Source organism: Elgaria multicarinata, chromosome 4 (assembly GCF_023053635.1).
Source record: "Elgaria multicarinata webbii isolate HBS135686 ecotype San Diego chromosome 4, rElgMul1.1.pri, whole genome shotgun sequence".
Taxonomy (NCBI): Eukaryota; Metazoa; Chordata; class Lepidosauria; order Squamata; family Anguidae; genus Elgaria; species Elgaria multicarinata.
In genome coordinates, this window is record NC_086174.1 from 18864339 (window position 1) to 19008517 (window position 144179).

A 144179-nucleotide genomic window follows, 5' to 3' on the forward strand; every position below is an offset into this window, starting at 1 on the left:
TGCCTTATTACCAGCTTTGGCTGGTTTGCCAACTAGGGCCTCTCCTGGACAGGGATAGCTTGGCCATAGTGGTACAGGCATTGGTAACCTCAAGATTGGATTACTGCAATGTGCTCTATGTGGAGCTGCCCTTAAAGCTGCTCTGGAAGGTTGAGCTAGTGCATAATGCTGCAGCTTGGCTGTTGTCCAGAGCTGCCCCTTTCCAGCATGTAACTCCCTTGATGAGGGAACTGCACTGGCTGCCTATTGGCTACCAGGCCAGGTTTAAGGTTCTTTTACTAGTATACGAAACCCTAAGCAACTTGGGACCAGGATACCTGAGAGAGCACCGTCTCCCCTATTAACCTGCCCTGTCACTGAGGTCATCCGAGGGCATGCTCCTGGTGGTTCTGCATAGACCCATCCTTTGGAGTCCACCGGGGAAGAGCCTTCAGTGTGATAAACCCCCTCCTATGGAATTCCCTGCCTCTGGACGTCAGGCAGGCACCAACTTTGTATTCCTTTCGGTGCCTCCTGAAAATGTCATTGTTCCAGGAAGACTTCCCCTAATGACCGGCCATGGTTCACTTTGCATTTTGCTTCTTTTAAAAACCTGTTTTAATGTGTTTTTATTTTGTTTTTATTTTATCTTGTACACAGCGGGATACAAATGGTTTAAATAAATAAATATTGTAAATAAATAAATAAATAAAATAGCCAAAGCTGTCTGGGTGGTTCACAACTCCCATGACACCTCAGCGTTGGCCAGGCTGATGGGAATTGGAGTCCAATAAAATCTGGAGGGCCACAGGATCCCCAACCATGACCTATGTAGTGCAGGAACTATCTCCGGAGGCATATATGGTACATCTTGTCAGAAGCTAGAGTATATTTCATTGGTATAACATTGTATGAAATTTAGTTAAAAGTGGAGGGACCTATCTTAAGCAGACCTTATTGGAACAGTCTTTGGAAAGGACAATGGTTTGCCTTTTGATGAAACCAAAGAGCAGAGATTGTCCAAGAGCAGAATTATTATTATTATTATTATTATTATTATTATTATTATTATATTATTTCTATTAAACAGACAAACTTTAAACAGTACTTTAGGATACAAGTGCTTATTACACTGTATGAACACCCACATTCAGTTTCGTAGTACCAAAGTTACACTAGATATAAAGAGCTGCACAAGGTATATATTCAAATTGTAAGATATTGCATCTCTCCAGAATGATCTCTGTATGACTAAAGGTCTGAAGTAATTTTCTAGTTCTACTCCACCTTTTCATTAAGACTTTCTCAAGGTGGCTAACATTGTTAAAATAAAATTAGCTCTTGGTCCTACTCTTGGCTAACTGCTGGAGCACTACACTGGTGTTACACTACACTAGCAACATTGGTGTTATCATGCTGGACTTCGGGTGTTCCTTTTTTTTCTTTTAATGTGTGTACACTGAATGCCTTATGAAAGCACAGCAGTGGCAGCATCACAGTTGACAGAGACCCTAGAGCAGGAGTGCAGAATCTCTTTCAGCCAAAGCAGAATTCCATTTTGGAGAAGCTCTTGGGAACTCCATTCTGGTGGTGGATGGGGAGCCAAAGGCAAAAGAGGAAGGGGCAAAAATACCAAAAGGAACAGCGTATTTTACCTTAAAGCTCTTACTGCTAATAACTAAGCCTTCGGAGAGTTGTTTCAACCTTTCAGAATGAGGAAAGAACTGCCCCAAAGCCAGGAATTATCAAACAATTGGTGATGGTGGTGGTGTGTGTGGGGGGGGGGGGGAAGGGACGTAGTTTCGAAATTGGGATCCTGGACCTGAGATTCTGCACCCCTGTGCTTGAGGAATGAAAGCAATATATGGTATGGGAGGAAGCTCACCATGCTGCAGGGTACCTGTGAGTTATGATAATGCTTTTGCTGCCCAACTTGACATGACCAAGGGCATTTACCCTGGCTTTGCTGTTGTGTAAGCCCAACAAGAATCTTTTCACTCCCACTTGCCCCAACATACCTGTCAAAGTGCCACACACTGACGAGTCATATTTGACCACTTTTCACTAACTTTAAAACTATACATTAAAATATAATATTTTCCAGAGCTCACAGCAGTTAGCAGAAGACTGTGGCCATAGCTAGACCTAAGGTTTATCCCTGGATCGTCCAGGGGTCAAACCTGTTCATCTAGGTGACACACAGGGGATCCAGTGTTCAGGCAGAGGCGAACGCTGGATGATCCCAGGATAAACCTTAGGTCTAGCTGTGGCCTGTATCTAAAGGGTCATAGGTTCATTATTATGCCTTATTCAGATTCCCTTTCCCATTTAGCAAAGACACTGCCATAACAAGAAAATTATCCCCTTTCACACGGTACTGATTTATTGACCAGTGTCTAGAATAATCTTTATAATTTATTAATTTTTAGAAAGGTAATAGGAAAAGTATTATTTCTGAAGTTAAAAAAAGTGAGCTTCCCATAGGAAAACAGAAAACAGGCAGGCAAAAATAAACAAACAAATAAATGGTTTTCCCCCTTTATTGAAAGCTGGTTTTCTGAGCCAGTTGTCTGTGGCTACACTAGATTATCACTGTATGGAAAATATACAAAACAACACACTAAATACATTTCTTCATGCAATTGAGATAAAACAGATTTCTAAATACATTTAGCTTTATTCCTAGATCAAAGTGAGCACATGGATAATTAGGTCCAAAGGATCCAAAGTCAAGTTGGGGAGTTGATGGAGCTCCTTGACACACATGCAGATTCTCAAGGAACAGGTGATTGGCTTTGCATTTCTGGATTTGGTAGAGGCAAGAAAACTCATAGCATTCTTATCTATCATCAGCATTGATTACAAGGGGGTGGGAAAAGGGATCCTACAATTTGATGCTTCTTCAGGGCTCAGACCCCTTATGAGTGGCAATGAGAGAAGTGATAATTTTCTGAGTTGTGTACGCTTGCAGCCTCATGCATACTTTATTGGCTATCAACCAGTGTATTTATTTATTCTATTTATACCCCATGTTTCCTCTCCAGAGCATAGAGCAGGTTATAGATGATTTCTAGTTTTTCCATCCAGGCATTGCTCAGGGCCACATTTCAATGGCTTTAGCCATTGTACTATATGGACCTGTTTCAGATTACATGCTAAGCCATGGTGATTAAACATTTTGAGCTAAACATTATGGCTTAGCTTCTTGTGGTAACCATGACTTAGCGTGTCGTGTGAACCATTCCTAAACATAGTGGCTGCATAACCGTGGTTTAAACCTGCTCACTAACCATTTGCTGCAAAGGGGTTAGCAGCCTAACCATGGTTTAGTGTGTCGTCTGAACAGGTCCATCATGTTGTGCCTTCTAGGTCAGGGATGGGCAATCTCGAGGGCTTTGGGGGCCAATTTCAACCTAGGCCATATAGTTTGGGGCAACCATCCTGATGGAGCAAAGTTCACAAGTGCTAAGTTTTCCTCGTTTTAAAACCTGGGAAATAGTACCAGCCAGAACATCCTCATATCTTAGGAAAATGATTACTTTATTTGTTCTGGTCCATAGCTACAGAAGCAATAATTTTCATCCAAAATTAATGTGCTTTTACCAAGGTTCAATGCACCAGGCAATCTTTTTCATCCATCCTCACACCAATCCAATTAGGCAAGTAATTTTTTATTACTCCTATTTTGGAGATTTTACTTTAGCCCAATATTGTTTTCAGTAGTGACTGGCAGATGCCTCAGGGAAGACAGCCATTCCCATTTCCCCCAGTATCCAGTACTCAAGCCTAATCTATACCAAGCATGATATAGCTCTGAAAGTGGTATATGGTATGTGTAAATGGGCCCTAACAGGTGTCAGTGCACTTCAATGCCGCTATAAAGCAGTAGTGTGGGTCGTGCCTTTTATATAGCGCTTTCATAGTGCAATATACTACTTGATGTAGATAAGGCCTCAGAGGCATACAGTCACTGATAGGGAAGATTCATTTAACAATCATGGGTAATAAATGTTGAGAGATGATGGTATGGGGACACCACTATGTTTTCCTGTCTAAGTATATCCAAATGATCAGGTTATATTATTTTTAAAAGCCAAATATGAGCTAGAGAGCCACTGTAGTGGTTAGAGTGTTAGACGTGGAAGATATGCATTCAAATCCCCACTCAGCCATGTAACTCACTGGGTGATCTTGAACTCTCACTATCTTTTAGCCTAACCTACCTGAGAGTTGCTGTGAAGTTAAAGGAATGTATGAGGAACCATGTACCGAGCCAAATGTCTGGATATTTTGGACTTCAGTTCCCAGCATTCCTGACCATTAGCCACGTTGGCAGCAACTTATGAGATTTGAAGTCCAAAACATCTGGAGATCTACCTTCTGCCTACCCCCATGTACATCTCACCACCTTGGAGGAAAGGTGGAATAAAAATGCAGGCAATCAAAATGATAATCCAATATTTTATTTATTTATATTTGTACCCCACCCTTCTACCAAAAAAGGCACTCAGGGTAGCTATCAGGTTGCAAGAGAATGCATATACTGAGGTGGGCCATGGGGTTTTCCAGACAATTTGACATCTTCCTTTGCTCAGTAAGTGCAGAGCTGTTGCTCATTTATGTGCTGCAAAACCAGATCTTGCCCTCAAGATAGATTATGTTGTAGGCATTGTCATATTGCCCCTCTCATCAAGCTATAGTACTTTAGCACTACTGGGAAAAAGCAAATTCCCTCCCCATGCTTCCAGGTGGCAGTCTCACTGCGCTTCTGACCTCAGTGTTGGCAACATACTTGCAATGAGCAATAAAATTACTCCAGCATGTACCATTTTTTGAATTTTTAAAAAGTTATTTTAAAATCATTTTAAATATTGTAAGTTGAGTACTTCTATACTGCACTACTTTCAATACAGCAGTGCTCAAGTAGCATTTACTTGAAACTGTTTACTTTAAACCATAAAGTTCAACTTAAAGTATAAAATATGGAAACTTAGGCCATAGCTAGACCTAAGGTTTATCCCTGGATCGTCCAGGGGTCAAACCTGTTCATCTAGGTGACACACAGGGGATCCAGTGCTCAGGCAGGGGCGAACCCTGGATGATCCCAGGATAAACCTTAGGTCTAGCTGTGGCCTAAGTGTTACAGTGGGGAAAGTGTTGGATTTGGACTAGAGAGCTCAACTCCCACTTCAGCCAGGAAATTCACTAAATGACCTTGGGCAAGACAATATCTCTCAACCTGACCCACCAGTCATTTTTTTGTAAGAATAAAGGTGTGTGCATGTGGTAAAATATACAAACCCTGAGATCTCTGGAGCAAAGTAGGATAGAAACATAGGGTGTCATTCCACAGACAGAACTGCTTCTATCAGTGGAACTGGCAAAACCCTCTGAAACAGATTTTTGGGTTGTATGGAGCACTGCAGCAGGGAGGAGAGGGAGAAAGTCCGGTTGTGCTAGCGGATGTCTGCTAGCATGATGTTAGATTTGAACCAGAAGAAATACACAAAATATTTTATTTATTTGATTTATATCCCACACTTCAACAGGTCCCAAGGATGGTTTACAATTATTATTATTATTATTATTATTATTATTATTATTATTATTATTTATATAGCACCATCAATGTACATGGTGCTCAGATACATTATAAGAAAATACACAAACATTTTACAGTACAAGAATAGTAGATGACGATATAGCAGAGCATTATAAAAACAATCAGCAGAATCAAAAACAAACACCAAACAGCGTAAGAGCAGAATATTAAGAAGCTTGGGAAAATAAAAAAGATTTTCATCTAGTCTAGTGCCAAAGTGACAATATGGGAGGCACCAGGTGAGCCTCTCTGGGGAGAGCATTCCAAAATCAAGACTGTCACCACAGAATAGGCCCTCTTTCCTGTAGCCATCCACCACACCTAAAATGGCAGGGTCCCTGATAAGTAAGATTTATTTGCTATTGACATTTATATACCAGTCTTGTTCTTAAGTAAATGTGGCTAGGTTTACAGTCTCAGAGGAAAGTGCATTTTGTTGTTGTTGATTCTACTAGTTTTTCTCACTGGGCAATATCAACTTCTGCTTTCTTTCTCTCTTCCTTTTTAAAGCAGGAGTTGAATCTTGGAACTTGTGCATGCAATGTATATTATGCTGGCACGCTCATGTATAAAAATGGATTGAAAAGGCAGTTTCCCAGATCCCCCCCCAAGAGCAAAATAAACACACACACACACACACACACACACACACTTCGAAACAGTACCACTAACAGCAGATGGGCAACAGAAAAGGGGAGAGAAGCCACATATAACAGCTAGAAAAACTGGGCATGACTTTATATCGAGCAATTCGCAGAATAGATGTACAATTCATTTACAAGGAATAAAATAAAAATGGCTTCACACCTACCCTTCTATTTCTACATTTGTTGGCGCGTGTTTCTTCAGCCTTTCCGTCAAAGGTTTCTACTCTAGCAGCTGTTTCCACAAGGCAGAGGCTTCAGCCCCCAAATGCCACAGGAGGGAGATGAAAGCGCTGGCCAAGCTGTCAACCCACACCTCTCTTCCAGAACTGGCTTGTGCCTGCGTGTCTGTCTGTATGTGTGTATAGCCTGCGTGCCTGTTTCTCTTCTCTCTCAAGCCAGGAACTGATTAATCGCTTCTCTCCATGAGATCATCAGTTATAACAACTTATGATAATAGTATTCCCCGCCCCATTTCCGGCTTCCCCTTCGTTTCCTACCACATTGGGGGGGGGATGATACCTTCTCAACATAACAAAAAACCCCAAATCTTCCTCTGCAAGGAGGACCTTTAGAACACCCCCCCTCCCAACCCAATACATAGGTAGGCACTGCCAACAAGAAGTCTATCACTTCTGTGGAGGGGAAAGAAAAGGGGGAGGGGGAGAAATCCCCTCCCACCCTCAGCTTCTGAACCCCAGATCCTCACCGTCCCCCATCTACTGAACCCCAAACCCTTAATCTCTGAGGTAGATTAAAGCCACTTCTCCCTTGAGCCGCCTTCTGAATCTATCCCTGTGCCTGAGCTCTCTAATACTTCTCCCTCACTAGCCTCGGCCCTTTATATCTCTCTCCCCCCACCCCTTATGCGGCCTCCTCCAGCCACCCCACCCCACCCCACTATCTCCCCTCCCACCAGTCTCTCTCTCTCTCTCTCTCCAAGCCTCCTGCCACCCTCTCTTCCTCCTCTTTCTCCACCTCCTCTGTACCAGCCGCCCCTTGGTTCGTGGATGCAAGCCTCGACGCCATTGGCCTAGCCGCGTGCGCCCTTCCGTGCGGGAGACGCGGATTGGGCGGCCCGCCTTGCCCGTTGTGAGTGTGTGAGGAGGGCGGAGAGAGCGAGAAAGGTGGAGGGGGTGTCGTTTCCCCCCCTCGTCTCTCTCTCTCTCTCTCTCTCTCTCTCCCTCTCGGTCTCCGGCAGTGTCAATGGCTCCTCCTGCCACGGAGCGGCGACGGGCTTAAGCCGAAGCCGGGCCGGGGGGTGGGCTGAGGGTGACTCCCTTGAGAAGAGACGCTATTGGGGGGGCTGGGGAGGGGGTGGGAGGGGAAAAGCGCGCGCTCGTGAGGAGGGAGGGGGAGAAAGGGGGGGTCACCCGCGGCACGAGCATCCCCCTCGTCAACCGCCGCCAGCGGAGGAGCGACCCGAGCGGCAATTGAGGCGGAGGAGGAGGAAGAGGAGAAGAAGAAGGAGGAGGAGGAGGCGCCTTCCCTTTCCCCTGAGCGAGCTCAGCCGGGCCGGTCCCCTCAGCCGGGGGCTCCCCTCCTCTCCTTCCTTCCCCCCCTCTCCTGCACCCCAACCTCCCTCCCCCCACAGTACTGGTGCCGGAGGAGCGGCCCCCTCTCCTCCCCCCGCCCGAACCGGCAAATGAACTCGGTCCGAGCCGCCAACAGGAGACCCAGGCGAGTGTCCAGGCCGCGCCCGGTGCAGCAGCCGCCTCCACCGCCGCCGCCGCCTCCTCCTGCTCAGCCGCCTCAGCAGCAGCAGCAGCAGCAGCAGCAACCACTGCAACTGCCGCCGCCACCACCGCCGCCGCCGCCGCCACCGGAGAGGAACAACAACAACGCCGCAGCTGCCGCCGCCGCCGCAGCTGCCGCCGTCGCCGCTGGGGAACGGGGTAAGCGAGAAAGGGGCAAGGACAGAGGAGTGGGGCGGGCCGGAGAGAGGGAGAGAACCGGGTGGGGTCCCCCCCACACGAACAAAATTGCGAGCCAAAGCTGCCCTCTCTCCTCCTCCTCCACCACCACCACCACCCCTTAGGTGCACAGGCCGCGCTTTGTTTGGTTCGGGCCCTACTGGGGGTTTGTGGGGGGGGGGCTCGATAAGCCCCTTGTGGGTTCCTCTCAGGTACTGGGGAGTGGGGGTGGGGAGAGGGAGTACAGCGTCCCCTCTGGGCTCCCCAGAGAGAGAGAGACACACAGAAAGAGCGAGAGGCACAGAGAGAGAGAGAGAGAGAGAGAAGAGGCCCAGGTCTCCCCCCCCCCTCCACCCACGGCCATGGCAGGGGAAAGCTGCCCCTTGTGTCCGGGACACGGTGTGTATCCCAGTAACTTGTGTTGACACCTTTCCTTTTATTCTCTCCTCCTTCTCCTCTTCCCTCCCTCCCCCTGCTTTCCTTTCTCTCTCCTTTTTGTAATGGTGTCTCATGGAGACAAGAACTGCTCTCTCTTCTCTCTCTCCCCCCTCCCCTTCCTCTTCCTCCCTCTTTCTCTCTCTCTCTCTCTCTCTCTCTCCTCCCTCGCCCTGCCTCAGTGTTTTTGCTGCGCAGTTTGCATTCAATGTGGCTTTGGTTACCCGGGCCCTGAAGGAAAGAGAGACCGAAAGAGAGATCGAGATCGGGAGGGGTTCTGTGGGTAGCTTGGAAGGGAGGAATTGCAGACCTACATACATAGAGGCGGCGTTTCTGTCGGGGTAGATCATCGGCCATTTATTTATCTGCTTCCTTCCTTCCCTCCCTCTCCCCCCGCCCCAGTCTCCCTTCAGTCTACCGCTCTCCACCCCCACCCCTTCACACACCGTCCTAAATAAAAAAAAAAACCCACAAATATTTGCTCCTGGTGTCAGGCTGCTTCGGCTGGGGACAGAGAAACCTTCGCCTTTTCTCACGCGTGCGAAGACGGTTTCGGTTCTCCGCCTGTGTCCGTCGGTCCGGGGCCTAGTGTAAAAATGTTGTTAGATTGGAGCTGGTGAGGGAAGCAACCTTTGTTTGAAAGAGCTGGAAATGTAATCGTGATAGGGGGTTTCTCTTTCCTTTCCTTCCCCGTAATGGAGGCTTTAAGCGATCAGTGTGAGAATAAATAAAATCAAGGTCGGGTTTTTTTCTTTTAACCGGGCGGCCCGGGGACTGGGAGGAAGGGAAGAAGGAGGGTGATCGTTCGCTCACTAAGCTGCATAACTGTTGCCATATTAATTGGCTGGGTTTCTCTCCCTGTGTTGGTGTGCTGTCGTCGCAGGGTTATTTTCTAAAGGAGAAGAACAGGGGTGGGATCGAAGGAGACATTTTGCATGTATTATCTGGTGGGTTGGATTTTAATTTTTTATGCACTGGGTGTCGCACCTATCGCATGATAAAAGGGAGAATGACCTGTGGTGCTGTGGTTTAAGACGTTTAACAAAAACACCCCTAGCCGTTGTCCTAGGAATGTCTTTTGTTTGAGAGTGTCGGGATAATACGTTAGAGGCAAGATGTTACAGCCTAAGAAGAACATTGTGATTCAGTAGAGGTTTTTTTTTTTTAAAGGGGTAACTGAAATATCGTTAAGTCATTAAACAAAGAAAATGTAACATGGCTTTTAATTCTCCCTTTCCTCCATGTCTCTCTCCCCCACCCCACACACACACAGTGGACAGAGCAAGAATGTTGCCCAAACCAGATAGCTATCTATTTCCAAAGGGTGTGATGTCTTGTGTCCAATTATGGCGTTTGTGTAAACCTGCAAATAAATAAATAAATAAATTCTCACATCACTTACATAATTACTGATCTACTAATGAGCCATTTAAAACAAAGCAAATCACTTCCTCCTTTTGTACGTCATGTATTGTAGGCTTTTGCCCTATGTGTTCCATGTGCATAGAGAAGGCTTTTAATGTTTCAGTTTATGTGTTGACAATTTTATGTGTTGAGCAAGGTTTTGTGAAAAGTGGGGAAAATGTGGTTAAGTCAACAATTGAATTACACTTGCTTATTACTAAACTCAGGATTGTAACATAATGCTCTGAATGTTAGACCTCAAAGGCTGGGTTACATTACTCAAATAGTACTGATCTGTTACCTCTGGAAATTGTTTTTCCTTTAATGGAAGACTTCAAAGTTTGGAAACAGCCAGGTGTTTGTGTATAATATAAATATTCATGCTGCAACTAACACAAGCATAATATACAATTAATCCCAGCAGGTCAATTGAAGGGGATATTCTGCAGCTAGGTAAACGATAAACTCTGTGTTGTTTACATATCAAATATAAGAATTATTATAAGGACTGGTCACAGATTTTTGGGCCTGAGAAATTCCTCTTAGGCTTTATTCATGAGAAATATTAAGGGCAGCATATTTATGATGGTGCACTTGAGGGGTTTTATTCATAATTTTAAAAGTCACTGGTCTCCTATCTATCGTTCCTCAATCTAATTTTAATCCGTTAGTCATTAAGATCTTTCTCTACTAACATATTTATCTGCTCTTCTTTAATTTCTGATCTTTCCTGGTGTTCTAAACTCTTATTCAAGTATCTTTCAGGCTGTGATCCTAAGCATGATTACTCAGGAAATAAACGGAGTGCAGAGGATTAATTCCAAATATTTAGGATTGGGTACCCAAGTCACTGGCCTGCCTTTTGTCAGTTTATGGGCACAGAATTGAGTAAAACTTTAGGTACTAAGAGTATAACAAATGCATTCTTTTCTCTGCAGTCTGTAACAATTTAGTCTTTAAAAACCATTCTAGTGCTGCCCATGTGTCAGCAGGACACACAATTTGAACAATACGGATGTAGTGCTTTAGATAGGACCCAGAAACAAATGGATCTGATTGTTTCCGGAATGGGTCAACTCAGTGGAGCTTGCATAACAGAGCTCCACTGACCTGTCCTGATCTGGAACAAGCATTTCTGCTTGTTTCGGGGCTTGCTTTATGAAGTGCTAAATCTCCATTGAGCAAGTGATGAGTCCCATTTGTGCAGTGGAATTGGTGGGAGCAGAGTAGCCCCATTGGATGCTACCTCTAATATATTGAGAAATGTCTTGTCATATATAACATGCTAGGAATTACTTTAGATTAGAAACACACTGATTTAAAGGCAATGGGATAGGGTAAAATGTGGATTCCAGAGCGAATCATGACTATACATTTGGACTTGGGGGGAGTTTTTCAATTTCTGTGGTTTTTTTCATCAGCTTGAATTGAATGTTCAAATTGTAATCTGCATTTTTTCATCAAGTCTACTGTTTGCTGGTATCTGTAATGAGGTATGTGTATACATGCACAATTCATCATAGAAATACTGGTGATTTGGGCTCATGGTGAACAGATTAATGTAAACATCTGGGCAGATGAAAAAAGTCTGCAAGTATTGGGAAGATCTACAGTTGTGTGAGTCCTCAGTACTGTACAGAACGGGGTGAATTATACAATACTGAAATCTGTATCTGTGGTTCTCACTAATTTATTTGTTTTAAAATGTTTGTAAGCCACTTCCTATTTAAAAATATCCTGAAGTGATTTACAAAAAAATTTAAAGCAAGACATCAATATAAAAGTACAACAAGTCAGTGGTTGGGAAAAGCGAGTATAAGCAAGTACGTTTTCTATAATCATTTAATGCACATGATTGTTGTTGGTGCCAAACAAATCGTAGAGGGGAGGACATTCCAGAGAGGTAGGCACCATGCCATCACAGAGAAGCCCATTGCTGTGTTGCTGACAGGTGGGGCTTTGCAGGATGTGGCATGAACAACAAGGTCTCACCTGAAGATTATACTTGTCTAATGGGTCTACATAGGGGAAGGCTGTCTTTCAGATAATCTGGCCCTAAGTTGTTTAAGGCTTTATATATCAATAATAATACCTTGAACTTGGTTTGGGAACAGATGCAGAATCTTGGACAGAGCTAGGCAACCTTCTTGAACTGTGGGCACATTTGGCAGTTTGAGAAACTGTCCTGGGCATCACCAAAGAATGGCTGCCATGGGAAGTGTGGCAAAGCACAAGTAACCTGTCCAAAAGTGATTACGAGGTGGGGCTGAGCCCCAACACACTAAGCAACTACTTTGAACCCACAGTTTTCAGCACCACCAGGAAACGATTCCACAGCAATTTCAGCTGCGGGTAAGAAAATGTGTTTATTAAAAAAAAAAAGTCAGAGGGATAGGACACTTTGGTGGGCACCAAGAAAGATGCCCGGTGGCACATTGGTGCTCAAGAGCACCATATTGTCTACCTCTAATCTAAGTACACCCCCAAACTGCATACCTGTTCTTTCAGGGGAGGTGCAACTCCGTCTAGAACAGGTGAACTTCCCAATTTTCTTCCCCCGGGAACCACTACCTGCAGTGCCTCCACCTTACCTGGATTCAACTTATTGGCCCTCATCCAGCCCACTACTACATCTAAGCACCTAGGTCATGCATGGCTTCTCCTGATTCCGATGTAATGGAGAAATTGAGCTGAGTGTCATCAGTGTACTGGTGACACCACCCCAAAACTCCGAACAACCGCACCCAACCACTTCATATATATGTTAAATAGCATTTGGTATAAAATTGTACCTTGCGGCATGCCATAGCTTAAGTGCCAGAGGGCTGAGGTACAGCTACCCAGTGCTGTTCTCTGGACCCTACCCTGCCTGTCTTTGCAGTTGCTGAAGCTCTTAAGATGGGAGGGCCCAGAGAGCAGCTGCTAGGTCAAAGATTATACTTCTACCTGGTTGTTCTGGAGCTAGCTTGCTAAAAAGGCTCTGAGAGCCTTCTCTGTTGTTGCACCCTGATTATGGAATGCTCTCCCCATGGATGTGCAACTGGTGCTGATGTTGCAATCTTTTCAGCATTTTAATTTGTTGGCAAGATCTCTTTGTTTAATGTATTTGCTGCCCTTTTTAAATTTTATTACGACACTTTATCAGTGCCTGGGTGTTTGCAAGGATGAAGGGTAGTTTAAAATTATTTAAAATAAAGAGTGCCATAATTTTGTAGGATTGCTTTTTTTTTTTTTTTTTTTGCTGATCATTTGAGCCAGGTAGAAGGATCTTGATCTCTGCAGCAATCCAGGGGCCAGTCATTGGGCCCAATTTCTTAAGCACCAGTAGTACATCTATATTCGTATCCTGGTCATGGTGCTTTCCAGTACTGTTGCAGAAATGTGGATCCTAAACTCAATGATAAATAAAGATTGCATCTCTTGGAAATAAAATCAAGTTGAATGTAAACAGTTTTGTATCCCATAGTAAGTTGAAGAATTCAATCCCGGGGAGGGACTGGGGCTCAGTGGTAGAGCACATGCTTTGCATGCAGAAGGTCCCAGCTTCAATCCCTGGCATCTGCAAGTAGGGCTGGAAAAATTCCTGACAGAAACTCTATAGAGAGCTGCTGCTAGTCAGTGTTGACAATACTGGGCTAGATGGACCAGTGGTCTGACTTGGTATAAGGGAGTTTCCTATGTTCCTACTTTAGACACTCAGAACACAACTATAGCCATGGCAATAGTGTGAATTAGCAAAAGAGTGTGTGCCCAACCCTATTTCTACATATTGTCCCTGATCCAGATTTATTTGTCCTTTAAACAGTACTATCTTTAAACTAGCCATCTAGTTGCATCCAATTTATTTATTATTTATGGGCAGTATCCAAGTCAACACTACTGCTAGCATAAATTATGTTGTATTAGCATGAGTGACCTCTGGCACAACACTAACAGTATGAGGTGGTGCCGTAGGTTTTCCAGAGAAACTCATTGGTGTTGTGCTAGGGGTTGCTTATGCTGGTGCAACATAATTTACGTTCGGTCATGTCTTAATGTAAATTATACACATCCCATTGAAAGCAATATGGTATGGATAGATGGCATTTGTGCCTGGATGCGTATTCCAACCTGCATTCCGATGTTCATCCAATTTACACCCATAATTCTTGGATCCATCAAGCATTGTACATGCTGAAGCCAATTTCCACATATGGATCTCTAGATGAATTGGAGAGACAGTAGGAATAAAATATGGATTGACTTCCAAATAGGTCCTTTTAACGTTGGTTTTAAAACAATTGTGTGATCTGACTTCTCCAGTTAATTTCTCAACATTGATTCTTATGTAATAATTATACCATTAAGCATGTTATTTGCAATGAATATAGACTTTAGGAATTGTCCTTGGCTGGCTAACCAAATGACCTAATCATAATAATTGTATACCTCAAAATAAATATGTAGTTTCCTGTTTGTTTTGTAATGGTATGTAGAAGGTATGCATTGGACTACAGTTTCCATCATCCCCAGTCAGCATGGTCAGCCATGCTGGCTGGGGATACTGGGATTTATAGGCCAACTCATCCAGAGGGCAACAAATTGGAAAATGCTCATATGAAGATACTCTGGCTTTGTGCACATTGTTTACTTTTGTTTGTACCATATAACCTGGTTCATGTGGGCTATTGTGTAGGGGACTATATGGAGATATATGGTGAGCCTTGCTGTAGGTCTGATATGTTCATTCTTATATTTCATACATGTCAAAGGCCAGGGCAAAATCCAGATTTAATTTATGAAAACATATTTCTATGCTCAGTACTAAGGCAAACTATTTACCCTTAAGTCTACGTAATGCATGCCGTGTGGTGGGGGACTCCAATCCTTTGGAAGCTGGCAAATATAGCTTCTGGATATCATTTGGGATAATGCTCAGTACTTGTTTGCAGGATTGGTAGATACAGGGAGCTCCTTCTCCACAATGTATACAATATGATATGAGTTTATGGATTTCACCATTTTTTAAAAATATAAAAAGCAATATAAAAATGATATGACACCATAATAAAACAAAGTCTATACAATTCAGAAATATTCAGTAGTATTTAGTAAACCAGCTAAAAATATTTTACTGGGTCCAATTCAGAGAAAAACACATGGCAGTGATCAGCTGTGTGTGCATATACTTTCTAATTGTGATTGGCGTTTCCTTTGATAGCAGCACTCACCCATTGGAGAAGAGGAATCTGTATGTGTGTACTTGATCCAGAGTTGGAACCATATTGGTCCTGAGCGGTGGTGATGTGATCCAGCTGCAGGTGGCCTCAACCACACAGCACTTATTTGTACACAGATGAGCCAATGGCACATAAAGCTTGCTGCCACCAGTTGCTGCAGAAGAGATCAGAAAGAATTCTTCTATCTGGCTCCCAAGTTCTACAAAAAATGGAACTTTGTACACATTTCCCATTATCTGCACATAGAAATCTGCATCTATCTGTGTATTACCTTTACTAGATTGGGTAATTGGCTTTATCCCAGCATGAAAAGCAGGCTTACTGAATACATGTTTCATCTTTTAAAAATTAGGTGAAAACTAAATGACCAGGTACTTTGAAAGAAGTGTTTATAGGCTTCATGTAGGACTGCTTAAGATATAATCATGTACTAAAACACAACAAAAGATGTGAATTAACTCTAGGTATAAGCCTTATTTAGTTGAAATACTCTTCTTAAATGATGCTTCTGTATGAATATAGTGGAAGAATGGACCTCTTCTACACAAAATTGGTTGGCAAACAGGCTACTAACATGTTACATGTTTTATGCCACTTTTGCACACGTGTATAAGCTCTTCTGCTTCTACATAGGAAAAAAAGATGTATGACTTATTCCTAAGGTAACAGTTTCTTAACTTGTGATAACAAGATGGAGAGTGTATTATTCTACCATTAATAATACAATACTGATTTTCCTGTCCCTTTGAAGCCCTTATGAAGTTTTTTTTTAACTTTCATGTAAGCTTGGTTTGAAAGAATTGTGAAAGTGTTGCACTTGTGAAATGGGGCATTCCTACTCATTACCTACTGCAGATCCTTGGCTTGCAGCCACCAAAAAGATGAGACTTGGACTTTCTGGAATTATGTGGGATATAGATTGGGGAGCTGCAATTTGGGGATAGTTGGGCAGTTACTGGGGTTACCCTTTGTGAAAGTCTGTGTGCCTTCCACTCACTCAAGAGGCTCCTTTGACCCAGCCCTAGTTCAAATATTGATTGGTTCCAGATCCTACATCTGATGATGTTATATATTAGATCTGGAGTGGGCACTATATCAAGTCACTAACTGTTCTTTATGCCTATGGTGAGTCTGTCATAAGCTGCTTTTCTTAGACTTTTCGCTCCCAGCACTGATGTGCTTTGTGACATCATGGTATCCCAGAAAGTGGGATGGCATCCATAAAACGTCTGTAGACAAATCTAATTAGCTTCAACTGCAGAAAAGAAGCTAATAAGTAGTGAAGTTCACCTATGTACTTGATGGTGAGAAATTATTTGCTGATATAATGACATTTTCTTGGGAAGTGTGTTTTTCATCTGTAGCCTGATTATATTGTTTGTTCTCACATTTTTTATTTTAAGCACTTTCTGGACTATATATGCTTTCATGTATTAAAACATGCCAACGTTCATTTATACTTAATTTTAAAAAATTGTTTATCTTTAGAAGAACTAACTTGCAATATGTCAGATTAAGAGTAAAGTAGTGGACAGATAGGATTTTTTTGTATCAGAACGGTTACAAGTCAAGGATAAATTCCTGTTTGTGCTGAAATGTTGCCATTAACTTCAGCAGAACCAGGATTACGTATATTCCTTTGAAAGTTAAAACCTTTTAAGATCATGGTGGCAGATGCTATTGGGTAGATATTTGTAATGTGACTATAACATTTTATATTCTTTCACTCTGATTCCAAGATTTGCTGAACCATCAAATAAATGTTTAATATTGTATAGGCACAATACTATCTATATTGTGCCTATACAATGTTAAAATCATAACAGTATGTTGGCACTGCAGAGAGATACAGTGGTGCCAGTTTTTAAGGTTTATTGATGTGGTGACCAGTTTTTCCAAGTACTTGATGAACACAAATGCAAAATGTCTTATAAAAGAGATGTTCTGATTTCTGTAGCTGGACAGTCTTGTTCCAAAGGACCTAGAATATCTACCGTTATTTTAAGTTTAGAAAAAACCTCTTTAGTTTGCTTAAGAGTTGAGGAGATAAATGCAGCAAGAACTCTCCCCTGTAACGAAATGGTATTGTCTTCATTTCATCTGTAGCCAGTTTAGGACTACAAAATCAGGGTGAGTCTGTCATGCGTTTTGAGTATTTTAAGACAGAAGAAGCATTGGAAAGATTCTTTACGACACATTTAGATAAAGGTATATGGGTAAGAAGATAGAAATACATGGAGAAAATGTTTCTGTAGGGGAATGTGCTAATAATTAAGGCCATGAAAGTTTAGTGTTAATGCAACTGTGTTTTGTCAGCCATGGGAATCTACTGGATTAGATTCACCTTAGATTTATGTGTAAGCAGTCTTATGAAAGGGAAGCTTTTGTATTTCAACATGTGGGTGCATTTTATCATAGGAAATGGCAATAAATTAGAACTTTTATTTAATATAACCTAAAGCAAAATTTTTTTAATGGTTATAAGTGTAAATTGTGGATACATTTTAGTACATTATTTGTTGTAACTTTTTAGACATTTTACACATTTTAGGCATGCTTTAAACCATTAGTAATGTTTTGCAATGATATTTCAATTACAGCCCCTGAGGAAAGAAAGTCCTTTCCAAAACATCTTGGGCATAAGACAATTTTTTTCCAGATACTTTAGAACATTTCCTCTTCTATTTTGGAGTACTTTTCAACCTAGTCCGTCTGGGTTGAAGGGAGTACTGATGAATGCCAGGTCAGTCGATGGGAAAACAACAGCCAACCAGGACTTCAACTCGGTTGACCATGCTAACCTGGCCTGTACCACAGAGGCTTGGTTGAATGAGACTGGGGGAGTAAATCTCTCCCAGTTTTGCCCACCTGGTTTCTCTGTGTTACAGCAGGCAAGATTTGGAGGGCAGGGAGATGGAGTATCAATGATCTATTGTGATTCTATCCCCCTGTCCAGGTGCCCTATCCCATAGTCTTACAGTTTTGAGTGTGTGTATCTGAAGGTGGGTGTTTGAGACAGAACATGGGTGGGAGGGTGCTGTTGCACTGTGCCCTGCTTGTGGGCTCCTGGTCGGTCACTGTGAACAGAGTGCTGGACTAGATGGACCCTTGGTCTGATCCAACATGGCTCTTCTTATGTTCTTATGCACTGGCTTCTGGTTTGTTTCCAGACAATAAAGCCCTATATAGCTTGAGACCAGGCTACCTAAAAGACCACTTTCTCTCGTATGAGCCTGCCCAGTTCCCAAGCTCTTCTGGAGAGGCCCTTCTATTATTATTATTATTATTATTATTATTATTATTATTATTATTTTGAAAGTTCAGAGCCATGTATGATAGTAGGGCCAGATATTAACTGGGACAGACCCATGCTTGCCATAGAGTCCATGAAGTCCTGAGCCATTCCCAACAAGGTGTATTCAGTATATATACTGAAGTCCCTTACCACAACAAGCCACAGAGACGCCAGCACCAAACCCAAGTCCACCTTGGCTAGCTCAGGAAGGAAGACTGTTGAGCATTGGGGTGGGCAGTACACTAACAGAATCCCTGTTGCCTGAGGCTGGTTACAGGGAGCGACCCGACAGATGGCCTTTTTGGTGGCCGTTCTCAAACTATGGCACTCCCTCTGATGGGAGCCTAGGTTTTCTTCCTCATTGATGTTCTTCTGCTAGCAGGGAAAGCCTGCTTTATTTAAGAAGGCCTTTAACTTGTAAATAGGTCTGGTGGGTTGGTTGCAGTTTTTAATAATTTTTCTGAAATGGTTTTTATTGCATTTAACATATTCTTTTATTCAATCTTAATTGGTTTTGTAAGCTACCTTGAATGCCATTTTTTTGAGGAAAGCCAAGATACATATAAATAATGGTGCCATTGTGTTAGCTGCTATTACTCTTGGGGTGTCTTCTGTTCCAGTGGTTTTCAAATGTTCTACCTTGGTGAAATGCTTTGCTTACCCTCTTGACAAGTCAAGGAATCCCTGTTTCTTGCAAACAATTTTGGGGCATATTCGAGGGCAGGACTCATCAGAAGGTAGATTTGTAGACCTTCTACTCTCAGAAGCCCCTGACAGCATGGCCAATTGTCAGGAATGCTGGAAGTTGAGGTCCAAAACACATGGTGACCTACTTTCTGCTCATGTCTGATATATATATATATATATATATATATATATATTTTCAGTTCACCCAGGATACTGACTAGGCCTCTGAACTTCATTGTTATCCCACCTGAACTGAGTGTGTATCTATAAAATATTCCCCAAGAGCAGAGGAAGATCTGTAGTAGGCAGGACAATTTTCTTTTAGGGAAACTCTTCTGGTGTCAGTTACCTTCTTTTCGTGGACCCCTCTGAAGGGTTTCTGAGTGCTTATCTGAAAACCAATATTCTGTTTAGTTGTCATTCTGAGCAAGTTTGTACTTTTTGTTAAAAATATATTGTTGATTAATCAGATTAAAATGTTTTAGGGCATGATTCTATGCATGTTAAGACAAAAGTCCTGCAACCGGCTGGCTGGGAAATGCTGAGAGTTTGTGGAATCATAGAATAGTAGAGTTGGAAGGGGCCTATAAGGCCATCGAGTCCAACCCGCTGATCAACATAGGAAGCCACCTTAAAGCATACATGACAGATGGCTGTCCAGCTGCCTCTTGAATGCCCCTAGTGTGGGAGAGCCCATGACCTCCCTAGATAATTGGTTCCATTGTTGTACTGCTCGAACAGTCAGGAAGCTTTTCCTGATGTCCAGCTAGAATCTGACTTCCTGTAACTTGAGCCCATTATTTCTTGTCGTGTACTCAGGGATGATTGAGAAGAGATCCTGGCCATCCTCTGTGTGACAACTTTTCAAGTATTTGAAGAGTGCTATCATGTCTCCCCTCAGTCTTTTCTTCTCCAGGCTAAACATGCCCAGTTCTTTCAGTCTTTCTTCATAGGGCTTTGTTTCTAGACCCCTGATCATCCTCATTGCCCTCCAGCGTTCCTGCATCCTTCTTGAAGTGTGGTACCCAGAACTGGACGCAATACTCAAGACGAATAGAGTGGGAACCAGTGCCGAATAGAGGGGAACCAATGCCTTCCACAATTTGGAAGCTATACTTCTATTAATGCATCCTAAAATAGCATTTGCTTTTTTTGCAGCCACATCACACTGTTGGCTCATATTCAGCTTGTGATCTACAACAATTCCAAGATCCTTCTCGTTTGTAGTATTGTTGAGCCAAGTATCCCCCATCTTGTAACTCTGCATTTGTTTTCTTTTTCCTAGGTGTAGAACTTGGGATTTATCCCTATTAAATTTCATTCTGTTGTTTTCAGCCCAGTGCTCCAGCCTATCAAAATCACTTTGAAGTTTGCTTCTGCCTTTCAGGGTATTAGCTATCCTATCCAATTCTGTGTCATCTGCAAATTTGAAAAGTTGTAGGACTTTTGTCTGCGTAAATATGCATAGGATTGTGCCCTTAATCAACTAAAAAGTTGCTGTAAATTTGGAAGTAGAACTTTCTGAAAAGCTTTTTAAAATGTGTTTTTGTCTGCTTACAGTTATTTACAGCTTTAGAGAATAAGAACTGTCTAATCTTTTAAAGAAAACAACTATTTTATGAATGAATTTCATACTTCATATTTGTGGCCCTCTTAAGCAATGCGTTTGACGTCATTACTCAGGCCTCCCACATGTAGTAGTTCTTTCTTTATTTTTACCAGTAACTTACAAGGTGCAATGAAAATTGAGTAATGTACACCAACTGACTAGGATTGGAGATTTCCATGTGGAAAGTGAGTACAGGCTTTATAGGAAAAGACTAGCTTAGGTAGTATGCCTGACATTTGACTGTTACAAACGTTTTACTAGTCCTAATATAATGGGTGGGCAGAAAGTAGATCTCCAGGTGCTGTAGTACTCTCAGTATTCCTGACCATTGGCAAGGATTTCTGGGAGCTGAAGTCCAAAACATCTGGAGACCAACCTTTTGCACACTCGAGTACTATACTATGCTAGACTGTGGCTACAATCCTAAACTCACTTTCAACACATTGGCATTTATTTCTGAGTAAACATGCATAGGGTTGCGCGGTAAGTGCAGGTAACTGGACCAGATTGAGGCTGAGCTTATTTTGAATGGAAGGTTACTTATGGATGGCAATGGCCTGTAACATTTGCCTTTTATCAGGAATGCCTCGGCACGGCTTATTTTAAAATGCTGTACAACTTTGTTTGGTTTGGTTAGGGTCCACCACATGTGCAAAGCCAAACAAAGATCCCTGGAAGGCTAAAATGAGGCATGGTATGGGAAGGGCAAGTTAGAACCGGTGTTTGTAGTTATGCCAGAATTCGGACCCTGTCTTGAAGCTGTATAAGGCTGCAGTTTCAATGACATGACTAAATGAGTCATAACTCAAAGTGTGTGTGTGTGTGTGTGAGAGAGAGAGAGAGAGTATACATACAGCAGGAATGAAAGATCTTGATGGAATACATCCACATAAGATGCCCGTTGGTATGTTCCTGGAGGTGATGCTCCCTCATATCCTGACACTGCTCCCTATCTCCAGCATGCATCCCATAAACTATGGCAAGATACCACAGCAATTCAGCAACAAACATCACTAGGTAAGCACAGAGGGCACATGTGGAAAAGCATTAGCCTAGCATCAGTGCAAAGGGACTACTCGGAAGGATAGGATGATAGACAGGTTGGAATTTTATTTATATAAAAATTGTATCATTTATTATTACATTTATATCCCAGTTTTTTCATCTTGCAAGGAATCCAAGGCAGCTTACATGGCCCTCCTTTTGATTTTATCCTCACAAAAACCTATGAGGGAGGTTAGATTGAGAGTCAGTGACTGGCCTAGTCACATCATTCAGGATGGCTAATATTGTTTAAAGCTAATAATAAAATATAATAACATTACAAAAAAGAAAAACAACAGCAACCTCACAATATAATAGAAATAGATGCATCAGATATGTTGGTGAATTGCCTCCCGTGTTAAAGAGCAGTATGAATTTTCATCTGAATTCTCTGCCTCAACACCAAAATGTCTTGGGCTAGCCTCAGACATAGTTTGTATAGAAAGAGATTATTTCCAGTCAGGTAGAATTATTCGATGGAATCTCTTGTGTTCGGAGAAAGATGGCAAAAATTAAATCTACTTTAAAGTCTTTCATTTTCTTTTTTTAATTTTTAATTTTCTTTTTTTTCTGTTTTTTTTAAAAAATCATTGAATTTTCAATAAATACAAAAAAGAAGGAACAGAAGACAAAGAGAAAATAAAACAGCAACACATTAGTATTAATTCACAGTCCTTCCCCTCCCCAAGCTGGTCAATTTCAATAAATAAATAAATGTTGTTCCGTCTTTTATTTTCTGATTCTATTCCATGGTGATATATTAATTTATCCTGTTCATTCATTCATATATGATCTTTTCTACTTTAAAGTCATTCATTTTCTTTGTTAAGGTTACAGTATGTTCTATCAAGGCTTTTGGAGTTTGCCTTGGAAGGATTGGTTCTTGCATCAACCTCAGGCTTATGTGTCTCCCACACCAGGCATGGAAACTTTAGTAATGAACTGGAAATTACATGCATAAATTACTACCTACCTAGGGCATTTGATAGAAGAATGAATCAGTCTGTTTCCAGTCCCATGTCACTTTTGCATACGTTCCCCTATAAGTTCATTCTGTCCCGTTTCCATGATCTGCAAATTAGTGTTTTTACAATCTGCAGGAAAATTCATATTTAAGAGCACATTTCTCACAAGTATTGATAACTTTTTTGAGCCAAGAACTGCATCAGAATATTGGGGAAGTGTGAAAGCCAGTTTAGAACTATGTTGTAACCTAAATATTAGTCTGGGAGGTGTGGATCAAATGCCTCAAGCATCCCTAGCCTACTTGCACTTTCTGGTCACTGGAAAAGGGGAGGAATCATGTAAATTTAATCTACTCACGCAGGGATATGTGTGCAAAGGTTATAGGTACAGTGAGGAAATGTGTTTGAGCCTGAGGTGATCTGTCACATGAGCAGACTTGCATGCTGGGACCATATTTTAGAAAGAAAGAAGTGATCTCAGAGTCTGGATGCTGTGCTAGGCCTGAAGTGTATGTTTCTTTGTTTAGACTGGGGGGGGGGGTCACTGTCTTTTAAAAGACAGTGACCACTGAACAATTAAATATATATGATGAAGCAGGCAAAAGGTATAGAACAGAAGGTACAGCCTCCATAGTAATATAGGCTCATAGCTACAAAAATATAATAATTTGATTGATGCATTTTAAAATAAATGAAATGCATGGTTTTGGTATTGAAAGTACTTATTCTACCACTCTCCATGATTATCAGTTTTACCTAATGATTAATATGAGTGGAGTCACAATTTAGTAGGTTTGTGCAAAGGAGCCAAACTGTACTTAACAAATCAATATTGGGTTTCAGGAATGTACACATGAAACTAGTGGCACTATGCCAAGAGAAGCTTCGGAGGAGTTAGTAAACGTATGGTTTGAGATTTCTTGCACTACTGTTAATTGTTCTTAGCTGTGTTGATTCAGTGTGCATTGCTTCCAAGGCAGCAATAACATGAGAAGCCATGAAAGCTCTGTTACCCAAGCCTAAATGTGGCCTTGGAAACTTCAGTTACTGTAACAGTGACAAGCAGTGTAATCTAATTCTTTACATTAATATTCCCTTCCCTTAGTTTTTTTCCCTGCAGTTAAAATATTGTAACCAACAGAATTGTAGCATACAGATAAATTTCGAAAGAAGGGTGGTGACTGGTTGAATTAATTCTGTCATAATAAGTAGCTCATTTGGGTCAAAACTGACTACAACCAATATAATCATAGCAATTAGATACAATAGTCATTAATAATCAGTTCAGTTACAACCTAATTCTTTTTTTTTTTTAATATAGATGTGTCCCTAATGTTTCAGCTAATTTGAATTGTTTGGAGGCATTTAAGTAATTTTATGAAGGCCACTTGATAAAGAATAGATTGATACAGAAACCTGCTTAAAGTACTTGGGTTTTAGCCAGACCTTTAAATTAGTTAACAAGCTCGTTTTAGCTGAACCAGTTTTTAAATAAGGTTGGCATACTACACTTTTTTTTTTTTTTTGCTGGAGTTGTGGGGTTAGTTGCTAGGTATCAGTGCTGTTTCTAGAGGGAGAAGTTGACTTTCAGGAAGAGCTTGCCAGGGAACATGGTTGGTTATAGTGTGAAAGGGGACTGGAAATCCTCCCCAAGTGCATACTTGGAGCATTCTGTGAAGTTTTCAGCACCCGGTCCTACTCTTACATTAATAATAAACTCAACTACAAATTCACAACCAGTTTGTTTTAACGGGCTTCAACCAGGGACAACCTAGCCACAGTAGTGCATGCGCTGGTAACTACATTGCTACTACAATGCACTCTGCGTGTGGCTGCCCTTGAAGACGACTCTGAAGTTGCAGCTAGTGCAAAATGCAGCAGCTAGACTGCTGACTGGAACATCATGTAAAGACCGTAAAACACGAGTCTTAAAGGAATTTCACTGGCTGCCTATCTGGTCGGCATTCAGTGTGTTGGTAAAGACATTTAAAGCCCTAAACGGCTTGGCACCTCAATATTTGAGGGAGTGCCTTTCCCTATATATGCCTGTCTGAGATTTGAGATCTGTTGGAGCAGCCCTCCTACTTGTACCGCTAACACAACACACACATTATGGTGGGACATGGGAGAGGGGTTTCTCTGTTGTGGCACCCTGGTTGTGGGATGCCCTCCCCTTGGAGGCCCAACTGCTGCCGACGTTGGTTTAGTTTCAGTGCCAAGTTAAAACGTGGCTTTTTATCAAAGCATTTGAGAGTTGAATTTGCTTAAGTTGCACATAGTTTCAATTGTTTTATTGCTTTTAAATTTTCTACTGGTTTTAGCTTGTAAATGATTTAATATGTTTTTAGTTGTGTACATTATTGTTTTATACTGTTTGAATTGATTTTATCAGTACGCTGCCCTGAGATGCCAGTGATATAGGGCAGAATACAAATGTTTTAATTAATAAATAAATGCTTCTCGTGGTAATGGTGGCACCACCCTCTTGGGAGCATGACAAACGGGCAGCTCTTCTTCCAACTCTGAACTTGCTGACGTTGGCAAGGTCATACATTTGAAAGGTTCATGTAAAGGAATTTTTGTTGTTGTTGGTAATGTGTCCATAATCCATTTTTGGTTTAGATTTGGGTGTGGGTGAGGTGGGGGATATTTTGACTAACTTATTTGTTAGTGGCTTGCATTATGAAACCAGAGATCTCTATACTTTATGTGCATTTTAGAAACTTTGATTTGTCCTGTCATGCAAAAATTGTCTGTTTAGCAGATGTCTTTAGTACTTCTACTGTGGTTATTGGACTCAGGATTGGTTGTGTGAAATGTTGATGTTGGGTTCTCATTCAGAACTCAAATGTCTTCGCAGCAAGTTCTAAGAGAGATGCATGTTTCTCTAAAGTGCATGTTTTAAAAGTAGCAATCATAGTGTCTTTCTCAGTGATCTGATTTGTGGAGCCTTCTAATATCAGGTATATGGTTCCATTACCTCTATGGAAATTTACTCACAGTTCATGGAAAAACCCAGACCTACCTATTTTCAGCATTTGCTTCTGTACATTGATAATAATTTAAGCAGATGTACCTTTTACCATTTGGGCTGTGTACTTGACAAAAATTGAAAAAGATACCAGTGTAATTCCTTAAGTAATGCAGTTCTCCTTAATAATGGAATAAGATGCCAGTTATGGGTAAGATTTTCTACTTAGTTAAAGTGTTTTACAGTACAATCCTAGGTATGTCTATTCAGCAGCAAGGCCCACTGTGTTTAGAATTGGAGCCTTAAAATATCAGCCAAAGAAAGAGATGCCTTTGCACTGCCTACTTTCTTGGCCTCAGATATTTATGCAGTTAGTATGTCTCCAGTATCATTCTCTGAACAGGCTGCTAGGATTGTGAGGGTGTCTGGATGCAGGGATAGATGTGTGTCTTTACAGGATTAACCAACTTATTGTGCAAAGCTACATAAGAGGTTGAAAATGACTGTTGTCTAAAATGTCTTTATTAAAATTAATGAACCTGTGAAATCAGTTATATTTTGAATAATGTGTTGTGGGGCCTGTAGCAGTTTCCTTGGCTGCCCTCAAATTAATCTATTTATTGGATTTTAAAAAGCAAATATGTAAACCAGGAGAATTAAGAAATCTCTTCTCCAAGGCTCTTGTAAGCCTTTCAGAACTGTATGTGCATCTATTATCCAGCAACTCTAGGAACAGACAATACTTGCAGAATGGTGTGTTGTGACCATGGATATTAGTTGTGGGACACAATACTTTAGAGACTTTTCTTTTGCAATCATGATCTTTAGAGCAGACAGATTGGCTAAAGTTATTGTAGGAAGGATCTGGTACAATACAAATTGGTGAAAATAGATTTATGATCCTCTTATGACTAGAGGGGAAGGTTACGGGCTTTGGGAAAAGATAATTTGGGAAGTGATTGATGCTTCTCTCTGGTGAGAGGCAGGGGAGTGGGAATAAAGTGTGTGGGTTTGCATTATAGTTTTCTTTGACTTGCTTGGGAAAGTGTTGATATTTTCGTAGTATTTAAAGTTTTAATTAATTAATCATTTGGGAGGCAGGGAGGTGTCTTATATTGTAACCCTCCTAAGCCTTTGGGCTTGAACGACAATGAGAAACAAAACTATACTTTTCATTTAGACAAAAAGCTGAGATATATAGAAACGTAACAAATACTTTGATCAGTTAATTGAATAGTTTTACTAGGAATATGTGTCTACCTTAGATGAGAGTGTCATGGTGACCTATGCATTTTACTTTCCCTGTTTCTTAATTGCTTTCCTTTAGCCTACAATAAATTCATGCTTCAGTTCATATGATAGCTCCAGCATTTTGAACTTATCTGCTTCTACTCTTTTGACATAATGGAACTCTGTCCAAGGCAGGAGTATGCAGTTTCTTAACAACTGTGGAATGCACATATCGTTAATTTGCAAAAACAAACTGGTGATATTATGGCCGATGGCACTAGTATATTCATTAACTTGATTGGTTTTTCACTACCAAAGTCACTAGTTCTTAGAATCTGCTATTTCTTGGGGTCCAGTTTTTTGTGTATTTTTCATTTTTTACTAATAGTGCTTTATTCTTTGCTAAAGAATGGGCACTTAAAGGCATGTTGCTTCAAGTCTGCATACTGCTCCGCTGAATGCTGAACGATTTCAGCAGTAGAAGCTCTACTTTTTTGATTAATGCAGTTAAGTTCACCTTTACAGTTACTATCCTATCCTGACAGCAAAAGTGTGAGCAATTAGCTGATGATGTTGCCAGTCTGTATTCAGTGTGAAGAATTTCATTTTGGTCTTCAGCTGCAATTTAGTATTTGCTTTATTTTTGTTCTGTTTTGGGTGGAATTTCATCTTCACAGCATAGTTTCAGGCACTTTAGGAATTGAGAAATTGTATATAATGTACTGAAAATTCCTGCCAGCAATACTGACCTTTTGACTCTAGAATCTGAAAATGATGGCCCCTTAAAACCATAGCATTGTTTCAGAAATCATGTGATTTATGAACATAATGTAGTGTTTATTTTTTTTACTTTTCTGAATAACGGGGAGTTTTACTTCTTAAAACATACATGAGCAAGGAATTATTAAGATAAAAATGGAGAAATTCTATTTGGTACCATTGGTAGTATTGGGGCAAGACTGTTGAAAGAGGTATATGTTCTCTGTCCAAACTAGACTCTCTAGATATTCAACACTTAATTTCTTAATCATGCAATGCATAAATGTATATGAAATTCCATGTTCTTCCTAGAGATGTAAAATTCCCAGAAATTTTGAAGCCTTGGGGGAAAAAAATGTTTTTTTTCCAGTTTTTTTGGGGGGGGGGAAATGAAAATTTGGGGGAAAATTGAAATAATGCAATATTAACACTTTTTGCAGATTGAAAGTCACTTTGTTACTTTAGGAACATAAAATGTAATTACGTCCAAGTTGCTTTGGCATAAAATTATTACATTTGGTATATTAAAAGTAGTGTATTCAAACAATTATTACAAATTTAATTTACTTTTTAAACTTTTTTTTTGGTAACAAATGGAGCTACAAGCTCCTGAACTGTTAGGAACACCTGAACTGTAAGGAACCTCTTTGGTTCTGCCAGTGTATGAGGAGAAGGCAAAAAACAATTTTAAAAAACAACTGAAGAAACCACCAACATTAGTAACAAAGAAAATTATTTATGTCTCTGCTAGTCCTTCATTGTCAAGACATAAAGCCCCCATTCCCATAAAAAGAACTGAGAAAAATGGGGGGGGGGGGGAGGGACCAAGATTTAGTGAATATGCATGAAATTTAATCAGACTCATTTTCTGACCTATAGCTATCAGTATTCGTTTCAGTCTCTGCTTCCATGGAAGTGCCCCCTAGAGGCAGAAATGCATCTTCCTCTTGCATTTGAGAGTTGTAGTCTCAGTTTGCAGCCTAGGACTTGCTTGTCCTTGGTGCCACAGACATTGTAATAATCTGATACTGTACAGTTTTTAGAAATCATTTGGAGAAGTAAATATCTGAACACCTTGTCTAAAATATTTTATTTTTTATTTATTTTATTTATTTAAGGATTTTTATGCCGCCATTCAGCCCAAAAAGGCTCTCACGGCGGCTTACAAAAGTATTTCTTGACAGTCCTTGCCCACAGGCTTACAATCTAAAAGACATGACACAAAAGGAAAGGGGATTGGGAGGGAGGAGGAGGAGGGAGAAAAGGAAAGCAAACTCAGGCACTACAATCTTAGTTGGAAAGTTCAGCAGTTGCAGTTGACAGCAGGAGGAATTTTATTTTTATTTTTATTTTTTAATTTTATTTTTAGCATGATTTTATTCATCATGCTAAAATAAAACATCCTGTAATCCATTTTTTCTTCATTTTTTTCAATTTTTCTAATTTTTCAGAAAAAAAACAAAAAAGGCTTTGGGGAAAAAAGGGGGGAATGGGTTTTTCCCCAATTTTTTCAGGTTTTTTTCCGGGCCTTCACATCTTTAGTTCTTCCCCAAATTTATTTAGAGTTTATTAGTATGGACTACAAAGAAATGGTAGGATTTCCCCCCTGCAGCATCACGCTGTATCATTGGCACTGCAGGAATTTTAATGGTGACATTAATGTACAACATTTGGAAGAACAGTTAAAAGTGGTACAGAGAGCACAATCCACTAATGCCACCTTTTGTGGAGAAGACCATATAAGATTGTGTTTTGTGGCTTTAAATTAAGACATTAGCAGAAAGGAGGAGTGGGAAGCTGGAGCATGCTGCTTCTCAGCTATTCCAGATGATTCCTGATTTTTATTAGCTAGAACAAGACTTGAAAAAGACATAAGTCATGTCTAAGATAATTTGGGATTTAGGAGAAGAGTCCTGTGTTGGTTAGCTATGTTAGGGAGTGCTAGGGGAGGTGGGCAGAAAGGCTACCTGCTTCAAGCAAAGTAATCCCATACAATTTTCTGTCATTTATATAAACTGACTACAAAGATAACTTGTCTATAAATCTGAAATTTACAGCCATGTGCAGATGCTTTCAGGAGTTCAAAATACAGGTCTTAACCTATTTAACACAGCAATTGCCACCTCTCTATGATCCATTGTGACCTCTTAGATTAAGAACATCCTGGTGACAATATCATATATGAGTTCATATGTAGAGAGGTGTCTTCTGTGACTGTTTTGCAGATATTGGAGTTTTCTGATAGTTGCTAAAGGCTGAATCTAAGCATTTTTCAGAACTGCTGTAAGAACTGCTTTATCTGAATTGCTTTCAGTAGATGGGCTTAAACCAATGGGGGAGGAATGGGTGTTGTCCCTTCCTCTTAATCAAAGAGAACAAGCAAACAATCTTTGAAGCTTGCAGCTCAAGCAAGTATTTATTCATAGTAGACAGCATACTTGTAACAGTACTACTTACTTTACTGGGCAGATGGCTTCACAAATGATTATTTGGAAATTTTTAAGTTATTTAATAGCTTAAAATGTTTGTCTGAATATTTTTACCCACTTCATGCCTCAGCACAGTTGCTGGCAACACTGCACAATGCAAAGCACACTGCTGTATCCTAATAAGGAGATATATAACATCACACATATGCACACACATCTTCAACAATTTCTTCCTCTCCTCCCGCTAGTGGTGCTACAGGAGGGTCTATCCAACTGGGAGAAGGATTCTGCCTCTTCTGGCTGAGCTGTTTCATTAGAAAAGTGAATCTATGTTAAGCTGGACTTAGTGACCTGGTTCACACACAACACTAACCTATAGTTGTTGAATTCTGGGTCATCATGAAATGCTACCCCAGCTGTGTTGACAAACTATGGTTTGTTAACCATGAACAACCCAGAAAGAGAACCCATGGTTTGTGTTGGGTTGTGAACTCTGGGTTGTTTAAACCATGGCTGGTTTACTAAGTGTGCATCCAGAACCATAGGTTGTTTATCAGCTGTTTCACCAGGCTACAGAGGAAGTGGACAAGAGTGGTTAAAAAAAAAGGCAGCTGTTCTACATGCAAGTACTACAGTGTCACAAAGGCATTTCGGATACAGGGATTGAGCAGGCAAAGGAGGAGGAAAACAAACAATCCAGAGGTTGAGAAGACAAGCCACAGTTTGTGAGATCGTCAGCTAAATAAATCTTTAGTTGGCCAACAAAGCATGGGTTAACCATGAGTTAAATTAACCATGGGGTGAGCAGTATATACAAACCAGGTGACCCAAATTGGTGAACCTACGAATTGGTGGGGCCACACCCAAGGGAGTAAGCATGCTGTCTCCCATCCGCTTGCCCCTTCCAATTTGCATCCACTTTCATAAACTATCTAGGAACATCCCAAACCCAGAACTCTGGATGTTGAGGGACAAGCAACCCAGAATTTTAATCCAACATCAAACAATCCAGGAACGAGACATTACTGGGTTGTTTATGAAAGCTGTTGCAAAGCGGAAGTGGCAGGCAGGTGAGAAGCAGGGCATTCACTTGTTGCTGGGAGACTCCAGCTAGCTATGGGTTACTTAACCAAAGTTAACCATTACATATGAACTGGGCCAGTATTTGTGATAGTGGAAATTGTAAATTCTTGTTGTTTCTAAACAACTCAATCGATTCTATTAAAATTAAAAACTGACATTTTAATTTTTGAAATCAGTGCAATTAGGAAGAGAACCTTTTGTGAGGAAGCATTATTATAACTGTTGCCTTTAAAGAGGATTTTTTTTTGTTAGAATGTATTGAAGAGTATATTTGGGCCAATCAACACTTCTTGGGGCATATGTTTGAGGTCTCATTCTCTAATTACTTTTTAATTTTTTTCGTAAAACCTTTGTTCTTCAGTGCAAAGATTGAACAGAGATGAAAACATAGTGAAGTTGGAACATATTCTCCAGTCAGGTATGATTAAAATAATCACTCTGCTCGATTGCAAAACCATCATTTGCAAGCAAACTTCAAATCATGGTTTCAAATCAAGGCTTTTTGACAACTCTGGTTAGTGCTAACTTGGGCCACAGCTAGACCTAAGGTTTATCCTGGGATCATCCAGGGTTCACCCCTGCCTGAGCACTGGATCCCCTGTGTGTCACCTAGATGAACAGGTTTGACCCCTGGACGATCCAGGGATAAACCTTAGGTCTAGCTATGGCCTTGGTTTGCCTGATTTGCACATAATCGCAAACTTTGGTTATAAAAAGCAAGGAAAGGGAGGATTGAATGAGCACATAAGAAGGAAGGAAGGGAACACACAAAGACAAACCATAATGTCACACATTATGACAAACCATGGTTTAAATAATTAACCATTAATTAACCATGCTTTCTTGAATCGTTGGTTGTCATGATGTGTGCACCCAGAACTATGGGTTAACTATGGGTTGTTAACTACAAACCATGAAGAGAATCCATGGTTTGTTGTTGAGTTGTGAACTGTGGGTTGTTCAAACCATGCATTATCATTAGTGTGCGAACCCAGAATCATGGATTTTTCTTGGATTGTTTTACCAGGATACTGAGGCAGTGAGCAAGAGCAGTCAAAAACCCCAGTCTCTTTATGTGCCAGTGCTGTATTGCTGCAAAGGCAGTTGTGATACAGAGAGGGACGGGGTGAAGGAGGAGGGAAACAAACAACCCAGGGACTGAGAAACCATACCCATGGTTTGTTCAGTCATTTGGCAGACAGATGTTGGATAGGGCAACAAGCTGTTGTTTAAATAAACCATAGCTTAGCATTTTGTGCGAACCAGGTCATGCTTGTGCAATGTTCATAATTGTTGGGTGATCAGTAGGATAACTGAGCTTGGCCTCTGTATGTCCATACATTAATTTGAATGAGATCTGAATCCTGGTTTCAAACACGTTTAGACTGGAAAGGCTTTTAAATTGGTCCGTGATAGTTTAAGCTTTCAGTTGTAAATTCCTGGTTTTATGTTTGTGTACACAATAAATGACATGGCTCTTCCAAAGTAAAAAAATAATTACCCTTGAATATAAAATTAATTAGTGTTTTTGTAATACTACCCCAAATTCTTTTCCCTTTAGAGTATAGATTTGGTTGCTGGTAACACCAAAACTTTCTAGGTATAATATTTTGCTAACAGTAATAATAGAAGGAGGTTCTTGCTGATATGCAGCCATAGTCTAATGCAGACGTGAGCAGACATCATCTTTGTGTGATCTGTTTTTTTTTTTTTTTACCAGAATCACAAAAGCCACTAACCGAAGCCAGGTATAAAAAACATACAACTAGAATCGAAGAATTCTGAGCCTAGGAATTTGAGTATCAGTATCTGAACTGAACTGCTCTCACAATTCTTCTATGCAGAAATCCACTCTTGGTCACCCTAAGCTAGCCTGCTGGTGTTCTCAGCATTCTTAACTTGGAAATAGTATGGAATGGAAACTGCCTTGGTGACTCTTTGGGATGATCTTTGCCAGGAGAGGGATAGGGGGAGTGTGATCCTGTTGATTCTTCTGGACCTTTCAATACCAGTGACCATGGTATCCTTCTGGATAGGTTGTCTGGGCTGGGAGTTGGAGGCACTGCGCTGCAGTGGTTCTACTTCTGCTTGGATGGCCAATTCCAGAAGGTGGTGCTGTGGATTATTACTCTGTGCCTTGGCAACTAGGCTATGGTATTCTACAAGGCTCTATTTTATCCCCATGTGCTGTTCAACATCTACATAAAACTACTGGGGGAGGTCATCTGGAGGTGTTGACTTTGAAGATAAAGTCGCTCAGATTCGTCTTGAGTTGGACACCACACTTAATGCAGTTCCACTAATAGAGGCATTCAGAGTGCCGTCTGGGCCAGTTTTATTGGATGAGTTTCAGTTATTGAGGCCTGAGGATGTGGACAAGGTGCTTGGCCAAGTCCGGTCGACCACATGTGTGCTTGACCCTTGCCCTTCATGGCTTATTACGTCAATTAAGGAGGTGATCGCTGGCTGGGTCCAGGAGTTTGTAAATGCCTCCTTGAGAGAGGGAGTGGTGCCAGCCTCTTTAAAAGAGGCGGTAATTAAACCACTCCTGAAAAAGCCAAACCTGGACCGGGAAGATGTTAAAAACTATAGGCCGGTGGCGAACATCCCCTTCCTGGGCAAGGTGCTTGAGCGGGTGGTTGCAGGACAACTCCAGGCACTCTTGAATGAAATGGATTATCTAGATCCATTTCAATCGGGTTTCAGGCCTGGTTTTGGAACGGAAACTGCCTTGGTCGCCATGTGGGATGAGCTTTGCTGGCAGAGAGACAGGGAGAGTGCGACCCGATTGGTTCTCCTCGACCTCTCAGCAGCTTTTGATACCATCGACCATGGTATCCTTCTGGATAGGTTGTCTGAGCTGGGAGTTGGAGGTACTGTGTTGCAGTGGTTCCGCTCCTACTTGGATGGCCGATTCCAGAAGGTGGTGCTGGGGGATTATTGCTCTGTGCCGTGGCTCCTAAGCCACGGGGTTCCACAGGTCTCTATCTTATCCCCTATGCTGTTTAACATATACATGAAGCCGCTGGGGGGGTGGTTATCTGGACATGTGGACTGAGGTGTCATCAATATGCGGATGATACCCAGCTCTACCTTTCCTTTTCATCAAACCCAGGTGAGGCAGTAGCTGTTCTGAACCAGTGCCTGGGCACAGTAATGGACTGGATGAGGGCTAATAAACTGAAACTCAATCCAGACAAGACGGAGGTACTGTTAGCAGGTGGTTCATCTGTCCAGCAAGGTGATGTTTGCCCTGTCCTGGACGGGGTTGCACTCTCCCTGAAGGATCGGGTCCGTAGTTTGGGGGTGCTCTTGGATCCAGAACTGTCACAGAATCTGGACAGAGATAGCCTAGCTACAGTTATCCATGCTCTGATAACCTCTCGTTTGGATTACTGCAATGCGTTATACGTAGGGCTGCCTTTGAAAACGGTCTGGAAACTTCAGCTGGTACAAAACAGGGCAGCCCGTTTATTAACAGTGACTGGCTGGCGAGATCACATTACGTCAGTCCTTTTACAACTTCATTGGCTGCCAGTCCAGGTCCAGGCCCGATTCAAAGTGCTGGTATTGTCATTCAAAGCCCTAAACGGTTTGGGGCCAGGTTATTTGAAGGAACACCTCCTCCCATATGTACCTGCCTGGACATTAAGATCATCTACAGGGGCCTTTCTCCGTGAGCCCCTGCCAAAGGAAGTGAGACAGGTGGCTACTAGGAGGAGGGCCTTCTCCACTGTGGCACCCCGGCTGTAGAATGAACTTCCCAGAGAAGTCCGCCTGGCGCCTACACTGTACTCTTTTCATCGCCAGCTGAAGACTTTTTTATTCTCACAGTATTTTAACACTTTATTTTAACTTAAATTTAAATTTTACTGTTCTAACTCTGTATTTTAATCTTATATCAATTTTGCTGCGTGGTTTTATCCTGGTTGTGCTTTTTATATTGTATTTTGTATTTGTGTTTTTAACTTGTTGGTTGTTTTATGATGGTTTTAATTTTTGTGAACCGCCCAGAGAGCTTCGGCTATTGGGCAGTATAAAAATGTAATAAATAAATAAATACATAAATAAATGGACTCATTGGCATGGATCACCTTTTATCAGCTAAGTCTGATAGGCCAACTACATCCTTATCTAGATAGAGATAGCCTAGCTACAGTTATCCATGCTATGATAATCTTTCATCTGGATTACTGCATTGCATTATACATGGAGCTGCCTTTGAAAATGGTCTGGAAACTTCAGCTGGCCCAGAACAGGGCAGCAAGATTGATAATTGGGACTGGCCAACAAGTCCACATTACGCCAGTACTCCTCCAGCTGTACTGGCTGCCAGTCCATGTCAGACCTGATTCAAAGTGCTGGTATTAACATTCAAAACCCTAAACAGCTTGGGGCCAGGTTATCTGAAGTATCATCACTTCCCATATGTACCTGCCTGGACCCTAAGATCATCTTCAGGGGTCCTTCTCTGTGAGCCCCTGCCAAAGGAAGTGAGGCGGGTAGCTGCCAAGTTGAGAGCCTTTTCTGCTGTGGCACCCCGGCTGTGGAATGAGCTCCTTAGAGAAGTTCGCCTGGCACTTATTATACTCCTTTCAGCGAGGTGAAGACCCTTTTATTTTCCCAGTATTTTTGCATCCTAGTCTTTTAGCTCTGCTGTTTTAAATCTGTATTTTAAATCCCTGCATTGCTGCTCATTTTTTATTCTGGTTGTACTTTTATATTGTGGTTTTACGCTTCCATATTTTATACTTTATGCTATACTTTGAGGCTATTGGGCGGAATAGAAATAAAATAAATAAATAAGTCATTTTGTTGCCCCTATCAAGAAGAAATCTTTGTCAACCTACTGTAAACCACCCAGAGTTCTATGAGTTGATCCCAATTTACCTTCTGATCGTCTTTGGTCTAGTGCACAATTATGTGCACTTCAGTCCTACTTCACTCCTACTCAGTGGAGTGAAGCATGCATGACTTGGGCCGGTATCCATTGAGAACGATGGTCATTAGCAGGATTTGATGGATGCTTCTTCAGACAAAGTCTGGAGTTCTCCTATTCTTCCTATTAAATCAACAGTATTATGATTGCAATTGATATTTTTTATAATAAAGGTAGGCAACATTGTATGGTACGTTGAGAATGGCTTGCAAAAATTGAGAAATGAATGGATGATGGACAAATATATTTAACTAGGGCTAGAGACTATGTGCTTAATTTCCTGAGCACCGAGAACTTAATTATTTTGGCTAAATTAGACACTTCAGATATCCCCGTATAGATTCAGGTCTTAAAAGCCAGACATTGTTTAACTAATAGATACCGCTGTGCTCTTTTTATTGAGTGTGTGTATGTGTATAATGCTACTTTTATGTCACTTGCTCTGTGTGTCTGTATATCAATATATATTTTTAAAACAAAAAAGCCACCTAGGAATATAATATATTTCCAATCTATGCTGAACAGCCATCCAGTATCCAATACAGACATACACTGGTGTTTGATTGTTTAAACAATTTCTATTTTGCCTTTGCACTTCCTAAATATAATTTATGTCCTGCTGTCTTCCTTTATGGAACTTGAGGCTGAATACATAAGGGTCACAGGTAGTCTTCCATTGAGACACCAACCAGACCTCAGTCTGCTTGGCAGTTATGCTCTGTTCTCCTGTTAACCTTTGGTCCTGCATGTAGAGAGGTAATGCTTATATGATGGTTGAGTGTAAGTATTGCTGTGCATAACGCACTGACTGGATCTTGCCACTTCTCTTTTGCAAAAAAGTTTGATCTAGTATTGAGAAACTCTGAGTAAGTGGGGTTCTAGCTTTCTACTGTCTATAGTGGTTATTGGAATGCAGCTTCATTTTAAAGCAATTACTTGTTCCTCCTCGTATTGCCTTTGAGCAGGTTCCTTCAGCCTCTCTTAGAATTGAAATTTAGGACCAAATCAGATGGACATGTGTGTATTAAGCATACATTTGCTGGTCTGACTATAAAGCAGAGGTAGAAGGATTAACTTTTACTATTAAGAGGAACACACAGGGAATAGGTGCAGACCACCACCACCCCTACTGTACCTCCCCATGCTCCACTGCTTTTTCGATACCAGTAATGAACAGGCTAGGAGGAAAAGTCATAAAAACAGTGGAGTGTGGGAGGTGAGGGATAGAGAGGCAAATTTAACTCCCATCCCCTGCACATTCCTTTTAGTACCAAGAGTTAACCCCTTCTCTGAAGTTTGTGCAATATGGCTTAGTTGCTGTTGTGCCATAAACCTCCAAATGTACAGACACACAGCCTGTGGACTTGCCAGTTTATAAGCACTAACATACAGGATTGTGATTGTGCCAAGACCTAACTAAATTAGGACTTGGCTTTCAGCTCTTTGGTTTTGAGGACTGTGGGAAGAAAGATTGTTGCTTGTTCAGAGGTAGTAATTTCCACTGGTGGACATCCAGTCTTGTGTGTTGAAGAGAGGAGTGTGGCATTCTACTTGGAATAATAAGCGCATGGGGTTAATGTGCTTCTATGTAAACATGCACTTTTGAATGATGAGCCTGGTGGTAGTGCCTTTCATTGGCATGGGTTGAAAATTTAATCAGATACTTGTCTTGATTAATAACTGAAACAAGAGAAGAGAACCTCTAAGGTATGCACTAAAATATAATTTATAAAGCCCAACCAGTGTGCTACAAAATAATCCTGAGGAATCACTTTGCAATAGAGCACATAAAAAGTACAGGGTGTTGTTTTGTTGTTTCAGTGCCCTTGATGTAGAGTATATTTGAAAAGTATTGGGCTGAATACATTATTTTAGTATATTTTAATGGTTTTCTCCTTTCGTTTCTGCATTGGTGCCTTCCCGCATTACCTTATTTGTTTGTTTTGCTACAATTTTGATATCAAACTTCCAAATGTACTATTCAAAAGTTAAAGCATAACTGTAAATTCTGAATGTTAAAACTCAATATTGGAATTCTTAATACTGCAGTTAAACTTTGTTCCTGGTTTATCTTACTTTCCCAACTAACTAAAATCTACCCACCATTTGCACAGGCCTGCTGGAATTGACAAAACACCTAAATGGCCCTCTTTAGTCCTTCCATTTTTATGTATATTGCCAGAAACCACTAGAAACATGCTTTGTTCCCTTGGTATTTCTTCTGAGAATGGTGCTGAGACCTTTGTGATGCCTAGTTACTAAGAATGACATATCTCTTCTATTTAATTACTATGCATTAAGCTGATAATCCCTTCTTAATATTTATCTGCTAGTTGGCTTTAATGAAACAGAGCTTGTTCCTACATTACTTCCTTAGAGTCTCTAAAGGTCCATTTGGCTGGCTGTTTTTTGTGCAGTAGTCTAGATCATATTCATTTCTTTTCATGGAAAAGCTTTCATTGTAAAAATATTCCCCCAACTGGTCTCAAAAGAAAATGATTTGAGGTCAGATGATAGTGTTACAATGGTAAAGCTAAGTAGGTTTTACCCTGATCAGTGCTCCAGGAGACTGCTGGGGAGCGCCATATAAATCATTCGGGATTTCCCAAAGCAACTGTTAACAAAAACTAACAGCACATAAAATAACCAATTAGGAAAAAAATGCAACAGCACTGTTTCTGAAATTGGGCACGAGTATCAAACGCCTGTTGAGCAAGCAGACTTTTATCAGCCTCCTGGATGTCACCCAAAAGTTAACTTGACTAATATTAATGTTGGTGCAGTCATAACTAGGGTTATCATGCTGGTTAATTGACTGGTCAAATCTTAAAAGGGTTGACATGAACCCCCCTCACACATTGATCTGGTTCACACGACATGACAACCCACGGTGGATTGTCAGCCCCATTTGTTTCAAGGTGGCTTGCCGTGACATCCGAATCTGCCATGGTTTCTTCTTTCCCTACTTCGACATTATGGATTACTTTGTGTAGGTCAGTGAGAAGAAATCTTAATTCCATTTTCATTCCAGCTTGTAATGCAACAAAATGTAGAACAGTCAAAGTGGGGGTGGTAAACACTTATGCAAGGCACTGTATGCTCTGATGTGGAGAACCCGTGAAATGGGTTAACATTCCTTGTTGCTGTTGCCATTTTCTCCTATGAGCCAGTTGCCATGGATTCCCATCTCCTGAAGGAAGTGTGTGTGCATGCATGCATATGAACAGAAGCTGGTAAAACTTAGTGATGAGCTGAATTCACTTGGCACATCCTTATTTAATTCTATGGCTGAATCCTCATAAGTAGGGATGTGATGGTTTCATAGCAGATATTTAGGAGGTTAAACATGGCCATTATATCGCGATGCCAGGAAAAGTTTCAGTGAATACATCTTTGTGACAGACTGCTTTGCATAGTGGTAGGGGCCAATAAAGCGACACCCATGGTATACATTGAAGCCTGGATAGAAAACCATATTCTCTCTGGTTTGGAATTATAAATACTATTGGATTTATCTTGTCTGTTTCATTTAAATATAGAATGTGACCTAGTACGGAACCAATTGGGAACAGTGACCACAGTTCTATCAGATTTAATTTATATTTAAGTGGAAAACTGCCAAGGAAGTCTAACACAGTCACATTTGACTTCAAAGGAGGAAACGTCTTTAAAATGAGAGAAAAGGAAGTTCAGAGGGGGAGTCAAGGAGGATAAATCTCATCAAAATGTTTGGATTTTACTCAAAACCACAATATCAGAAGCTCACTGGTTAGGAAAGGCAGCATCAAGTCCAAGAGGTCCCAAGCATAGTTAATGAGCAGTGTCAAGGAAGTTATTAGAGAAAAGAAGGCTTCTTTCAGAAAATGTAAGTCTTGCCCAAATGAGGAAACCAAAAGGGAATGCAAGCTTGCACAAAGGAGATGCAAGCAGACAATAAGCGATGTGAAAAGCATTTTGAGGAGATTATTGCTAACACCATCAAGGAAAAAAAATAGTGTTTCTTCATGGAACTCAAAAATTACTTGTAGAATTGTTTAAGCCATGATGGATTATTTAAATTATGGCACATGCCAGGCACGAGTTCCATAATCACTGCCCAGGCGCAGCTTATTGTGTCATCTGAATCTGGGTGGCATGGTTTGTTGGAGGGGGAAACTACCTTCCAGTAACCCATGAGTTATTGGAAGGTTGTTTCCCCCTCCAACAAACCATGCTGCCTGGTTCAGGCATCACAAAAAGTCGTGCCCAGACAGTGATTGTGGAAATTGCGCCCTGCACTCACAGCAATTTTAATATGTTTGTTTTCATTGTGTGAATTATCTTATTGTCTCTGTTGTATAGCATTGTGGGCTAGCAAGGGAGCCCTCTAAGGCCATGGGAATTACCCCATATATCTCAGTCAAACCTGAAGACTGAAAATGAAGGCCTTCTTTATTTAAATAATGCCAGAAATATAGCTGCATTATTGCAGTTACCTATTTATTTATTTATTTATTTATTTATTACATTTTTATACCGCCCAATAGCCGAAGCTCTCTGGGCGGTTCACAAAAATTAAAATCATCATAAAACAACCAACAAGTTAAAAATACAAATACAAAATACAATATAAAAAGCACAACCAGGATAAAACCACGCAGCAAAATTGATATAAGGTTAAAATACAGAGTTAAAACAGTATAATTTAAATTTAAGTTAAAATTAAGTGTTAAAATACTGAGTGAATAAAAAGGTCTTCAGCTGGCGACGAAAGGAGTACAGTGTAGGCGCCAGGCGGACCTCTCTGGGGAGCTCATTCCACAACCGGGGTGCCACAGCGGAGAAAGCCCTCCTCCTAGTAGCCACCTGCCTCACTTCCTTTGGCAGGGGCTCACGGAGAAGGGCCCCTGTAGATGATCTTAAGGTCCGGGTAGGTACATATGGGAGGAGGCGTTCCTTCAAATAACCTGGCCCCAAACCGTTTAGGGCTTTAAATGTCAATACCAGCACTTTGAATCGGGCCCGGACCTGGACTGGCAGCCAATGAAGTTGTAAAAGGACTGGCGTAATGTGATCTCGCCAGCCAGTCCCTGTTAGTAAACGGGCTGCCCTGTTTTGTACCAGCTGAAGCTTCCGGACCGTTTTCAAAGGCAGCCCCACGTATAACGCATTGCAGTAATCCAAACGATCCAAATACCTACTTGTGCACTTCCCAAGGTAGACTGTGTGGTGCTCTTTTCAGCCCAGGTGAAGAATGTGTGATGGCTAGGAAGAGCTGCTACCACTTCTTGACTCTTTAAAGAGATGGTAATTAGGCCACTTCTGTAGAAGCCTAATATGGACTTGGAAGATGTTAACAATTATAGGCTGGTTGCCAAATCCCCTTCTTGGTCAAGGTGCTTGAGTGGGTCGTTGTCAGTCAACTCCAGACTTTCTTCAATGAAACTAATTATCTGGATCCATTCCAATTGGGCTTCAAGCTTGGTTTTAGAATGAAAATTACCTTGGTCATCCTGTGGGACGACCTTTACCAATAGAGAGACGGGGAAGGTAATTCTCTTGGATCTCTTAGTGGCTTTTGAAATCATCAACCATGGTATCCTTCTGGAGAGGCTGTGAAAGCTGTCTGTTGGAGGTATTGCACTGCAGTGATTCCACTGCTACTGGCCAATTTCAGAAGGTGCTACTGGGGCATTACTGTTCTGTGCCTTGACAGTTATGCCATGGGATGCCACAGGTTCTATTTTATCCCCCATGCTATTCAGCATCTATATGAAACCGCTGGGGGAGGTGAAGGCTGAGGTGTCATCAATCTGTGGGTGACACCTAGCTCTATTTCTCCTTTTCATCAAATCCAAGTAAGACAGTGGATATTCTGAATCAGTGCCCTGGTACAGTAATGAACTGGATGAGGGCTAATGAACTGAATCTCATTCCAACAAGACAGAGATACTGTTAGTAGGTGGTTTGTCTGCCTAAGTGGTTCTGGAGGGGGTTGCATTCCCCTTAAAGGATCAGGTTTGTAGTTTGGGCATGCTCTTGGATCCAAAATTGTTGCTGGATGCACAAATGGCCTTGATGGCATATTTATTTATTTATTTATTTATTTATTTCATTACATTTCTATACCGCCCAATAGCCGAAGCACCTTTTCACTGCCATGTTCTTTTCTGGACAGAGATAGCCTGGCTACAGTTGTCCATGCTCTAGTAAACTCTCATCTGGATTACTGCAATGTGTTATACATGGGACTGCCTTTGAAAATAGCAGGAAACTTCATCTGATCCAAAATAGGACAACGAGCTTGTTTAAATGGGGACTTGTCAATGTGAACATATTAACGCGAGTGCGTTGCAATCTGCACTGGCTTCCAATCTGTTTCCAGGCCCAATTCAAGTGCTGGTGGTTAAGTTTCAAAGCTCTGCATGGCTCGAGGCCAGGTTACCTAAAGGATTGTGTCTTTCAATATAGGCCTGTTCAGAGCTTAAGATCGTCTTCAGAGGCCCTCCTTTGGGTATCCCCACCAAATGAATGGGGGTGGATGATTACTAAGCAGAGTACCTTTTCAGTAGTGTCACCTTGGTTGTGGAATACCCTGGAGCCTATGTTGTGGTCTTTCTGGTGCCAGGTGAAAACTTTGTTATTCCCCCAGGTGTTTTAGTCTTTCATTTTTTATTGTTTTAAATATGTTACTATATTTTTAGATGTTTACTTTGCTGCTGGTTTTTACTTTAGTTTTATAACGTAGTCTTAAACTTCTGAAAGTTTTATACTGTGTTTTGTCATGTTGTATTTTATGATTTGAGCTGTAGTGAACTGTCCAGAATTCTTCAACTGGGTAGTATAGAAATGCAATAAATAAATAAATAAATAAATAAGCGAGCAATCCCAGGGACAAAAGGATGGCTTGGAACACCCCGTACAATGCCAGAGACAGTGCCCTGGTCTTGGAAGGGTGAGTCAGAGATCTGACAGCACCCCCTCGTAGCTGGTACAGAGTGAACCGCTGGCTGCCCTCAGAGGTCGGAAAATTGACCTTGGAGAGGCAGGGAAAGGGGACATTCCAGTGGGAAGAGAAGAAATTGCGGTTAGTAACCAGGGTAAGTTCTACATACAGTGGACCGTTGAAATGAATGGAAGTTAAGTTAGTCACAACCAACTTAAACCCCATTCATTTAAGTGATTCTACTCTATGTAGGACTAACATTGGATACAATCCTGGCAAATCCAGAATACAATTTATGTTGATCCTCCTCCTGCCTGCTTTCCTCCACCTCCAAAGTGTCCTTGCTAGATGGGCTGAAAAGACCACCTAGCAAAAATAAATAAATAAATATCCAGAGGACGGGGAAGCAAAGATCGCTTCTGCTACTCCTCTTGCCTGCTACTGAAGCCTCCCAGTAGCGAAGAACCAGCAGGGGAGCAATTTCCCTTCCCTCCTGTGTACCCTCATAACTGTTCCAGAGGGCTGAGGGATCCTTTGGGAAAGAGTTTTGAGGGCTGCAGAGGGAAGGAGAGGGGGAGAAAGTCCTCTTGTGCAATGTCAATTCCTCCCTTTATTTTCCTTTGTATGATTTCTCTCTCTCTCTCTCTCTCTCTCTCTCTCTCTCTCTCTCTCTCTCTAATCGGCAGTAGAATTTTCATTTCTCCATTAAAATCTAATTGGCTCTTGGATGTTGCAGTATTAATGGAAGGAATAAAAACTTGAAACTTGGAGTTCAATTTTAGGTTTCTGCTTACTGAATTATTCCTTTAATGAGTGAAGTTATTTAGAAATCCTTGTTCTAAAACAGGGTTCAATGGAAAGAAAGCATATGCGCATTCCAAGATTTTTTTGTACTGGGATAATACATTGCTGAAATGACATCATGAAGTAGTCTTTGGAAATTTCCTTGTACTTCTTGTGAGTGGATCATAGTTAATGGTAAAACTCAGTGTAAGCATCCAGAAGATGTGCTCTAAAGATTGGGATCTGGCCCTTGATGTATCATTGTCATGTGGTTAGTAAACAGGCTATTTGAAAAATTAACAGCATGTTTTATTTATTATTCTATTTTAAAAATTTATAAACTGCACCTTCATGACAAAGAGGATTTTAAGGCAATGTACATAAAGGTTAATCATTCAGTACAGGAAAAGCAACTTTAAAACTAAACCTCGGTTTTATAAAATTGAGAGGCATAAAACTATTTCAACCAATTTAAAATTACAATTTTAAATTTTAAAATGCCTGGTCAAATAAAAACGTTTAAACCTGATGCTGAAAAAGAGTACAACATTGGGGCCACAGGAAAGCTTCTTGATGCCACCGCAGAGAAGGCTATCTTGTTTGTAGATGATAGATGTGCTTTTCTTTGAAGGGATACAGAGAAGGGCCTTCTCTGATCTTAATACATGGGAAAGTCGAAATGGAAGGAAGTGCTTCTACAGATATTTGGGTCCAAAGCTGTTTAAGGCTATAAAGGAAAATACCAACATTCTGAATTGGATTCAGCAGCAAATAGGCAAAAAAGATTAAGCCCTGCAAGACATGACAGCTAAAATGACATGAAGTCAAACAATAATCTTCCAATTATATTTTCTGACACCGACCCTGCAAGTATGAGTGGAAACACCATATCCCCCAACCCATAGAGACGGTCTAATAAAGTACTAGATTTGATGATATCAGAAGCTGCTGAGATATCAACAAAAATCAGCAGGGTTAAGAACATGAGCCATGCTGGATCAGACCAAAGGTCCGTCTAGTTCAGCATTGTGTTCACACAGTGGCCAATCAGCTGCCTGTGGGAAAACCACAAGACATGACTGTAATAGCACCCTCCTTCCCATGTTCCCCAGCAACTGGTGTATACAATTCTACAAAAAAACTCACCTCTACTCTGTTAACGAGCACAAATGAGATCATTTGTGGAGTAGGCTGCTGAGGTGCTGCAAAGGCCCATGGGATACGTGCCAGGAGCAGTCGGGAGGACTAAGCGGGAAACAGGCCATGGTAAGATGCAGAGTGCTTGATTGTTTGTCAGGATTGGAATAACATGGGTTAGCGAGTGAACAAACAACCCACCGTAGCTTATTTTCAGGGTGGCTTGTGAACTTACCCATTCTCTACCACAGGCTTACAGTTGTGTGTGTCTGCTGTAGCAAAGGGACCATTTTTTTTCCCAGTTCCCCACCCTCCTCAACTCAATGTATTTCTGTGCTTCTTCATATCATATTCATGCATCTTTCAAAGTACTTATGTCTACTGCAAGGCAAGAACCATAGTTCTTGTAATAGGCCTACTTTGAAGAATATATTAATGTTGTGTGTAAAGAGGAGGAGAGTTGAAATGTGTTTGTGAGTTCAGACGCTTACCTTGGGGCTGCTGCTAGTTGGAATAGGCAGTGGTGAGCTAAATAGACAAATGGTCTAAGTCAGAAGAATGAAACTTCATGTATATGATTTTAAGCAATACTTAGAAAATTTAATATGTAGTAACCATGTTTTCTCTTGGAAATTATGTTCATGAGCTTGCGATAACTTGAAAATATATCTGGGACTCAAACTGGAGCACAAAAACTGTAGGCGATTTTGATCCATTGATCCTGAGCTGATTTTAAAGCATTTTTGCATTCTACACTGAAATATACAGAATCAAAATAAACTTTGGTTCAGAGGCATTGTATGGCTTGCTCATAACAGCATTTAGTGAATAGTTTAGCACGCAGTAAAATTCAGCAAAGGTGTCCAACTATTTGTATTGATTGGCTAAACAAAGCAAGGACTTTAACTTGTACTGTACCTCCAGTGCACCTGATGATAAATTCCAAAAGTTTAGGGTGTGATCCTGGTGTCATTGGGAGGAGAAAAGTAGTTTGATGTAAGTCAGAAAAACCTGTAATAATTGTGTCAGTGATCTGTGTTCTCATAGGACTGACTCATTCATTACTCTATATTTTCTCATGCCAGCATTGACACATGTGATGGAGGCTTGCTTTGTCCTTTGCTGTCAGCCAAGAGTTGCTGATATCACCTGGAGTGTATAAGTTAGATTAACTGGGAACACACCATCATTACTGGGTTTTTTTAAAAAAAAGAAAATCTCTTGGGTACCCTAGTTTTTCTCCTACTATGAGAATTTCACTGATCTGAAAGACTGGCATTCAGACTTCATATGCCTTAGAAACTTTAGCTGGTCCAGAATGTTGTAGCCACCCTTTGGTTGAGGGTGCATGTGATTCTCTTGTTACAACAACTTCCCTGGCTATTGGTCTGTTTCCAGGCACAAGTAGTGGTTGTGACCTATCTACATGACTTGGGATCAGGCTATCTCAAAGACCACATTCTCCTATACAAGCTGCACACCAACCCATGATTTATGATCTTGAGGAGATGGGGAGGTCCTTCTCTCAGTCCCACCACCATTAGAGACACGTTTGGTGGGGATAAGAGAGAGGACCTTCTTGGTGACTGTTCCTGGGCTCTGGAACCAAGGGAGGCTAGTTTGGCTCCCTCTCTGTTGTCCTTCTGCCAAAAGGCAAAGGTGTTTTTATTCAGGCAGGCCTTTGGCATGGAAGCTGGTCTGCTGCTGAAGGGTTTTTAACTGGTTGGGTGCTGGCTGTGTCTTTTGTTGTTGTACTTTTATTGAACTTTTTAATTAATTAGTTTTTATGTTATGTTTTAACCAAGATTTTGTTTTCATCTGCATTTTTATTATCATTATAGCCTGTTTGCCATTTTTGGCAGAAAAGCAGATATAAGTTTAATAAATAAATAAATAAACCGTTCAGTGTGGATATTTACTTTTCATGTGAAGGGGAAAAAACAATGCTATTCTGTCCAGTAATTACCACCTCTTGCTTCTGAAAAAATTCTTAGCAAGAGTAGCTCAAGCTATTCATGTTACTTAGAAGTAAGACCTAGAATATACATTAGAGCTTACCTTCAGATAAGTATGCATAGGCTTACAGAGTTAGGCTTATAATAAGTGTTATTGCTTTGTTTTCTTGCATATGTTCAGAAAGTACAAAAGATAAATTTAATTTCTCTTTTGTTTCCTGCCCAATCATTAAGATATAATTTTGGATATATATATATCATATATGAAAGCTCTGTTGGTTGCAAACAAGTATGTTATAACAACCAGTTAGTATTCATACTTACTCTGGAGAAATATGAACTAGAAAATGGAGAACTTAAATCAGTAATCCGTTCTGATTCTGAATTATTTATTTTTAAACTTATCACCCTTTCAGATAAGTCCACAAGTTACTAGCCTGCCCTGCTGCCCACCCAGGCACATACATTAGTGTGGAAATGGGCAACCTTTTCACCCCTGAGGGCTGCATGTGGCAATAGACAATGGCAACTCATGGCCACGCCTGTGTGCACGCACTTCTTTCATGCATATGCATATAAACACACTTTCAGGCACACATATAAGAGATCAGACCAAGGGTCCATCTACTCCAGCATTGTGTTCACACACTGGCCAACCAGCTGCGCATGGGAGATGTTTGATGTTTCAAGCAGGACATGGGAGTAACAGCACCCTCCCACCCACATTCCCCAGCAACTGGTATAGAAAGGCATGCTGCTTCTGATACTGGAACATACTGCCCATGGTACACACACACTTCTATTCACATACTCAGAAATACCCACCCACCACCCAGCAGCCTTCATCCTCCTCCATGTGCCTCTTCTGATGGAGGTTTGGCGGATGGCAAACAAGAAAGAGGGCCTGCTAGGTGGTAGCCTCCTGAGGGCTACCTGGTACCAACATTATCCTTTTAGCGCCAGGGTAAGACTTTCCTCTACTCCCAGGTATTTGATTGCATATGTTGGGGCTTTTAATGTCAGTTGTTTTATCAGGTCCTGGCATTTTATTGTTAATTGTTTTAGCTGCTTTAATAGTTTAATTTTTTTTTGGTATGATAAAGATGTTATGTTTTATCATAAGAACATAGAACATAAGAAGAGCCAGGCTGGATCAGACCAAGGGTCCATCTAGTCCAGCATTCTGTTCACACAGTGGCCAACTAGTGAACAAGAGTGCTGGACTAGATGGACCCTTGGTCTGATCCAGCATGGCCCTTCTTATGTTCTTAACTAGCTGTTGATTAGGGACCCACAAGCATCACATGATGCAATAGCACCCTCCAATCCATGTTCTCAGCAACTGGTGTATATAGGCTTACTGTTTCTGATATTGGAGGTAGCACATACCCATTGATAGCTTTCTCCTCCAGGAATTTATCCAACCCCCTTTTAAAGCCATCCAAATTGGTGGCCATCACCACATCTTGTGGTAGTGAATTCCATAGTTCTATGGAATTGCACTGTGTGAAGAAGTATTTCCTTTTATCTGACCTAAATCTCCCACCAGTCAGCTTCATGGGATCATAGATAATTTTGGTTTTTAATTTTTGTGGCACATAGAAATGGTCTGTCTTCTCCTTCGCAGAGCTGTATTTGGTGCAACACCAAGTTGTTAGTAGAATAATTATGGTTTCAGAGGGAGGACCTTAAGCAAGACCCTCACAATGACATCGTGCCCTTTCAGTAAATAGCTAAATTACTGGCACAAGAGCTATACTTGATGTCTCTCATCCTAATTGGAGTGATTGTCTATCTTTGACTTGAATAATGCCTATGGGTTTGTGTCTTGAAGTCGTTGTTAGTTGCTGAGTTAGGAACAAGTAGCACATCAGATCTACTCCATTTTCTTGAGTATAAGCAATAATAAAGGATACAATAGTATGGATATACTGGGCCAGTTCGCATGTCCCGAAAAGTTATTGTGAGCTAATTTACCCCACGGGGCTCCGAGATGCATGCCAGCTGCCATTTTGAATATGCAAACTGCAGCAAAGTGCTGCTGCAGTCTGTCATGTTGTGCAAACCTGGGCGTTTTGTTTTATTTTTATTTTATTTATTTATTGCATTTTTATACTGCCCAACAGACTCTCTAGGTGGTTGGTAAAGTGATGGTTAAATAACCCTCATATGATCCGCCTCGACGTAACTTGCATATTTAAAATGGTGGCCAGGGCACATCTCAGAGTCCCATGGGTGAATTAACTGCTGGTGATTTACTGGAATGTACATACCAGGTCATTGGATACAATAGTGCTGATAAACACATTGCTAAAAACTAGAGTTTTGCGAAGCTAAACTACACAAGTGTTTGTGTAGTTTATTCTTCTACTTGTGGCGTCTTTTCTGGTTATTTTTAACCACTAAAATATGCATCATATCTGCCCCTGTGTGTCACAGTTTCATTCATCTTTCTTGCCATGTGATCTAGTGTAATGCAGACTAAATATGCTGGTTTGTGTCTTTCATGCTTTTTATCAACTACTATGAATTTCCTCTGACATTTCCTGAGTTGTCTAGTTGTGCTGGTGGAACGAGATGTTTGGCAGCAAATATGGGATCCCCAATCCTTTAGATGCCTCCTGTGTAGCAGGGCATTTGCAAATGAGAAGAGGTGTGTGTGTGTGTGTGTGTGTTGATCCCTTCTCCTGCTTACTGGTTTTCTTCCCCAGCTGCTTTCCTCCCAGCTTAGTTCTGAGTCAGGGTTCACTTATTTGTCTAGCTTACAGCAGATTTTTAATGCACATACTGGCTATCCTGTGTTTTATGTTATGCCTCTGGAAAAAGTTAACAGATATGTATCCTCTCTTGCTCCACCCTTCCCATTCCACCAAAGTATTTTCTGGCTTTATGCAATAGCCAGTTCTGGATGATGTAATGGAAGGTTATTATAGCATATGAAGAGATGTGAATTCCCTGTTTCTCCCCTAGGCCAACTTTGGAGATAAAACTTTACATCTACCCTAGCCCCAAACCCCAGATCTGTAGTGAGAAAATGGGAAATTCTGGGGAAAGGTGAAAAAACTATATCTTATGAAATACTCTGCTTCTTCTAGAACTTTGTGGAATTGTTACTTAAGCAGCATTAAAAAATAATATTGATACAGTCAATTCACATTGCAACTTGGATTAAAAGTTCAAAGGTAGTAATGTCAGTCACCGGCATCACATCAAATTTTTTTTTACAGAAAACCTTCAGAACCTGGGCCTACCAAGTATCCAGAAAACAGTCATACTTAAAACATGCTTAATCATCTGGAAATTCCTAAATCAGTAAAAGACAGCATGTCTTGGCAAAGCCCGTCATGTCCGTCCAGTACAGTGGTTCTCAACCTTTTTTGCTCCATTCCCCCTTTCACCATTGTCCAGAATATAATTCCCCCCTTCCCAAGATAGTCTAACTCAAAAGGTGCATTCCAAATAATATGCATATAATATTGAAAATCTTTTATTTTTTCTATATTAGTGCCATTTAAAGGGGCAACGCGAAGCACGACCCCTTTTACATTCTCAGCTGAGCTCACATGCTTTGCGTTGCCCCTTTAAATGGGAAGCTTGAAACTTCTAGGATTGCGAGGGAGGGAGGGAAAAGAGAGCAAAGGCCTGGTTTTGCAGACGACATGACACTTTTCTGGGATGTTTTTAATAACATGTGTAGGAAGACATAATCTACAGGACATCATACTTTGCTGAATAGTGATCCCAATTTCCCCCCTGGAACCCCCCTTGTTGAGAACTCATGGTCTAGAAAAACTGCCATGAGCGAGAAGAGAGAGAGGATGATGATGATGATGATGATGATGATAATAATAATAATAATAATAATGTGTAGATAGGAATAGAAGAAAAACCATGCTGGGTGAGACCAAAGGCCTATCTATCCAGCATTCTGTCCCCACAATGGCCAGCCAAATGCTTCTGGGAAGCCCTCAAGCAGGACACGAGCATGTTCTCCAGCAGCTACAATTAAGAGATATACTGCTTCTAATAATGGAAGCTATGGTTAGCATGTTTAGTAGCTTTTTTAGTAACCTTACCCTCTATGAGAACACCAACAATATTTTTTAAAAATGCAAGTGGCATAGGTGCCAGGGGTTTGTAGCAGACGTGAGTGGGGAGAGGGAAGGACTTGCCCTCCTGTTTGTATCTTCTGTGTTGTGTTCTTATAAACTCTCCAGCTCAGTAGGGTAGAGGCAAAATGCATCACTGCATGTATATTGCACTGTGAACTAGAGTAGCAGGGTGGTATCTCATGACTGGTGTTGACTTGTGCCATAGTTACTGACCGGTTTTGCCATTGGTGTTCTAAACAGATCTAGGGGACATTTTGTATTCCTATTAACATGTTTCACAATCACTTTTGAGCTTGAGGAAAAGAGCAGGTCCAGTATGTAGTATTTACTGTTAACTGTGGTTATAAATGCTAGATATTTTTTCTATTGTAAATGAACTTCACTGTACTTATGAGAAACGTTTTACAGTTGTATTGGTAAAGTGTACTTAACTGGTGCTTATATAAGAATTTGAAAAGTCTAGAATATATAAACATAGCAAATTAGATCAATATATAGAAAATACAAATACACAAAATATTTAAACAAGATGGATATCTTAACTGTAATGCTAAACTAACTTTCTGTCTTCATGTGACTTGATATAAAGCAGGGGAAGTTTTTTGCACTTAAAAAAATAGCTTAAATTGTTTAGATCTGGAAGTTGTAATCGTGTAACAATTTTTTTGTTTTGTTTTGTTCATTTGCAGATGATGATGTACCTGCAGATATGGTTGCAGAAGAATCAGGTCCTGGTGCACAAAATAGTCCATACCAACTTCGCAGAAAAACTCTTTTACCTAAAAGAACAGCTTGCCCTGCAAAGAGCAGTATGGAGGTATTTAAAAATAATCATCATATTATGCCTTGTAAAGTAGATGCATAATGCTGTGGGCATGATACAGTCCATAGGAAGAAGGCTGATGTGGGGGGGGGGACATATGAATGGGGGCGGGGAGGATTTTCGGAGCATTTGCACATGCTCAGTATGTGTTAGATTAACTGTGTCTTAACTTTTTTTTACTTTCCTAAAAACTTCCCAGGGTGCTTCTACTTCAGCTACAGAGAACTTTGGTCATCGAGCAAAACGTGCTAGAGTATCTGGGAAATCACAGGATTTATCAGGTAATTGACTTTTTTTAGCCTCCCTACTTCCGTTTTTAATAGTTTGAACAGGACTGGGATTTTTATTGGGAAGGTGCTGAGTTCATAATGATAATGGTAGTCATCTTTTATTTGTGGTCATCTGTCTTTGATAAGTGGGTTTTTCTGGTATCCAGTAAGATGGTTTCCTGAAGAACAAATGTTGTCATTGTGCTACTTGAGGAGACGATGTATGTATGGTGTGTGTGTGTGAGTGAATGGCAAGCTTGTTTCTGTGTGCAGAAGAGGAGAAAGGTGGAGTTTCATTGACAGATGGAGGACAACCATTAAACAGGAATTGGGGAGGGAGAGATTGGCTCTGGGGGCACCAGCTGTTGTGCTCTATATACCGAGTAGCCAAGAGAAACCAAAAATATCACTCTGAACGTGAAGGGAAATCGTAGACCCATCACTATGTAGCCTTAAAGGTGGTATCTTATAGTGGCTGCTTTGGCTACCTCTATATATCAGTTCAAGGTGCTGATTGTGACTTAAAAGTGTTCATTATCTGTTCCATGTGTCTTAAAACAGAGATGGGGAACATGTAGCCCTCCAGATGTTTTTGGACAGCAGCTCCAGTCATCCCTCACCTTTGGTTATGCTGCCTAGGGCTAATGGGAGTTGCATTCCAACAACATTTGGAGAGCCACATGTTCCCCATCCCTGTTTTAAAGGCTAGCCCCTCCTGATATGAACCTTGCTGAAGTCTTCTCAGGGAGCTGTGCTCAAGTGTCACACTGTGCCAGAAAGTAGAGCAATGAGGCCTTCTGCTGCTGTGGCCGCAAAGATTTAGAATGCACTTCCTACTGACATTTGTTAGTGCTCCTTGTGGTCTCCTTTAAAAACCTAAAAAAAACAAGGCCTGTCTTTGAGAGATCGTAACTAGTTACCTTGCATTTGTTTGTTTTTTGGCTGGCTTTGTGTATATGTATTATGAATGTTGTTGTGGTGTTAGCCACCTTGGATTGATACTAAGAAACGTGGGACACAAATCTTTTAATTGAATAAAGACTCTGTGTTTGGTAGTAGCATGGCAAAGCTTTGAAGGCGTTCAGCTGTGCCTATAGAGTCGTGTGCTTTACTTTCAGAATAGTTGCCATGTACCCTCAGCTACAGGAAATACATTCCCCTTGACTGTCGGTATTTTCTCTGAGTTGTCCACCTTATTAAAGAGATTGAGATATAGGTAAGAATTGTTAAGATATAAAGACATAGAGACATTCACCCATGCTCTTTATGAGGTTGTAGTTCCTGTAGCTAGTGATCCAAATTTTCCACCCCACATCATTGGCCACAGCAATTGAAAAGTTTAGAGGAATTTGACAGTGAATGTATATTCTGAAATATATAATTTAATTCAGATGATAATACTCTTACAATGAATGTTTCTATGCAGTCTTTAGTAGTACCTTAGGTCTTGCCTTATTTGTACTAAAAGTTATTAATATTGTTTCTTCCTGACAGTCATGCCAGATACTCCTTGAAAAAGTCTTGCTAACTAGGATGATGGTTAGAATTTGCAGTACTTCTGTGAAACATCTATTTTATTTTGTTAAATAATTTCATTAAGTATGAAAAAGAGGTCCTTGTGTGGGTAATTGTATTTCTTACAAAGTCACTTTTCTTGAGGTGACTTCTGGATAGTTATAAAAAGTGATCTCCCCCTCCCCCCAAAAAGGGTCAGTCCCTTAGCCTACTCTTTGAGCTATATATCTTGTCTGCCTTGGGTTGCTATGGAGACAGGAAACATACCACTGTGAAGGCTAACGTGGATTCAAAAAGAAAGAAAGAAAAAGATTGTAGCTGAGAGACTTCTTACCATAGGGAGTAAGAATAAGATCTAAACTATATAATACTGCTCTATCTCTTCCATTCTGTTTCTCAGTCGTTTCTTCTGAATCTTTTGCGCACACATAAAATTGAACATTCAAAATGGTCAGATTTGATCCATACTGAGATTTTGACATGCTTCTCAGCTCACCGAGAAGAAGCATAAACATGAAGAGATCTGGAAGAGACCATATTTTAGTTGCTTGTTAGCCAACTCTCATAGGCCTGTTTGCAGATATAAGAGATCTAAAACTTTACATTAAAAATATTACTCAGTGAACTGTGCCATATAAAAGCTAACATGGATTTTAATTCTACAGTGTCTTTTATATTTCTGAACGGTAACCAGAATGCTAGCAGGAAAAATTAAAACAAGCTTAGATGATTTTCACACACAGATTTTAAGGCCGCAGTCCTAAAAACATTTACCGGTAAGGAAGGCTGAACTCCTATACCAACTTACTTAAGTGTAAGCCTCATTGAGATCTATAGGGCTTACTTTTAAGTAGCCATGTATAGAATTGCACTATTTATTTATTATTTCATTTCTGTACCGCCCAGTAGCCGAAGCTCTCCGGGCGGTCCGGTTCACAGAAATTAAAACCATAAGTACAGCATAAAATATAGTATGCATGCTTAAAATATAAAACCACAATATAAAAGTACAACCAGAATAAAACTGAGCAGCAATGCAGAAATTTAAAATACAGATTTAAAATAGCAGAGTTAAAAGACTAGGATGGTAAATTGCTAAAATACTGGGAAAATAAAAAGGTCTTCACCTGGTGCCAGAAAACAGTACAATGTAGGTACCAGGTGAGCTTCTCTAGGCAGCTCACTCCACAGATAGGATGCCACAGCAGAAAAGGCCCTGCTCCTGGTAGCCACCCGCCTCACTTCCGTTAACATGGGTTCACAGAGAAGGATCCTGAGGATGATCTTAGGGGCTGGGCAGGTACATATGGGAGGAGGCAATCCATCAGATAACCTGGCCCCAAGTTGTTCAGGCCTTTGAATGTTAATACCAGCACTTTGAATTGGGCCCGGACTGGCAGCTGGAAAAGTGCTGACGTAATGTGGAGTCATTGGCCAGCCTCCGTTAACAATCTTGCTGCCTGATTTTGGACTAACCGAAGTTTCTGGACCATTTTCAAAGGAGCCCCATATATAACACAGACGAGAGGTTATCAGAGCATGGATAACTGTAGCTAGGCTATCATTGTCCAGATAACTCCCAACATGGAGGGACTTACTTCTGAATGAGGATGCTGAGGATTACACTGTAAGGAACTATTTAATTAAGTTAAAACTTACGTAACATGATTCTTTGCCCTTAAAGGGTATTCCAAATTTCTATAATTATGTTTTAACCAAAATCGCTTATTCTGCTGATTTTAGTTCAGCAGCACAGACTGAAATATAGTGGCTTGGATCCTGAGATTCCATGAGCAGAACTTTACTCATGGGACACTCCCAGTGATGAATGAGGAGGAGATGCTTTTCACCAATTTCTCCCATGTTCCTCTGAAATAATAATAATAATTGTTATTATTGTTGTTTTTGTTATTTTCGCTTCTATACCTCCCAATAGCCGAAGCTATTGAACACTGAACAGCATAAAAGGTGGCATGGGGGGAACTTCAGGGGGAACCCCCTTGCCCACCCCTTCAAAAAGCAAAAGGTTCTGCTGCATCAGAGACCCTTCCATGAACAAAAGGGCAACTGAGGATCCAAGCCCTCCAGATGTTTTGGACAATCATTAATCAGGGATGATGGTAGTCCAAAACCTCTGGAGGGCGTGAGGCTGGGGAAGGGTGGTTTACATAGTTGTAAGTTGACTTATTTATTTATTTATTTATTTTATTACATTTATATACCGCCCCACAGCCGAAGCTCTCTGGGCGGTTTACAACAATTAAAAATAGTAAACATTAAAAGTATACAAAAAATTAAAAAACATAAAAACAACAGTATTCATTTAAAAACAACAATTCTGGGGGTCCATTAAAAACAAACTTAACATTGTTAAATGCTGTTAAAATGCCTGGGAGAAGAGAAAAGTCTTGACCTGGCGCCGAAAAGAACAATGTTGTCTATCTTACACTGTCAGCAGCAGTGAAACAATTCTAAATCATGTTCCCCACTTTTTGTTTGGTGCTGTTTGTACACAAGCAAAGATACTAAGCAAATTGGGTAGTTTTAAAAAAATATCCCCCCCTCTTAGTTGCCTATTCCTAGGGAGCATATATATTCAAACACTTAGCATACTTGTGTGCACACAGACGGGTGAAGGTGAAGAGGCAAATTAAAACCAAAAGTGCATGTAATTCAAACATCCTAAATGAGATCCCAGTCAATTTTAGGGCATTAGAAAATTTTTCAGAAAATGGTAACCGTATTGGCTCTGTAAATGATTCTGATATGATACAAGATGGCATCTCCTTGGTTGTTGCTCCTCTGACATGCTAGTCTTTCAGTCCAGTACGAACATGGTACATGGCTTACGGTGCAATGTCTACTCAACAGTAAGTCCCAATTGAATTTGAGTAAGCCCTATTGAACTCTGTGGGACTTACTATTGAGTAAACATTAATAGGATTGCTCTGTAAATGTCATTTTCAGTGCATCACCCCTTTCTCTCTCACACATTAAAAAGTAGACTTTAACTGAATGTATTGATAAATCATGATTCAATTTTAAGAGATTATAAATGCTGGTTTCAACATGTCTGTATTAAATTCAGGCTGGCTTTTAAACCTGTTATTAGATAATTGATATTTTAAAAATTATATTTATCAATCTGTTAACTACCATGCAGATCCTATGTATCTCAACTGCAGCACTGGTTTTTTTGTTAGTGCTACAGCTGCATAGCATAGTTGCAAGCATGTGCAACCTTTGCAGGGAACACAGTTCCTTTTCCTATATACTAATAAAGTAGTGCTCTATTAAGTTGTAGCTAACTGTAGCCTGCCGTTGAAAAAAGTGCCATGTTCTGTCCCTCTCTTTTGTCTCCCAGTAGAAAAGGTTGGTAAGAGCCAAATGTTTATATCTCAGACAGGGCAGTGAATCAGCCAATCGGAGTTGTTCATTGTTGCTCAGATGCCTTTCGTTTTGCCTGGCCTGCAGCATCCCTTAAAACTATGTCTCTCGCATCTTTATTTGGTTTCTCGCATCTTTATTTGGTTTCTTGCAATTGTCTGCTGGCAACATTTCCCCAATAGACCGTTATCAAACTCTTCTCTCCACCCCATTGGAAAACACTTCGATCCCATCATGGCAACAACACTGCTTTATTTCACCAGCAATAACCAGAGGTGTGTGGTAGGGAGAGTTGGGAGGCAATTGATGGGTCTGGCCTTACCCTATCACCCTATTCCTATGGCAAAGCTATGGGCAAGATGCAGATTCTCAGCTCTGGAGGAGCATTGTGATGGAGAACTCTGCTCTTCCCTTCTTTTAAGTGCCCCTGTGATGAGGGCATTTATGGTAAGTAACGAGGAGAGGGAGATTCCTATATGCTAGCCATCATAAGAACAGAAACAGCTGTGATAGGCACAGCTGTTATTAGAACAGTGTTAGTTGTGGAGAGAATTCTAACAGCAACTTTAAGAAATGGGGCTGCCACCTTTTGCAGCTTAATGGAGCTCTTATACCTCTGAATGAGAGACTAACAAGTACAGCTTTCTCTGTCTTTCTACATTGATGCTGGATATAGCTGCATGTGTTATATTCCCATCTGTCAATTAGCTTCGAAAGGTGCGAGGAGGAAAATGACACCAACTACATATACAAACAGATGGTCTCTCATTGGTCTCCACTGCTGTAGGCTTTGCTTGCGATACACATACGTGTATGAAAGAGAGAGGGGGAGAGAAAGAAAGAGTAAAAGATGAATGGCTGCTTGGTTGTCTGCAGAGAGACATGAGCTTGGTGAAGCATGATACAACAGCCTGTAATAATTGCATCTGCAATAGAAATAACCTCTGACTGTGTTCTTACTGAAAATGAAGAAAGTGAGACAGGGTGTTTCTACAGACATGCTTCCGCATTCTACATGACCCTAAAGGACTTCCTATTCTTCTATTTGATATACACTAACCTAGTACCGCTGGTGTCTTCATTTGGGGATTTGCTGGTTGTGAGAAATGGTAGTGGGAGATAATGTTCCCCCTTCCAGTTCAGATGGGCATCTTGTAGCCCTCCAGATGTTTTGGCTTACAACTCCCATGAAACTCTCACCAGTGATTATGTTGGCTAGTGCTGATGGGAGTTGTAGGCCAAAACATCTGGCAGCTGCAAGTTGCCCACCCCTGAGCTACAGTATAATATGCTGCCACGTACCCTAGAATTGATCCTGCAAGCAAGTATTCTTTGAATGTTCAGTCAGCACTAGCAATGAGTGGATCTGAACACTTGATCTTCACCAGCACAGGTAGCTGTGTTTTCTATTGTGGCTTTGAGCATTAAATGGTTGAACCATGCCTACATTTTGCCCATTAGGGCTCCGCTTAATGCAGGCAACCATTGTTACAACCGGTTGAGTAAGTTTAATAAAGGAGCCAATACTTGCTTTCCCCCTATTGAAGAGAGAATAGAGGAGATACTCACAGGTCATGCACGTTTGAGTTCTCTGCTTATGTTGGGTTGCAGGGGGCAGAAGATATGGAGGCGTTTCATGAGTTGGGTTTTGGAATATGGGCTCCTCCTCCCTTGTGCCTCTCCTCTTGTTTGCCTATGTGGAATATATTTAAGCCAGCATTTTAGGAGTGGACTTGAGTTTCCTATTTAGTGTGTGTTTGTGTTGGGATGCTTGAAGAAAAGTCCATCAAAGAATCATAAGAACCCTAATGTTGTTCACTGCCCCCCTACCCCCATATTGCTTTCTATTCTTGGCTGTTTGCGGTTTACACAAAGTGTTCTTTGACTTGTCTGCACAGTTTTATAGCTGTGGGAGCCGCCCCATGATGTGTTGTGTGTCATGATATGTAAGCTGTGTTGCTGAGACTTACATACTATTGGTACTGTGTCATGATTGGCTGTGGAGTGCATCAGCATCCTATCCTCCAATGTTACTGCAGGTTGGGGAAGAGGGCAGTTGTCTGGGGCTCTCCATTGGACCCCAGTGGGGATATTTTTTTACTTGTACTATATCTTTTGTAGCTGTAGCCTTGTACGTAACAAGTGGAGCCAGCCATTGAGCATGGGATTCTGATTATGCTGTGCTGCTTCTAATTCAGCCTGTTTTTGCTCCTTGCACTAAAGGGGCCCACTAGCATAAGTGTACACTAATACAGTGTTTTGCTGGTGCAACAGTTTTGCTAAATCAGTATAAATATTTTACATCATAGAATCATGGAGTAGTAGAGTTGGAAGGGGCCTATAAGGCCATCGAGGCCAAATTCCAGCTTAATGTTTTTGTGGTGCATCCTTACCAGTTGCAATAACCAGGAAAGGAAAGGAACCTCTCGTGCAAAGCACTTGAGTCATTACTGACTCCTAGAGGGACGCCTGCTTTTGCTGATGTTTTCTTGACAGACTTTGTAGCGGGGTGGTTTGCCATTGCCTTCCCCAGTCGTTGACAATAACCAAAGGATAGAATAATTTTATTCAAAAAGTGAAAGGAAAAACATGAATACATAATTTCCCCCAAAAAAGCTTCCATTCAACTCTGTTTCAACCAGATTACTTGACCTACGGGAAAGGTACAGAAATTCTCCATTTTTAAAAGTGGAAATACTTCAAATAGGTTATGAATATCAATAATATTTATTCATATTTTACATTTTAATAGCAGCACCTGCAGAACAATATCTTCAAGAGAAGCTGCCTGATGAAGTGGTTCTGAAAATCTTCTCATACTTGCTGGAGCAAGATCTTTGTAGAGCAGCTTGTGTATGTAAACGCTTCAGTGAGCTGGCTAATGATCCAATTTTGTGGTAAGTGAAAAGGTATTCTTGATTATCGTTGAATATTACATATGCAAAGCACAATAGAAAAGAAAATCCTGGTCAAGTCTTCTAATTACCTTGAATGAAAATAGGTACTTTGGCTTATAAAATATTTTCTAGTACACAACTGAAAAGGTACAGCTGCTTTTTTTCTGTTAAATGCTGTCTGTCTGATTCTGGTGCATATGGTTTTTCATGGAGTCCACCATCTTTCATAGAAGCAAAAATATACTTGAAAATATACAGAAGCTAACTCCCAGATGTTTCCATTTTCACAAAGTAGAGTTTTCTGTGTTTTGCATGGCTAATGCTTTTCACTCTAGTAATGCTCTTGCAAACTGTACTATCAATATTTAATATATACACTTCCTCCTGCCACCGTGCTGCTTCTTGCCAACCTCTTTCCAACCTTTTACAGTTAAAACCTTAAATATTGAATCCCAAATGAAGTATGCAAATTAGTCAATTCAAAATACTTTGATTTTCTTTATTTGGATTTTGCAAGTGGAGCATATATCCATTTCTTGTTACCGTTGACTTCCCTATCTCTGTTGCTATCTTTGACTCCTGCCCCCCCCTTTTTTGTTTTGTCCCAAATGTAAAAACTTAGATTATAAGCTTACATTGATGGTGCTATATAAATAAATAATAATAATAATAAAGCTCATCAGGACAGGGACCTTTCATGTTACCCCATAAAGCACAATAAATATTGATAAAGACATGTAAATTATCACTTGGCTGACCCTTTTTCAGTTGCTACCAGTTTACTTCCACTTACTTTTGCTGGCTTTGGGTAAGCCGTCAGTGGCAGTGCTCATGCAAGCACACTCTCATTCTGAGCGGGGTTGGATGGACCTAAAATAAAGCCATGGCGGAGAGAGACTGTCTTCATTCTTCATAACAATATTTAATCAGTGCATATAAATGAAATAGGATTTTTCAGTCTGAAGTTCCTTCTTATACAATGAATGGAATCTTGCAAAGGGTCTGCAATGTAGTATCTACCATGTAATTAAGGTACTCCCAGGCTACCCAGAAGGCTGATGTTTGGCACATGAGTAGTCCAAGGCAGGTGAATATTAGAAAGTCTGAAAATAGGATATAATAGGGGTCATAATAGAGAAGTTGTATTATTTTAGGATTTATAATCCTGCCTTTTAACAAGTGTTTCAAGCTGTCTAGTGGAAGGAAAAGACAGCATAATAAAAACAGCAACAAGCAGGGCAAAAATAATAGCTTTAGCAGACCTGGAACCATTAAAACAACCCAAAACCAGGGAGCAGATACAATAAAAAGGCAGATCAGATGCCTGAGATAACAGGACAGACTTCACCTGGCACCTAAACATTACAAAGATGCCAGGCACACAGGCTTAAGAAATTCCTGCACAGAGTAAGTCAAGCCACACATAGGACAGAATGGTTAAGTGTGGGATTTCTTGAGACTTTGATTTGTTGGAGGCCCAACTTATGGCATCAGCCAAAAATATGCATCTCTGCTTGTAGAATCCATCTTTTCATAAACTATTCATGTATATGTTCAGTATATGGCTTGGTCAAGGGTCCATGGATATGATTAAGGATGTCACCTGGAACACATAGTTTGCTTTTCTGTGAGGAAAGGATGTAATTATTGTGAAGAAAAGCACAAAGAGAAGAGAGAGAAACAGTGGTGATAAGTTTAATCTTGTTCATTAAAATGCTTCTAGGACTATGCTTAATATTAAGCACATGCTTAACCCTTCATTCACATCTGGACCCTTTACCCAAATGAACATCTGGAAATGTTGTTAGTCTTAATGACTTTGGTTTAGCTTAAGTGATAATCCTCAGACCTTCTGTTTTAACTGTGCAGTTCTCTTTTCTAGTCACTGGAAATGGGTACGTGGAGACCTTTTGAGCATTTCTGAAAGCAATGCTTTTAAGCTCCCAAATTGTTTTCATGCCATTTTGATCCATCTGGTTTATACCTTTGTTCTATTAAAGCATGTTCACAGTTTCGTATTCTGGGTGTCTTTGTTCAGGAAACGACTCTATATGGAAGTATTTGAATACACACGTCCAATGATGCACCCTGAACCTGGTAAATTTTATCAGATCAATCCAGAAGAGTATGAACACCCAAACCCCTGGAAGGAAAGCTTTCAGCAACTGGTAAACATAACTTTTTAAAGTTTCTTCACTGTATTTCATATTAAAATGTTTCAAATGCAGAAGGTAGTTCGTGGGGAGATATTTTTCTTTCTTAGTCTGCTGAGTATTTGTGTCCCCTTCTGCCATCTTTTCGCACCTCCGTCAATTTGAATTTCTTCACTGTGAGATCCTGATTCTCTCCTTGTGGTATGATAGTTTCACCTCTCAAATCTCTGTTTCAGTATTAACATCCTAAGTTATAACATTAAAGGTTCCCCACCTCTCTCTGTGCAAATGACATCTTATTCTTGGGATGCTGAATGATGCAATACAATACACATTCTCTGCTTGGGCTAAACTGTGGTATACATGATGCCAGAGTCATGTGAAGGTGAGAGCTTGTTAAAAAGAATATCTAAGCATAAGGAGCCTAATGGTAGAAAATAAACAGACGGGAGTAGGTGGACTTGTATTGGGAAATAAGGAGAGATCAGCGGGGGGAAAGTATCATTTTTTGTTTAAAGGAAATTTCTAGTCCTTATGGCTGTAAAAAAGTTTGAAAGTGTAAGTAATGCCTGGTAAAAACTCAAGAGTGTGAGCCAAAGCTGATGCAGAATAAGATGCCTTAATGAATTGGGTTCAGGGGAGCAAGCTTCAGTACCCTACCTATCCACCTGTCTACCCAACCCAGGAAATGCCATCTTGACACAGAACCAGAAAAAATATGGAAGTTAAGCAAATAAATAGTAATGTGCATGCCTAACAGTTCGTGTGAGTTGTAGGATTCCGCTTTCCTTTGAATATCTTTTTAGCTCTGTTTATAGCCCTATCCAAAGCCATAGTTTTTGCTGGGCTTTCCTGATCTACACCTAACCTCCATTTTATTTATTTATTTGCCATTTTATGAATTGTCCTATAGCCAAAGCTCTCAGGGTAATATTCATACTAAAAGCAAAAACAATAAAATCAATAATAGAACACATTAAAAAGTATTTTTTCAAAGCAGCAACAAACATTTCGCATTTAGAAGAGATAAATAACCAAGCAGCTAAAACACACAGAGAAGATGATTTTAAAATGCTACATTAAACCTGTTAAAAATAAAGCAAGTGGCAGTTAAAAATATGTTTAAAAGCCTGAGAGAATAAAAAAGTATTTGCCTTGGGCCAAAAGGTCAACAAAGTAGGCATGTGGGAGACTTCTCTAAGGTGGCTATTCCACAATTTGGGACCACCACAGAAAAGGCTTGCTCATAGCTTTTATCATCAATCCATTATACCTTCCTCTGTACTTCTTTTATGTTCCCCTATCTCTTGCCTCTACGTCTGTCAGATCAGTGCAAATTATGACCTCTCTGGGACAGTAACACAATGTTTTAGCACCTAGATTGGTTGAGGCTCAGCACAGAAAACTGCCATCATTGTCAATATTCATTGTGGGGAAGTAGGACAAGAGTACAAAGTCAGTCTGTAATTAGGATCAAGAAAAAAGTATAAATTCTGGCATAGAAGTCACTCAGATCGCTGAGTGAGTAGATAAGTTGGACCAGGTGTTACAGAGGTTGAAAGAGGAGGGTGTGCTAAAATATGATGGATCTGCACTCATCACTCAGTGTTGGTCATGCTTCACACTGCCTCTTGGCAAATCCCGTGGGGATTCACTGCTTCCATGTGAATGTGGTTCGTTACATAGACCTCAAGGGAATAATCCCTGGCAGAATTCCATGCCCACTGTTGTAAAATAGAGTGGGAGGAAAAGATTTAAATAAGGGTTATCTATCTTCCTGCCTCAAAAAAGTGCAGCTTTTTCAGGTGTACTTGAACTAAGCAACAGAGCTTGGAATTCAGATCCACTTACTAAGCATGGTTAATATCAGAGTGCTATGAACTATTTTCATGAGCTTTGCAATGTTACACTTGCTTTTGTTTGTCGTCCCCCCCTTCTAATTTAACTCCGTAGGTCATGCTTCACAGTAGACTTACCTCAAAATGTTCTTTCTGCTTTTTTAGTATAAAGGAGCCCATGTAAAGCCAGGATTTGCTGAACATTTCTACAGTAATCCGGCAAGATATAAAGGAAGAGAAAATATGTTGGTATGTTTCTGAATCATGTTAATTGAATATTGGCAAGTCTTTCCCACTGGCCACCTTTCTTTAAACTCCTTTGTTTTCTTTTAGTATTATGACACCATTGAAGATGCGTTAGGAGGAGTTCAAGAAGCTCACTTTGATGGACTTATCTTTGTTCATTCTGGCATATACACGGATGAATGGATATACATTGAATCTCCAATTACCATGATTGGTGCAGGTATTTCATTTGAAGCATAGATTTTCTTGTCTTTTTAACATTTCTGGCTAGAGTATCATGCTGCTTTGCATTAACTATCAGAAAAAAGGGTATAGGGTGGAAGCCAACATCATGCAAGTCGAAGTCCACTCACAAAATAGGTCTTTCTCCTTTTTTCCTCCCTGCTGCAGCTCCCAGTGTCCCACAAAATCTGCTCTAGAGAGTCCTACAACCCTCTGGAATAGATTTTGAGGGTCTGGGGGGGGGGGGGTTTGCCCTCCTGCCTGTTTCATTGACAGAAGCTGTTCCATCATCGGAAAGTCCGAATTGGATTTCAATCATAGAACTGATGTGGTGCCATGTTCCACAGGGTACTCTTCATAAAACAAGGGTGGTGTTTTTTTTTTTTTGTTTTTTTTTTTTTTGTTTTTTGGTTAAACCTAAAAGCTTTGAACCCTATCTACACACTACCCATTGGACTTCACTACCCATTGAATTGCCTGCTTCAAGATTTGTTTTAAAATTATGATAGGTCTACTTAAAAGTACTAATTTCTTTCAGGAACTATTATGGAATGATTCTGTATTTCTCTTGGCTGGAAAGAAGGTCACTAATTCAGATCAAAAGCACATATCCATGTCCTTTATTCCTTTTGCTAGAGAAGAGCTAGCAGTCAGCATTGAGCAATTTTCATATGTAGCACTGCCCCATTAAAAGATACTTGCAAGAGATGAAGTAAACTGTCCATCTCTTTATATGTCATCTTGTGGAACTTCCTTAAATATCACACTCTAGGTCATTGGTGGACAACTTATTTAGCCCCGAGAACCATAGCAGAAACCTACTTTCAGCTTGAAGGCTGCAGCTGTTTTTACATATTTAAAGGTCACATAAAGTATACATTTGCCTAAACAGGATGAATGCCAGATTACAGCTAATGTATTGGCTCTTCTATGGTCATGATTAAGCTATGACAGCAAAGTATATAATTACTTGAGCAATATCTTGTAGATGAACAATTTTATTAAAATAAAAACATTTCTTCTGTTAGATTGACCAAGAACAGCAGGTATAGAGAAACCCCTCATTATTAGTTAGGCTAAGATTCATAAAAATGTAAGAGCCCTGCTGGATCAGACCAAAGGCCTATCAAGTCCAGCATTCTGTTCACACAGTGGGCAACCAGCTGCCATAGGAAGCCCACAAGTAGGACGTGGGTGCAATAGCACTCTCCTGCTTGTGTTTCCCAGCAACAATATAGCTAATAGCCGCTTTGAGACTGTGATTTTGGGTGGGAAAAATCTCCCCTCCCCCTCTCTCACACACATACCTGGTTTTGTCTTTAAAAAGAAAGGCAAGTTGTAATCAGAAATCTTATGCGTAACATGTAGTTTGGGTTGTATAGTCTTTGGGCAGGTAGATCTTCATTTTCCATAACTGGTGACACCATCCTCAGTTTCTTTCTCTTCTCTGATCTTGAGCATTTGCATGTATGTAGTGAAACCACTCTCAGTCCCTACTCTGCTCCCAGATCAGGCGAGGGCCATTTTCTCTTCAGTTAGATTTTTAATAGAAGGATTCCTGTACATCTCTTCGTTGCTCGTTCTCCAAGCATTTCAGAAGAAGCTACTATTCATGGCAGTTCTTTATGCCTACAGAAGGATTGCAATGAAGTCATTAGGCAGTGAATGGGTGGTTAGCAGCAAGCCATTCCTGTAAGACCCCATTGTGAAAGTCTCTCTTACCATTACCAGGAGAATTACCCTCTTTCTTTTGGAAGGATTTCATAACTGCATTTGTCTGTGGTGATTCGAAGGGAGTGTTATTTAAAGTATCGAGGAGGGAAAGACCGCCCAAAAGTATCTTATCTCTCAGGCCTGGCTGATACCGTCTTTAATCATTATGGGTCTAGTCAGAGTTTGAGACTTTGATATTGAGTTCTTTAGGAATTCATGCAGTGGCTCAGTTCAGACAACACATTTCTCTCAACAGTGTTTTTAGAACTCCTCAGTGGAGTTTTTACACCACCATTGAGAAATGTGTTGTTGGAGGGAAAACTCCATCCCACAGTGGCGTTTCTTTAGAAAACACTCCACACTAAATATCCACTCCATGCAGAGGAGAGTTCCTGCACAACCATTGTGTTGTGTGTAGCGCTCTGTGGAGCTTCCCATTTTGTTGAGTGGATTTTTCCCACTGACTACAAAGTTCTCTGGCAAAAGCAGTGAAAGAAGCGAGTGTTGCTCTAGGAGAGCCACTGGGATTGTTTTTTTTGCAGCAATGGCTGATGGGATACCATCAAGAGGACTGGGGGAGGAGAGAGGGTGGAGGAACTGTCAAACGTCACCTTAGCTTTTACTCAACTCCACAGTATCCCACAGTCCCAATAGTGGAGTTAGAACATGTTGTGTGGTGAGTAGCCCCTACTAAAGTCAACTATTGAGTGGAGTTTTCCCCACTGTGTAGAGAAATGTGTTGTCTGAACTGAGCCATTAGCTTCTCTTCCTCATTAAGCCTTCTCTTTCTTTTCATATGTGGAATATATATAATTACTTTAAAGTTTTTGTTATTCTGGATCAGGTAACCTACTAGAATAATTAACTTTTATATTTGGTTCTCAGTGTATCTTGAAATCTTCATTGTACAGTGTGGGTGTGGGTATGTGTTGGCACTTCATACACACAAAAGGAATGTCAGACAAGGAGTTTTCTTTCTAGAAATATCCTGATGGACTCTAGCACTCACCTCCTATCTTTGTTGCTTGGTAAGATTGCACATCTGTGTTGAAAGACCATAGACCCTTTGGATCTTTAAGAATTCCTGCTGAAATTACTGGCTTTGGGGTCAGTTACTGTAGTTTTTTGAACTTAGAAATGCAGAGTCTCTTTAATTGAGATTTTCCCTTGAAAACAAGATGAATGTGTTCCGAAATTGTGAACACATGTGGTTACCTTGATACATGGTATTTTAATAAATTTAAGACTGTTTCAGTGATAAACACAGCCAGGATACTTGACTTGGTGCACATTTTGCCTGTGATTTCTCTCTGAATCTTTCTGCTGCAATATGGTTCACATATCAAGTGTATTGTGAAGCTTGTCCTTAGAAGACCAACACTTGTTTCTTGGGTAGTCAAATTTAGTCTCGTGTTCCCGTTTCTGGTACTAGTTATTGGGAACACATTTCACTGGTGCTTAAAAAGCTGCACTGGTTCCTGATTCATTTCTGAGCACAATTTAAAGTGCTAGTGCTTACCGTTGAAGCCTGTCATGGCTTGAGACCTGGGTACCTGAAGGACTGTCTTCTCCCATGTCAACCTGCCTGTTCACTGAGATCAGCTTTGGAGGCCCTCCAGATGTCCCTGCCATTTGAGGTGGAGAGGGTGGCTACTGGGAAAAGGGGGCCTTCAAGTTGTGGCACCCTGCTTATGATGTCTTTTTCAGAAGCAGGCAAATCTTATTTTCCTGGCCCTTTTCACCTTAGTGATTTAATGTGCTGGGTTTTTTTAAATTCATTTGTATGTGTTGTGTATTTGTGAGTACTACTTATTGAGGGATAGTGCATAATTTAGTTAAATAAATATGAATTAGGTATCTTTAAATGCAACCCACCCACCCCAAATATGTCTTCAAAGGTAAACCAGTACTTCTTCCTTCCTGGAAGTTTAGAAGGATCATTATAATATGGAAGCTGTGCCCTCCATGGTCACTGCACAAACTGGACTTCTGTAAGAAAAATAGTTTATCAGAAACGAAATAATAGCGAAATTATAGTTTACCTGTTTCTTAATTATGGTGTATGGAGATTGAAATAGCACTTTTAAAGATGAAGTACTACTCCTATTGGTATTCTCTTTTGCTTCTTGCTCTGTAGATACTCATGACACTTTACTCAGGCATGGCTGCCTAAACTTGGTTTAAGGCAGTTAATAGCAAAGTGCTAGAACTTCTTTGCTTACAGAAGTCCAGTTTGTATAGAATCAAGAGAAGACACTGCTTCCATTTTGTAATGTTCCTTCTAAACCTGAACAAAGTATTTTCTCTACTGAAGCTGTCCGGTAGGCTTATTCTATTCCCGTTCATTCTAACAGCTACATAGCTGCAAATTTACGCTGCTGAGATCACAATGTGAATCTCTGATTGTGGCTTTGTGCTCCCCCTGCTGGTTTCTTGAAAATAGCACACAGAGATATTGGTGCTTGGTCAAAGCAGACTAAACGTAAACTAGATGTACCAGTACAATTGATTTGAATACTAGTAAACAACAACAACAGTTTTTTTAATTGCAGTCAATAGACCATTTCAGCAAACTAAAAGTTACGTACAAAAGGACTGAATGTACATTTAGCTATTAAAAAGACAAATAGTCATGGAGGATCTAAGAAATGGCCACTTGCTCGGCCACTTGCTCAGTGATTGACTTGTCTGAGTTCTGAAGTAATAAGGCCATTAGAAATTCAGTTGGGTGACCAGGAAAAGATGTAAAATGGGGTTCAGAAGATCATTCCTAGCCCTTTGATAAAATCTACAGAACAGTAACATCTACAGAACAGTGATACAGTTTCCACCTCGGTATTTTTACAGGGACAGCATCTGTTGAACAGTGGAATTTCATTGTATCTGCCATCTAAAAGTTTAAAGGGAAGAATGTTGAGTGTAGCTAGTGAGAATGCTCTCCTGTATTTGGGAATTGTTAACCAATGCAGGTAGGGCATCCCATCTTTGCAAAAGGAGACTGGTAAGCCTAAGGACTGAGGGGAGCATGGACCCTGAGCAGCACTCTGAAGGTCTTGCATATCTATGTCGAGCAGCCTCTGTTTCACAATTGATTTAGCACTTGCTAGATCCCTTGATAGTAACATAGGGGATGAGAGCCCTGCTGAGTTGATTTTGCTTGTCACAGCCTTTGACCAGGGAGATTCAAAATGGTTTGACAAGCCGACGGGCTGCAGGGCTGCCTCACCAGGGCCGTGAAGCAGTACAGTTAAAGATAAAGGGTAATAAAAAAACAACAACAATTGGAGCAAGGAGACAACCCCCCCTCTGTGACTGCTTTCTCCCCCCTCCATGACTGGGAGGAGCAGAAGGCGGGAAACACTGGAGGGGGGAGGAATGGGGTGCATGAGGCAGCTGCAGCCCATCCTCCTGAATGGTTTCGGGATTATTATTTTTTTAAATCCAAAAAATCAAGGGATGAAGAGATCTGTTTTAAGAGCTACCAGGGTGCCAAGTTTCATCTCTTTATCTTTAAAAATGACAGATGTATGCATTTTCGTTAATTACCATTGCTGATAATAGCATGGTTCTCTGAAAATGGAGCGGTTTTCTGACGAGTAATCCGGCGGTGCAGAGAGATGGGGGGCCCTCCAGAAATTGGAGTGGAGAATCTGCTCAGCAGAGCTCCACCCCGAATTTCAGGATGGAGAAGAAACACTCTGCACACCCCTAATGTCCAGGACTGTCATGGTGCCTGATTATTCTGGAGCACTGAAGAATCAGCATCTCCTACCTAAAGCATAAGAATATAGCAGAATTTTAGCAAATACATTAGAGGTTATGCTATGAATCACAAGTAATATGTTAAATCAGTTGGCTTTAACTGAATGAAGGAATATTTCTTTCTTCTAATACTTAGGAGCTAGAACTTGGAATCTATGGATGTTGGATTTGGGTAAAACTATCAGGGACAACTTCTAACTTCTAGTGAAGTGCAGTTATTGTGTATGAAACTGAATGTCTTAATAGATTTAAAGGGCCTGAGTTGCCCTCTTGAGTCACAATGGGAGTATAAGGCTTATTGTTGGAACAGCCTGACAATAGGCGCTGTATCGCTTAAAAAAAAGTATAGTGTTATTAGAAGTATAGTGTTATTTTCAGCTTAAAATAATTAACGTTTAAATTGAATACATTTTGTGTACAGCTCCTGGGAAAGTAGCAGATAAGGTCATTATAGAAAACACAAGAGATTCAACCTTCGTCTTCATGGAGGGATCTGAGGATGCTTATGTGGGTTACATGACAATCAGGGTAAGAAACATGGAGCCAAACACATACGTTGAAATTACTAAATTGAAAGAAATGAATGGCTTGTGAAGATCTTATTGTGTATCCTTTCAGTTTAACCCTGATGACAAATCTGCACAACATCACAATGCCCACCATTGCTTAGAGATTACAGTCAACTGCAGCCCGATAATAGACCATTGTATTATTCGAAGTACTTGTACAGGTTAGTAATTTCTCTGCTAAAACTGTCATCAAGTAGCAGATGCACAATAGGCTGTTACTTTGAAATGCATAGGTTGGCTGGGATTATTCTTAATATGTGGTCTGTTAGAAAATTGCCATATATAGGACTTCTCTCACCTTCTGCTCTAGTGATATCAAGGTGATGGAACTTTTGAAATCTTGATAGTGTGACAATTCCAGCTAATGAAAACCTTTGGCTTCCTTGAGCAGGACTTTGTGTCCCCTTCTCTTAGTCTATTCCTAGTAACTTAAAGTTAAAGACTGGTGCCCTGTACTTTGTCTTCCTGGCAGTCTTTCCTCAAGATGTTCTTCGGTAAAGTGCTTTCTTTTGGTACCATGCTTGCCTCAGTTTTCTACCAGGGCAAACTGAGAGCAACTGAGGTAATGAATCACCTGGCTTTCTAGCACATTTTGAAAGGCTCAGATTAGATAATTGACAAGAGCTACCCAAGCTACTTCAATTTTTTAAATTTTAGCTGGTGATGAAAAGCAGATCTACGTTCTGCTTATGAAAAGCAGATCTACATTCATTTCAATTTTTCATATGTAAACACTTCCTTTTCAGTTGGTTCTGCGGTCTGTGTTAGTGGCCAGGGAGCTTGTCCCACTATCAAGCATTGTAACATCAGTGATTGTGAAAATGTTGGACTCTACATTACAGATCATGCACAGGTAACATCTTTTTCCTCTTTCCTATCCCCTTTTTTAATTTTTTATTTCATTTTTTCCTTGCACAAGTAAAATTTTATCTTAAATTCACCATCTTTTCTGATCTTTTAGGGGATATATGAGGACAATGAGATCTCTAACAATGCATTAGCTGGGATATGGGTTAAAAACCACGGAAACCCTATTATCAGACGGAATCACATTCATCATGGGCGTGATGTTGGTGTTTTTACATTTGACCATGGCATGGTAATATATATTTCCTTTTGAGGAGAGATTAGTGTGTACATGTGCATGCGTGCACACGAGTTGCATGTGCCTGTGGGGAAAAGTGGGCTTTTGTGAATATTAAAGCTGCTTATGTTAAGTCTTCTGTCCCCAGCACCAGAATGATGGGTTCTCTTGTGTTTATAGAGTTCAGGTATACAGTGTGCATTGAGGACTATTGAGACCAAGACCAAATGCAGGTGTAACGGCAGTGATGTTGTAACAGCCATTAGGCGGTTGGGAATGTGCCGTGGGTTCTCTCACCCCTGTGAAATCCTTCCTCCCCTGCCTGGCTAGTGTTAACTGTGGTGCAGTGTTATGGCTTCAACTAGCATTAGCCATGCATAGCTTTTAAACCAGGGTCTAAAATTGGGTATTCAGCGGTCTTCTCTGTATTTGCTCTGTATTTAGGCACAATCGTTGCAGAAAAAGGGGACCTGGGTTCCTAAAGGCCATTAATATAATTGCTCCCGAGCGCCCACTCCGGTGCTGTGGAGCCCGTAATTCACCTTGGTTTACAGAAGATCTACGGGCAATGAAACAGGCTGGACGACAGCTAGAGTGCAGGTGGCGTAGGTCTCGGAGTGAGTAGATCGAAAATCAGCAAAGACTCTTCGTTGTGCCTATTGCGCGGCAGTGAGGATGGCAAAAAAATCTTACTATGCCTCCTCAATTTCATCCTCAAAATGCCGCCCAGCAGAATTATTCCGGGTGGTGAAGAGCCTGTTAGGAGGAGGCTCGGGCTCTGGGAAACCAGGATAGGAACCCTCGGCAACCTGCTGTGATAAATTTGCTAGGCACTTTGAGGAGAAAGTTGCTCATACTCGCTCGGAACTTGATGCCACAGTTATCGCAGAGTCTGGGGAGGTGTACAGTGCCCCATCTAATCATGTTTTTTGGGATCAGTTTCAGTTGCTGCAGCCTGATGATGTGGACAAGACACTTGAATCGGTCCGTCCCACTACATGTAAGCTTGACCCTTGCCCATCCTGGCTAATTTGATCTAGCAGAGGTGGATTGGCTGGGTGGGTCCAGGGAGTGGTAAATGCCTCCCTCTGTCAGGGAGTGGTGCCTGCTGCCTTGAAAGAGGCTGTAGTGCGCCCTCTTCCGAAGAGGCCCTCTCTGGACCCAGAGGTATGTGAGAACTACCGCCCCATCGCTAATATCCCCTTTTTGGGCAAGGTGCTTGAGCGTGTGGTGGCTGGGCAACTTCAGATGTTCTTGGAAGAAACGGATTATCTGGACCCATTTCAGTCTGGTTTCAGGCCAGGGCACGGCACTGAAACAACCTTAGTGGCTCTGATTGACGATCTACTCCAGGTGAAAGACAGGGGGAGTGCTACCCTGTTGATCTTCCTGGATCTCTCGGTGGCTTTTGATACCATTGATCATGGTATCTTACTGGGTTGGCTCTGTGAGATGGGAGTAGGAGGCACTGTGTTACAGTGGTTCCGCTCCTACTTGTGGGACCAATCCCAGAGAGTGGTATTGGGGGGATTCCTGTTCCACCTCATTGCAATTAAGCTGCGAGGTGCCACAGGGTTCTATTCTGTCCCCCATGCTGTTCAACATCAATATGAAGCCATTGGGTGAGGTCATTAAGGGTTTTGGGGTTGGGTGCCATCAGTATGCTGATGATATTCAGCTCTACTTCTCCTTGTCATCGGAGTCAGCTGGGGCTGTGAAGGTGTTGGACCAGTGCCTGGAGGCTGTAATGGGCTGGATGAGGGCCAATAAACTGAAGCTGAATCCTGATAAGATGGAAGCTCTGTGGATTGGTGGTTCCCAAGTCCAGGAAGTGGGTAAGCGGCCTGTTCTGGATGAGGTGGCGCTCCCTCTGAAGGAGCAGGTACGTAGCTTGGGAGTACTCCTAGACCCATCATTGTCACTGGAGGCCCAGGTGGACTCTGTGGCACGGAGTACTTGGGGTCACCTTCAGCTGATCCACCAGCTATGGCCTTTCCTGGACAGGGACAAGCTAGCCACAGTAGTGCATGCACTGGTAACTTCCCGATTAGACTACTGCAATGCACTCTACGTGGGGCTGCCCTTGAAGACGACGTGGAAGTTGCAGCTAGTACAAAATGCAGTAGCTTGACTGCTGGTGGGTACATCTTATAGAGCCCACATAACACTGGTCTTAAAGGAACTGCACTAGCTGCCTATATGCTTCCGGTCGGAATTCAAGGTGCTAGTAATGACGTTTAAAGCCCTAAACGGCTTGGGACCTCGGTACTTGAGAGAGCGCCTCTCCTTATATATGCCTGCCCGAGACCTTAGATCTGTTGGAGGAGCCCTTCTCCGCATCCCACCAATGCAACATATACATTATGATGGGACAAGGGAGAGGGCTTTCTCTGTGGTGGCACCCCGGCTGTGGAATGCCCTCCCCTTGGAGGCCCGATTGGCGCCAACATTGATTGCATTTCGGCGCCAAGTAAAAACATGGATTTTTAACAAAGCCTTTGATGGTTAAACTCACTGGCACATTGTTTTAACTGTATCTTTTGCTTTTAAATTATATATTGTTTTAACTTGGATCATGGTTTAATTTGTTTTTAACTGTGTATATTTATTGTTTTATACTGTATGTTTTTATCTGTACGCCGCCCTGAGATTTTAGTGATATAGAGCGGGATATAAATATTTTAAATAAATAAATAATAAAAGAGAAGGGACAAAAGCAGGGCAGGATCTCCCCCTTGGGGCTGGCTGGTGGAATAACTTGGAGCAGCTGCCTGCCCAGCATCAAAACAAGTCTCATGCTTTGGCCCAGGAGATGAAGCCTGAGGCTGAGAGCTTTGGTGCTGGGCGACGGAAGCGCATTTTGCAGCTGAGCCTCAAACAAGCACAAGCTCCCCCTATCCTCTCCGGAGAGCGCGCTGGCAAAGCCCCAGGCACAAGGGGAAGAGCTGGGTTTTGGCTTGGCCTAGTGAAAGTATATGGAATCCTAGTCTTAAATCAGGGATGGGGAATGTGTGACCCTCCAGGTGATTTGAGGGCTGCAGACCCCGTCACCATTGGCTATGCTTTTTAGGGCTGATGGGAGTTTCAGTCCGACATCTGGAGGGCCATATGTTCCCCACCACTGTCTTAAATGAATGCTGCATGGAATAACGGGCTTAAGTTAAAGGAAGCCAGGTTCCAGCTGGACATCAGGAAAAACTTCCTGACTGTTAGAGCAGTACGACAATGGAATCAGTTACCTAGGGAAGTCGTGGACTCTCCCACACTAGAGGCCTTCAAGAGGCAGCTGGACAGCCATCTGTCAGGGATGCTTTAGGGTGGATTCCTGCATTGAGCAGGGGGTTGGACTCAGTGGCCTTGTAGGCCCCTTCCAACTCTGCTATTCTATGATTCTGATTACTGGATGTGATTTCAGGATTTGCAATTCGCGGTCACTGCAACCCTATGGAAAAAACTAGTATCTTTCCTATATCCTAGCTGAATATCCAGTAGATGGCACAGGAGCTGTGGTCACAGCCTGACGTTCATATAGTGAGAGGAGATTGTGACGAATTCCTACTCCTAACCTAGAATGTCTGACCATAATGTATTAGTTGGCTTTGCATAGATGCCAGAGTACTCTTTGGAGTTTGGATAAATTATCGGAACCCTATGTATCCAATTGCCTTTGAATTAGCCTGGAAAAATTCTTTTATCACACTTCTAGCCATAACCAAAAATAGTGCTTTACGTCCTTTGGAAAAACACTTTCAGATGTTGCAGGTTCTGTACTGGTCAAAAAATGGGCCTTATAATGGAGATGGAAGCTGCTCATAATTTCAAAGCATAATGTTTTCTGCCCCACTTCCTGTCTTTATACATGATTCAGATTTTTTAAAAGCATTTTTGCAGACAGGAGAGATTCTAAGCTTGTGCTGCTTCCAAAAGGTTCAGTAGTTGCTATCTTGGAGATTGTAATCATGTGCTAAAAACAGTTGCATTTGCAAATGATTTTGAATCATGGCACCTTTCTAACATATATATTGCCATCACAAAAACATTGGCATCTGAAACAGCCCATCTTGGGAAATGCTGATGTCGTGGGAAATTTGGAATAGGGGTGGGGAGCCTAAATTTTGTGTATCCACATTTTTTCCTACTTTTAAGTGCTGTAATCTTTGCAGCACTTAAATAAGATTACAAGCGGGACACGATTGTCGCTTAGAAATACTCAAGCTATTTCAAAAATGTTTTTAAGTGTTAGTTTTTTTCATTCTTTTAAATATTACTTGGAGAGCTTGGTTGTTTTAAAACATACCATTTGCAACTGCTTTTCCTCTCTTTCATGTGCTACAAGTATTGCTGCAAGATTTCATAACTCCTTTTCCTTTTAAGTGTGCTTAAGGATGCACTGTTACTTAATATATAAGCAGAAGGACAGACAGTGGAGAGAACAGGTAGAGTAAAAACTTGGGATCCAGCGACATTAGCCTGGTGTTGATGTGGACTAAAGTTTTTCTCTGGCTTTTACTACTGGATTTGGAGTTGGATATAGGAAACTTTCCATTATAAATCCAATACCTATCACTGTCTCTTCATAAATCAATTATGAATGCATGGGCATTTTCATTGGATATTTCCTCTGCCATACTTTGGACTGTGAGTTACGTTCTGCCCTTTCTATAGCATGTAAAAACTGGGAACATCATGTCCCTCCCCTGCACATATTTTGTTCCTAAGGATTTGTTGTTGTTGTTCTTGTTGTTATTATTATTATTATCCTACTTCCCATGCAAGAAGATTCTTGAGCCTTTATTTTCAGATTGTTAATCTCCTGTTTCTTTGTACGGCAACAGTTATGGAACCGACTTGTTCCAGTCCCTGCATTCATTTATTTATTGCATTTATATACCACTCCATAGCCGAAGCTCTCTGGGTGGTTTACAAAAGTTTCTCCAGTGACTGAATTACTGCTTCTTGGGACTGTTCCATATTGGCCCTTTGATTTTAAGCACTGGGTAGTGAGGTCAGGTGCCTGATATGAGCTCCAACATGTCTGCTATACATCATATATATTACGCTCTGCGAATGCTACAGGAACCATTCATTTACTAAGCGAACATAATCGTAAAGCCTTGGCCAGTAGTGGATGTTGTTTCTTGCAGCATTGATCAGACATCGAAGTCCACATAAAACCCTTTTGTTCCAAATTGATAATCCAGGGGCTACACTAACCTCTAAAGAAAAATCTTTATAGTTCAAGAGTAGGAATCTCAAAGATTTCAATTCTGTTGAGTGTATTCCATTATCACACCAATACTCCTGGCAGAGCTGGGGGAAAATCCAGGTTCCTGGTAGTCTGGGTGTTGAACATTTCAGTTTGGAACTCAGTTTGTTCTGGTATACTTTTCTGTTGATTTGAACGCATTTTCTAAATTTAAAGCTCCATGGTTAATGGCACTGTTAGCCCAAAGAGGTCTCCTGAAACAAGATCTGACTGTCAAATTGAAGACTGAAAAAAGATTTCAAATTCATATCACGGGACAAACTATTTGTTATATGAGGCATTGATATGGTAAAATTATGTAGTAATTGAATTGTAATGTGAGAATACTACCTTAGCGAAGACTGTGTGCGAGATCTGTGTGCAAGGCTCTGTCTGCCACTGAAGAATTGGGCCTAACATACTCTGCATTTAAAGTGCTTGATAAATGCTAAGATAGAAAATGAAATCCTGAGACCTTTCTTCTTAAAATTACGGTACCCTATAAAGGGCCTTGTATACTGTTAGTGCTACATTAAAAATAACAATAGCAGTTTTTGCATGTTTTTGTATATTGACATCTTATGCTGTCAAGCAGGTGGGGGAAGAAAATAATTCAAAATTACTTCTTGCCATTGCATTCCTTAACAACCTCCACCCCTTTTCTTCCTTGTGTTTAGGGTTATTTTGAGAGCTGCAACATACATAGAAATAGAATAGCAGGGTTTGAAGTGAAAGCATACGCCAACCCTACCGTAGTTCGTTGTGAAATCCACCATGGTCAAACTGGAGGAATCTATGTTCACGAAAAAGGAAGAGGACAATTTATAGAAAATAAGATCTATGCAAACAATTTTGCAGGTGTATGGATTACTTCAAATAGTGACCCAACAATAAGGTACCTATCTTTTATTTTGGCTTAGAGGGAAGGTTCACAATCAATGATGGCATCATAATGTGTGTTGATGGTTGCAAAATATCAGTTGTAGTTTGATATTCCTGCCTTCTGTTCCTTCTCTTAGAAGGAAGCCTCTGCATATCCAGTGTCCTGCTGGGCATTTGTCTGCAGGGCAGGAGGAGCGATGGAGGCAATTTTCACCTCTCTGTAACCTTCTTAAAAGTTTTTCCTTTAAATGGTTAGGGGGATTGGAACTAGGTTAGGGGGATTGGTGTTGGCATGAGGGATTGGAACTCGCGGGGGACCTCCTGGGGTCATAGCAGTGTCAACAGCCTCTGCTTTCCCAGGGACCAGAGGATTGCTCTCTTCATCATTTGGGATTCATCTAGTTTCTAAATTAGCAAGTAAGTCTGGCCCCATAAGCTATCTGAATGAGGGACAAACTAGAAACTATATAAAAGCCATTCTAACCTCTTTGAAGGAAAAACAGGGTATGCGTGTAAAAACAAATGTTTTAGAGATTCTACATTCAATGTTGGATATGCTGTAAACATGAAATAATTCATATTTCCTGTTGGCTACTATATATGTGCTCAAGAATCCTCTTTTTAAAAACAAAAAACCCAGAATTTACTCTTGCATTCAGAAGCCACAGTTCTGTATACAACTACAGTCTTTGCATGATCATGTGATGCATGACAACTTTATTTACTCTGGCTTTTGTACCATAGGGGTAATGCAATTTTTAATGGGAATCAAGGTGGAGTCTACATCTTTGGTGATGGAAGAGGCCTTATTGAAGGAAATGACATCTATGGTAAACAATTGAATAATTGTTCTATTGCACTTGGTAATCCTTGTGTCTATGTGCTATGTGTTCTCATATGTTTCCTCTTTCAATAGGGAATGCATTAGCAGGGATACAAATTCGGACTAACAGCTGTCCCATCGTTCGGCACAATAAGATACATGATGGTCAACATGGTGGTATTTATGTGGTGAGCATTTCAGTGTAGTTTTGCTGTGAACTTTGGGGAGGGGGTGAAATTCTCTAGAACCCTTTTCAAATGTTCAGAATGTGGATTATGAACATTTGAAGTTGGGAAAAGCTCTGCTCTCCCATTCTCTGTCTGTCTGTCTCTCTCTCTGTGTGTGTGTATGAACATCGGCAGAAAGATTCTTGATGTGCATGAAAGTTGGGGGTGGATACCCATCCATCTTGTTTATCCTCATTTTGAACTAATAAAATGCTGTAGTTGGTTTTAGATATAGGTATGGGATATATGTTGAACAGTTTCTGTATCTCATATAATAGCCTTCAGTGCAATAGGTCAGCATTTTTTCATGCTCATTGAAGGGAAACCTTTGGTAAATGTAATGCTTTGCTTTATGGTGGAGGCAGTCTGAAGGGACAGAATAGTAAAATGGAGAAGGGTCGTAACTCAGTGGTAGAGCACATACACATTTATATTTATTTAAAATTAAATCATTTGGGAGACAGAACTGTAGTTTGTGGTTTTCAGATTGATCAATTAGCATAGAATTAATAAAAGAAATGCTTTTCAACATGTACTCGCCAGCACTATCCAATTGTGATTTGAATAAGTTAAATTAGATACTGAAGCAGAACCACTCCTTTTAATAACAAACTTAGATGGTGAATTCCTTCAAGACCAAAGCCAAAACAGGTCTCCTGGAAACAAGAGGAAAGCATCTGCAAACCTTGGGATTCTCTATAGCATGCTGAAGTACAAAAAAAATTTTTGTTAAGAAGCAACTCTAAGTGGGCAAAACCCTAAAAAAAAGAAGAAGAAGAAAAAGGGGGGTGGGAGGGAGAGAAAAATGCTTGCTTGGCCCTTTTTTTAGGATGGAGGATACATGGAAACTTACCTGTTTTTGTTTTGTTTTCAGCATGAAAAAGGCCAGGGTGTGATTGAAGAAAATGAAGTTTACAGTAATACCTTGGCTGGAGTCTGGGTAACAACAGGAAGCACTCCAGTGCTGAGAAGAAATAGAATACATAGTGGTAAACAGGTATGTTCGTATCCATTGTGTATGTCACAGTAACACTGATTTCAAGCGCTTTACTAAATTGTTTTTTTAATACTTCAGGTCGGTGTTTATTTCTATGACAATGGACATGGAGTGTTGGAGGACAATGATATCTATAACCACATGTACTCAGGAGTTCAAATCAGGTAAAATATATCTTCACTTGATATGCTTAAAGAGTTTCATATATATAAACCAATTGACCTAATCAATGAATGGTTACCTTTAACAATTGCTTTACATATATTGTTGATTAGGCTTCCTAGCTAATGGGAGGAATATTCATGATAGTGGCTTATATCCTGATAATGAAATTTGCTGGTGGGGAAATTTCATAACCAGAATGTGTCATTCATTGGATAATGTTGCACTTCTTGCCTGATAGATTGTAGTTTAACCTTGGGTCAAGACCTCTGTGGGTGGCCTTGGACTAATCACTGGGCCTGTTCAGACAACACACTAAGCTATGGTTAGGCTGCTAACCCTTTTGCAGAAAATGGTTAGTGAGTTTAAACCATGGTTATGTAGCCGCACTAGTTAGGAATGGTTCACATGACATGCTAAACCATAATGTTTAGCTAAAAATGCTTAACCACCGTGGTTTAGCATGTGGTCTGAACAGGGCCAGTGTCTTTGAGCCTCAGTTTTTCATCTATAAAATAGGAATAATCCATTTTGCAGACTACTTGTTTGTCATCCCAAAATTGTAAAGAACTTTGTGCTCTAAGGTTGCAATCCTCTGCAAGTTTAGACAGAAAATAGTTCTCCAGCTCTGAGCATGCCCCAGTCAGCCATGCATAGGATTGACACTTAACTGTGCTGTTTAACGGTACATCTTTTTGCATAGACAAGTTTCAATGCAGGTATGTAACTTCATTAAGATTGTGTGAGTCCAGCATAAAAATACTCCAAATCTGTGAATTATGTGATTTTGCAGCATATACTTTTTTAGTTAAAAATATTAATGACTGAGATCTAAAGTCACATGGCCTTCTGTTTGTGTGCTGGGACTCCCCAACACCAGTTCACACAGCAGCCCTTTCAGACAACACTGAGGGTCATGAGACCTTCCAGAATGGCATCCAGGGCTGTGGCAAGAAGGAAAAACTGGCAAAGTCCCTGTGCACCATAGCAGTTTCTTAACCATGTCATGGTGTGCCATAATCTGAGGATGGTGGGTGGGGAAGCTCTAACCAAAGGAGGGGGGAAGGGTACCAAAGAAGCATTAGAAAAGGAAAGCAAATGACATCAAACAGGATTAAATGAAACTAAACATTTTCTCACTTAAGAATGTCAGTGTGCGTTCACACACTGTGGCCCAATTCACATAACACACTAACCCAAATTCTGGGTTATTGGAAAGAAGGCATCATGCTAATACATGCTACCCAGTCACTTTTGCTGCTAGTGGAAGTGGCTAAACAAACCATGGACCTTCCAGCCATGGTTTGTTTAGTTTTATGTGTGAACCAGAAACTCTGGCTTGTTTTTCCCCTAACGGCCAGAGAAAGAAGGCATTTCTCTGGTTTGTTGGGTAAGAGGTAAACGAGAGTTCCTGGTTCGCACATCATGGTAAGCAAACCATGGATAGAAATTTCTTAGGTTGTTTTGCTGCTCCCACTTGGAACAGGAGCAATTGGGCAACGTGCACCAACTGCTGCATTCACAATAACCCAGAATTTTAAAAATGTCTGTGTTATTGTGATGTATGAACTGGGCCACAATATTTTTGACCTAAAAATTGAAAAAGGGAAAATTCAGTGTGTCTCTATGCTCGTTTGCCAGAGCCTTTCTCTGATCCTGGGCTTGTAGCATTATGGACATTCTGCATTTAAAGGCATGTGGGATACCACGGTTTCAAACATTTGATATACATAGCATGAGGGTGTGAGAAGAGGGGTATGAGTGTCAGATCTGCTCCAAGTTCAATCCGTGCGCCTAAATTTCTGTGGATTATACCCTGTGCTAGTAATGCATTTCCACCTTCAGGTGTTATTTCAATTCACTTGTATAAAATAGTAACTTTTGAGTAACGTCTTGGTATTTGCTTATACACAGAACTGGAAGCAACCCGAAAATTAGGCGCAACAAAATTTGGGGAGGCCAGAATGGTGGAATTCTTGTTTATAATTCTGGTAAGTTTTCCCTCTACTTCATTTTTAGAATTCAAAATATAAAGCAATTCCCTGCCTCTACAATATCTTGATTTCCCCCCCCCCCCTTTTACCGTTTTAAGGGCTTGGCTTTATAGAAGACAATGAAATTTTTGATAATGCAATGGCTGGAGTATGGATTAAGACAGACAGCAATCCCACATTAAGAAGAAACAAAATCCATGATGGAAGAGATGGGGGCATCTGTATATTTAATGGGGGCAGAGGTAATGTCCTTTCACTTTTATCATATTTACTAATAGCCAGGTGGAATGTCTTTTAAAAAATTTTTTAAAAATGTTTTTTCTCTCTCTCTTTGCACTTGGCCGGTTTCACCAACACCGCTCCCTAAAAATACACACAGGGCCCATCCCATAGCTTGAGCCTATGAGAAATTGCTCAGTCATATTTACTATAGAAGAGTTGCTGTAATTCTCTGCTTAGCCACCCAGGATAGGTCTGCATTGCAGTATCAGAATTCCACTGGCTCAACTGTTGCCGTTTCTGAGAGATTGCCAAATCGTGGTTGAAGATAGAGAACACAAACACTTGCTTGTTGAAGTACTTGATCCCAGCTTTTCTAATTAAATGGCGTCAAGAGTTCAGCTATACCAGCCTTCCATGGAAAAATGTTTATATTAATTCTTAGATTATACCTACATCTTAAGTGTTAAAAGGAAATATATCAACCATATTTATGGATGATTATAACATTCACTAAAAATAAATTCTGTGCTTGCTTGTAAACCAAGTTGAGACTTCAGACTCAAGCTTGTGCTCTCGGTTCTCTATTAGGCCTTCTTGAAGAGAATGATATCTTTAGGAATGCACAAGCTGGAGTCCTTATCAGCACAAACAGTCATCCTGTGTTACGGAAAAATCGAATATTTGATGGATTTGCTGCAGGTTTGTATTTGATTTATTATTTATTTATTTATTTATTTATTGCATTTTTATGCCGCCCAATAGCTGAAGCTCCCTGGGCTGTTCACAGAAATTGAAACCATTCAAAGTATAAAACAAACTGTATACAAACATGATATAAAATTCAATATAAAAGCACAACCAGGATAAAATCAGCAGCAGTGCAGAAATACAAATTTAAAACAGCAAAGTTAAAATTAAATTTATAGACTGTTAAAATGCTGAGAGAATAGAAAAGTCTTCACCTGGCATCTGAAAGAATATAGCATAGGTGCCAGGGGAACCTCCTTAGGGAGCTCATTCCACCGCCGGGGTGCCACAGCAGAGAAGGCCCTCCTTCTGGTAGCCACCTGCCTTACTTCCTTTGGTAGGGTCTCACGGAGAAGAACCCCTGAGGATAACCTTAGGGTCCGGCCAGGTACATATGGGAGGAGGCGATCCTTCAGACAGCCTGGCCCCAAGTCGTTTATACTGGCTTTAGCTCACCACCTCCCTAGGCAGTTGGTTCCACTGTCTGACTGCTGTGATTGTTAGGAATTTTTTTCCTAATGTCCAACCAAAGATGGCTTTCCTGTCGCACAATACTGGATGATAGAGAACAGGCTGCAGCCCTCTTCCATCTGACAGTAGGACGGAGTATCTGCTCAAGGTGTTGCTCTTAAAGGCTTTCTCAGGAATTTTGGTTGTCCAGTCTCCACTCACTAATTCAAACCAAACACTCCAAGTGCAAGGAACCAAACAATGCACTGGACCAGTAATTGGCTCATTATACAAAAAATATCATTTTAAATTATTATTATTATTATTATTATTATTATTATTATTAATTTATTTATATAGCACCATCAATGTACATGGTGCTGTACAGAGTAAAACAGTAAATAGCAAGGCCCTGCCGCATAGGCTTACAATCTAATAAAATCATAGTAAAACAATAAGGAGGGGAAGAGAATGCCAACAGGCACAGGGTAGGGTAAGCAGGCACAGGGTAGGGTACAATTAAATGGTACAATTAAACTCAGTAATTATTTGAAATAATCATATGAACAGTCAATAGGTTTTCAAAAACTACAGTATCATCGAAGGTCCTAACAATAATTAGTTTCACAAGAGTTACACCAGGCAATCTACAAGTTTTCAAACACATCAGTTGCATCTGGCAGTTTACTACTACAGACCCCTGGTGAACTTCCGTTTTGAACAGGAAGTCTTCCTCGGGTATTCAAATAGACATAACTCATAACAATTTAAAGTAATTTACAGAACTCATAACCATTTGTAAAGACTGATAATGTTGGAAAAACAGTTTAGCATTCCTAAACGACTAAACTGTCAACCGTCTGCTGCAGAAGAAGAAATAAATAAATGTATCAATGGCTGTTGGTCATTATATGCCTCCATGTACATATAATGTACATGATATACCTCTAAATATCTTGTGCACTGCCTGTGATCTCCCTGACCACTGTTTGAAAAAAGAATGCTGGACTAGATGGAGTCTTTGGTTTAATAAAGAAAGCCAATTATCTCTCCCTCCCTCTTATGTTTTTAATATTTAGATCTAGCCTCCCCTCCCTGGAAAACTCTTGTGTTCCAAAGCGCTGTCACATAATAACAATCTTTATGAAAATATTATTGTGTTCCTGAGCTAAATAACACTTTGATAACTGAATTTTGAAGAAAGCATTCTGCTTTTGTACGAGTGCAGTTTTTACGAATTTACTAGTTTGGCATTCTTTTTGTGTGGTTCTGTAGAAAATACAAAAAAAGACAAGTAGCTTTTGAAACAGATAAATATGTCATACCTGTTCATATTGCAAACGACCTTTTTTTCTTTCACATAAGGTATTGAAATAACAAATCATGCAACTGCAACTTTAGAAGGCAATCAGATTTTCAACAACCGGTTTGGGGGATTATTTCTAGCCTCTGGTGTCAATGTGACAATGAAAGGTATGTTGAATTATGCTTATTTGTAGCTTACAGAAGCTATTAGGATCTTTTACTTTTACACAGGTTCACACCTAAGACCCAGAAAACTAAGTAAGCCGTCTTTGGTGAGAATGAAACTTTGTTCATTAGAATTATTCTCTTCAGTTAAAAAACAGAACATCAGACTTAGAAACTGGTATTACCCTTTTGTGATCATTGTTTGGTATTTCAGTCTAAACCAAAATATTCCTTCTAAAACTAGTGTGCGTTGCTGCCAGAAAAAGTGTGCATGTATTTTATATGTGAAAATTTGCTTTGATCAAAGAGCAGAAGCAATATTGTTGCTTTTGAAGAAGTATTAGCAAGAACTGCTATTAAAAATGTATGTTAAACACTAATGCATTATATATTATCAAAGGGTTAATGAAATTATTTTTACCTTGATGAAGTTGGTTTTTATAGTAGTCTGAACATTTTTTTATATACTCATAAATTTAGCTTATTTATTTAGAATATTTATATATTTGTAAATGTTGGAGCGGTGTACAAGATAAAATGAAAATAAAAACAAAATAAGCTGGAATCCTTCTACTGCAGCGATGAAAGTACCTTGTTTGTGTATGTTGTATGTTTTTTTAGTGGGAGAAATCATTGCAGGCACTAGTCATTTCATTACAGAGCTCCTCAATCCTTATGTTAAAATAGGGATGGGGAGCCTTTGGCCCTCTAGATGTTCATGAATGGCTTCTGTCCATCTTCCTTACCATTGGCCAGGCAGGCTGATGGGAATTTGTCTAGCAACATCTGGCGAGCCACAGGTTTCCTAGTGCTGTCTAAAACTGTTCCCTTGAGTAGGACATTTGAGTTCTTCACAGAGGAAATAATGTGTGATAATAAGCCGTATGGAGCCAGAGAAGCAAGAGAGGGAGAAAGATCATGCATGCTAAGGAGGAATGGGAAATGCCTGTGTTGGCAGCTGGTGGCCTGAGAAACCAAATCCACCATTTTTACTGTCACTCACCCCATCTGTAGTGGCGGTCACCTTCCCCTTATCCACAGTATCACACCTTCCAGGGCAGAGTAAAATTGAGAACTGCGGGGGGTGGGTGGGGAGACATTGCTTCTGCATTCTTCAGAGGCAATTGGAAGGGTGGTATCTTCAAATTGTTCCAGTAAGGAAGGAGGCGTCATTTGAGAACAATTTGAGAAAGTGTTCTAGGTGAGTCTGGGAATGAAAGAGCAACCCCCCCCCCAAGGAATTGGCCTACTCCTCTATTGTTTGTTTGAGAAGGTAAATGGCCAACTTAGTTACTGCCCACTGCAGTACAGAGAGGGTGAGTCTGCATAGCTCTTCCTGTGCTGATTGGGAAAAAAACACTTGATAGCTGGTGCATGTGTGTGTTGGGTGTGCTCACACAAGGGAAACTTGCAGTGCAATCCTATGCATGCCTACTTGGATGTAAGCCACACTGACTTCAATGCGATTTACTATCAAGTAAATGAGAATAGGATTGCAGCCTCAGACATTATTTGATAACTACTGAAGGTATAGTTGCATTTCTAAAAGTAAGCTTCCTTGCCCATCTATCTATCTATAGATCAGTTTAACTACTTTTGCTGTTGAGAAAACTACTTGAAATGTAAGGTGTCTGAAAAAATAATTTTCAGATTCAAAATTTTTCAGAAAACCCATCATTTTACATCGCACCGTTCTGGCCAGGCCCAGACATGCTTAGTTTCAGCCAGTTTGCTGCATTTCTTGTCTTTTGTATAGAAATGATTTTGAGTTTGGTTGGCCTTGCTACATCTATAGACCAAAATCCTGGCAAGGTTTTATAACCTTAGTCAGATCATTAGGATAGTACAGTAAACTAATACTGTGAAATCTATCATTTTATTGCAGATAACAAAATAATGAACAATCAAGATGCCATAGAAAAAGCTGTTAGTAGAGGCCAGTGTCTATATAAAATATCAAGTTACACCAGTTACCCCATGCATGATTTCTATAGGTAAGGTGATTGAGCATTGTATATACTTTTTTTTGCAGTTTAACATTTCATATGTTGAGAAAACGGATGTCTTAACTTGTTTATTATTGTATTCCAGATGTCACACTTGTAACACCACAGACCGCAATGCTATATGCGTAAACTGTATTAAGAAGTGCCATCAAGGACACGACGTGGAATTTATTAGACATGATAGGTATGATGAACAACTTTGGGTTGAAAGCTTAAGTACAATATTTTCAGTAAATATTTCACAGATTTCTCTCTTCCAGGTTTTTCTGTGACTGTGGTGCTGGAACGCTGTCCAATCCCTGTACACTAGCTGGAGAACCGACACATGATACAGATACACTATATGACTCTGCTCCTCCTATAGAATCTAATACACTGCAGCACAACTGAATTACTTTGAGAAGCAGTCCTGCCATTCTATCGTAACTGTTAATTTTGTTTTTGAGGAAGTTATACTTGCCCATTTCTGCAGAGAGAGAGAGAGAGAGACTTTAAAATGGATGTGTAAAGTGGTGACACTATGGAGCTCAACCTACCAAAAAGAAAGTGGCAATATGTTGACTCAGGATAACAGAACTGGGCGTTTCAGCATTACTGTGTAAACAAAGACTAAGGGACAGATGTGAAGAAAATAAGCTGCATCTTTGTACAGATACCAACTTCCAAAAGGCTGGTGTTTCTACAAGTAGCATTGAAACGCAGTCCCATTTGCAGTAGTACTATTCTGTAGACGAGCAGCAGTCTTTGTTGCTGCCTTTATGGACATGGGTACCAATTGCTTTTTGTAATATGGTAAAAATGTGAGCTAGCACTTCTGCATTTATTTTGATTTTTTTTAAAACATTTATTCAGATTGAGATGATTTTAACGCTTTAATCTCATGTAGTTTTTAATTTCAAGCAAATCTTATTGTACTTGAATGTGTCCTGTTTTGTTAGCACACCTAGACTTGCTGTAACTGTACTCATGTCCCAGTATGTACGTTCTTTCTATGAAAGAGAACACTAATCTTAAATTATATCCAGCAATTTTTCTGGTATCCTTTGCAGTTAGAATCTCCCCCTTCCCCTCCCTGCCCTCATGATCTTTACATCACCTTAAGAAACAATGTTTTAATGAGACTTCTTGGGAGATAATGCACTATAAAACAAAGTACACAGGTGACAGTTTGGAAGTACTATGTTTTAAAGTACACTGTAGGAGTCTCCTCCAAACAATCCTGTATTTTACTCTGTTCACAGTTTTATTGAACAGTTTGGACATTACTCTTATGAACTGCTGAAAATTGCAAATTCCTGCTCTAATTAAGATGAGACAAAGTATATAGACAGCCCTATACAGTTTCATAGCTTTTTTCCATTTATGTGTATTGGTGACAGTGGGTAATCAACAGCCTGAAAGTGTATGCATGTACCATAACATCTAGACTTAATATATTGTGGAGTATTCAATAACCATTATGTAGAGGGTAGCTAAGAATTAAAAGGGTTTAATTTCCTAGGAAAGACAATGGAAAATGGTCATTTTTAAAAAATAAAGTTTATTAGATCATTGTGTTGTTTGCATACTGCCTTTGAAAACTGCTGTAAAAACTATACAGGGTCTCAACCAAGAAGCATAGTTAGTTTGTTGAGATCATCTCTGACTGCTGGTGCTCCTTCAGCTATCCGGCAAAGGTTCCTGGGAAAACAAACATGCATTTGTTCAAGTAACAAACATATTAAAAGCAAAGGGGAAGAAATGTCATTAACAATAGAACTATTTCTTACTGCCCTATCCTTACATCATTTAGCAATGGTAAAATACAACAGAAGCTTAATGTTTTTACCCAAACATTGTCCCCTGTTCCACCTATCTTACTAGTGCCAACTTAGCTGTGACACCACACTTCAGCTGCACAATAAACTGTTTTTTTTAAACCTACCTCCTGCGGGATGTAAGTGATTTGAGGAAGATCTAGCACCCTTCTCCAAGGAAAGCTACAGTAACTGAAAAGGCAAGCAACTTACCTAAACACTTTCAGTGAGAGAGTAGTTGTCTCAAACTCTCTTGCCTTTTTGTGACCTTTCTGAATAACTTCTTCTGGAATGTTAGCAAGCCTTGCGGCATTAAAGCCGTAGCTTTTAGGGCAAGCCCCTTGAATGAATTTGTAGAGGAACGTGATGGTTTCTTGGCTAGGATCCTCACTTTCATTTTCCACCATACAAGCCTGAAAAGAACAAGAAATCAAATACTTCACAGGACCCTACACCCCCTGGGTTCAGTTACTTTACCAGTCCATGCAGTCTTTCTCTTAAGTGTCTACATCAAAGTAAAGTGACTCACTTGTCAATTTGGCCTCTTAGCAACTACAACAAATCTTCACTGACCATCATCAAAGTAATAAAATAGAAGTGGTGAAGAAGGGTAGATTAAACCGTTTGTTTTAAACTCATTTTTAAAAGATTGTAAATAGTATTTCTCTTAATAGGTTTAATAAATAATCTGGATATAACCATGTTAGCTCTACAGTTAATCTTGAAAATGAATCGGTGCTAGACACATTGCAGTGAATTAGTTTTTGTTTTTTTAAAAATCAGCAATTTGATCATTTCTGAAATACAAATATGTATACTCTAATACAGGCATTTCTTTTTCACCTGAAGAAGCACATTACTCCAATCTGTCCAGTATCTATCAAATCACACTTCTACCTATAAATCATGGATGTTACATTTTTGTTTGCTACTTTGTTTTTGTGAGGGTGGGGCTGGGCCAATGCAGAACAGAAGATTCTTGTAAAATGCAAGTGTTGTGGTCTCTGGTCATACAAAATTCCATATGTGGGAATTAAAATATCTAGGTAAAGGAAAGCAGGCAAAATGTATAGTGTGACAGATTCAAGATTTGGTTGTAACAATGTAAATACTCTAGTTGTAAAGTTAATTTGCTTTAGTGCTCAGATATGCGCCATTGTTTAGGAAATAAAAAATAAAGGGGAAATTTGATTTAAATCATTCTTTTTTCTTGAATTAAGTCGCCTCGATTTAAATCAATTCACCCCGGGGAGAAGGGGTTCTTGTTTCATTTAACAGAACGGGCACTCCAGCATTTAAACTCTTTACAGGTCAGGCAAAACATTTGAAACTGTAAACATTGAGGAATACCACACTGAAGGACAAGAAAAAAGCATTACATACCATGTGCCCCAACTGCACAGAGGGGCTATGAGAAAAATCTTCTACCAAAGAATGGTAATGTGTTGAAAACATAGTGCGACATTTAATACTCTCTGAAAGTTCTTTGACAACTGCACTAGCAATAGCAGTTCCATCAAATGTAGCTGTGCCTCTACCTGAAAAATTGAGAGAGAATTGGGTAGATTATGCAAGGTCTTCAATTTTATAGGCATGAAAACAACTAACATGTTACACCTAAAAAGCAGTGTGACCAAAAAGCTCAGGAGAGACAATGGATTTCACACAAACATGCACCAAACCTTGGGACTCTACAGACTGGTCTCCGTTAATTAAACAGGGAAGGAAAATTGAAAGAACATACATCTTTCAACAATCCAGGGCCCCTGCCAGAACAAAGGGCCCCATGACTCCTGTTCCTTGATCTGTATGAACCGCAGCCTTAGTTCAGTCTTACTTCCATGTTAGAATTGAATTTGAGGGTGTGCATGTCTGAAGGCAGGACTTTCAAACTAATTCTAAATATATTGGTTTGGGTCTAGTCCCAGACATACTTAAAGCAGCCACACTGAAATCAATGGGAGCTAAGTTGGAAATGACTAATTTAACACTGAATTTAATGGGTCTATACGAAGTATGCCTAGGTCTGGATCCAACCCATCATGTTCCTATTATGCCTAATGTATTAACATTTTCCTTGTGGAGAAAGTAGGAAGTTATTAGTGTAGAACAATGGTAAATTTAAGTTCTAAAGTCTACAAGAAAGACTCTCCTTGCAGCTAGGAAAATCCTAATTGTAAAATAAATTTTAGTTGAAACCAAAAATGGGCAACTTATGAGAAAATTGCTTAGAAGCATGGGCTGGATGCAACAGCTGTGTGAGCTGATGTCCTGTGGCGCAACATGACTTTGCTGTTTTCTTCTCCCCCAAAATCTGCCCTCAAGCAGATCTGGGGTGTTGGGGAGGGGAAATCATTCTGCTAGCAGATGACCAGCATTTGATCCAATCCATTAAAGGCCTTTCAAGAGTGAAATTCAGGGTAGTCTACTTGGTTATCTGGAGTCTCAGTATTTAACCTTTTACTTAGTTTTTTTACTTAGAAAAAAATTCAAGAGTACTTTTTTTTAAAAAAATTACAGCCAGTTCTAGAGGTCTGAGAGTCTGGAATTCCATTTCCTGTCAGCCCGCTTTCCTTGAACTCTTCCCCTTTCCCAGAAGTCCTGTCTTTTGGGTAGAAGCAAATGCAGGTTCTAAGGGCTTGAACGGTGAAGGCTTTGCCACAGGGAAGTCAACTGCTCTAGTCTTCTAGATTCTCCACTTAGAGCTTTAAAACTCTGGACTAAAGTTTGAAACACTGATCCCAGGTAGGTTTGCTACTTGCTACTTTTTGTAAAGCCACGAGAGAAAGCGAGGAAACCAACACTAAGAATCAGTTTTACAAGCATTAACTTTCAGCTTTCTTCATTTGCATGGATCTTCCTACTTCAGTTAAAATGTCCATGCAATGCAATGTTTGAGAATTTACTAAGCCCTAACAATCGTCCCTCTGGAACTGCATGCTTAACTCCTTGATCAAGCGCATGTATATGGAGCTGATCTGCAGCTTGTGGCTCACTCTTTTTGACTGATCTGCTCTGTATACATTTTCACACAGTTCTCTATCAATGATTCATTCACTGTCCTTGCCAGTCATTTTAGCCTTGCCCCACAGGCTACAAAAGTTACCCATTTTACAGATACTTAATTCCTTGCTTAATATATGCAAGTTAAATGCTTTGTTAATTGACCTTTGGATGAGATGATGTTCTTGAGCTATTGTCTCTGCACAGAATTCTAATTCTTGATTAGTGCTTGTGGCAAAGTGTAGTAACCCAGATTATGGTAGATGGACTGCAGCCTAACTTCTTGAGTTAGAATTCTATTTCTGAGGCGGGGTGGAGGTTAACTATAGGAACTACAGCTTGGAGAGGGAAAGCTTCTCTACTTCCAACTTTTATTAGGTGACCCTGAATTCATCTGCAATAGACTCAAGGCAACTAAAAGGAAATACTTCATGCAACATAAGATTAATTTATGGAATTCACTTCCACATGGTTGACTGCACGAAGTTAGGTGACTTTATAAAAGGATTAAACATTTGTCTCCTGTATCTTCGGTATATTGTACATTGTACATTGATGGTGCTATATAAATAATAATAATAATAATATATCTTCAGCCATCCAAGGATGGCTAACAAACAAAACCATACAAATAATAATAATAATAATAATAATAATAATAATAATAATAATCTAGTTGCCAGTAACAGATAAACCAACTTTGTACATAAGTGAGAGCTAAAAATTCACAATGGCATAAATGAACTAAGAATCTCAACCAAACTTTTTTTTTAAAGAAACCACCATCTCAAAGTCTTGGCATAGTAAGAAGACAACGCCCAGCAATGCAAAGATAACATCAGACAAGCCTGTCTAAGCAGGGCATTTAAGGTGTGGGGGAACCACAATATATTCAGGGCGCAGCCTTCCACCTCTCAGAAGTTCAGGAACTCACAAAATATCAGATGATGCTTTGGTGAAGGCAGTCCATCTAAAGATGGATTGGTCTATCTCCTCTATGATAGTAAGTGGAACCTTTGCAAGCAGGAGTACCACTATATGTCAGATGCTGAGGGAAGAAAAGGGGATGGCCATCCCATTCATATACTTTGGTCTGCAAGACTTTTCTTATGATTAATTAAGGCACATCATTTGATGGTCTTGGAATAGCAGGACCAGATTTGGGGGTGGGGGGATCACACCTCCATATATTATTTCTTCATACCTGGAACATAGGAAGCTGCCTTATAGAGTCAAACCATTGGTTCTTCTAGCTCAGTATTGTCAACACTGACAGGCAGCAGTTCTCCAGAGCTTCAGGCACAATTCTTTCCTAACCCTACATGGAGTTGCCAAGGATCAAAGCCAGGGCCTTCTGCATACAAAGCATGTGTTCTGCCACCAAGCCACGACACCTCCCTTAGAAAACATAGGCCCATTTAAAAACATGTGGGCAGGAAGAACTTATTCATCCGGTGTTGCATGCATCCAGCATCTAATTTAAATTGGGCTCTCAGCTGTTTCATCTGCACTGCTAGTATGCCAGGGATCCATAAGTGAGGCAAGTGCTGTACTGGTGAGATCATTGCACACGCAGTGGTGGAGGGACCCCATTTTAAGTAAGGCACTAGTGCATATGCCACACCGTTGAGTTCTTGCCCACATCCCATTTCAGTCAGGAGTGAATGCCGGCAGCTGCAGCCTGCCAACCATCAACTGGCAACCAACATGGCCAGTTTATAATTTAAACAGTCGCTGGCAGTATCACAGCTTGATGTTTAAAATTCTTTCTACATGATCAGCGTACATACCTAGTTCATCCATAAGAACAAGGGAATACTCTGTCGCATGCTGTAATATACTTGAAGTCTCACTCAGCTCAACGAAGAATGTACTCTCCCCTAGTAGGGAAAACACATGTTGTCAACATTTGGGAATAAGAACAATCCTTCCAAAGACACTTAGGATTTTTGCAAAATCAGAAACGATAAACAGATAATGGTGATAACTGTTCATCCTCACAAACTTGCAACATACTAACATTTCTGGAGGCTGACTTGATGGTTTCTGATGGTGGGTTGAGGCCAAGTGCTGTACAGCAGGGAAACTATGTGCAGGTCTACAGCTCATTCATGATTCCCAAACTATGTGTAAATTGAGCTGTTACATTAAATGGAAATCTAACTCCAGGAAAGAAAATGTGCTATTTTCAAAACCTTTATTGGAATCAAGCATGTACACAAACATTTGTTTTGAAATGCTGACATTCTTAAGATCTTCCACTTTGTGGCAAAAGTGTCATATGCAGCAAGTCAAACAGGCCTAGAACCTCCCCATAAGTTCATTTTACTGAGCTCCAATGCTCAGTATAATTCAATGTTCATAATGTTTTTGGTTGCTATGTTTGCATCCCAACCTTCCTTCCGGGAGCACAGAACACCAATTAAGTTTCAGAGCTCAGTTGGACCTGTCACTATCACTGCAGCCACACTCATTATTCTAGCCACTGTATCACACGAACAGACATTTAGCCCAACACTGCCATTAAAATATGTAACTTATAGCACAATCCTATATATGTCTACTCAAAAACAAGCACCACTGAATTCAATTGGCCTTCGTCCTGGGTAACCATGCACAGGGTTGCAGTCTTCATAACCTAGAATGACTTTCTATTTTTCTAAAACAATTCCAAGTCTGTTTTTAGGCAGTGTTCAGCCATTTAAGTAGTTCTACTTCTTGCTTCTCTTGTTACTGTTATAAAGATGGTACTTCAACACCCCAAATGTCCAAACGGAAATTACCAGCACATTAAAACACTGGATTTTTCAAGTGTCCGAGAGGTGCTAAAACAGTGGTTCTCAACCTGGGGCGCTCCAGATGTGTTGGACTGCATCTCCCAGAATGCCCCAGCCAGCAGAGCTGGCTGGGGCATTCTGGGAGTTGTAGTCCAACACATCTGGAGCACCCCAGGTTGAGAAAGGCTGTGCTAAAAGGATGTGTATTTAAGCTTCACTACTCTCTAACAAACGAGGGGAGAACGGGAATTGATTAGCCCTTTCTAGGTTCAGGAATGAGAACATTTGAAGTTCATATTAAGTTTGGAGGCAAAAAAACAAAGCAGAATAAAATCCAAACATCAGACCATTATATGTTGGGTTGGTGAAGGCACTCTCACCACCTGCTCTGCTTATGAATTAATTTTTAAAAAAACAAAAAAACACAAAACTCACCTGACATAATTCTATCTGAAGCCCCTAGTCTGGTGAAGACCCGATCAGCAGGCGTAAGCCTGCAAGTTTCAGCAGGTACAAAGCATCCCAACTGGGCCATTATTACCAAGAGGCCAGCCTGCAAAGCAACAAAGCCACTAGCTATTAGAAAACTCTCTTTACTTGTTTGCTCCACAGCTCACTAATACAGGGAAGAAATACTTCTGTTCATCACTTCCTCCAATCAAGTTTTTTGTATTTAGATTAGCCGGTACACATGAATACCTTCACAGATAAAGACAGTCTTTGCTTTTGCTACTGCTGGGATTGAAAGCCCTCCCCCCTCCCAATAAAATCTCTAAAAAGATGTGTAGACAGTGGGGCGCTCCATCCTAACCTTTATCTCGAATACTGAATTATTCCATCTTACTTTAGTTGCATAGAAACTCTAGAGCAGCCTTTCTCAACCTGGGGCGCTCCAGATGTGTTGGACTACAACTCCCAGAATGCCCCAGCCAGCTCTGCTGGCTGGGGCATTCTGGGAGATGCAGTCCAACACATCTGGAGTGCCCCAGGTTGAGAACCACTGCTCTAGAGGGATTAGCTGAAGTTTAAAAATGCACAGGGCCACAAGCTTGTGCAAATCATAGAATAGCAGAGTTGGAAGGGGCCTACAAGGCCATCGAGTCCAACCCCCTGCTCAATGCAGGAATCCACCCTAAAGCATCCCTGACAGATGGTTGTTAATCAGTTAATAGCTATGAAATTCTGGAAGACTTAAGCTCCTTATTGAAAAAGGCACACAAAACTAGGTCACCTGGTCTTAAAAGCAGAAAGTCAATAAGCATTTGGGCTGTTCTGCTACTTCATTTAAATTTTCTTCTAACTATTATGCAGCACATTGGCTGCACTCACAGTGCTCTTATAATTTAATAATTCTCTACAAGAAGATGTTGAAAAAATCAGAGACGTAAAATTTCTGGAAATTTTGAAGCCATTGGGGGCGGGAATCCTGTTGTTTTCGGGGGGAAATTAAATTGTTTGGAAAAATTGACAAAAAATGCAATATTAGCACTTTTTACAGATTGAAAGTCACTTTGTTACTTTAAGAACATAAAATGTAATTATGTACAATTTGGTTTGGCATAAAATTATCACATTTGGTATATTAAAATTATATTTGTATTCAAGCAATTATTACAAACTGAATTTATTTTTTTAAATTTTTACTTTTGTGTGTGTGTAACAAATGGAGCTAGAAACTCCTAAACTGTAAGGAACACCTGAACTGTAAGAAATCTCTTTGGTTTTGCCAGTTTATGACGAGCAGGCAAAAAACAATTTTCAAAAAAACAGAGAAGAAAAAAAAATGTCTCCACTAGTCTTCCACAGTGTCAAGCAGACATAAAGCACCCATTCCCTTAAAAAGAACTGAGAAAAAGAGGGATCAAGATTCAATGAACACACATGAAATTTAATCAGACTCATTTTCTGAGCTATAGGTACTCACTGTCAGTTTCAGTCTCTGCTCCAATGTCAGTGCCCCCTAGAGGCAGAAATGTATCTTGCTCTTGCATTTGAGGGTTGTAGTCTCAGGGCTCGTCTACACCAAGCAGGCTATTCCACTATGAAAGCGATATATAAAAGGTGGGAGCAATATCCTGCTTGGTGTAGATGAGCCCTCAGTTTGCAACCTAGCTTGTCCTTGGTGCACAGAAATTGTAATAATCTGATACTGTACATAGTTTTTAGAAATCATTTGGAGAAGTAAATATATGAACACCTTGCCTTAAACATTTTATTCATCCTGCTAAAATAAATCACTGCATAATCCATTTTTTCTTTACTTTCCCCCAATCTTTCAGAAAACAAAATAGGCTTCAGAAAAAAATGGGGGACGGGGGGTGGGGGGGAAAGGACAGACGGATGTTTCCCCCCCCCCGAATTTTCCCAAAGACTTTACATCTCTAGAACAATACCGTATTTCTTCAATTGTAAGATGCCATGGATTGTAAGACACACATTAATTTCAGTACCACCAACAGAAAAAAAACCTCTAAGACACACCCGCGATTCTAAGACGCACCTCATTTTTAGAGATGTTTATATGGGGAAAAAAGTGTGTCTTAGAATCGAAGAAATAGGGTATATCAAAATTCTAGAAAAAGAATGCCCCTGTAGAAAACAACTTTACTCATTTGCTTGGGCAATCTGAGTTTTTGAAAGCAGAACTGTGTACAAGGCATCCTTGACATGGTGCACCTTGTCTTTGTCTGTGCCTGTTTTCAGTTTACAGCACAATACCCTCTGCATGATGATGTCTTATTATTAATCTTTGTAATCTGCTTTGGGGGGCTTTTTTGGCTGAGGAGTAAGTAAGTACATAAAAACACAGGGAAGTGGATTTTAAATGGATGTTTCTTTGTTAAAGCAATTTTCAATTGGACTATTAAAGATGTGCCTATATTTTTCTAGCAAAAAAGAAATACATGTGTATTTATATAGGGAGTTGAAGGGTCCAGAAGACCATCTAGCTCCCAACTTCCTGAAGCAGGACCACCCTGCTTTCACAATCCAAATCGTAATGACCAACTGTGGATTAATTAACCCATAGTTCGTCGGGGCCATGAGCATGTGCAGTGCCTCCCGACTGCTCACCCACTACCACTTTGCTAAACAACTCCAGAATACCCTGTTCCCAGGTTGTTCACTGTGAAGTCCTAACACTGTAGATTGTTGAGGGAGAAACAACCCAGTGTTTTAACCCTACAATAAACCCTGAGTTAAAACTCTGGGATGTTTCTTCCTCAACAATCCACAGTGCTGGTTTGGGATGTACCAGCCAGAAATCCAAGAATGAGGCATTCCTGGGTTGTTTGCTGAACTTGATGCAAAGCAGAAGCAGCAAGCAGGCGGGAGGCAACACACACAGGCGCCCCTAAAAACCCATTGATTATCATTGCGTGCAAACTGGGTAAGAATCCCCAGGTCATCACCCATTTGCACCAATCTGGGGTGGAAAGTCCTGACCAATCCCAAACACAGCAATCAATCTGTTGGGTTAAGAAATTAAATGGTTAAGAAATGAAAGTCTATTAAGCTTGTAAAACATGCGGCAAACTGCCTTGCTCTATATAATCACCTGTCTCATGAGCGTAGACTTGCCTCCCATGTTTGGGCCAGTCACTAGAACTAAGCAAGCTTTATTCTCAGAGTCTCCGTCTTCATCCTCTACACCTATAAGTATATCGTTAGGGATGAAGTCATCTCCGAAGAACGTTTTCGTAATGCATGGGTGGCGTGAACGTTTCAGCTCAAGAAAAGGTGCGGCGTTGTTCTCGGGCAGCAAGAGCACAGGTCGGCACAATGGACCATCGCATCCCTGACTATAATGTGCAAGGCAGAGTAGGACATCTATGAAATCAAAACGAAATCTCAGTTAGATTTCTTGCTTCCCATGTTTCTTCTTGTGAACACTAGCCTATGGCAGGTGACTAGACTACCAATTACTTCAAGCACTTACACTACAAGACTTTTACTGTTGTTCTACCCCCCAAGCAGGAAGAACAATTTGAAGATTTCACAGTACTGTATATAGCTGCTTCCAACTACAGTTACTCAATAATTGTACAAGCATTTAAAAATCATAGATGACATGGAAATCTGGAAATTGTTTAATTTCAAATAATTGTTTGCATGCCCATTACTCTGGTCAAATTAAGACCACACAAAGCGAGTAGAAATTCAAATTCACATTGGCCTCAAAAGGAAAATCATGTTGCACTTTTTCAGTTTTGAAGACAAGCAAAACATAGCTCAGCATACAGCTACCAGCATCTTTGGAAGACAGGTCAATGAAGTGTCTATATACAAATTTTGGTTGCACACTAGCACTTTTGCTTAAACAGGGCCCGTAATGACGACTGAATGTATCATGTTGTATATTTTGTGGAACAGAGCCCACCTTGAAAGATACATCAAGTGGTCTCTTAGCAGATGGGACGTCATTGTATGGATAAATTTTGTACTGCAATACTCCTTAATATTTATTGATGTACATGCTCATTTTTTTTACCTGTTTCCTGGAAGTTAACGCATGGTCGGCACAAATGGATTCGCTGCGCCCTACTGAAAGCTAAACCAGCGATATTACAATATTGGAAGGATAAACGCTCACCTCCTATAATGCAATGTACTGAAGACCTAACAATGCTTTCAACATTGTATATTTGATCTACTTTTGTTGACATTTATGTATAGTTCTTAGAAACCTGTATTTTCTCATACACACACACACACATACAGATGATAAGTATACATTGAAAATGCTACATTTAAATTTATGTAGCCATACTCTTCTTTGGCCTGGTTCAGACAACATGCTAAACCATGCTGCTTAACCACAAAATGGTTAATAGAATGCATGCATTCCCTTAACCATTTTGTGGTTAAGCAGCATGGTTTGGTGCTTCCTTCCTTTCTTTTCTTTTGTTGAAATTCTAGTACAAAAAGAAGGGGGGAAACCCTTTTGTTCTAAGTTCAGGCAGTGCAAGAGAGAGAAGTAGTGGGTAAGAAAATATAGACTTCCTTCTCTCTGACAGTGTGTGCTCTGCATCAGGATATGTATGACACAATACATGTGCTAGTCTTTCAAGTACCACAGGAACATGGGTCATTTTTGCTATGGCAGACTAGAATGGCTGCTTCGAGGCGGGGTGGTCTCCCCTTTTGAGAAAATCCAGCTTCCTAGATTGATCCGGGGGGAGGGGGGAATCTGGCTCCCAAACAAACAAACAAAATTCCCTGAACACATGAACACAATACACAATCACTACAGCCAATTGTGTGCTTGCTCGTATTTTAAAGAACAAGGATCTCTTTCCACTTCCAGATTCACCCACAGAGTTCAGGACCTTTCTTCACAGAAGTTTTTACATGACCACATGCCTGGAGCAATATTACATATCATCATGTTGATCACAGCTTAGACGATCAACTATCAATTCTGCCTTTGCAGTGAGAAACCCCTCTCTCTGCACCACATTCAGGCCTCTCTCTCTCTGCTTTCCACATTCTCAACATATGCATTGGCACTCTGTACGCAAGTCCTACCTCTAATCTCTTTATAACAATATACTATACTAGAGACTCTGTGCAACCACTCCATTTCTGAGGTACCAATCTTTTGAGGCAAGGGAGGGAAATATGTTCGAACAACCTAATGCTTTTGCAAGTGGACAAAATTCTATAAAAAAGAATTTTCAGTTACAGAGCACTGGAAGTTTAGAATTGATAGCTTGGGCATTACTTACAAAACCCAGAGACATGTAATACAGCTTTAGAAAACATATTTTCCCTAGTGTGATGGACAATTTTTAAAAATTGCATTTTAATTAAATTCTGGAAGGGTTGCCAGGCCAGATAAAATTAGTTTTGGAGCCACAACTGACCTCCCAGCCCTGACATAAACTATTTAAACATGTAAATGAGACACTATCATGAATTAACAGTGAAAACTGAGCATATGTGCTATGTCAGAAGGCTGCATACCTAGAACTGCAATGCATTCTACTGCCGTTTGCCAGTCTTTGCCGTTCTTATCGAAGTCGTAGAACAACCTTTTCATACAGCTTTTCTGTGCTGTATCCCTCCGCTCTTCAGCATTGACAATATCATTCAGCATCTTCTCTATATCTTTGGTCCAGTACCGCTTATAGCCCTTTCTACTGGATTTCAACACATATTCGTCAGGCAAGTCCCGAGGCACTGCAGTCTCTGAAATCTCCATTTGGTAACGGTTTTTGCCTGCTCCCCAATACATCATGGCTCTGACACCAAGCTGTTTGCGTTGTGTTTCCAAATACTGACGAAGTTGCTCCTCAACAACACTTATATCCTCTAGTGCTTTATCATAATCAGAGTCAAACCCAGTTTTGGGATTAACCACACCTGTCTTCCGCGCAATGCTATGATCAAAGGCCGCATCCCACCTTTCAAGTTCTGCTTTCAAGTCTGGGAAACAGCCTGCTGGATTTTTAGATTTGACTGTCACTATCTGTTTTAGTGTTTTGGATGTAAAATCATCAACAATATCTTCCAAAATTGAGATAACTTCAACTACAACTTTAAATCCTTCTAATGCAGACAAGAAGTCTATGATCTTCTTCTTGCTATATCTGGCCTCCTCATACAAAAAAGCTCTGTTGTCTGGGTGGTTCTTGTTCTTAAGTGAAGATCCAATACTGTGAATTTTACTCAAAAGTCTTTCAAGGTCTGGGAGTTTTCTAAGAAGGTCACGAATTTCAGACATTTTGGCAGCTTCAGCTAGGAGATCTTCTACTGCATCCAAGCGGTCATTGATACTGCAAGGATTACACAATGGTGCACAGAGCCATTGTTTCAGGAGTCTTCTTCCAAAGGCTGTACAACAAGTGTCAATTTGTTCTAGCAAAGTGCCTTCTACTGAGCCAGTAGTTCCATTCTGCAGTATTTCCAGGTTTGCCAGAGTCACCCCATCCAGCACCATCCTCTGGCTTGTTTTAGCAAAGATACTACTTGACTTCATTCCTTTTGCAATATCAACATCCACAGGAATGTATTCTTCAAATTTTGCCATTGAAAAAAGTTCCTGGTCAATAATACATTTCTTAAGATAGAAGACACAACTACCAAGAGCAGAGAGAGCAAGCTCACAATTTTCTCCAGGAGTAAGTCCCAATGAATCACTTTCTGCAGTCATGGATCTGATTACAGGAGGCAGAATAAGTCTATTACTTGCATTTTCCTGGCCCTGGAAGTAGCCTTCTTCAATGAGAGTTTTCAGTGTTTTAGTTGCATTCCAGAACTGAGAGCCAGCGGACAAACTTTCTTGCATGGTAGAGGACAGCAAGGCTTTGAGTATCTTTTGTGTTTCTGCAGAGGGGTTCCCTCGCTCAAAAAGGATCTGCACAGGAGTATAATGTGCCAAAAGTGTTCTAAACCTTGAACAATGACGGTCATCCAAGAATTGACCCAGATAGAACTTCCCCACTGTTGTATCAACAAAGCATACCCCATAGGTACGATGGAGGCCAGCAGAATCATCAACTTTCTCTTTCACACAAAGCAGGTATCTGTTATGGGTTTCCAAACAGTCACTATCCAGAATGCTATAGGTTTGTGTCCCTTTTGAAATTATCCTGCATACTTCTCGGCGCACGACTCTGTCAAATTTTGTTGGGTGAACCAAGGATTTACAGCGGGCTTCCATCATCTCTGGAGTCTCCATCTGCTCAACACGGACAACTTTATGACCTTTCTGGACTAGGACACTGGAGAATCTGTCAAAGGCTATTTCTGGGAAACCTGAGTGAGCCCAAGTGCCTTTCATGAATACCAATCCAAGCTTGTTAACCCCAACAACAGCATCCATGTGGTACAACTCATAGAACTTCCCAACCTTATAGAAAACCACGCAGTCAAAGTTCTGACTCTTCAGCTCCCACCACTTCCGCATTCCCGGGGAGCAGTTTTTAAGATAGTCCTCCGGTACAAAAAGAGTACCTGGGTCATAATCTGGATCATTTTGTCGTCTCCTACGACCATCTCTCCTTTTACCATCTTGGAGCCAATCAATTTTATCATGTTCCCACACAGTTGGGTTGGCATCTCCTCCTCCTCCATTAATGCTTGCCCGATAATCAAAATGTTCAGGAGCTGCAAAAGATGCTAACTTATACATGATCTCAGAAGAAAGATTCATTTCTCTGTTGGGAGTTTGAGGGAAATTGTTTTGAAGATTATCGTTCTGCAGAGGTTTATATACCTTTTCCGGCATTTCTTTAGGAGAGTGTTTAGGAAGAACTTTAATGGGATGTTTTGCTTTCTTTCCTGGGCCACCCTCAGATTCAGATGCCTCACTGTCACCTCCTCCAACACTATTTTCATCGCTGCTGACTTGGTCCGGCTTAAATTCCATGTCTGAACCCTCATTATCACTTTCTGAATCTATGACAACCTTCCGCCTTTTGGTTTTCCCATCACGTTTCTGTTGTCCAGCTGTCCTTTTATTTCTACTTTTCTTCACTTCCGCTGTCGTGTCAAAATCATCACCCTCATCACTCACCTGCTAAGAAAAAGAAGAGTGAAGAATTATATAAAGTGGATGTTTGAAAAACAGGCAGATAATTAAACAGGCTAACACAGCAACTTGCAAGATGATGGCAAAATTTGTCTTAGCTCCCACTCCAAATGTTACACTCTCCCACACTAGAGTCATTCAAGAGGCAGCTGGACAACCATCTGTCAGGGATGCTTTAGGGTGGGTTCCTGCACAGAGCAGGGGGGGTTGGACTCGATGGCCTTGTAGGCCCCTTCCAACTCTGCTATTCTATGATTTAATGAAAGACTCAAGGCCTGGGCTTGTTAACTGTGAACAGGCAGGCAGATTAGGGATATTATGGCACAGCAGCAGCTAGGTTCTACTGTGTCAACCACTGGAATAAGTGGACTTCAATATTCCATTTTATTCAAGAAAAGGTCATTTCTGTCAGGAAACAGGCTTAGATCATTCTCAAGATCTTAAAAAATTATATATATATATAAATTCAACATGCATATTATCAGCATTCACAAGCAGCCTGATCCTCTGAATAAATGCAGAAACACATGTGCAGCTAATGTAGCAGTCTCTCTAGGAAACAGTACCATCTATGTTTTGAGCAGCTTGACAGCCAATTGCCTTGCTACTAAGGCTGTAGCTAGACCTAAGGTTTATCCCTGGATCGTCCAGGGGTCAAACATGTTCATCTAGGTGACACACAGGGGATCCAGTGCTCAGGCAGGGATGAACCCGGGATGATCCCAGTATAAACCTTAGGTCTAGCTATGGCCTAAGTGCCACACAGGGCATCCAGCGCTCAGGCAGGGATGAACCCGTGATGATCCTGGGATAAACCTTAGGTCTAGCTACGGCCTAAAATGAGGTTTGCTCCTCCAAGATGACAGGCCACCTTAATCCATTCTAGCAAACCAAACATGCCCTTACAGCTGCTTGCTGCTGCCCAGCTTTGAGCTAAGTGACAAACATAAGCATAAAGGGCAAAATATGTGTAAGAATTTCTCTCCCAAGCTTTCCTCAACATGATCAGCATTCATCTGTAGGGAAGTTGGTTCGTAACTATGGTAATGATATTTACCACTTCTGAAGCACTTTCTTCCATACGAAAGGCAAGCATCCATTTATACAAAATTGTGTTCTAAAACGCATGAAAAGACCCTTTCCCTATTCTTTCATCGCTTTTAGAAGCAATCATTTAAAAAATCACCTCCATCTCTTCTTCATCCTCCTCCTCACTTTCTGAAGCTTTGTCGCACACTGCCAGATCAAGTCGCTCACTTTTCTCTTTTCTCAAAGCAGCATCTGCCAATTCCATTGCTCTTTTAATCTCAGGTTTTGAACTGTAAAACATACCTCCCCTCTGAGTATCTCTGCCAGTAGAACCTGTAAGAGAAAGAAAAAAATCCTTGTCCTCAGAAACAGGTAAATATACCCACTCTGACTCTACTTCTCCCCTCACCTCCTGCTATTGCTGTAAATCTGTATGTTGTACCCCCTGCATGACTACTGAAACAAGGTTTCCAAGTTCTGCCTTGCCATTTCCTTAGCACCCTCCCCAATCCTTATTTGCCAAACCAGAACGTCTTGTACTCATCTTCTCTTGCTCTATCATTGCTGTTAAGCATGGTCTGCTGGCCAGGGGCATTTGATATTAAAAAATGCACTTTAATCTGAACCTTTGTCTGTATTCTTGAGTCAATTTCCCCACTTGAATCTAACACAATGCGTAATCCACTGTATGCACACCAAATGGAAGTCCTCTTGCGAATCATTGGATTTAAACCACTGTAACATTTTGTCCACATCAGAGGAGGCCTTATTGGTTGTACTGCAACCTGAACATTGATATCTGGTGGCAACCTGGAAAAGGGCCTTCTCCATGGTGGCACGCGCTTTGTGGAATGCCCTTGGTATGTAGAAGGTGCCAACTATAGACATGTTTTAGACACCAGTTAAATGCCTTCCCCAACTGATTGTGCTACCCCGTTTGTTGATTGCTAGTTCTCCAATTTTATTTTTTTTAAATGAGGCATTTGGTATTTTCTGTTTTAAAATATTTTAACAATAGACATTTTGTATTTAAAACTTTTATGCTGTAAACTAATTTGAGATGTCTTTTTAGATACAGTCAAACAGTCTATAAATTGATTAAATAAATAATGGGTGACTCTGCACAACACAACACACTGTACACAAAGAAACAGAGCCGTTTTCTCCTATCACCTACTGAGCTGAAGTGGCAGCAGTAGCCTAAGGTACAAGAACACCTGCCTTCGATAGTCAGTTATTGCACCTCTTACCTGCATATGGTCGTATGTATCGAATGCTAACCCAGCCCCTTGATGGGTCATCATCGAAAAACTGCACATGGATGCGAGAGGCTCTTCCTCTCCCCCTGAAAAGTATCCCTTCTGTTGGGTGCTTGTACACGAGGCATGGCCACCAAGGATAGCCTTCAAGTTTGGCCCAAACCAGGTCACCAGGCGAATATTCACAGTCACTACAAGAAGAAAAAAACAAATCATCTCATGTAGCAATAAACCTTTATTTTATTTTATAAGAAGCAAGAAAGACAGCCAACATTGGTTATGGACATCATTCTCTGAGAACAATGGTTCTCACTTTCTAAAACAAAAACTAGGGACACCTGCTCCCTCCCCACAAATTTACTCTATTCCTCAGAACTCCCCTCCAACTGTGAAGTGTAAGGATACATTTTTCAAAAATAATTAACAATTTATACTTTTCCTTTTCATTAAAGGAAAGTGCCTCTGAGTATGTGCAGAGTTCCCCCATCACTAAATAACTGCAGCACATGCATTTCTGTTGTGATTGCTGAGGGGAGTTTTCTTGGGCAGATGACATGGCTCTCCAATGGGATGAAACTTCAGGACTGTGATAATAGTCAGTCTTGAATACTGAACTTACAGAGAGTTCCAAATAGAAATAGGTTTTGATTACCTGCTCTAAAATTTTTGGCTGTAATGGTTAATTTTATAAAAATATCATTAAGTTATATTTCCTGACACACAGAACTGTAGTTATCCCTCCATATATCCGGTTAGTAGGTAAGACCACACACTGATTTTGTTATTTATTTATTCAAAAGATTTATAAACTGCTGAATATTAACAATATCTCTAAGTGGTTACTTGTGCCAAGTTTTTATTTTCTTTTTTAAAGTTCTTTCTCATTTTACACTGAATTTATACTCTTTTTTAAGGTTCTTTCTCATTTTACACTGAATTTTAAGAGGCACAGAGTATCTGGAAAGGTGGGCATGTTTTGTTCTGCTTTGGAATAATAGATCTGAGAATCAGAGACTTGAAATGTTTTTGTTTCAATAATTATCTGTATCATAATTATTTGTATTACAATTATTATTCTTTTTTACTTTATTAAGAGTTGTAAAAATGTTTTTTTTTATGTATGGAAATGCTTTAAGGCATTTATGTTCCTACTCCCCCCTTTCTTTTTTACCTGCTTCTCTATTAGAAGCTTCCACTTTTGTCTTGTTTTCCTTATTGTCATATTTGCAAATTAAAAATAAATTTTATTTTTAAAAAAATACAATCAGTTTTGATTACATATTCTTGAGTGTTGGGTTCATAGAATGTGTGGCAAACCATGAACCAATATTTCCCTTGCTGGGCAAGGTTTGTAGTAATCTGTAGAAGGGCCTACACCTCTAGCCATAATATATTAATTTGGCAGTGATTTTATTTAAACAACCTTTTGTAGAATTTTGATTTTATTGGTATTCTGCTGTTTTAAACTCCTATGCAGTTTTTGCTATATAAATCACTGTGATTTAGGTAGCATTTTTTAATCTTGTTTTATATGGAATTAGAATTCACTGGCCTTGTCTCTTTTGACATGACTTTGTGAGTTGAAAAGAGTGTTGAGAGGATGTAAAAGCCTCAGTAGGCACCTTTAAGTGTAGCTAACCGGAAGCTGCTGATTACTGCAAGAAATATGGTTCCTGGCTCAGCCAGAAAACTAATTATCTTGTGCTCCTGCTTGATATGAAGAATGCTGTGCTGTGATGAATATGATTCCATTTTGTTCTAACTTCTATAAAACAAACTCCCTGTATTTTTTTGTGGGAGAATTCTGTACATATATAGGATCTCTTACAGCTGTACTACTTGCCAATAAAAGCTCTCAGAGTATGTTCTGAACCCAAAACTATAGAAGTAGACTGGATTAGCTTCCACAATACTTTTGTAATCTGCATCATGTACTTGAATAAAAAGGCAAGTATAAATCCAATAATAAAAATAACAATACAAGCAAGACTAGCCCTCACGGCTGAAATAGAAACAAAATGAACCCTTGACCAGGGTTTCTGTGAGCTAGATTCCAATCTCTCCACAAATACTCCATTAACGAGTACTATGGTACCCTTTTTTACATTTGTTTTCCCTCCTCATATACTGATTAATTAATTAATATTTCTTATATATTTATACTGCCCTCTTCCTGGCACCCTACTGAACTGGCCTTCTTAAAATATTCCAAGTTCTGGGGGAAGGGCGGAGACTTAAGAGCTATGCAATCAGAATGTATAAAACATGTAAAATGTGTTCCAAATTCTGTAATTGATTTTCCTTGAAGAAAAGTTCCCCAAGCCTTAACAAAGGCTAGAATATGGAACCAAGGTTATTCATCCCATAATATTTCCCCAACTTGGGCCTTAGCTAGACCTAAGGTTTATCCTGGGATCATCCTGGGGTCATGTAAACGACACACAGGGGATCCCTGGAGCAGGCAGGGACAACCCCGGGATGATTCCGGGATAAACCTTAGGTTTAGCTAAGGCCTTGGTCTCCTCCCACTCAGGCAAAAGCAGCATTTGGGAGAAAGAAAAATCTTGTTCTTGTTTCAACAGCTGTATTATTTTATCAGTACAAACAGGATGTAGCTTATCAGTCTTGCCTAAGATTCTGCCAATAGAAAGTAGAAATATACATATTTCCCAAACAAGGGAAAGTAGAAGGCTGTGATATATCTAGACAGAAAGTAAAGAAATGGGAGGACTCAGAGCAAGCCTTTCTTCCAAATGAAATAACCGCACTCATGACTGCCTCTTCTGCAGCAGCGTGGTGTGCTGCTCCTGGACCATGCCAGGCAAGAAAGAAGGCAAGTACTCCAAACCAAATAGCTCCTCTAGTTTACATTCTGAGTAAAGATGTACTACCATCACGTACTATATATATAGTACACATTGATGTAATGGAGCAGAGCTGTTTCTCTGAAGCCCTTTCATCTTTGTCAGATTTAATAGAGGACTATAATCAGCTAGATGCTGCTAACTGTGGACCTGCAGTAGATCCACCAAGACTGAAGATGGCAGCTTAATTTATTGATTGATTGATTGCATTTCTATACCTCCCAATAGCCAAAGCTCTCTGGGCGGTTTACAAAATTAAGACAATTCATGTATAAAACCATAATATAAAATACAATATAAAAGCTCAACCAGATAAAAACAGCAGCAATGCAAAAATACAAATTTAAAACAATTGAGGAGCTTGGTAAAAAGATATCAGCAAACTATACACATGCAATCCAGCCCATGTTGAGCCTCCTTAAGTATAATTGAAAAACAACAACAACCTAAGAGCACATCCCATTCTTAGAAGATTGTTCTTTGCAATGATTGGGATAAATGTCCTTCTCAAAGATGCTGTGTGGCAATTGGCTAACAGTTTCTCATATATCATATTGCACAGATGCTGGATTATATATGTCATGGAAATAGAAGGATATTACAGTACCCTTTTACAGTATACCACTCCTCATGTTTACTGTTGTTTTTAAATGGATACCGTTGCTTTTATACTGTTTTTGATGGTTTTAAATTTTGTATACTTTTTAATGTTCGCGGTTTGTAAACTGCCCAGAGAGCTTCGGCTATGGGATGGTATATAAATGTAATAAATAAAAAATATATAATATATATATATGAGTCTTGCAATTTATCACCGACTGTTGCTAATTATTCAAGTAGCCCCCACAAGCTGTGCAACAGGAATTTAGCTCTTCCAGGACAACCTGAAATGAGTGGAAACAATCATTTCTGGAAGGAGGCAGGTGGCAGAGTTCACTTAAGGAAGCTCTGCTGACCTGCGACCTTCCAGAATTGAGTGTCTTGTACTACATCTCGCTTGTATAAGCAGCAGGGCCCACTGCTAGTGGAAAGGAATAGGCAGAGGTGTAAGTGTTAACTTTCAGGACAGACCTGCCAGCCTGCCCTAACATGAGAAGCCTGATTTGTATTTTCTGTATTGCTTGCATGAGGCTAACCGAAATGCTTATGAAACTAGGCCAGAGGCATAAGAAATATGGTTTCCAGAATTGGGACAATGAGAGGGAAAAGTCCCTTAAAAGCCCTCGATTCAGCAAAATTCAGGTCAATCCAGGAGGACAAGGGCAAAATGACCTGGCTGCCAGATGTCTGACCATGACTGAGAAGACTGATAACCATTAGGAGAGATGGATAGAGCCAGGAGGAGGGCCAGAGCAAAGGTTGAAGAAGGGCTGAACTCTTGGACCAAAAGCCTCATAAAAGGCCAGTCACACCTGGGGGAAGCTGAAAAGACTGCATCAACATCAAAGAAGGGACTCCTTTGCAGGCCTGCAACTTCTACTTCATCCCAAACCATCGCCTACAGCTTGAACTTAACTCTGTGTAATTTCTTAAGTATGTATGCGCTTGATATGCAATAGGGATTAAATGCTTCTGGTTGCTTTGATTTGGAATTTATAACTGTGGGCTCATCTACACCAAGCAGGATATTCCACTATAAAAGTGGTATGAAAGTGGTATATAAAAGGCAGGAACTACACTACTGCTTTATAGCAGTACTGAAGTGCACTGACAACTGTTGGGGCCCATGGTACATCTACACGAAGCAGGATATAACACTATCAAAGTGGTATAAAAACGGTATATTGTATGTGTCAATCGGCCCCAACAGTTGTCAGTGCACTTCAATACCGCTACAAAGCAGTAGTATAGCTCCTACCTCTTATATACTGCTTCCATTGTGGAATATCCTGCTTGGTGTAGATGAGCCCTGTGTTTCCAATAATAAATGTTACATGAATATTGTGTAAAACCTAAACTCTTGTGTCAGCTCTCATTCTTATGCAAAAAGGGTTCTGAAAGTTAAAAGTGACTAAGGGTTCATCTACACCAAGCAGGATATTCCATTATGAAAGAGAGGTATAAAAATGGTTTATAAAAGGCAGGAGCCACACAATTGCTTTATAGCAGTATTGAAGAGCACTGCAGAATCTACACTACTGCTTTATAGTGGTACTTAAGTGCAATGACAACTATTGTGGTCCATGACACATCTACACGAAGCAGGCTATAGCACAATGAATGCTGTATGAAAGCGGTATATGGTATCTGTCAATGGGCCTCAGCAGTTGCCAGTGCACTTCAATACTGCTATAAAGCAGTATTATGGCTCTGACCTTTTATATACTACTTTCATAGTGGAATATCCTGCTTGGTGTAGATGAGCCCTAAGAGATTGAAGGGCTAGCCTGTTTTTTGTGTAGATTTCAGACTTCTTTTTGGATATAGAGCATAAACATACTAAACACTTTCATCCCAAATACTCAGAGCAGCGAACAGTTTCAAAACAGCTTTTGCCATATGGCAGTAATTGCTAGAACAGTTTGGAGTTATACATATTCGTGCTTAGATGTGACTCTCTGGTGATTGATCTAGATAAGTGACAAAAGATGGTGAACAAGATCACCTCACAAAAAACTGAAATTAACCTAACTGTCCAATCACCATCTTTGTCCTGTCCATACATACCATTAAGTCTCTATGCTTTTTCCATAGCATACAATTCTATCAGGACACATTTTCCTTATACACTATTTTTTATTCAATCAATCAATTTATTAGTGATTTTGATGAGGAGGTGCAGGGAATGCTTATCAAATTTGCAGATGACACAAAATTGGGTGGGATAGCTAATACCCAAAAGCAAACTTCAAAGTGATCTTGAAAGGCTGGAGCACTGGGCTGAAAACAACAGAATGAAATTTAATAGGGATAAATCCCAAGTTCTACACCTAGGAAAAAGAAACCAAATGCAGTTACAAGATGGGGGATACTTGGCTCAGCAATACTACAAACGAGAAGGGTCTTGGAATTGTTGTAGATCACAAGCTGAATATGAGCCAACAGTGTGATGTGGCTGCAAAAAAAAGCAAACACTATTTTGGGCTGCATTAGTAGAAGTATAGCTTCCAAATCACGTGTGATACTGGTTCCCCTCTATTTGGCCTCATCTTGAGTATTGCATCCAGTTCTGGCACCACACTTCAAGAAGGATGCAGACAAGCTGGAGCGTGTTCAGAGGAGAGCAATGAGGATGATCAGGGGTCTGGAAACAAAGCCCTATGAAGAGAGACTTAAAGAACTGGGCATGTTTAGCCATGATAAGACAAGACTGAGACATGAAAGCACCCTTCAAATACTTGAAAGGTTGTCATACAGAGGAGAACCAGGATCTATTCTCAATCATCCCAGAGTGCAAGACACAGAATAATGGGCTCAAGTTATAGGAAGCCAGATTTCAGCTGGACATCAGGAAAAACTTCCTGACTGTTAGAGCAGTACGACAATGGAACCAATGACCTAGGGAGGTTGTGGGCTCTCCCACACTAGAGGCATTCAAGAGGCAGCTGGACAACCATCTGTCAGGGATGCTTTAAGGTGGATTCCTGCATTGACCAGGGGCTTGGACTCGATGGTCTTATAGGCCCCTTCCTACTCTACTATTCTATGATATCTCAATTTATGCAAAGCAGCTTACAACAGCTGAACAAAATTGAACTACTGTAAACTGTACAGCTTATTTCAAAATCTACACTACCGGTATTGCTTCTTATGTTTGCACTATCAATGTTCATTCGGACTAGGTTTTAGTCAGTACACCTGCAGCCTGATCCTTTGCAAGTGTGTGCTTAGCAGCTTGTAATGTATTCAAAGAGAACTTCCTTTCTTCTTAGCCTTAGGGCTGAAATTCTATGCTCACTGACCAGGAAAACCCTCAATGGTATTTACCTTCAAGTAAACGTACAAAGATGGCAGCTATGCATTTATTGAAAGCGTTTTTATCCCGCTCTTAAGCAGAAAACGATCGCGGAGCGGTTTACATACCAGGAAGAAGAAGAATTATTAGGAGGAGGAGGATTACAATCTAGAAAGGCATAGCACAAAAGGAAAGAGGTGGGGAGGAAAAAGGAGGGATTCAACAGGGTTGGTAGGAAGATCACCAGCCGCATCCTATCTATGCAGCTGGGCTCAGAAACAAATCTCGCCCAATTCAACGGGGCTTACTCCCGAGTAAGCGTGCCTTAGGGCTGCGGCCCTGCAGCCCGGTCCTCTGTACGGTTACCAAGCAAGATGCACCATCTGACCTGGTAGGATTCTCATCCGTGCATGATACCCAGTGCCTGTTTGCATTCTCTTCCCCTCCTTATTGCTTTACTATGATTTTATTAGATTGCAAGCCTATGCGGCAGGGTCTTGCGATTTTCTGTTTTACTCTGTACAGCACCATGTACATTGATGGTGCTATATAAATAAATAATAATAATAATACAACCCGCCACCCCCTAACCGACTAAGGAGATCCCCACACGGAGGGAAAGCAGGTCACGTCTTCGAGCGGGGCCTCCTCCGAGAGTAGAGCGGCTGCACACACGAGGCCTCCTCGCACTAAATCTTCCTCTAGCCCCCTCCCCGCGGCACCCATTGTCTTCCTATGCCGCGCTAATCTCGCTCGCTTGCGCATTTCCTCCACCCCGCCGCACAAACACTTCGCCTCAGGGACCCGCCATCCGCCCGTCCGTCTTCGGTGTTTCTTGCCCTCCCCCTTCCGCCGTAAAAGCGCGCGGGGCGCTGGGACCCGGCCTCCGCTCCCCCGCGAAGCCGCTTACGGCCTACACAGAAAACCTGAAACCATCCAGCCCCCTCACAGAGCAGGCCCGACGCTGGCTGTCGGCTGCAAGGCCTCGCCTTCATCTTTTCTTTTTCCTCCTCCTCCTCCTCCTCCTGCCTCCCGGCGGTTTGGCCGTAAATGGCAGCTTACCAATCCGTCGGCGGCGCCCGCGTCCTGCCCCGGGTGCTGCCATGGCCTCTACTCGAGGCCCGCGGGGGTCCCTCGGCGTCGCTTGGGGGGCTTCTGCTGCCTCCGCTGCTGCCACCACCGTCCTTCCCTGCAGATTTGGGGAAAAAGTTGAGGAGGCTGCTCTGGCGGGACATGGCGGCTGACGGAAGACTGAGCCGCCGCCTCTAACGCGACGAGAAAGCTGCCTCCCCTTCCTCCCTATCTTCGCGCTTGACGAGCAGCGCGCGAAATGTCCGTCCCCGCCCCGTCTGGCCGGAGGAGGAGACGGCGGAGGCGGTTCCCCCACCCCTACCCGCCTGCGAGCGAAGGAGCCCGCCTTCCCACGTGCTGGTGGAGACAGGTTGGCTCCTTCTCGCTAGTAGTTACCACTCCCACCCACCCCCAAAAAGCGGGGACGTCAGCACCACAGCTGCCGGCTGACGAGGCCACGCATAGCCGCAGAGAGTGTATCGTCATGAAATTTTAGTTCGAATTAAAGTGAACAAAATAAAGGCAACGAAAACACACATAATAATAAATCAAGGTCACTAAAGAAACAAAAGGAGTTTACAAATTATTGTAAATTACTGTACATCTACAGTAAAACGGCCTAAGTAAGAGCTCAATAGAGTAAAAAAAAATACAACTTTTACAGCATATACAAGGAGTGTGTGTTATATGGTGTATATGTGTTGTATTAGTAAATATGAGAGAGGTGCCCTTGCTGTCGTTATTCCCTTGCAGGAAACTGCTTCATTCCTCCTGAGAGGATTTATGAGGAATGGATTTAGGGCTGTGGCTCTTAGTGATGTTACTTGGAAGTCAGCCCCATTGAACACATTAACTAGGGGAGGGGTGTGGAATGTGTGGCCCTCCAAATACTGTTGGACTGCAACTACCATCATTCCTCACCACTGGCCGTGCTGGCTAGGACTAAAGGGAATTGCAGTCCATTAATTAGTGTTAGCTTTGGACAAGCATTGCAGGCCTGTCTTAACAAAATTGGCCTGGTCTGAATGCTTGCTTGGGCTGGATAGGAATTTATATGTGAGAGCAATTAGGCCGAAGGCAGTCTAGGAAAACATTGGGGGATTTCCAAGAAATGGAGCATCTCCCCTATGAGGGAAGATTACAATGGCTAGGTGGGATTGTTTAGCTTGGAAAAAAGGAAGCTAAGGAAAGACCTGATAGAGGTGTACAGAATTATGCATAGTGTGGAAAATGTGGCTAGGAAGACATTTTTCTCCCTCTCCCATAGTATAGTCAATGCAGAGTTTAGCAGCTTGAGTCCAGTTTATGATCTCTTTGCTTTTGCACAGAGAGGTCTTTTCAAGGGAAGAAATACTCACATACGCTTTGAGTTCTTCAGTAAAAGTTTACTGAGGCTTTCAGCATTTGTCAGGTTCCAATACAAAAACTTTCAGCGCCAACAAACATCAGTAACTACAACATCCATCAATCACCTATACAAAACCTAACACAAACCTAACCACATTTTTACACAATGTACAGTCTTATATACAAAAACCACAAGACATAATTGCATAATCCTAACGCTCAATTATCCAATTAACCATGACATTTAACAATAGTCTATGTTTGACACGTAGTCCTTGCTTCCAAGATCCAGATAGTGAACCAAGTCCAGCTACGTGCAATCAGGGTTATTAACCCTTTGTGGGTAAATTTTCCAAACCCTGACTAGAACTTGGGCTGGATCTACACTACTGCTTTAAAGTAGTTGACAACTGTATCAGGAGTGTGTCCTGGACCCCAACAGTTGTCAAAACTGTTATAAAGCACTTTAAAGCAGTAGTGTAGAACCTGCCTTGGGGTCATCCCGTGAAGTTGATTGGTGGGAGATTCAGGACAAATAGAAGGAATTGCTTCTTCACACAGCTGTTATGGAAATTTACTCTTCTCAGTTAAAGAATATGATGTATGCTATAGAAGGAACATGTATGTCAAACTACCCTATTTCTTCGATTCTAAGACACACTTTTTTCCCATATAAACATCTCTAAAAACGGGGTGCGTCTTAGAATCGTGGGTGCAATTATTTTTTCTTAGAATCAAAGCCTTTTTTCTGTTGGTGGTACTGAAATTAGTGTGCGTCTTACAATCGATGGTGTCTTACAATCGAAGAAATATGGTACTTCCTCATGTCATATAACCAGTTCTGCAGGTATGCTTGAGAGCTAAGTTAGTTTGTACCAAGCAGATTGGACAGCAATAGAGAACTTTGTGATTGGATAGAAGACCCCTGCAATAACGTGGAACACAATTACATATAAGAAGCTATTGGCATGGCAAATCCTCTATCCAAAGAGAACTCTAGTCATGGGTTGGCTGTTGAGGCTTTTATTCAGACAAACAGAGTGCTCTGGGGTAGCTATCTCAAGACAACTCTCCCAAATAATCAATACAGCTCTCATGTATAGACAAGTCACACAGATTACAGTTGCAGGACAAATTTCCTCAGCCAACGGCTTTTGGCTGGGTGCCCAGGCTTCGTGGTTACCTGTCCTATACGTTTACGGTTACCTGTCCTATGTTCTTTTATGCATGTATACATCAGATAAGGGTGGCAGGGTGGTGGTGGTGGTGGAGCGACCACAGGGTTCGTTCCCCAGTTAAGCAAAATAGGTCACATCAGCAAAATAGGCAAAGTGGATATACAAGATGGCATTACTTTGGTTCAGCATTCTCTAAGTAATAGGCCTTGGTACTGTGGGGAGTTCTCTCTCCCCGGTGAGTTAGAGAATTCCACTGTAGTGTGTGCTTCTGTCTTGCTGAATAAAGCAATTGGCGAGCGGATGCTATCTGAGTTGTGTCCAGTCTCTTGACCATGTAAAGAATTCCACGACACAGCACATAAACTATGGCGTTCACTACCACAAGATGTGATGGCAACCAATTTGGATGGCTTTAAAAAGGGGTTGGATGAATTCCTGGAGGAGAAGGCTATCAATGGCTACTAGTCCTGATGGCTATGTGCTACCTCCAGTATCAGAGGCAGTAACCCTATATACAACAGTTGCTGGGGAACATGGGCAGGAGGGTGCTGTTGCACCATGTCCTGCTTGTGGGTCCTGTCGATGGCTGCTTGGAAACTGTGGGAACTAGATGGACCCTTGGTCTGGTCCAACATGGCTCTTCTTTTCTTCTTATGTTCTTAACTTTCAAAACACCATCTGTGTGCCAATGGTATCCCCAAATGTTCTATGGGGTCCATCTAGTTGCTGATGGAGCACAACATAGCAGAACTTTTGGCTGGATCCAGGAAAGCAGATGTCCAGATATCAGCTTGACCAGGATAGGCACAACAGATAACCATTGGGAACAGTGAATAGGTGTTGCCCAAAATAAGAGTGCCTGGCTAAAAGGTAAAGCAGGGCTGGTCTTCAGGACAGAGACTATAAGAACTGGTCAGCCCTAAGTAAAAGCAAAGAGGCGTAACATCATCACTAAAAGGGACTCTCTCTCTCTCTCTCTCTGCGTGCATGTAGAACTGCTTCTTCCTAGTCCCAGTCCACCCACACAGGTTGGCCAACCCTAGTGTGTGTGAATGTGAGTAATGTTTGACAGCTTGCTTTGCTAGGAAACTTAAGATTTGCTTATGATTTAGACCTGGAACATTTAATGGATTGCTTTTGAATAAATGTTATATGCCTGGTGTGCAACATTAGCGCTCATTTGTATCTTTAAAAGAACTTGGGGTTTGAGTAAGATCTGTCTAGCCATCCAGGAGATGTCAGGGCTAGACCATTTGGTGTAAATCTTACTAAATTGTCACAACATACTTATTAGTCAGGAGTGAAAGGAAGAATAAATGAAACTGTCTCTGAGACTCAAGCTGAGTTCAGTTGCACCAAGGCCAGCATTTTAGGGTGATTTTTGAAAGTGATTATATGTTGATTTTCCATTCAGGGTGATCAAAGCAGTTTACATTAAAACGCTCCTGTGTTCTACGTTCTTTCATGCTTTTGGAAGTGGCAGATTTGTGATAGTTGGCAATTTTGGGTATATGTCTGTGAAAATAGCTCGCCTTGCCTAGGGCGCAAAATAGTCTGGCGCCGGCCCTGCCTGCTAACATCTGTTCACTGTGTTAGGCTACATAGGTCTCTTATCAGCATTTTGGAACTCTGTGAAGTCCATATTTCTGCTCACTAACAAACTCATTACAGCCAGGGAGTGGATCTAGAACAGGGGTGGCCAACTCATGGCCTGTAGGCTACATAGACACCCAAGGCCTGTTTTGTGCACCTAAATTGTTCCCAAAATGCCACAGTGGTGGCATTTCCCCTTTAAAACAAGTTGCATGATGAGTGTGTGTTTTAATGGTGAATCACATTCTTCCAAGTCCTCCGGGAGCATGATTTGCCTTTAAAAGAAGGTGTGCTCACCACATCCCTTGTTTTAAAGTGGAAATGCAGCTTTTTTGCAACTGCTGCTGGTGCACTGCTGAAATTCAGTGGCAGTTCAGTGATGCCAGAGCAGAAATTTCAGTAGTTGTAGTGTGTGTACATCCCCAGGAGGGATCTGAGGGACAAAAATTAGCTTACAGCTGTTAGATATAGAATATGTTGCTTTTTCAAGGTTATGAGTATATTGTAAAGAGATATAACCAATGGATTATATAGATGTTATAAGGGAAATATAGTAGATAATGCATTATTAAAACATTTTGTGAGAGTTTCTGAAATGGGTCAGCTAAAAGGAATGTTGGTCTTTTCAGCTGGGATGGTGAAGACGGCAAAGGGCAAGGGGATAAGACCTAGCAGAGGGAAGGTCATATTTTTATAACAAAAATAACAGAGCAACGGAATTGTGTGTTAGACTTACTGGAGCCCCTCAGAATTTATGACTTTGAGGTTAAATAACTATGTGAACTGTCAGAATTTATGTTTTTGAGGTTATGATAGGGGAAGAGAAACAAATCTGTTGTTTGAACTCATGACCTTATTGGGGGGGGGGGACGTGATGAAGAGGAATAAAGAAAGGTGTGCCCAGAAAGAATAAAACCTAAATATGGACATAAGTAAATAATAGTGGGTGGAATATCAAATGAAATGAAAAAGCAAGTAAACAAGGGAGGAGTTACAAGGCGTACCGGGATAGGCTGTAACCCCTTTAGTCTCTGACCAATGGAGAGACTGGGGAGGGACCGCTTCGGCCGGGCTAAGGGATAAAAAGACTATGCACTAACTGGTGGGTGTGCCTACCTGCCTAGACACCCAAACTTGCAAGTTTGCTCAATAAAACAGAGTGTTTAAACTTTCACCACTTTGTCCAAGCAATTTCATTTCAAAATCGTGTTTCTAACACGGCCCTCCAAAGTTGCCCAGATATTGACAATTTATTCAGGAATAATTTGCAATCGATAAACAATAGGACAATTATACGAGATGCCTCAAGGCAGGAATAAGGACTCTCTGATATGTTGCCTTGTATATATATATATATATATATTTTAAAAAACCTCATACAAAAAAGAAAGAAAGATGAAATTGTCAGGGTCCAGCAGAATCAGAGGCTATTCTGATCTTCACTGGCTATTAAGGCACTGCAAGCAACAGGCCAATAATTCAGTCAGAGAATTGCTCCAATGGTGTGGACCAGTCTTCTCCCAACTGGGTGCCCTCCGGATGTGCTGGACTACAATTCCCATCACCCCAGCCAGCTGACTGGCTGTGGTTGATGGGACCTGCAGTCCAACACATGTGGAGGGTGGCAGGTTGGAGAAGGCTAGGGGCAGTAAGGCGTATGGGCTCTAATGCCAGACTTCCCCTGGTTAAATTCCTTGTTGCGTTACCTGCCCAAGGGTTCTCACCTGCCCAAGGGTCTCTACTTCCCTTGCTCGGCTTCGTCCATTTTCTTCTGCTGCCCCTTACGCCTGGAAGGCTCTTCCAGAACATTTGAGAACTACAAGTTCAATCGCAGCTTTTAAAGCTCAGCTAAAAACTTTTCTTTTTCCTAAAGCTTTTAAAACTTGATTTTGTTCTGACTTTTATACTGTTAGTTTTACTCTACCCTGTGCCTGTTTGGTGCATTCTCTTCCCCTTCCTATTGTTTTATTATGATTTTATTAGAATGTAAGCCTATGCGGGGTTTTGCTATTTTATTGTTTTACTCTGTACAGCACCATGTACATTGATGGCGCTATATAAATAAATAAAATAATAATAATAATAATAATAATAATAATAATAATAATAATAATAATACAGAGACATCTTCTTGCGGAAGATAATAAACTTAGGGCACAATCTAATGCATTGTTTAGACAGTCCTACAACTCCCAGCAATTTAAAAAAAGAAATTTGTATCTATTTTATACATGACTACATAATTCAACACATCCACATGCAAAGTTTAAAAAAGAATCTTCACATCCACACTATTTCTGTTGAGGATAATTTCTTCTATTATGCTTCATATTGAACCATGCAACCATCTTTCTTTCATGGTGCCTCTCCTTGTGCCCCACCAAATTCACACCTATGATATAATTTTGTGGTTACCTTGAGGCTTTTTTCACCACCTCAAGGAACACTTCCAGCGTGACACTAATCAGTTCTCCAACATACAACTACCATCTTCCGAACACACCTCTGGACAGTGCACCAATGCACAAGAAACACTGACCCGGTATCACTGTGGCTTGTTCATTATTATTATTATTATTATTTATTTATATAGCACCATTAATGTACATGGTGCTGTACAGAGTAAAACAATAAATAGCAAGACCCTGCCGCATAGGCTTACATTCTAATAAAATCATAATAAAGCAATAAGGAGGGTAAGAGAATGCACCAAACAGGCAGTATAAAAGTCAGAACAATTCAAGTTTTAAAAGCTTTAGGAAAAAGAAAAGATTTTAGCTGAGCTTTAAAAGCTGCAATTGAACTTGTAGTTCTCAAATGTTCTGGAAGAGCGTTTAAGCTGTGATGCGTGCTTGGCGCCATTTGCCTAAATAAATACCCACTTGGGCTTGTTTGAGAGGAAAACAACCCATCACCTGGCACCTTCTGCATGAAAAGCATATGCTCCATTGTTAGATAAATTTTCTTCGCCCAGGGACAGGATCCAATCAGCCCCAAAGCACGACTCCACACTTCAGCAACAGAGGGTTCAAAAGCGCTTTATTGATTAGTAATCAAGGTCTGGTCTCTTGAAGGTGAGCAGTCAGACAGAGAAGCAAGGAATTCAGAACAGCATTTGAAGCCTGCAAAAGGCAGTGCCCAGTAGCAGCATGAACCAATCAGAACGTAACACTGGAGCATAACTAATCTTTGTTAAACAATCCCTTTGCTCTACTGTAAGCTAACTTTTGCACTGGAGCCGAGGCTCTTGTTTTTGTTAGATAAGACAGACAAAAGGAGACACCCTCGGGAACGTGACGCCTCGCTTGCTGCATAATGGCTGCTTCATAGTTTTCTTTTGAAAATGGAGTCACCTATGCTAACACCATGGCATACATTCTCTGCTGTCCCATTCCCACCTACACAGTGCACATGAGGCGCCTGGGCACAGCCCTTCCAATTCAGGGGTATATGGAATAGATTTAGGTCTTGGCTCCCCCGGGCCTGCCTCTGCCAACACTCCTAGTTCAGCTGAGAGAGGTATTTGGGAACTGCCATCTCTGCTAAGATATAGATGGGGAATCCATGATAAATCAGACAATTTTCAGTTTGTTCTAATTTTGTACAGGTGGCATATGATTCTGCCTATACCGCCTGTAACAAATAGAGAAATATAATTATATTTCATATAAACGTAGGAAGCTGCCTTAATGCCCAGTTCATCCATTGGTACAGCTAGACCAGTATTGTCAGCTTTGGTCGGCAGTGGCTCTCCTAGTTCTTAGGCAGAGATTTTTCCTTGCTACTTTATGTGTTTCAGATCAAGACTTTTATGTGCTGGAAGTGAATTACTTGTATCAACACTTGTATCACATTTGGTGATCTTGTCCTAAAATTCAAACTTATTGGCTGCAAGTGACTCAGTTTTTGAAATGACAGGTGAGAGATTGAAGTTTGACGCTTTAACAGGGCCACCAGGATGTTAATTGTTAACCTTCCTGTAGCAGTGAAAATAGCATTGGCTTGATACTGGAAAATGACTTCTGCACCTCCTGTAAAGGTGCCAGAAGTTACACTAATGGATGAACAAAAGAATATGGTCTGAGAAGAAATGTACAGACTGGAATTACTGACTTTTTCTTGAAATGGCATCTGTGAAGAAAAAGGAGTCTGTTCTTCTTAGTTGCCCCCTTAGAAATATCATCCAGGAAGCTTGTGCCTGTGGCCTACCTTGCCACGCTGGTGTTAACCCACTTCCTGTTCTCCTTCCTTCGCCCCGTTTGCTATCTTATCTGCTACAGCAGATAAATCACACCAGCGTTATACTATGCAATCACTGCAAATTGCATGCAAAGGACTCAGAAGTTTTCCACCTTATAATCTGCTTTGATTGTGAAGTGCTCCCATGCATCCTGCCTTAACTGTGCAATAAAGCAAAAAGATTCACCGTATTTAGCCCCTACATTTTGAGCGTATCTTCCGAGCCGCCGCCGGGACGCAGGAGCAGGGTTTTAAAGAAATGCTTATATCTGCGTAAGCTTTAAAGATAAAGACACCAAAATTGGCACAGTAATAGATATTAGGGAGAGCTTTAAGCATACCAAATTTTAATTGAATTGGGTCATCCGTTGATTTTTTATGATTTTTTTACATTCCCTCCCTTAAACTCACTTCCTGGTATGCAAAGGATTGCTGTCGCCTGGTAGCAAAAACAACAACAACGGCGAAAGCTTAGCGCTATGGGGATAATCCGAGGGAAGCAGGTACGTGGGATGAAGCTTGTATAAAGCTTTTTTTCCTTTTGATGGCGGGTGGGTGATCTCGGTACAAGTTACTGGGGTTGCACCTTATTCAGCTGAATAAACTGACAAAGTCCTACCTGATCCTTTCTTTGGTTCTTTCGGCTTCTTTGGACAATTGATGTCCCCCAAAGGAGCGAACTAAGGGCGGATTTACGCATCAGCCCCACCCACTTAGCTGGAGGGATAAGTTAGTTAGCCTTTTCCAGTTTATGGTCTCAGAAAGACTCGATTTAATCATGTGATTCCCTCCCCCCCCCCCGCCGCAAAGTGCACTCTTCCTCGCTATATTTTACACAACTCAGAGTTACCAAAGACTTATTCTTGCTGGAATAATCTTAGTATGAACCAGATGAAAGTTTCATTTTTAGAATAGCAACTTTTCAGATTAGTTTTACAGTTATATATATAAAAAACTGATTTGTTTATACTATTAGAAACACACAGGGCCGGTGCCAGACTATATTGCGCCCTAGGCAGGCGCGTTCTGAAGCCCCCCCCGCTCGCTCACTCACCGCCCACTCACTCGCCTGCCCACCCGCTCTCTCACTCACTGCTCCCCCCGCTCGGATCGGCCCGCGGGGCGGAGCGGGGGGTCCGTGCACACCCCTAGTTACAAGCAGCCGCATACCCATCATACATAGCAATGATTTTCTAAAATGGAGTCACTTTTGCTAACACTGTGGTATTGCTTTTATTGTTCTTTTAAAGCTGTTTTATTGCTGTTGTGGCCTTTTAGTTTTCTTGTAATTTTTAGACTGTTTTCCCCCTCACCCCCTTTCCTCCCTCCCCTATCTCCTTATTAACTGTTCTTATGCTCAGGGCTGATTTAATAAATTGCTCTGAGCTGTGAAGCGTGGTTATTTACAGGTGTACTGGTATCAGTCCAATGTTTCACTGGTAACCCATGGGAAGGAGGCGGCTGGGCTGGGCACGTTGACCCCGACCTACCTTGCAGGGAGGACAGGTGGACCCTGACCTTCTTTCACAGCATTAATTTCATTTATTTTAGCATTGGAATTAATTAATTAATTGTGTAAATAGTTTGAAGCCCTTTTGTATTTGTGTAATTCATATAAAAATAATACAAAAGTCAGTTAGTGACAGCAAAAAACAAAACAAAGCACACACACACGGTAACAGAACACACTACATTTCATTAATAGCTTTCATAAATAGTAGTGTTTTTAATTGGCCTCTAAAACCCATCAAGGAGTAGGGGGGATAAAAAGACAGGAAGAGGGCATTTCAGAGTTTAAGCACCACAACTGATAAGGCCATGTAATGACAACCCAGAGTATGGATTGAGCGTGGGTTGAGCATGGGTTGTCATTGAATTGTGGGTTGTTGTTACAGACTCGTCAACTTAACAGTCTACTAGCATTCACGACAGCTATAAAGACTGATCTCTTCCAGCAGGCCTACCCAGTGGAATTTTAAGATGTTTTTAGAATGTTTTTAGGATGTTTTTAACAGTGTATATTATGTTTTAATTCAGTTTTATGTATTTTATCGTTTATTGTTGTTCCCCGCCTCGATCAGAATGGAGAGGTAGGTAAGAAATAAATTTATTTATTAATTATTATTATTATTATTACATGTAAACCTTTCACTGTGGTTCAGCTATGGGTTGTTAACCACAAATAACCCAGGATGGGATGGGAAACTAAGGTTTGTTGTTGGGTTGCAAAATCTGGGTTGTTTGTGGTTAACAACCCATAGTTAAACCATAGTTCAGGATTCACATGAAATAACCACCTACCATTCAACAAGAACAACCAATACTCAATCCATTACTCAACCCGTTCCGTGGGTTGTCGTTCCACGTCCGTCATTGCCTCTTATTGCTACCTACATCGCCTCAGGCAGTGGAAGCACTTTGAACAGCTGTCCTGGAGAAGACCTTCATAATTGTTCGGGCACATATGGCAGTAGGCATTCCTTCAGGTACCTAGACTGCAAGTGGTTTAGGGCCATGCAGATCCATGCTAGGACCTAAATGTTAATAAAAGCAAGTGCTTGGTCCAAAATTGGGATGTCACCACCAATTAGGCCCTTTCCCTAAGAGTAACTCTGACAATTGTGGGATTGGGACCTTTTGCTTTTTGTGTGTGTGTGTGTGTGTGTGCTTCTTCTTTTTTTACTTTAGCTTCTTTCTTCCATCTTTTGCCACTTTTATCCATGATGGCAAACCCAAAAGGTGGCTGTAAAATCAAAAGAATATCCCCCACCTCTGCCCACACTGCCACCATGTTTATGGGGGTTTGTTAGTTGGCAGAGGTTTCAGGAATTCTAACACTTGGAAAATAGTCTTACTGAGTTCAGTGACACTCACTTCTAAGTACATTAGCACATGATTATTTCCTAATATGTTAAGCAACCTCATTGCTTTTGCTGAAAGGCCATACATTCACTCTCAAAGGCTTTGGCCTCATCTGCACATGGAACAAAATGAGGTAGAAAAGTCCTAAGATGGTAGAATGGGTTTTACCATGTCAGACTACCAGTGGGGGATCCCACTTTGAAAACTGACTTACATAATAATCTCCCTAACAATAGAAAACTAGTATAGACGGGTGTGATGGAAATTTATTTATTTCTTGACCAGATACAAAAGAGGGCAGGGCTCCTGCAGCTTTAACTGTTGTGATAAAGAGTGAATTTCACCAGATGCTGCATGCAGACAAATGACACCTGCTGAAATTGGAGCCCTGTCCTCCTTTCCGTATGGTCACCCTAATGTCAGCAAACTAATTGCACCACCCTATTTTGTTGCTCCTTAAACAGTTTTGCTTAGGGTGACCATATGAAAAGGAGGACAGGGCTCCTGTATCTTTAACAGTTGCATAGAAAAGGGAATTTCAGCAGGTGTCATTTGTATGCATGCAGCACCTGGTGAAATTTCTTCTTCATCACAACAGTCAAAGTTGCAGGAGCTATACTAGAGTGACCGCCAGGAGTGCATTTGCATAGTTAGTGCGCCAGCTGCGCCCGTTCCTAGAGATGTCAGACCTGGCCACGGTGACACATGCCTTAGTTACATGCGGATTGGATTACTGTAACGCGCCCTACGTGGGGCTCCCTTTAAAGAGCGTTCTGAAACTCCAGCTGGTTCAAAGAGCTGCAGCCAGGTTGTTGATCAGGGCTGGTTACAGGGAGCATACAACTCCCCTGTTAAAACAGCTCCACTGGCTCCCAGTCTGTTTCTGGGCACAATTCAAAGTGCTGATTATGACCTATAAAGCCCTATATGGCTCGGGTCCAGGTTATTTGAAAGAACGTATTCTCCCTTATGAGCCTGCCCGTGCTTTGAGATCTTCTGGAGAAGCCCTTCTTTCAGTCCCACCATCTTCACAGGCGCACTTGGTGGAAACATGGGAGAGGGCCTTCTCGGTGGCTGCTCCAGTGCTTTGGAACTCTCTTCCTGGGGAAGTTAGACTGCCTTCCTCTTTGACGGAAGCAGGCTACAACTTGTTTGTTCCAGCAGGCCTTTGGAGAATGATCTGTCCCTCCATCTATGTTAATTGACTTATAATTTTGTTGTGTATTTTAAACGTGTGTTTTTTTTCCTTTTCAGTGTATGTTTTAAACTTTGTAAGACTGCCTTGAGGCCCAGTATAGGGCAAAAGGCGGGATAATAATAATAATAATAATAATAATAATAATAATAATAATAATAATATGGTCACCCTAGTTTTGCTGTAGTTGCTTTAGTGTTGTGCTTCTAATTACGTTGTGATGATGTTTGTGATGTTGTGTTTTTAACATTATATCTAAATGTATAAAACCACTGAGGGATTTTAATATATTCAGGTGTGAATAAATACCACAAAAAAAGGGGGGGGAAGGAGAAAAGAAATGTAATCAGTTGACAATGTGTCTCTACATGAAATACTGAAACAGAAAAAAAATGTTATTGGTGGGGAACGGAGGAATGCTTCCATTTTATCTATTGTCCCATTATAGTGTTACTGAGATAATCATGCTAATAGGATGATTGTTCTTCATCTGCAGTTTGCCACTTCCTCATGGAAAAATGTGAAGAGTGATTTCCTTTTATTTTGTTAAATGTACTCCTCTCCTATTATGCAGTTAAATGGGCTAATTCAACTGATATTCTGTGGCTGACATTATCTTTGCCTGTGAAATGCTCTTGAGTGCTCCTCTAACAAAGGAGGGACTAGTAATCTCTTTGGTCACTTGGCAGTGCTTTGTGATGTGTATTTCTTTTCCTTTTAATTTCTCCATCAATCTGCAGTCTCTTTGCCTTTTTGCCAATTATTGTTGAGCAGTACCTGTAATAAATAAAACCATTGGTTTCATGCAGAAGCTCCTGGAGGAAAATAGATCTCACTTTCTCTCCCAAGGTGCCTTAAAAGCTGAGATGATTAGGTCTTTTCCAGATGATCAATGTAAACTGAGCCTCTGCTGTGTTTTAGGTTCTGCACTGGTTCACACAGGAGCTCATGATCTGGATGCTTCCAGGTGACTGCAGTAGTTATCAATTGATCTGGATTCTTCTAGGTGACTGTAGCAAGTATCAGATATGAGATTTGCTAGATACCTGCTCATGGAGAACCCTCCTCCAGTAAGGGTCAAATCAGATGTGATGGGGCAATCACATTTGTTCTTTATATACCTGTTCCACTCACATATAAATAAGGAGGTAAGAGACTAAGAGCTTTTCTAGACGAGGATGTTAATTGGCTGTATCTATTTTGGGTTTCATCACAGGATTGACATCTGCCACTACACTAGATTTTTTCCTTTCCTGCTTTCCTGCTGCATAACCTCTAGGTGGCACTGTGGTATAGCAGAATACCACAAATGCACAAGTGAAAAAGCCGTTTCACTTTCACAGTTAAATGCCACATTTTCCCTGCTCTAAAAAGAAAACTCATTAAAAGTGCTCATTAGATGCAGAAGCGAAACTGGAGGGTCATGATGTCAACTAAAGAACCTGTAAACAATTGTGAGTGCAGAATGATGAGTGCACAATAAGTACTGTGTGTACTTAGGAACCTAGGAAACTGCCTTACACTGAGGCCTTAGCTAGACCTAAGGTTTATCCCGGGATCATGCCGGGGTCATCCCTGCCTGCTCCCGGGATATCCTGTGTGTCATTTACATAAACAGGGATGACCCCGGGATAAATCTTAGGTCTAGCTAAGGCCTCTGTCAGCCATTTGGTCTATCTAGGCAAGTACTGTTGGCACTGAGTGATAGCAGCTTTCCAGGGTTTCAAGCAAGGTTTTTTTTTGGGGGGGGGGGGTCCTGCATGCTGGGTATCAAACCTGAGACCTTTGGCATGCAAACTATGTGCCCTACCACTGAGCTATTAAATTGCAAAGACTTGTGCATTCTGCTTCTGTACATGCATGTAAAGGCACACAAAAAATTGGAAATGGTCTTTCAGATGTGAGTATACACATCCATGTATTTTCTAAACCGGATTTTCTCAAGCTGTGTCATAATAATGAATATAGCAATCTAGATGGAACTTGGAGAGGGAAGCTGATGTTTCAGGAAGAAATGGAGGCGTCCTCTATTCATTCCAAATGGCTGGCAACAGTATTGTCTACCTAGTTCCTTCACTAAAGAAAATATTTTTGTCCTGGTACCTGTATAGTCCTTCCATGATTGGCTGTCACCAATAATGCTACTCTAAATCAGGGACACAAAGTTAGATATTCTTATCTGAGACACAATATGTTGGAAGTCTGGGTGAAATTCAGCTAGTTTCAAAAGGAAAACAAACAGAATACATAGAGGAACTCCAGGGGCATATCTACACCAGCCCTATATCTTGGGATCGTCCTGGGATCATCCCAGGATCGTTCCTGTGCATCCAAATGCCACACAGGGGATCTCGGGAGTAGGCAGGGATGATCCCTCCATTTTCCTGGGATAACCCTTTGGTGTAGAAAGGGCCCAGGCTTCTGAGACTGTCCTTTAATATGTGCTGACCTTCCTTCTGATGCTAGGCTGGTACTCTTAGGGTCACTGACTTTACTTCCTCCTTCCACCTTCTTCATGCTCTTGCCTCCCTCCATCATGGGTCACGGACACTGCAAAAAATGCAAGCTTTCTTATTCCTTTGACCAAGAGTCTCCAGTGTTGTTGTTGTTGTTGTTATTATTATTATTTACCTGCCTCTCCATTTTGATCGAGGCAGGGAACAACAGTAACTGTAAAATACATAAAACTGAATTAAAACCTAATATACATTGTTAAAACATCCTTAAAAAATTCTAAAAAATCCTAAAATTACACTGGATACTACTACTACTACTACTACTACTAATAATAACAAATAAATAATATATTTATTTCTTACCCGCCTCTCCTTTGGATTGAGGTGGGGAACAACATTACTAGGCATGTGCTCCGCTCCGATTAGAAGCGTAGAAGCAGTAGCAAATTGGCCTGCTCCGCCTTGCCCAGAGGCGGAGTAGAAGCGGACCGCGGACCCCTAGAAGCAAGGCGAAGAGAAGCGCCCATTTTTTGGAGCTCCTGTTTCAAGATGGCGACCGCTCCGGTCGCCATCTTGAAACATTTCGCCCATAGGATTGTATTGCGGAAAACAATCGCGGATAACTACTGGGTTGTTTTTGAAGCTATCGTTCTGAAAATTCTTGTGTTCAGAGAGTCATGGATGGGGGTCATTTTGATACTACTCTCACCTCTCTGCGTCGTGCGGGTCGCGTGCTAGAATTTTTAAAAAATCGGGTAAACAAACGGACAGCGCGGGTCAAACGGCGGTTTTCGCCCATAGGATTGCATTGCGGAAAAGAATTGGGGATAACTGGGTTGTTTTTTAAGCTATCGTTCTGAAAATTCTTGTGCTCAGAGAGTTGTGGATGGGGGTCATTTTGAGACTACTCTCACCTCTCTGCGTGGTGCGGGTCGCGCGCTAGAATTTTTTTTAAAAATCGGCGGGAAAAATACCTTTTTCAAAGGGCTGAGGGGCAGAGATCACATGATCCCAAAGTTGGAGGAGGGGATAGGCAAAACAGGTAACTTGGGATTCTGGGAACTTCTCTTTCTTAGTCTGAACGGACTTTTCCCAGTGTTTTTTAAAACAGTAGCCCCACCAAATGCACAAACACAACCTGAAATCATATACTAAGCCAATAATAAGAGAGCACTGCTACCCACCCTAACTTTGGGGAACAACTGAAAAGATGTGGTGCAAGGGGATGAGCTCCCCTAGGGCATCCCATTGTGGATGTGCCCTCACTCTCTCCTGTACTTGGAAGGCCATCAGAGCCTTCCAAAGAGAGTAAAACAGTGGAGCAATGCCTGTCATGAGTCGAAGTGAGCGTTCTACTTCTCTTAGTGGTGGAGCAATGCCTATCATGAGTTGAAGTGAGTGTTTACTCCTCAGAGCTGTTGGTGAAGCAATGGCTTTCATGAGCTGAACTGGCAGCTGCTTCCCCCTCCCCAGGGCACATCCCCCTATTACTGGTAAAAGACAGATATAGCCTTTTTTAAAAAGTTCTTCTTGTTGTTTATTCAGCAACACTGCTGCTTTTAATTCCACCCCTCCTTTGTTTATTTATTTATTTATTCCATTTTATATGCATTACTGGCTTATCCTTGGCTCACTTCCTTATGCCCCCAGAAATGTTTGCTGCATGCCTGCCTGCCTTCCCTCCCTCCTCCCCTGCCCACCTCGCAGGGATGTTGTGTGTGTCTGGCTTTGACTCAGGGGAGAAGTCCTTCCTGCGCTCACTTGGAGTTTTGGAAGTTCCAAATTTTGCAGGTTTAAGCCCCGCCAAAAAACAGGGGATGATGGGACTGCCTCGAGTCTCGGCGTGCGTATGTATCCCTGGATAAGCTTTCATGGTGGTGAGTTTGAGGGGGTTTTTTAACGTGCAAATTGACGGAGCTATGGAAAGGGGTGCTGTGAATGGGTGTTGGATTTTCATAAATTCCCCCAAAATCAGGGGATGATGGGACTGCTTTGAGTCTGGGCGTCCATGTGGACACATGGATAAGCTGTCATGGTGCCGAGTTTGAGGTTTCTAACATGCAAATTGACGGAGCTATCCCAAGGGGTCTGAATGGGGTGCCCGATTATCAAAAATTCACCAAAAATCAGGGGATGATGGGATTTCCTTGAAACTTGGCGTGCGTGTGGACACGTGGATAAGCTATCATGGTGCCGAGTTTGAGGTTTCTAACGTGCAAATTGACGGAGCTATCCCAAGGGGTCTGAATGGGGTGCCCGGTTTTCAAAAATTCCCCAAAAATCAGGGGATGATGGGATTGCCTTGAAACTTGGCGTGCGTGTGTATACGTCCATGAGGTGTCATGGTGCCAAACGTGAGGTTTCTAACTTGAACAGAAAAAAAGTTGTTTACTTTTTTAGCTTTCAATGCAACCCTATGGGGGGGGGGAAACGGAGCTCCGATCCGGATCCGGAGCTCCGAGCGGAGCGGAGCGGAAATGGGCAGAGCGGGGGCGGGGCGAAGTGGCCCGATCTGAAAATGGTGGATCTGGAAGTGAAGCGGAGTGGGGGGTCCGTGCACACCCCTAAACATTACTGTAAATACAAAAATCCAGTGTAAAGTGTGCTCCTTCAGCCAGGATTTCACATAGTTCAGCCCCGTCAGGTTCTTGCTGTTCTGCTAGCACAACACGTAGATAAAACTTTCTCATCTTGCAGCTGGGAACAAAGACCCAGTACTTCCTATATTTTAAACATTTTGGGTTTTTAAAACCTTTTATATATATTTATGCTGTTTTACTGCTTTTGTAAACTGCCTTGAGAAAAGGTGAGGTTTAAACATTCCTTCTTCTTCTGTAGATCACCATGCCCTCAGTCCCCGCTTCCTCAACTGGCCAAGGCACATGGAAAACAAGTCCTATGAGGAAAGGTTGAAAGCGCTGGGTAGATTACCCTGCAGATGAGAAGACTGAGAACTGTAAGTAACTTGACTATCATCCAGCAGAGGGAGATAGAAGACTTTGAGTTGAAAGTGTTTCTACTAGCAACGGGAGATGTTTTCAGCTGTAAAGCTTCTTTGCCAGATTTGATACTTAGGGTGCTTCTAGATGAGGCTTTTGAACGTCATCACATTGGGGAAAACCACATTTGCTTACCGTCGCTTTCCGCCTGAGTGTTTGTCTCTCATTACTTCCTCTTTTGAAAGAAGAAGTAAATAACTTGCACGTGGCCCATTCAGTGGGCTGTTTCGATCCCTCTGCTTCCCTGCACACAGCAGGAGACGGCGACAACTTTCATCTTTAAAACAAATCAGACTTACTGGGGTGGGGGGCAGGTTTGTCGCACAAAGAAGGCTAAAAGAGGCGGGAGGCATGCAGGAGGCAGACGTTGTGAGAGGGACCTGGAAAAAAACATGAATGTCTGGTAATGAGCAGGCGGTAAAACACTCGTCTGATGGAGCTCTTTGGCCTAATCTACACCAAGCAGGATATAGCGGTATGAAAGCAACGGGCCCCAACAGTTGTCAGAGTGCTTCAATACCGCTATAAAGCACTAGTGTGGTTCTTGCCTTTTATATGTCACTTTCATACCGCTTTCGTAGTGGAATATCCTGCTTGGTGTAGATCCGGCCTCCGTTGCATGTTGTCTCTTTAGAGGATTTTATAGGGGGTCCAGTCATGGCCTCACCCCAATTTTGCTTAACATCCAGCCTGAAGAAGAGCTCTGGAGAGCATCGTTCAGGACTTCGTGGCGTTTTGGGTTTATCCTAAATATAAAGGTATTGCTCTACTATGCCAAAATGCACAATGAACATTGTGCATGTGCAATCACTGCTAAATTCCTTTGCCATTATTGGGGCACGGGGATGTTGCTCCTCTTTTGTTGTATTTTAGGGCAGAATCCAACGGGGCATTCCCCCCACCCCCCATTCTCTCATGCTGCACCAATTCCATTGCGCAAATGGTCCTCACCGGTTGTGCAACTTCAGTTAAGCCTTCCAAAGCAAATTGAAATTTGAGAAAATGCTTGTTTCTGAAGGAGTCTGGTCGGCAGAGTGCAGATAAGGGAACTCTGCCGACTTCCCTCCTTCCAGGAACAAGCATTTTTTCCACTCGTTTTGGGGCTTCCTTTAGGAAGCGCTAAATCTCCTTTGTATAGTGGATGGTCCTGCTTGCACAACAGAATCAGCAAAACACACTGCTTGTGGAAGGGGATTTGGAGGGGCGGAAGGGAATCAGCGTACGCGCTGCATTGAGTTCTGCCATAGCTTCCCAGGACCTACGACTGGAAGAGAAGAGCAGCCATTAGTGCTCTGCAATCTTTCATGTTTATGTTACAAGCAGCATACGTGCTATTAATGTCTTTATTCTAGCCATCAGACTGCTGGAAATCCCACGCAGCAATTGGACAGCTGTGGGTGGACACACTATGCGCTCAAAGGGATGCATGTAGAAACTGTTATTCCTATAGTCCCTGCTTCAAGAAAGCCTTGCCTGCATTGCTGCTCAAACACAGACTGTGCTGGGCCATAGTTAGACCTAAGGTTTATCCCTGGATCGTCCAGGGGTCAAACCTGTTCATCTAGGTGACACACAGGGGATCCAGTGCTCAGGCAGGGGCGAACCCTGGATGATCCCAGGATAAACCTTGGGTCTAGCTGTGGCCTTGGTTTTGCATGACTTGACTCTGGCTACAAACTACGGGTGGGGTGGGGGGCTCAAGTCTCCACCGGGATTTCCCAGAGGGGGCAAAGCCCAACTAGGTAACAGCAGTAAGTTCACAGACTGGCTGGCAGATTCCTCAGTCAATCTTCAGTTGTCTGTATTGTTATGTGTTTAAGGGGTCAGTCTAAATGACCTCCAAGCAGACCTTGCTTCCTCCTCAGCTGCCCAGCAGATCTCTTTGCAAGACAAAACCCACTCTCCTTTTGTGTCAGGTTCACGCTTCCCAGATTCATTTCCTCCTGCCCCCTCAGGCCTTGTAGGACAAAAGGTTGCCTGTTTAGGAATTACAATGTGGGTGGGTTGCCGTTTAAATATGTCTGAACAATAATATATCTATCTATCTATCTATCTATCTATCTATCTATCTATCTATCTATCACCATGTGCATTAATGGCACTATCTATAAATAAATAATAATAATAGTAATATGCACATAATGGCACGATCCAGTTACTATTAAACACTTTTATTATTTATTTATTTATTTATTTATTTATTTAATTATAGCACTTTTATCCCACCCTTTAGCCAAAAAAAGTTTCTCAAACAGTTTACAAAAATATTTCTTAAGAGAATCCCTGCACACAGGCTTACAATCTAAAAAAAAATGACACAAAAGGAAAGGGGATGGGGAGGGAGGAGGGGGAAAATAGAAGCAAATTCAGGCACTGGATACTTAGGTCATTGCTAGACCAGGCTATATCCCGGGCTGATACCCGGGATCGCCCCTGTGCATCCACATGATGCACAGGGGATCCCGGGCTCAGGCAGGGATCAACTCTCCCTTGCCCCGGGATAATGGGCACCACTTTTGGCCCAGTATTTCCCGCAGTCTCGGGCGGGGGGATCGGGGAAACCTTTTTTTTTTAAAAAAAAAAATACCTGCGCGCATGAGCGTTCATGCACATCCAGCCCTTGAAAAAAAAATGGCAGTCGCAATGGCTCTCCTCCAGAGCTCGTTTCGCCTGACATCTAGCCTACGGCGAGATCCTGCGATAGTTGCATTGCGGGATCTCCCCTCGTCTCGCCTGGATTTTCATTTAAGTCTAGCAAAGGCCTTAGTTGCAAAGTTCAGCAGCTGCTTTCTTTCCCTCTCCCTCTAATAGCCTCATACAGATCCAGGCACGACGGAGAGGTGCCTGCCTGCCACTTCCTTTTAGCTACCTAAACGTATGCATGTTTATTTAGAAGTAATTTCCAGAGAGCTCACTGGGACTTACTTCATTATAAAGGATCTCCTTAAATTAATACAGTATGTCTTGACTAATGAGTCAAAAGCATATTACATGTCAGACATTTTCAGACTAAGCACAGGAATAGGGTCTTGAGGGTATGTGATGTTATTGCACTGGGTCATGGGGAAAGAAGTCTGAAGAACACATCTCCCCTTACTAGTCTCTAGCCTAATAATAATAATAATAATTATTATTATTATTATTATTTTATTTCCTACCCGCCTGCCTCTCCTTTTGCCTTGCTGTTTCCCCTCCCTCCCTGCCTCTAGCCTCACTTATTTCTCTCCCCCCTTCTTTAGCTCACGTTTGACTAGCCAGGCCCCCATGAGCACCATCATGAGACTAGCCACATCCTTCATGGGAGCCATTTTGTGGTGTTGCCCACGACAGTTTCTCAAATTTCCAAATGTCCCCACAGCTCCAAAAAGGTTAGGGACCCCCTGCTGCAAAGTGTTTGTTTAAAACTTTATTTTCCAGCTTCAGCACTGCACATGATGAAATGTGTGAAATTTACATCTGTAACATAGAATCATAGAATAGCAGAGTTGGAAGGGGCCTACAAGGCCATTGAGTCCAACCGCCTGCTCAATGTAGGAATCCACCCTAAAGCATCCCTGACAGATGGTTGTCCAGCTGCCTCTTGAATGCCTCGAGTGTGGGAGAGCCCACAACCTCCCTAGGTAGCTGATTCCACCGTATCCTTTTTTCAGATTTTGTAAAACATGGGCGGGCAGACATCACACTTATGGGATCTGTTTTTTCTTTTGTTTTACTAGTACCCTGAGGTCCAGCAACGAGCCCAGTACAAAATAATGGCTCAGGCAGGCAGAGATACTCTTAAGAATTAAAGAACAGGGTGTGTCTGAACACATACTCAGCCCAGGAATTGGTGATCAGTACCAGAACCAAGTTCGCAAGTCCTTTCACACAAAAGTCCACTCAGGATTTCTCCCTGGTTGTTCTTTTCCTGCAACCTAATTTAAGTGGAGAAAGCTTTTTAGTCGTTGCTGTTATTAGACAGTTGTGAGTCAGAGAACCCCTCGTTGATCTACTGCAAATCACCAATAGACCCCCATCTACCTTCTGCTCATCCCTGTTGCAAAAAGATCTTCATTGTTCAACACATGTTGGCACAATGGTTTGTCAACAAGCATTCATTGTTGGGACACGATAAGAAGTCATTGTGGAAACATTCTGCTGGAATTATAATGAATCTGTATGCACCGGGATTACTAAGTAATGTGCTCTCTAAAAGGCTCGTGCCTTTTCTAGAGTCACAAGGGAGAAAATGGCTTAGACAGCAACCCCCTCGAGGCAGATGTCTGAACAGGGATCAGCATCTGAATTTGGGAGCCTGAAAGCTCCAGGCTGAAGGGACTGTTACGTGATGTGCTCTCATTAGATCCGTGTACAAACTTGCACATGTTCTAATGAGATTTACACCTGCTTATAAGGAATCTTTTGACATTGGCAATAGAGCGTCTGTGGCTAAGTAAGGCGATTCTTATTTAAGAAACTTACAGCATTGAAGGGGATAACGCCACAATGGCACATTTATTGAGGTTGAAACAAATACAAAGGCACAAGCTAGTTTGGGGGAAATTAGCTGAGCAAGTAGAGGCTTAGAAGCAGTTTCAAGACTGAAAAATAGACCTTTTGAGACTTAAGAGCATACACACACAGACAACAGGGGAAAGAGTAGAGGGAATCTTTAAAGGCAGTATACCTTTCCTTGGGCTGCAGCCCTTTCTTGTAGAGCAGAACTGGGGAGCGTTGCAGCTCTTAGTCTTAGGTGAAGAGGAAAAGAATACAGCGAGGCAAAGTACTCACCCATGGCAGCTTGCACTTGCAAGCTGGAATGTGTAGTATGCTATGTGTTTCTCCTTTTTACAGAGAGAGCTAGCCTTTTTCTTCCCCCTAACTTGAGGGTTTTTTTGTGTGTGTGTGTGATGTTATCTAAAGATCTACTTGCTATGGGGAACAAAAGAGGGTGATTTGGGATGATGGCTGTACTTGATGCAGCCTGGAGTTCAGCAACAGGGCTACATTAGCATGTGTATGACCAGGTAAAACTCTTGCCATCCAGCATTCATATTCTATTTAGTTTTACCCCTACCTTTGTTTCTGGGGAATGCATTTGAAGAAGTCTATCAGGAAATGATTACTTGACCTAGGCCTTCTGTGAATGCCCTCAGTCTGTAGGTGGGGTTTTGGGTCGCTTCAAAATGGAGTCAGTACTGCTCACAGAAGCTACCTTGTAACAGGACTGCTGCCTAGTAAACTGACAACCTGTACATGTCAGTGTTTTGCACTGACCTTGCAGTCTGATGTTTGAATCTTAGCACAGGTCTTAGCATCATAAGCCCTTATGAATGTGTGTTTTCAAGAGTTCAGCAGAAGTACTCTGCAAAACCTGATGTGATCGGTATTGGTACACCCATATGGGTGTAGAGGGGGGCGTGATCCCGGACTTATCTTCTTCTGGGATCGTCCCCCATGTCCAAATGGCCAGTGTGACATCCGGGATGGGAGGAAGGACGTCGCGTAAGTTGAGGTGGCCATTTTTTTAAAGCTACAGGAGCTGGAGTGCACTTGCACTCCAGCAAAAGGTAAGTGCAAAAAAGAGAAAAACCTGCCCCCAATTCCTCTTGGCCTGGCTCCTTCCCTCTACTGATCCCTGCTACTCGTGAGAAGGAGGAAAGAAGCCAGGACGGGTGCCCACACACCTCCCATGGTCTTGGGATGATCCCAAGACCGCAGGAGGAATTGGGTTTTCCCAGGGATTATTTATCCCTGGGAAAACGCGTGCTTGTCCCTCCCTGCCCCTGGGACCAGCCCGGATTTTGGGGCTGGTGTAGAAATGGCCTGTCTTAGTGAGCATTTTTTTCTTTACTTATGGTGACCATATTAAAAGAAGAACAGGGCTCCTGTATCTGTAACAGTTGCATAGAAAAGGGAATTTCAGCAGGTGTCATTTGTATGCATCCAGCACCTATACGAGCTATACTAGAGTGATCAGATACAAAAGAGGGCAGGGCTCCCGCAGCTTTTACTGTGGTGATGAAGAGGTAATTTCACCAGGGGCTGCATGCATACAAAGGACACCTGCTGAAATTCCCTTTTCTGTAAAAGATACAGGAGCCCTTTCCTCCTTTCCATATGGTCACCCTACACTGCATGCAAAGCACATCCTCTTCCACCGAACCATGCGAATGTCTGGTTTGGAACTTCAGAGGCAAATCCTTCATTGGCTATTCCAGGTTACAAAAGTTAGGCAAGCCAGACATTTCTGTTAGCCTGTTATCTCCTTCTCTCCACCTCCCTGCTGCCACCGCCACTTGCTCAAGATAAAAAAGATTATGATACTTCAGCCGGGGGAAAAGATCATTATTTGTATCATGGCTTCCGCTACTGGTGAGAATAATTGCTGTCAGGCATTGGCGGGGGATGAGGAGAGATGATCCTCCAGCAGCTGCGGCCTGAAGGGACAGCGCACGGCAAAGCCGTGGCAGCAGCAGAACTGACAGCTAGGCTTGTAGAAATATGGTAATAACTGTACAAATGTCTACTTTCCATTTTTCAGATGTTGGAGGATGGGGGGAAATAGATCATTTTGAGAAGCTCTGCTCCTTGGCCTGCCACCAAGATCAGTAAGGTTGACAGGCACTAGGCAATATGGGCTTTGCAGTGGTGGCCCCTGCTTAATGGAACTCCTTCCCGAAAGAGGGAAGTGGCCATCTGTGGCCACTTTTAAGAAGTTTTTAAAAATGTATCTATTCTCCGTGGCTCTTCATTGAAAATGTTTAAGGTATTCAGTGCTGATGAATATTTTGAAATTATATTTTATTGTAAATGATTTTATTTAAATTTCTTTATATTTCATTTAATTTCATTAATATGTTTGTATTTTTTTTAATGCTACAAGGACTATGATCTTGAAAGGTGACTAAGAAATGGGTTAATAAATGGGACCCTTACAACCAGTACATAGCTTTGACCAGTTATTTTGTGTTTTTATTTTGTCTATATGTGGGCTTCCAACAGTTTGATTATAAATAAACTCTCTACCTCTAAGATTTGTGCTATAGGCCGTAGCTAGACCTAAGGTTTATCCCAGGGTCATCCCGGGTTCGTCCCTGCCTGAGTGCTGGATGCCCTGTATGGCACTTAGATGAACAGGTTTGACCCCAGGACACTCCTGAGATAAACCTTAGGTCTAGCTACGGCCATAGTCTTTGACTATCTGGACTCAAGATACTGGGAGAAGGGGATGGATCCCATTCCTTGCACCCAGGGGCAAAGCTACTTGCGAGTTCCCTCCAATTCCAGGTTGGGGCCATGGTGGGTGATGGGAGTATGCCAAGACGTGGTTTGGGGAAATCACTTTGGCCCCTGCCTTCCGTTACATCCTTTGCCTGCCATAATGTATAGACTAGACTACATTTAAACACACACATTCCCTGTTGGTTTTAGTGTTGAAATTGAGGTTCAGCTGTGGGACAATCAACTTCCACTCAAGCCTGACTTGTGGTAAACTTGTAATGAGTCTTTTGCCTATGGAAGACAGGGAAATTCCCTCCCCCTCTGTTCATTTTAATATATTTGTTACACAACACAAATGTTGTGATTGTCACTTCTAAGCAAAAAAGATAATCTTTCTAATACTTTTTTAGAAGTTGCCCTTTCCATCAGCTCCTCTTCTTCTTCTTCTTCTTCTTCTTCTTCTTCTTCTTCTTCTTCTTCTTCTTCTTCTTCTTCTTCTTCTTCTTCTTCTTCTTCTTCTTCTTCTTCTTCTTTCCTTTTGGCAGGAAATGAAGAAAGTTAAGATGATGCTCTACCATCCAAAACCACTGCCAAGCTGCGAGTGACAGCCGACTGCAGCACAAATGCTGGAAAGTGTTCAGAAGTACAGTGACGGCTCAGATAGTGCTGGGCTTCGTCAAACATAATTGTGAATAACTGGAATGAGTTACAGTTATGTTGGCAACAAGGATTAGGAGAAGGTTATCTTCCAAGGTTGACCACAGCAAGCTGCCTTGGCCAAGCTCTGCTGCTGCTGCTGCTTTTTTCCTGGCCAGTTGTCAATCCTGGAGGGAGCCAGAAGTGGCTGAAAGCTCTGGCAGGCCCAGTCACTTAAGAACATAGGAAGAAGAGCCATGCTGGATCTGATCAAAGGACTGTCTAGTCCAGCATTCTGTTCACATAACAGCTAACCAGATGCCCGAAGCTCTCTGGGCGGTTTACAACAATTGAAATCCTAAAACAAGACACAATAACATACTATATAAAAGTTTAAAACTGCAGTATAAAATAAAAGTAATAACCAAATAGAACCTAGCAGCAGTGCAACATTTAAAATACAGCACCAGGTTTTGAACAGAAACTGAAAAACTAAAATGCCTAGGAAAATAAAAAGGTCTTCCTTCACTGGATGCTGAAAAGGGCACAATATAGGTAATGGGCGGACCTCTCTGGGAAGCTCATTCCACAACTGGGTGCCACAACAAAAAAAGGCCCTCTTCTTGGTAGCTGTAAAATAGAGAAATAATCAAGGCTATGTGTGAAGAGAACAACAAAAGGAACATTACACACATACCGGCAGTTTTGGAGATAGATTCCAAGAAAATCCCAAGAGCTACAATCCGTTACGCAATCTGATGAGTGTACCAAATGAATCTGATGAGTGTACCAAATGAATCAGAAGACAGAGGGGAAGATACAACAAATTCCAACAAAATTAGAGCTCAAGGAATCAGAAGCAGAATGGATCTCAAATGAGCAGCAAGCAGGAAAAAGATGGTATTCCAGATATGGGGCACATCTACACCAAGCAGGATATTCCACTATGAAAGGGGTATGAAAGCGGTATATAAAAGGCAGGAGCCACACTATTCCTTTATAGCGGTATTGAAGTGCACTGACAACTGTTGGGGCCCATTGATACATACCATATACCGCTTTGATATCACTTTCATAGTGGAATATCCTGCTTGGTGTAGATGTGTCAATGGGCCCCAACAGTTGTCAGTGCACTTCAGTACCACTATGAAGTAGTAGTGTGGCTCCTGCCTTTTATATACCACTTTCATAGTGGAATATCCTGCTTGGTGTACATGAGCCTCTTGTCTACAACTAATGCCAAAGACTTGGAAGGATTAAATGTCAGTTAAATGGCATTATTTATTTATTTAAGTAAGCAATATGGCATGCTTGTTTATTTTATTTTATATTACATTAACATCACACCTTTTTTTCCTCTTGCAAGGAACCCAAAGTGACTTACACGGTCCTCTTCCTCTCCATTCTATCCTCACAACAACCTTGTGAGGTAGGTTAGGCTGAGAGTCAGTGACTGGCCAAAGTCACCCTGTGAGCTTCACGACCAAGTGAACACTGGATCTCACAAGTCCCACTCCAACACTCTAACCACTACACCCTATGTTCATACCACATCTATTACATTTCTTTAAACAAGAGGTGTGCCCGAAGTTAGGGGTTGTACCTACAGGTGTGGTTAATGGAGAAAGCCCAAGAACCACAATCCCTGGAGAAATTTATTTTTTATACTTAAATCACCGAAATGAACTCAATAGACTTTTTGTTCTGAAAAGAATTGGGCTGTAAGTATGACTCACATTATGTGCATGAAGAACATTCATTTAAAACAAAGAAGAAGAAGAAAATGAACCACTGCAGTTCTTACTTTTGTTTTATTGTTTTTATGGTTTGTATTTTATATTGCTTTTCTTGTTTTGTAGATATCATTGACTACAGTACTATAGAAATGCGACTCAAGGCATTTTGTTTTCTGTTTACATGAAGATTTATATCTCGCCTCATTGGCGAAGCCGCACAGCAGCTAAGGGCATTAAATATAAAAACAAGACAAAACTAGAGCATTAAAAAAAACTCAACTAAAAACAGAGCAAATCAAATGCATGTTTAATAAATCATATATACTAATAGCAAACCTAATTCTCCAAGTGCTACTTGCTACGCAGCCAAAATGGCATCAACCATGAATAAGAAGGAAGTTTCAGCATGTTCAGAGAAATTTAGAGGTTTGCAAAAGTATAATCTTTGGGGTGTGGGTTTGAAGGGGGTGCCCCATGTGGACTGAGCATGTCCTCGTGGGGCTTACTAACTGTAAGGAGGGACAATGTGAAAAATCAAGGGTGAGAGAGAATCAGTGGGGACTGGTGGCTCTAATTTCGATGGGGTTGTGAATCCACTCTGGTTAAAGTGTTGGACTGAGAGTTTGGAGATTCGGATTCTAGTCCCCATTTTGCCATGGAAACCCACTGGGTGACTTTGGCCCAGTCACAGACTCGCAGCCCAACTTACCTGATGGGGTTGTAGTTGTGAGGATAAAATGGAGAGGAGGAGAATTATGTGCACCGCCTTGGGTTCCTTGGAGGAAAAAAAGGCAGGAATTATTATTATTATTATTATTATTATTATTATTATTATTATTATTAATATTATTATTATTAGAGATGTCCAAGTTGCTGAGCATCATTTGAGGCAACTTGGATAGCTCATTTAGACTTCTGGCTGGTTCTGACAAAAACCCAGAATGTACATTGATGGTGCTATATAAATAAATAAATAAATAAATAAATAAATAAATAAATAAATAATTCACAGACCCACTGAACTTGGTGCCCCCAGCCTCCACAGGTTTGTGTGCGCGTGGGGGATGAAATAGTGTACTGCTAGAAAAGGGACATACTGGCTGGAACCTTAAACAGGAACACTCTAGAGAAATACCCAGAGGGGGGAAATCTGAATCCCACCCTGCCCTGAGAACTCCCCCTCCCATATTTTTCCAGTTGAAAATATGGAAATTTTGGGGAACACTGTGTGTGTGTGCAAATCCTATGAATCACTCTCTCTTTTGGAATTCTCTCCTTACACTCAAAATCTGTAGTATGAAGAATTTCGTATGAGACAATACAGAGCATTAATGAATGCTACATCCTGTGCATGCTGTAGACCAGAGATATGGAGCGTCATCAGATTATCATTTTCTCGCACGCTTCTTACTGGCCACGAACTTTTTTTGCAGGTCCTTTTGACAACGCCGTCCGCCTCCTGTGCTTCTCCCACTCCTTCTGGTCTTTTTTCCAACATAAAATAAGGCAGAGAAAATCAGGTTTTTTTGGTGGTGGGGGGGACTATATCGAAACTTGCCGCCACTTCCTGCTGTGCGCAGGAAAAACAGCACAATAAAACTGAATGGGCCACGTGGTCGTTGCTTGCTTCCTCTTTCTTCCCTGTGTGAAAAAAGAGGAAGCTGTTCAGCCCTATTGTGGGACAGCAGCAGGCGGCAAAGTGATGGTAGGGAAATGTATCCTCCCCCCCCCCCATCTGATGATGCTCATGGAACCTCTGACTAGTTCTGGTTCTACAACTGGCCTGCTGCAATTCTGGATGTAGCTCATGGAGCCTCCTTGGGCTTTAAATTAGTAACAAGAGAATAAACTTAAATTTGGCTGTATTACATCTGACTTTAGTATATTCTTGTTTTCACTTGCTTGATTTCTATTTGAATCTTACTACACGCCTGATCTCTGCAATTCCTAAAAAGTGCAGAGTGGTGTGGTGCAACTTTGAATAAATGATATTCCCTCTTATGTTTTTTTTTTTTTTGTAATTTGTTCCACTCAGTTAGAGCGGTGTGCCCCATTCATCTTCCATGATAAAAATGCAACGCCCTATTTGATTTCTGTAGGTGGTCCATCTGCCTACTCCTAATTTCTATTCTAAACAGTCAAAATCTTTTCAATTCCTTCTCCCATGGGAATATGCTCTCTGCCTCTATTAATTTCCTTTGACACCAGAGAGCCTCTCATTCCTTAACCTATATTTATAAAGGTGCATAATTGCTCTATAAACATAGACAGAATTCATTTTCCATGCAGTAAAATGGCAGCCATTTTGTATTCTGGCAAGGGAATATCACAGAGGCGTAGATTTGGAAAGAACAATGCACCTCTAAATTAAACCTTTGGGTAAGTTACAGCCACAGTAATAGTGCCATGTGTAGATGTTGTGGTACAAACTGATTCCTCTGTCAGAAACCATCTGGGCTAGAGAATCAAGAATCCAGTGCATTGCAAGCAACTGTACTGTGTGCTAAGCCAAAAAAAGCTGCATTTTGGAGCCTTTCCTTGGGTAGTTATGCTCCTCTTAGACATGGAGGGCAATAAAAGGTTTACTGTTTTGGCTGAGACTTTAGCCCTATTCAAGTGTTATATAGATTAGAGAGAGAGAGAGAGAGAGAGAGAGAGATGGCTAACTCACCATGTGAGTTGAGCCACACTTGAGTAACCACACTCACTGATGTATTACATGTTATGTAGCCCTCCCCTCATGTCTGCACATAGCATACAAATGTTTGAAGGGTCAGGGCCTTCACACATAGAGCTGTATGTATGTAGACCTGCATATGAGCTGCAGCCCTATGCTATGGGGTTTTGGCTTGCATGAAGGTCTTTGTGGATAAGTCGATCACTTGATCACTTCTCTTGAGTCCAAGAGTTTTATCTAACACAAAATGAGCCCACAATAATGCAGCATAAACTGTAACGGATCCAGTCTTCAACTGATTTTCCTAACTGTCACCTTTTCCTCCTACTCAATCCCCAACCATTTCATTCTGACTAACATAGCAGGGCTGACAAGGGAAGATAATATTCCTGTGTGAGCAGATGTTAAGATGCTGTGTGAGCAGATGTTAAGAGAAGGACTACATGATGTATGGAGTATTGAAGGGCAGGGCTATTTCACACAACCATACTCATGTGGTGATTTTTCTTTTCTTTTAATAATACCTGAATAGGGCTTTTAAGGTGGTGGAGAATGTGTGATTAGAAACCAGGCTGAAATAGGATCCTGGACCTAAGCTGGCAAACTTTGGTTTAAAGTAAATATTGTGAAACGAATCAGGTTTTGCCCTGCCGGTTCTAGCTTGGTGCTTGTTTAGGAACAGCAGGGGAAAGAAGGGGAGGGTGGCAGTGACAGCTTGCGCTTCTCCCTTCCTGACACAGCAGTAACTCATGCGCCTTCCCCTTCATGCATGGCAACAGCTTGCACTCCTCTTTCACTTTCCCTGTGCACCAGTGGTGGCGGTGGCTCTCACTCCTTCTCCCTCCCATTGCCCGGGGCAGTGGTGCTCATGCTCCTCCCACACACACACACACCCCAGCGGTGGTGGCGTGTCCTCCCACTTCAGGCAGCAGGTAATCTTGCACTGGTCCTTAGAAACCACCTAGGATGGAAGCCCTGGTGCAGCGGAATGAGAAAATGGCCCAATTAA

At 41.2% G+C, this 144179-nt stretch overlaps 2 protein-coding genes across 3 annotated transcripts; one reads left to right on the forward strand and one right to left on the reverse strand.

Annotated features, from left to right (window-relative positions):
- Positions 1 to 7580: 7580 nt before the first annotated feature.
- Positions 7581 to 88524, forward strand: FBXO11 (F-box protein 11). Its single transcript, XM_063123868.1, has 23 exons — positions 7581 to 8120; positions 51809 to 51936; positions 52142 to 52223; positions 59866 to 60010; positions 62049 to 62178; positions 64167 to 64250; positions 64335 to 64467; positions 70366 to 70472; positions 70563 to 70674; positions 71260 to 71366; positions 71475 to 71612; positions 77520 to 77737; positions 78469 to 78554; positions 78641 to 78735; positions 79649 to 79771; positions 79850 to 79935; positions 81848 to 81924; positions 82026 to 82169; positions 82738 to 82848; positions 84712 to 84819; positions 86702 to 86810; positions 86908 to 87006; positions 87083 to 88524. Exons 1-23 carry the CDS (start codon positions 7871 to 7873, stop codon positions 87210 to 87212), a joined length of 2802 nt encoding a protein of 933 aa, XP_062979938.1. The 5' UTR covers positions 7581 to 7870; the 3' UTR covers positions 87213 to 88524.
- MSH6 (mutS homolog 6) lies at positions 88343 to 113232 on the reverse strand. Of its 2 annotated transcripts, none has more exons than XM_063123867.1 (10): positions 113041 to 113232; positions 105211 to 105410; positions 104118 to 104293; positions 100363 to 102916; positions 97955 to 98226; positions 94834 to 94951; positions 93412 to 93501; positions 90002 to 90156; positions 88832 to 89031; positions 88343 to 88502 (listed from the first exon to the last, which is right to left on the reverse strand). In XM_063123867.1, exons 1-10 carry the CDS (start codon positions 113211 to 113213, stop codon positions 88427 to 88429), a joined length of 4014 nt encoding a protein of 1337 aa, XP_062979937.1. In that variant the 5' UTR covers positions 113214 to 113232; the 3' UTR covers positions 88343 to 88426. The 2 variants fall into 2 exon arrangements, with proteins under 2 accessions (XP_062979937.1, XP_062979936.1); XM_063123866.1 differs by having other exon boundaries at positions 100363 to 102919.
- Positions 113233 to 144179: the final 30947 nt, after the last annotated feature.

Coding starts and splice junctions, on each gene's coding strand:
- FBXO11 (XM_063123868.1), top strand. CDS start 7,871: ATGAACTCGGTCCGAGCCGCCAACAGGAGACCCAGGCGAGTGTCCAGG. Junction 64,251..64,334: donor AAGGAAGAGAAAATATGTTG/GTATGTTTCTGA, acceptor GTTTTCTTTTAG/TATTATGACACCATTGAAGA. Junction 82,170..82,737: donor TATATTTAATGGGGGCAGAG/GTAATGTCCTTT, acceptor GTTCTCTATTAG/GCCTTCTTGAAGAGAATGAT.
- MSH6 (XM_063123866.1), bottom strand. CDS start 113,213: ATGTCCCGCCAGAGCAGCCTCCTCAACTTTTTCCCCAAATCTGCAGGG. Junction 104,294..105,210: donor ATACATACGACCATATGCAG/GTAAGAGGTGCA, acceptor TTTCTCTTACAG/GTTCTACTGGCAGAGATACT. Junction 89,032..90,001: donor CTGTGCAGTTGGGGCACATG/GTATGTAATGCT, acceptor TGTTCTTTTCAG/GCTTGTATGGTGGAAAATGA.